At 41.5% G+C, this 144,179-nt stretch overlaps 2 protein-coding genes and 1 pseudogene across 2 annotated transcripts; 2 read left to right on the forward strand and 1 right to left on the reverse strand.

Annotated features, from left to right (window-relative positions):
- The first annotated feature begins 12,081 nt into the window (after positions 1 to 12,081).
- On the forward strand, positions 12,082 to 18,365 carry TTR (transthyretin). The gene is given in 4 exon segments (XM_060119286.1): positions 12,082 to 12,150; positions 13,164 to 13,297; positions 16,865 to 17,000; positions 18,258 to 18,365. Coding segments are annotated over 4 exon segments (447 nt in total).
- A 12,307-nt stretch (positions 18,366 to 30,672) lies between these two features.
- B4GALT6 (beta-1,4-galactosyltransferase 6) lies at positions 30,673 to 95,396 on the reverse strand. The gene is made up of 9 exons (XM_060118526.1): positions 94,200 to 95,396; positions 76,314 to 76,430; positions 68,663 to 68,776; positions 50,388 to 50,512; positions 43,469 to 43,585; positions 38,428 to 38,615; positions 35,117 to 35,239; positions 34,728 to 34,829; positions 30,673 to 34,203 (listed from the first exon to the last, which is right to left on the reverse strand). The coding sequence occupies exons 1-9, from the start codon at positions 94,312 to 94,314 to the stop codon at positions 34,056 to 34,058; spliced, it is 1,149 nt and encodes a 382-aa protein (XP_059974509.1). The 5' UTR covers positions 94,315 to 95,396; the 3' UTR covers positions 30,673 to 34,055.
- A 17,239-nt stretch (positions 95,397 to 112,635) lies between these two features.
- On the forward strand, positions 112,636 to 118,306 carry LOC132502490 (gamma-secretase subunit APH-1B-like; annotated as a pseudogene).
- Positions 118,307 to 144,179: the final 25,873 nt, after the last annotated feature.

The raw sequence follows: 144,179 nt of genomic DNA on the forward strand, positions 1-144,179 counted from the left end.
TAACACACGGCAGCACTGAACCACTATCTGGGTAACCCTTTTGCCTGTCGAAATCTGGGTTGATCATTGTTCATGCATCAGCCCTCCCAAGCTACTAATATCTGCAAATAGTTCTTTCTTTACAGGTTAAAGACTCCCTAATTCAATAGTAGCCACATGTCATAGATCATTTGCTTAGCCACTCTCAACAGAGAACTTGGGTATGGAGGCAAGGAAGTTCTTATTTGCTTCATAGACACCTGGTCAAATGGATTTGTTTCTGAGCAAGGTTAGGGGAAGTTAGCCATGTACCTGGTCACTAGCCAGCCTAGCCCTTTTAATGTGTCTAGCCAGCCCTGAACTCTGGTTAACTGAACCCATTGAGGATTTGTATTGTCTTTGTAGGTGTTCACAGAGCCCGAGAATACTATGACTCAAATTTGTGACCAACTGACCCCCAAATTTGAATCTTATTAAAAATAAAACTAAGGTGCTTCCCTGGTGGCACAGTGGTTGAGAATCTGCCTGCTAATGCAGGGGACATGGGTTCGAGCCCTGGTCTGGGAAGATCCCACATGCCGCAGGGCAACTACGCCCGTGAGCCACAACTACTGAGCCTGCGCATCTGGAGCCTGTGCACTGCAACAAGAGAGGCCACGATAGTGAAGAGGCCCGTGCACTGCGATGAAGAGTGGCCCCCACTTGCCGCAACTAGAGAAAGCCCTCGCACAGAAACGAAGACCCAACACAACCAAAAATAAATAAAAAAATAAATAAATAAAAGATTACTATTAAATAAATAAATAAAATAAAACTAAGGATCCAGGAGGTTAAGTAACTTGGCCAAGGTTACCCAGCTAGGAGGTGGTGGAGCTGCTAAAGAAACCAGACTCTGGACTCCATGGCCCAACCTCACTCCTGTGCTTGAGTTGATCCAAGACAATGGTTTTCAGACTTTCGAGCACATCAGAATCCCCTGGAGGCCTTGTTAAAACACAGATTGTTGGGCCCCACCCCCAGAGTTTCAGATGCGGTATTTCTGGGGTGGAACTCTAGAATTTATACTTGCTACTAAGTTCTTAGGGAATGCTGATACTGTTGGTCTGGAGCCAACACTTTAAGAACCACTGATCTAAGATGTGTGATAAGGAAGGAGAAATTGCTCCTTGGACCCCAAAGACACAACAGATTCATTCAAAAACAGAATAAAGCAGTTTGTTCCAGTTTCCAAATCTGTTCTGGGCTAAGTAAGTTAGGTGAAATTGTCTGCTAGAATGCACGTTTTGGAAGCAATGAAATGTCAGGGAAAAAGACTTCTGCCCATCCTGCTGAACCATAGTAAAGGAGTTTGGGATTTGAGTCTGGAATCAATGAATGAAGAAATGAATCCTCAGACAAATGCAGAAGACAGATAGAGGCCCGTGGAAAATAATCAGTGTGAAGACGGCAGGTGAGCACAGGTGAGTGGGCAGGAAAACAAAGGTACTGGTCAGAGGCTAAAACGAGGAGCACTGGAGCTCAGACTCAGTCTGGCTCCATCTGGCATGTGCAGTCAAGAACATGGAACAATGTTGGTGCAGCCCCTGTGGAAAACAGTATGGAGGTTTCTCCAAAAACTGAAAAGAGAACTACCATATGACCGAGCAATGCCACTCCTGGGTATTTATCTGAAAAAAAACCCCACAAAAACATTAATTCAAAAAGATACATGCACCCCAATGTTCATAGCAGCATTATTTACAATCACCAAGATATAGAAGTAACCTAAGTGTCCATCAACAGATGAAGAAGATGTGATACATACATACAATGGAATATTACTCAGCCTTAAAAAGGAACAAAATTTTGCCATTTGCAGCAACATGGATGGACTTGGAAGGTATTATGCTAAGTGAAATAAGTCAGACAGAGAAAGACAATTACTTACTGTATGATACCATTTATATGTGGAATCTAAAAAATACAACAAACTAGTGAATGTAACAAAAAAGAAGCAGACTCACAGATACAGAGAACAAACTAGTGGTTACCAATGGGGAGAGGGAAGGGGAGAGGGGCAATACAGGGGAACAGGATTAAGAGGTACAAACTATGAGGTATAAAATAGGCTACAAGGATATATCGTACAATATGGGGAATATAGCCAATATTTTACAATAACTATAAATGGAGTCTAACCTTTAAAAATTGTGACTTCACCTGTAACATATTATACAGCTGTAACATATAATATTGTACAGCAAGTATACTTGAATTTAAAACATGTTTTTAAAAAAAGAACATAGGAAAATGACAGTTAGATTGTTGATCTGCCATCAGAAATGCCAAAAGTTGGGTGTGAAGGGCAATGCAAGTTTTGGTTCACTGAGAGAGAAAGCAAAACCTACCTGCAACTGGAGGTGACTCTTCCTTCATTTACTGAATTATTTGGTCAGCATTTTTGGGGGTGTTTCCTGTGTACCAGGCCCTACAATAACTAAAGACTAGGACACAAAAAAAATCAGAAGGCATTGCCTCTGTTCTCAAGGCACTAACGCTCCAGGAAAGAGAAGTTGTGAATACACAGCTCTGACAAATGGCATAAATGTTTGAGGGAGTAACAGAAAGAAGAGAGGTAACTTCTGCCTAGGAAGAATCTAGGTTTCAGGCTTCTCTTGTTCTTATCATCGACTAAATGTTACTTTACCCCAGAGTTCTATCCTCAGACTTCTTACCATTAAAGTCTATCGGTGACTTCCAAATGCTGGATCCACCCCACAGGCTCGTGACCCTGAATTTCCATCCCCAGCCTGATTTCTCCCAAGCTCCGTCTCCCAGGCTATCATTTCCAACTGTTATCAGGGCTTGGATGCCTGGATATCAACCCTTCAACCTCAACATGTCCAAAGCTAGATTCACTTTCTTTCATATTTCTAACTGAATAAGCCAATGGCTTTATCTTCTAAACAGCCTCCCAAGCTAAAATACTTGAGTAGACCTTGGCTCTTCCCTCTCACCCATTTTCTGTTCGTGATGTCAGCAGAATCTCTTATTTCTACCTCTATCACTGTTGCTCACCTGGCCTTTTCTCTCCATTACCATTATCTTCATCATCACTTCCCTGGGTTACTTAGACCACCTCCTCTCTGAAACCTCTGCCTCAAGTCTCACCTCTCCCTAGCGGGTTGCCTTTCACACACTAAGAAGCCTCTGGGCAGCTCTGTTTGCTCCTTTGGGCAGTTAACAGGATGAGAAAGGAGTGAGGGCCCAGGGGTAGCATGTCACAGGATCTGTCCAAGGTCTAGCTAGTGTTTGAAGGACCACTGCTGTCAACGGAGATGGAGTAGAACCGAGTTTGGGCCATCTCTGAATGTCAGGCAAAGGACATTCGACTTTATTTAGCTGGCCATGGGGAGTGAGAGAAAGCTTTTGAGGAGATATGTGATGTAATCAGAGGTATGCATTAAGAAGATTAATTTGGCAGTAGCTTATAGAAAAGATTATATGGAAAATAGATTAGCAGGAAGGAACCCAATTAAGAATACTTGCAAAAGACTATGTGATGAGAAATGAAGGTTTGAATTCCGTTGGCAGCTGTGGAAACAGAAAGTAAGAAATGGAGGAAACATTTTGGACATAGAAGTGTTATTACTTTTTGAAGTTTGGTGCCAAAGAGGGGGAGAATTCAAAAGTAACTCCTGAAGTTTTAGCCCTGACCAACCGAGCAGAGTAATGTCACTTGGAGAAAGAGTGATGGGGGAGGGGAGAAGGAGGGAGGTGATAGGGGACATGGGGCTCACATTTAGTCATGTCGTGGGAGGCCTTATTGGGACGCCCAGAGAGGCAGGAGATCAGGGGACAGATGAGTCAGGCCAGAAAATGGAGTTGGATGTTCTTACTCAGAGGATATAGAGCAGCTGTGGAGGAAAGGATCAAGATGGAAGGCTGCTAGGATACCTCTAGTTTAGAGATGACACGAACATTTGGAGTAAAAGCTATCTTGTAAGAGGGAAGTAGTAGGGAAACCAGACTGTCATCACTGCCTTGCGTGATAAGAAGGGAGAAGTGACTACTCTTTAGTGGTGATAGGAACGGAAGGATGGGAGGGAGGTGTCACATTGGGTGCCGTGAGTTAGTTTTCAGGCATAAAGGAAGGAAAGAGGTGGGGAGAAGAGTAGGTAATGGATAATTTTAGAAGAAGACAAATTGATAAGATCAAGGTCAAAGTGGGAACATTAGTCTAGAAATGTGAAAAATGGGGGGGGTGGTGATTTAGAAAAAAATCATGAACTCTCTCCTGAATGGGGGGATGAAAGCAGGAGGGTCACGGAATAGCTCATAGTAGAAAAGAAGGTTAAAAGTTTAACACTAAAGTAAAAATACATAGAAATGGAAACAAGGAATCAGTAAGATTTGGATATGGATATAAGAATAATAGAGCTGAAATGAGGGTTACACAAGAATTAAATGAATTTTTTGAGGACATGATCAAGATAATTCTGTCACTTTTCCCTGAAGCAAGCTTAGCACATTGCCACCTTCCATAGGTGTCCTCCAATCAGATGGTGAGGGGACACTCGAATGGAGAAATGGCAGAAGATTAAGGAGAAGAGGTATCTAGGGTGCCTGGTGAGAGAGACATGTGTGTCCCCTGACCACGGGACACAGGCTGGGAGGGAAGGCAACACATCCCCAATGGGAGTGATGAGGGCTCCAGGGTTTCTTGGTAGATGGGAAATTTGGTACCACTAAAGAAAGCTCAAGGGAAATGCAGTCACTGGGGAGACCAGATTTCAGTTAAGATGAAGAGGTACACAGAGCACTTGGGACACCAGCTAAGGGGAGTTTGGGCACAGGAGGATTGAAGTTTTCTGGAACTCAGTGGAAGGGATGGGCAGGGGTGTGATCTAAGTGGCAGTGAGCACGAGTGAACAGAAAAGCTGAAAAGGAAGAGAAGAGAGAGGAGTTTGCACCTGTGGGGATGCAGGAGAGCAAGATGATTTGTAGGTTAACCCCTTTTGCTCATGTAGCAGGTCTCGAGGTCAAGTCAACTGGAAAAATCAATCATACTTCTGCATCTTTAAGTGATGAAGCATATCGATCTAAGAATTCCCCCATTGTTACATTCTCACAGCTCAGTGGTCCAGGATGGCCTCTTCCAGGACACTAAGGACCTTGTTTTGGGAAAACGTGGCTGCTGCTAGGACATCGGACTTGTGTTAAACTTGCATTTCTCCCTGGCCTCTGCCTTTAAATATTCAAATGACTGCTCTTTCCATAAATGAGAACTGCGGTTTACTCGGCTGTTGTTTTAGTTCACTGCCTTCTGTCTTTCTGTTGAGGAGCACCTGTCTAATCTTCTCAGGTTCTAAATACTGGAGAATCATCTACCACTACATCTTCAACACCCTGTCCCCCCGGTCTCTGCCTGCTTAGCACTGTCTGTTGTATCCGTCCCTTCTTTCTAGGTGACACCACACCAGCCTGACTACTATTGTTGACATTGTAAGAGGGGCTTTTGCTAAGATCGGGTCTCCTGGTGGACCCCAGCTATCCATCTCCCTAGGGGGCGTTTCCTGGGTGAATTCGCCAACTCACATGGGCTGACCAATGTCCAAAGTCAACTGTGCAGGCTCAGGACCACCGTTTCATCTGCAATCTCAGAGATGGACTCTCACGACCAAGCTCACAAACACTGAAATATAAATAAGAATTCAGTGTAGTGACATCCCATAAAAAACCTGTCAGCCCCACAGGCCAGAATGATGGGTAATTTCTCTACTTCTGTGGGAAGTCTTTGTGGCACTCTTCCCTACATCAGGGAAAATCCTGTTTGTAAAACTATAAATCTTCATGCCAAACAACAAATACTACAACTTCCTTTTTTTTTTTTTTTTTTTTTTTTTTTTTTTGCGGTATGCAGACCTCTCACTGTTGTGGCCTCTCCCATTGAGGAGCACAGGCTCCGGATGCGCAGACTCAGCGGCCATGGTTCATGGGCCCAGCCCCTCCGCGGCATGTGGGATCTTCCCGGACGGGGGCACGAACCCGTGTCCCCTGCATCGGCAGGCCAACTCCCCCACTGCGCCACCAGGGAAGCCCACAACTTCCTTTTTACTTCCTTCCACTGCTAACCAATCTCAGGGATAACTCCCATTTTCTCACCTTGTATATGCTAGTAGATTCCATTAGATTACAGCCATGCCATGCTGGCCTGGGGTCCATTCCATCTCTTTCCTCAGAGTTCTTAACCTCATTGTGTGTAAAATTAAATACAGTACAAAGGAACTCAATAACACTGAAATGACACTTTAAAATATTTTTCAAATTGTGATATAATATGTGTGCATCTTTATTAATTACAAAATCTAGCACTGGGTCTAATAACTACCATAACTCCAAAGTAGTGATGAGCATAAAGAATATTTTAAAAGATATCCACCCAGTAGATGTATATGAAAATATCTGTGATTTTCATTGGTGACAAAGTCACAGATACTGCTAATAACTACTTTTGGTTTGTTGTCTACATTTATAATTTAAGGAAATGCTGAATTTCTGTCAGGGATTTGTATAAATAAAGATGTAATTTTTTCCTATCCAATATCACAGGTTTTCTGAATTTTACCCACAGACACCAACAGTTTGTGGACCCCAGGTTAAGAAGCCCTATTAAGATGACTTGGCATGTCTCTGCTTTTTTACATTACATGCTGATTTTATAATGTGTTTCTCACATCACAGGTTCTAAGTTCTTCAGGCAATTCATTCCAGTCTATATATACTACCTACAGTTCTCAGATACATTCTCCTTCTTTTTAAGAACATTGTTTCTTACATGTAAAAAGTATGAGATAATCATCAAAAAGTGGAAACAACTGAAGTATCCACCAAATGCTGAATGGATAAACACACTGTGGTATATCCATTCAAATGAGTACTACTCATAAATTAACAGGAAAATTAATGAAACATGCAACAACATGGATGAAGAAAGAGAATTATATTAACACAAAGAAGCCTACAAAAGGCTAATCAAAAGGCTACATACTGTATGATTCCATTTATATGATTGCCTGCATGGGCAGTGAAAGAATGGGAAACAAAGGAAAAGGCTTTTTCCGTATTTATTCAGCCATCCCCGGAGGAAAGACACACTAGATAAGACAGAAACAAGCATTCCGAGCACAAAAAAGGGTCGTCTGTTGTGAAGTAAGGAAATTTTCTAGGCTCTCCTGTAGGCTGGATGAAATAGTTTCAAAAAATTAGTCAGGTCCCTTTGCTCTAATTCCTTGCTTACTCGGCAACCATCTGACTATTAATTAAATTGGTATTATGGTTTTAAAATGAATCTTTTATGATTACCTTACTATTAATGGAATCTTCAGGGCTTAGTCACCTCAAGGGGAGCTGACAAAATTGAATTCTTCAGGCTGCAAAGATCCAGGGCCCCAAAACACTGTCTTTCCCCCCTACCCACCCCTCTCCTTCATGAGACCCAGTCCAAACTCCTGGTCAACCAACTCTCCACTCTGGCTAATCAGCTTACTCACAAGAATACTAGTGGGCATTTCAGGGTCAACAGATCACCGGCTAGCAGTTGACATGCACCCTCAGAAAATAAATGAAGAAGAAAGAATTTATCTATGATATTCTAAAAAAATTAATAGATAAACTTGTCCATTAGAAGGGAGACGGCAGAAGAATCTTAAACAGAGAGCAGTCCTGAGCTGTTCATTAACTACCACATATTTCTGTAGTAAAAGGAGGAATAGCATCATCAAATTAGTCTTTTTTACCTCAGCTAAACACCTAGGCTTCAGCCCCATGCTCAGAATGTGAAGAAAAACAGTACATGGCTAAGAAAAGACATACATTTATAGCAGAAATGTTTCACTACTACACCTTTGTTTTCTGGCACTTGATCCTACTGCTGTTGATATTCGCTCTACAGAACACTGTTTCTACAGCAACCACTTAAGGCTCTGGGAATGTGGTGACCCTTGACCTTAATTCATCCCTCTTGGTGGACCCCATGTAACCATCTTTCTAAAAGAGCTTTCACAAACTCAGATAAACATGGAAAGGCAGGCCCTCTTATCTTCGGGAGTTTATGTTTATCCTTATAACCCTCTTTCATCACAAATTGCCTGTCAGGCAAGAAACATTGGACTTTTCTTGTATTTGTCATTGCCATTTGTTCCATACCAGCATTCCTTTGACTAAGAATGCATTCCCACTCTCTTCATTTCTTCCTTCCTCCTCAGCTTTGCTCTTCTCTCACCTAAAACACCATAAGCTTCTTCTCCTGAGGCTCTCTTACTTTTATTTCATATTTATCTACATTTGCTCTTTAGGTCTCTGGCAGAATTTTCTCTTCTTTTTATATTAAAAATCATCTCTATCTCTTTAAGTTATTGATGATTCCACAATCAGATTCGGGATGCTCCCTGTACTCTCACTTTCCCTCTACCTCCTTGTCTTGTTCAAATTCAAATTCTACTAATGATTTCCAGGTCAATGATAGTTCAGAAGGCAGCAAGTCAAAGTGGCCAAGGGCATGAGGCTTGGAGGGTGTGCTACTGCAGTGAATAACAGAATCTACTATTAGGGGATGTAAATGGATGGAGTGGGGGTGTAACTAACATGAGGAGATAGGTCAGGCATAAATATAAGTTCCTGTATTTAGGTGAAAATTCATAAATGGTAACCGCAGGAAGATATCACCTCACATCTGTTAGAATGGCTATCATAAAGAAGAAAAGAGATAATAAATCCTTGCAAGGACGTAAAGAAAAGGGAATATTTGTGCACTGTTGCACTGCTGATGGAATGTAAATTGGTACAGCAACTATGGAAACAGTATGGAGTTTCCTCAAAAAATTTAAAATAGACCTAGCATACAATCCAGCAATCCCACTTCTGGCTATATATCCAAAGGACGTGAAAAATGGATCTCGAAGAGATATCTGCACTCCCGTGTTCAGCATTATTCACAACAGCCTATATATGGAAACAACCTCAGTCTCTGTCTAGGGGTGAATGGATAAAGAAGCTATGGTATGTATGTACACAGTGGAATATTATTCAGCCATGAGAATGAAGGGAATCCTGCCATTTACAACAACATGGATGGACCTCGAGGGCATGATGTTAAGTGAGATAAGCCAGACAGAGAAAGATAAATATTATATGACCTCACTCATATGTAGAATCTAAAAAAGTTGAACTCATAGAAACAGAGAATAAAAAGTGGTTGCCAGGGGCTGAGGGGTGGAAGAAATAGGAGAGTTTGGTAAAAGAGTACAAACTCACAGCTATAAGATAAATAAGGTCTGAAGACCTAACATAAAACATGGTGACTATAGTTGATAACACTGTCTTATATAATTGAAATATGCTAAGAGAGTAGAACTTAAATGTTCTCACTAAAGAAAAAAGATAGATATGTGAAGTGATGGGTGTGTTCATTAACTAGATGACGGGAATCCTTTCACAATGTATACATATATCAAATCACCACTATGTACGCTTTAAGTATCTTAAAATTTCGTTTGTCAATTATACCTCAATAAAGTTGAAAATAAGATTCATAAACGAAAAAAGCAGAGATGATGGATAATATATGGTGATTTTTGATCATTGCGACCAAGAAGTCATGATGGGTAGTGTTATGTTGCGGGGAATGTGGTCGCAGCTATTACAGTTACGAATGGGTTCAGGTTGCATCATTTGCAGTAGAGCATCTTCCAAAGAAGGTTACTGTCTCAAAGTCCTGTGTACTGGCCTGATTCTACCTGGAGCATGTATCCAGTTCAGAGCATCACGTTTGAAAAGAAGCACTGACCACCGATGGGAGTGTATCAGAGGAGGAAGTTCTGGGTGATAAGGATTCTGGGAAATGTGTCTGAAAAGGAATCATTCAAAGAAGCTGGAATGTCTATTTGGCAAATAGAAAATAAGCTGTCACTCACCACTCAAATGGCTATCAGGAGACCAGCAATTTCAAACTCAAATTTCCAGGAGGCCAGGATGGAACACAGAGGAGAGAAACAGGACATGTGTAAGGAGAGAAAAAAGCTCAAGCGTGAGAGTGCCACTAGAGATGTTACCTAGCCTCAGAGTTGAAGGAGAGACCTGGTCGTTGTAATGTCTGAGAATGACAGCCCGAAGATTATCATCACATGTGAGAATAGGCCTAATGCTACATTCTTTTCTGATTTCTCAAGAGAAGCCAGAAATCCACATTTTCATGCAATATGTCTCAATTTTTAATTTTAACAACTATTTCAAAAAAAAATTTTAAAGACAGATTTCTCAGGCCAAACATAACATGTCTATGGGCTAGTGGCAGCCCAGTGTTGCCAGGCCATGATGTCTATGGGACACATTTCTCGGTTTTAACAGAAAGTAGCGCAAAGATGCATAGATGGAAGATTGACTTGGGACATGAGAGCACATTCGAATGTTTAGAATTCACAGTCAGAAAACAGACTCTCCACCCAAGCTCTGAGCATTGGGAAATAGTCCAGAGAATATTAGATGACAATATATGAAAGATATAAGAGAAAGGATTTTCTACTTAGCAGAGATGTTGAACTAAATTATAATTATACTTTATACCAGAATAGTGGCTTACAGGTTATCAAGCGCTTTTGTATTATCTCATGTAAAAAGTTATTAGAATAGTTCTTTGAAGTAGAAAAGTACGTATTTCTGTTTTACAAATGCATGAGCTGGGTATCTGAGATATTACATAATTCACAGAAGGTCATCCTGGAAACCAGGCAAGGGAATTAGGATTCAGGTCATCAATCTTCAAATTCAAAACTCTTTCCAGTGCTACTTCAGAGTCAGACTCTAAAGCTATGAGATTCCATTCCTAGCTATGCTCTGAACTGGATTTGCTCCTTTGTTATTTTTCTGTGGTCAGTTTCCTCTCCTGCATATTTCCATATTCCTGGAATGCCTTCCTGTCCCTTCCACTACTCCCTGAAAGCCCTTATCCTTCACCACCTCTTGTCCAGTTTCTTCCAAGCTGTCACCTAAAGGAATGCTCCCCCAACTCTCTGTGCTCCAAACTGGACTCACCCTTGACATGTGATTGTCCAAAATTTTTGTCTATCTTCTTTGCATCTTCTACATATACATCTTTATCAGGACAAAACCTGTCTTAACCCATAACAAAGCCACATGCACTTATGTGCACACACATACACACAAGAGCTGGTACTTGATCAATGAATCATCAAATGATTATAATTGCTGGACTTGTAAACTGGTCAGGAGAAAGAGAACCTTTCGTCAACCATGGCTTCTAATTCTCACAGCCATTTCTACTTCCTTCCAGAAACTTTGATTCTGACAAAAGCCAGCTGGGTAGCCTTGCTTCGGCACATTCAGTGCAGGAGAGGCCATAAAAAATATCTGGTTCTTTATATTTCAGGCTCGTGGATGCCAGTTTGAAATGTGTCATTATTCCTTGGGTCGAGAACCTTGTCTCAGAAGAACACAAAAATCATGGAGAAATTGCTGACTAAGTTAAGCTTCCAAATGACTTAGTTTGGCTGAAACATAGGTTTTTCAAATGTTAAGCACTGCCAAAGGTTTTTCCTCGTTGACTCATGGATATAGCTCGAGTGCAACGATGCTTTCTGATGCACTATATTTAAGCCTGTGTAGCCAAATGTCATTCCATGTGAAATAAGTTATTACAATTTGCATCTATCATTTAAAATGAATGATAAAATGAATAGAAAATGGAAAACATGCATAGAAATAATAGGTAGGGAGGAATAAAATCTCCAAGAATGTTGCTGCATCCAGCCACGCATGGAGAAGTGTATGCTTGTTTGTTTTGATTGTTTTGTTTTGGTGATCTAGCTGGTCAAATGACCTGTTAAGAATATTTCATAGAGCTAATGTTCTGATGCTCTAATCTGTCTAGGTAAGTTTCATATTTGTGTGGGTTACTTATCCTCCCTTTGTTGACTAAGTCAGTAATCAGAATCAGCAGGTTTGGAGTCAGGTTGGCAGGGCTCAGGAGGCTGGCTGGGGAGAAGTGAGTATAAAAGCCCGAAGCTGGGAGCAGCCCTTCTCAGAGACCCACCAGTCCTTGGCAGAATGGCTTCTTCCCGTCTGTTCCTCCTTTGCCTCGCTGGACTGGTATTTGTGTCTGAGGCTAGCCCTGTGGTGAGTGTTCGACTCTTTGAAGTCCTTTCTTATGTCTCCTGTGGACGAAGTAGAAGGGACTCCTTCTTGCTTTGCCAACCAGCTTTTGTTAGTAGGGCCAGGGCACCCAGCATCTATTTTTAAACATAATTGATTCAAACTTCAAAAAGAATGAAATTCTGCAGAGCTCACTGAACTGGGGCTTGGATCCTGGGCGCTCTCCTCTATGGCTTTGCAATGGTGCCTCAATTTCCTCAGATAAATGGTAGAAATAAAGATCCGATATTCCAGAAGCTGTTACTATTGAGTTTTCAGAAGCTTGACATTTGATAAAGTTGATTTCCCTTTAGCTAATCAAAAAGTATGTAGTGATTAACCTCTGAAAGGTTTGGCAGACAACGTTCTAGTCAGATATCTAACTCTTAAATCCTGAGAATTCCCTGGTGGTCCAGTGGTTAGGCCCCGGCCCTTTCACTGCTGCGGGCCCCAGTTTGACCCCTGGTTGGGAAACTAAGATCCCGCAAGCTATGCAGTACAGCCAAAAAGAAAAAAAAAACAAAAATTCTTAAACCCCCTAGGAGAATTAACTAAAACTATAAAAAGGGTCATGAAATCATCTGACATTATTTTACAGCAACTAGTAAGAGGGAATCACTACAGCAACAACTGAGTAAAATGCTCTCAGGTAAAACTATTTAGTCCTATGGCACAGTACATCTTTGCCATAATTCCACTCAAATGACAAGGCTTACTGAAGCAACTGTTCTCAGAGGGCCTATTTTCTCCCTTCAAGTTCGTTATACACACCCCCGCTGGAGCGCAGCACGTCCAGAGGCAGAAACCATTCCTTCTTTGGAGACAATCACGTCTCTGCTACACTGAGTGAGGGAAGCTCATTAACCATCAACACTTCCGTGGCTGGAAGTGGGATTCGCATGTCCTTTCTGCCTCGCTCCAAATCAAAGACCACAAATGACGCATCCTGTCGCTCTGACCAACTTTGTTGACTTGTCACTTGTCTTCTCTCTGCCCAGGGCTCTGGTGAATCCAAGTGTCCTCTGATGGTCAAAGTCCTAGATGTGGTCCAGGGCATTCCTGCTGTGAACGTGGGGGTGAAAGTGTTCAAAAAGGCTGCTGACGAGAACTGGGAGCCGTTTGCCTCGGGTGAGCTGCCCGGGGAACCCAGACGGAGGACTTGGTTATACCTTCCCGTCGCCCTGCCACTTGTTAGAGAGAGGGGCTCACATTGTTACCAGAAGGGGGGCCCCTTCCAGGGCCCGAGAGTGGGCTCTAGTCTAACACTCGGAAATGAACTGTCCGAGGAGACGCACGTGCTGACAAAGCAAGAGACTTTACTGGGCAGGAGCGCCCGGGCAGAGAGCAGCAGGTAAGGGAACCCAGGAGGACTGCTCTGCAACGTGGCTCGCAGTCTCAGGGTTTATGGTAATGGAGTTAGTTTCCGGCTGTCTCTGGCCAATCATCTTGCTTGTGCCCATATTTGGTCTGACTCAGGATCCTTCCTGGTGGCAGGCACATCTCTCTGCCAAGATGGATTCTAGCTCGAGGGTTTCTGGGAGGTCGGCAGGACCTATGGGCTGGCGTCTCCTCCCTCCTTTTGGCCCCTCTCGGGTTCTCCCAATTCGTTTTCTGAGGCAGTGCCGTGTTCCTTATCGGGACCTCCTGTTGTGAGACAACTCATGCAAGCAGTTGTTGTCGTACCGGGCCAAGGCGGGCGGTTTCGGTCAAAGGGTCCCTAACAACATCATTCACTAAAGGTCCACCAAGTAAACTGAAAATGTGGGCAGAGGGAAAGCGGATTCTGAGAAGGATGCCCTCTTGCCTTGCTCAGCTGCAAGTGACCAGGATCCTGAACAGCATTCCGGGCAGCTTCCTACTCCCCACTACACTTCACCACATTTTGGGGTCATGAACCACATGAAAAGGGTGATGAAAACTATGAACTCCATGCCCAGAAAAATACACATATACACACATACAAAAACATGCATATAATTTCAGGAATTCCAGATTCCTTGATGCCCTTGCATAACACTCCTTGTCTTGGAATGTTAGGAAAGATGAAGAATTTGTGGTGATTTATTAATGAAAGGAATGGAATCTAGGGGCTGCATGGAGGAGGTGACTGTCTGTAGTGTATCTGGATCGTCCAGAGTCCAGGGCTGTTGTCTAGCAAACTCTGGTGGAGCATCTACTCTGTGAGGCTGGGGCTATCGAGCTCCATAAGAAAAGACACGGAAGAGAAAGACACATGATAGCAAGCACAGCCACAGACCAGCCTCACCATGCCCCACTGCTGGGAGCCCAAATGACTTCTCACCTTCACCAGATGCTCTATAACTTTCACAGATTTCTTCCACCTCCACTAGCAAGAGTTTCAAAGAAAATGCACATTAGTAAAATCGAAACCAACCAACTAAAAGAATGAACAACGAAGAAACGCTCAGCACCAAGCGATACTGCTAAGAGTTTCTGTCCCCTGAGAAGAGAGTTTCTATGGGTTTTCAATGAATCCCAAGAATCTCATGATGATTCTTGAAATAGAATTTTTTTTTTTTTTTTTACACATGATGATTCTTCATCCATCATTGGGAAGGCCATTTTCTTTAGTGTGGTTTCCACTGAGTTTTTATTTGTTGGTTCATTTATGTTTCTATAAAATGCCAAGAACACTGTGGAAATGCCAAGTTAAGAGAACATTCTAAGCACGAGACAGAACGGATGCCAAAAACATTCAGATGAAAATAAATAAATAAAATAAAAAGGTAAAAAAAACCAAAACAACATTCAGATGTTTGTGGGAATTTTTTTTCTGATGATAAGACAAAAAAGGGAAATCCAATATTTTCTTCCTGGCAAGGAAGAAAGGTGGGAGGGTAATGAACAGAGTCAATAAAGACAACTTCCATTTTTACCTGTCTTAGTTTTTGCTATCTGATGGAGAGTGATTTCTAACACCAGCCATTGAGCAGGTACTTACATAGAAACAGAAGTTGCCTACTTTAAAAACAAAAAGGAGTTGCCTAGTATTTGTTGATGGCAAAGAGTTACCAAGGTGCCTAATCATATAAACAATGAAAAAGTCAGATATGGGTTTCTCCTTGTATTTTGGGGTTCCCATTATGTGTACAAATGATACCACCTCTGCAAGATACCTTCACACAACAGGGGAGAGAAGTGAGGCCCCCAGGTTCCCCAAGGGAACCGCAGTCAGAGAAGCTCATGGCCACTTCCAGGGGTAGTTAACGAACCTTCGCCCAAACACCAACCATGAATCGTAATGACTATTTTTTTTTTTTTTTGTAATGGTAAACTGTCTGGTAATTAGTTTACTGAAACCTAAATTGGAACATGTAGACACAGAAGTACATTGAAAAGATTTTTAGCTTTTGGGAAAGGAAACCCATTGCAATAAAACGTCAGTCTTTTCAACTGACAGCAAGAACTCCTCTCAGTTTTCTATGTATGAACAAAATCCCGTCACATCAAATTATCCAACAAGTTAATAAAAACAAATTTTCCTGAAACTGCACATCATTTAAGTCCTCCAAATTAGCGGCAGCCAGCTCAATCTGCGCTTGGTGTTTCCCCGGGACTGTGGACCCATAGGTCAGGCTAGCTCTGTTGCAGGCTACCTGGGTGCCAGGTGGGCCCCAGGGAGGTCACAGCTTCAGTAACTGCCTTCCTGAGTGGCCTGGGATGTCCCTCCTCCCCCACCATGATGGTTAGAGCTTCTTTGACCTTCCCACGCCTCACCCACAAGCCCCAAGTTAGCCCAGTTCAAATGCTTCCCTGAGTTTCTAGATGTTCCTCTATCTCCTGCCATTGGCCTGGAACCAGGGTTTTCATCTACAACTCCCCCCTCAAAACACAGGGGGGACAAGGCCCCTTGCTGGGGAAGCCATTTATTTTCCTCCTTACTTTGTACTGAATGGGGAAGGGGCCAAAAATGTGTTTTTTGTTTATTAGTAATGGGTCCTGTTGGATTGAATGACTTAAGAACGTGTCTATTGAAGTTAAAAGAGGTATCGTGTTTATATTAATGCTTTAAAGTTTGGTCACTCCGGGAGCATCAGTTTACAGGAGTGTAAATAGGTGATAATGAATGCAATGAAGGACCCCACATTAAAAGTGTACCTCTCTAGAAAATGTCAGTGTGTTTTTTTTTTCTTTTTTTTTAATTGGAGTAAAATTGGTTTACAATGTTGTGTTAGTTTCTGCTGTACAATGAAGTGAATCAGCTATATGTATACCTATATCCCCTCCCTCTTGGACCTCCCTCCTGCCCCCCATCCCACCCACCTAGGTCATCACAGAGCACCGAGCTGAGCTCCCCGTGCTATATAGCAGGTTCCCACCAGCTATCTATTTTACACATGGTAGTGTATTTATGACACATGGTAGTACTAGTATTTATGCATAATGACTTTTTTGAAGTGAAACCTCATAAGAGAAAAAGTCTACAATGAGCATTTTGAAATATTCCTGACAAATTTCCTGTCAGTTAATTTTAGACAGTTACTAGAATTTTCCCTGTCCTGACCTAGTTGAGAAAAAAAAAATATATATATATATATATATATACATATATATAATCACATACACAAACTGCACTTGTGTGTGTACGTGCATGTGTGTGTGTGTGTGTGTGGTGTCACCTCAAAATGGCATTTATTCCCTCAATGCCTAACTTAACGTGGACTTTTGCACCTTCTAGGAAAACCAGTGAATTTGGGGAGCTCCATGGGCTCACAACAGATGAAAAACTTGTAGAAGGAATATACAAAGTAGAATTAGACACCAAATCCTACTAGAAGTCACTTGGCTTTTCCCCTTTCCATGAATATGCAGAGGTGAGTGGATGGATGCTTGTGTTGTTTTTTATTTTTTGTTTGTTTTCAATCCCAGAAAATGCACCGTTTGCACTTTGCACACCTTGGAAAAGTCGGAAGGAATGTACTGGACTAGCACAGCTTCCCTTTCCCATTTCTACAATCAGAAATCCACAAAACTCTGAAAAGAAAACTTTTTCTCTGTTTGATGATAACTCATTTAGCAACATGACCTGAACTTACAAGATGCTCTTTAGAGACTTCATTCCTTCCACTGACTCCTATTGTTTGTCTGCTGAAGAAATATTAATATGTTGGTTTATTAGGCAACCCTCCAGACCCCACTTAGGGTGTTATACAGCAAAAAATAAGTGCATCATTTTACTTCTCTAAAATCTGACAATTTTTTCATTCCAAAACACAACTGGCTTCCAGAGGTTTGGAAAAGTGATTTCGGACAATGCATACAGAGACAGTAAATTCATAATAATAATAGCAGCACAATAGATAACACTTTTCAAGCATATACTACCACTGTTTTCTATATTTAACCTATGTAATCTTTGTAAGCAACCCACTGGAGCCATTCCTATTATTATCCTTATTTTACAGGTGACGAAAGTAAAGCACAGGGAAGTTAAATAACTTGTCAAGGTCATGGGGCCAGTAAGGGGAGGAGCAGTAATATTTACCACCAGGGCCCAGGCTGGGTTTAGCCTCAAGGTGTGCCTCAGCTTTCTTCCTGTGAGAAGTCACGCTAAAAAAAAAAAAAAAAGCCACATTTGTAACCCTTGGTTCACACTCTATTCCTCTGCTTATGAGGTAGTGGGAACCTCAGAGTTATCCATGTGCCCAATCTCCTTGCGTCTTCCTTGTCTGTAATAATTCCTTAAGTCATGTAAAACAGACGGCTGCCGTGGAAATAGAATGCAGACATGTCGGTCAGCATTAAAGATCAACTAATTGCATGAGCAATTAGGAGCTCTGTGATCTCCCTCGGTCAGGTTAGGGCCACCCTGATTTTTAGTGTGAATTTGCCAAAAAAAGAGAGAGACCTGATTATACAGGCGGGAGTAAAGAATCTGGTTGAAAGGGCTGCACAAGGCTCCAGCGGCTTAGCTGGCCAGCATATTTGGAGTTTTGCCTTTTGCTCACACTGTTCCAGAAAACAAAATAAGAAAGTAAAAATAATTTCTTTGGACTTGGAGTGGTCTCTCTGTCTGTGACTCATATTTGGAGGCTCTGCTGAAAAGCAATCCGGTCTGTGTTCCTTCCTAGGTGGTGTTCACAGCCAACGAGTCTGGCCACCGCCACTATACCATCATGGCCCTGCTCAGCCCCTACACCTACTCCACCACGGCCCTCATCAGCGGCCCCAAGGAGTGAGGGGCACCTGCTTCGGTGGACTTGCAGGATGAGGGACAGGACTTCGTGTAACCAACAGCATTCCATTTTTATTAAAGCAGTGCTTTCACTTTATAGGCTATGTTAGAAACTCGGGCAGAGACAATAAAACATTCCTATTAAAGCACTTCCCATTTCACCATTTGAACTTGCTTTTTTTTATGCTCCTGTTGTCCTCTCGAATAAAAAAAGAATCCAAATTTGACAGAAATGCAAAGGAACTCAAAGAACATCTCTGGCTGAACTCTGGGGGAAATCCAAATTTCCAATGTTTTCCAAGCTAAGCACATATTCGACCTCGTCCGCAGCTATTAAAAACACACATTCTGAAAATGAGAGAGCTTTCTTTTCCTCTCACCTTTGGTGAATAGCAAAAGGCAAATTCTAAGGGTCCTCTTCTTTATTATGTGCATTTCCTCTGAGTGCTTCGCTGATTTCAAGAGTAGCCCAGCTCCACCGGGACAGACTTACAGTGACTCAAGCCCTCTAATCCGGTTCAGAATGACCACAACCCACAGGCAGCTGACTAGGGGATGTGATCAGAGAACCCTCACACCCCCAACTCACTTGGACTAACTCGAAATTCATGTACTGAGAGACTGCTGTATGCCAGGCATTCCTTTAGATGCTTTGAACCTACAGAATAAGATCCAGTGCCTGCGTATAAAGAGCTCACATTCTTTTAAGAAGATAACTATGTCAACGTGATTTGACAAGGGCTATGGCCCAAGGCACCAGGCCTTGGTGGGAGGGCGGGAATGAGGGAGTAGCAAACAGCCTGGAGAAGTCAGAGAGGGATTCAGAATAAATTGCATTTGTTTGAAATTTGACTCAGCCATTTATCGGGTAGAAAAGGAGGAGGTATTCTAAGTAAGGAGAGCAGAGATTGCAAGAGCAGGCCAAGGGAAAGAGCTTGATAAATTGAGAGAACAGATGGGGATTAGAATGTTGGATCGTAGGGTGTATTGAGGTGCACTAGGTTGTGCCGCTGTAACAAACAACCCCAAATCTCTGTGCCTGAACACAAAGTTTATTTCTCATGAGTGCTAAGTCCAATGCAGAAGTTCATGTTCTGGTGACCCTCAAGGTGGCTTTCCTCCACATGGTGACTCAGGGCCCCAGTTTGATTTATTTTGTGGCTTCAAGGGACACCTAGTCAGCAGACTGGAGGAATAAATTATGGTATTAGCTGCCTCTGCACTGAAGTGTCACACATGATTCTCCCTGACATTTCACGGGCCGGAACTAGTTACACGGTCCCATTCAGATGCACTGAGCAATATGGTCCCCAGCTGAGAGTCATTTCCCAGAACTCTACAGTCTGGAAAAAAAGCACTAAAAAATCTGTGTTGGTCAACAACCATTTCTGTCACAGTAGGGTTGGGAGTGGCGGGAAATGAGGCTGGAGTGAAGGCTGATGGCCCTGATGTCACCTTGATTTGGGGCTTCTACCCTCCAGAACTGAGAGAGAGAACCATGTGTCTCTGCCTTCATATGGCTGCCTTCTTACTGGATTATAATCTCATCTTTTATTTTTTAAATATACATTTTATTGTGGTAAAAAAACACATAAAATTTATCACCTTAACCATTTTTAAGTATTCAGTTTGTAGTGTTAAGTATTTTCACATTATTGTGAAACAGATCTCCAGAACTTTTTCATCTTGCAAATCTGAAACTCTATACCCATTAAACAACAACACCACTGGGCCCCCTCCACACGGCCCCTGGGGACTACCATTCTGTCTTCTGTGTCTATGGATTTGAATTTGAATTTACTTTAGATCCTCATATAAGTAGAATCAAACAGTATTTGTCTTTTTGTGACAAGTGTGACCTCATCTTAACCAATTACATCTCCCATGACCCTATTTCAAAATAAAGTCACATTCTGAGGTACTGGAGGTTAGGACTTAAACATATATTTTGAGGGGGACACAATTTAACTCATAACACTTGTCTTTCATGACATTGACAGTTTTGAACAGTACTGGTATCCGTTATTTTGGAGAACCACCCTCAGTCTGGACTCACCTGGCATTTTTTCAGGATTGGACTGAAATTATTGTTTTTGGTAAGAATACCACAGAAGTGATATCAGTGTCCATCTGAGTGCGTTATAGTTAGAAGTTGATGTTGTCAATACGTCATATTCTATGCCCCATTTTGGATCAACAGAAAGTCTCACGTATTGTGCTGGTGTGGGTGGGAAGGAAATCTCATGGCAGCGAGGAAGAGGAGACAGAGAGGAAGAACCCTGGAACCTAGAAACACAGCCATGACGTTGTTGTTGTAGCTTTATAGGCTGGTGATGAAACCAAGATTCAACAAATGGAGAGAGGACAGTGTGTCAGTACTCTCCAGCCCAAATCCACCAGGAACACGTGTGTAGCTGAACCATTTGGACTTACTACTCATCCCAGCAAGAGAGAACACACAATACTCTCACTAAGACAGTATTAGACAGACCCTATCACAGGGTTTGGGCTTTGCTTGGGTGACTTGGGGGAGAGTCTAAGAAAGTGGGACTCCACTCTCTAGACTGGACGCCATCAGAAAGTGGGGACAATTCTATGGCTGAGATCTCAACAGTTCATCTGTAGGGAAGGCAGACCAGAGGAGACACAAAGCTGTGACTGGTAAAGCAGAAATAGTTACTCCTTTTAGAGAAAAGGGAGGTTTGGGATTTTGTGGGTTTCAACGATTTCTTTTTTTCTTGCTTTGTTGTGGTCTTAGACCGACATTGTTTGATGTTCTGTGAGATTGTCGTATCCAACAGAGCAACGATGGCCCAAACTAGCTTGTAATAAACTTGAGGCCAGTTTCCGAATGCCAGCAGCTGCTTTCCCACCCTCTTCCTCAATGTCTATAGAGCTGTTGAGAACAAAAAATCAGAAAATAGTGGTGATAGCTTTGCTGTGAAAGGAGAATTAGAGGAGTCCATGAAATTTTAGGCATCAATCGGTCCTGGCCAGCAGATTGAACGGACCACCCAGTCACTGAGCTCGGGAATGTGGGCAGAGGGCAGATTTGTAGTCAGCGATGGGTGAGTTCAATTTTAGCCACGGTGAGCTTGAATTCATTAAGTCAGTTTTCAATCTCACACCTTGGAAGTCAGCATTGTGTGCATACATACAGGCAGAAAACAAAACTCACTAATATTAAAATACCTCCTGAAACATTTGGATAGCACCTGCCAAACAAGGGAATTTAGGGTGTTTATGCCTTAACCTGTATTTTGTTCACAAAGGTGACACTTCTAAGAACTTTTATTTCTCACCCAAACCCTCAGTCTTATGCCCATTCCTTCCTTTTACTTCTCATTTCAGAGAACACAACACTCCCGCCCCTGCTTCAGCCCCATGACTTCTTCTTCCTGCCTTTCAAAATGGAAATAAGCTCAGAATCAATTCCATTTTCCTAGCTTCCCATTCTCTGTGGGTTAGAACTGCCCCAGTTAATTTAAAGCCAAGGCAGATGGTAATTCATCTTTGGCAATCAGTGCAAATGCTGAAGGTCTGTTCCGGAATCACTGTCAGCCAGCAAGGAGAGAGGGGTTACCTGCAGCTGCTTAAACAAACACTGAGATGTGGAGCTTCCCCAGGGGCTCAGCAGTCATCCACCCACTGCCGCTGCCACTAATGTCACTTCCCAGGAGGCTGAAGGTTGGGAAACTGCGTATAAGGCAGGAATGCAACAGTGGGCTTGGGAGAGAACACTGGGGATGGCACGCAAGCCCTGGCAGCTGCCCAAATGAGGACTCACGCTGAGCTGAGTAGACACGACTCAACAGCCTTCCTCAGGAGAGTGATTTGGAAAATACCCTGGAATGTATTTCCAAGTATGTGGAGGACAGTCCCTAGCACATAGTCAGTGCTCAGTAAATATTTGCCAAAGGAATGAATGGAAAGGGTGGATCCAGGTAGGCAAATAGTTCTGAGCCCTTAAAGTCCCTTGGGTTTTTACCAGGGTGTTTTTCCCTCTCATACAGACATGTGAGAAATGGCACCATGGAATGGACCAGTTTGTTGGGAAACACTAAAAGACTACCAGCTCCTGGGAGTAACCTCGTTCAAATATTCAGTGTCAGGATCTGCATCCTTGGATTGATTTCAAGAACTCAGTCACCAAGAATGTCTACCATAAAATTAGTCGATGTAAAATGTCCCATTGGGTGGCTGGCTAGCTCAGTTGGTGTAGCGTGAGACTCTTAAAGTTGCCACTGCCTAGGCCCAGGGCCAAAAGAAAAAAGGGTTCCTTTACTCAAAACTACAACTAAAGCCCACTGAGTGGATTTTGCCTCATTGTCTTGAAAGGCAGAGAAGCTCTGCTATTCTAGGCCTCCCCACAGAGAAGCAGCATGGGATGTGGGTCCTGCCTGGGGCCGGCACTGCAGGGGGGTCAGAGCCCTGCATGGAAGTTGGGGGCTTGCCAGGAGTCAAGACCCTTCCTGTCTGGACTTTCTCTGTGCAGATACAAATACTCAGCAAAATCCACGAATGCTCTATAATGAATATTTCAGCCACATTGCCAGCAACCATTCCATCCATCCGTCTTCCACGGGGTAGCAATGGAAAAGCTCTCACCCTTAGTTCCTGCAGAAGGGGAGTGGAAGCTTCTCTACCTAAATTAATCAGTGAAATCTCATCATTTTTGCCCTGGTGTTTAGCCAGGGCCACTCGGGACCTAAAATGGCCCAATCAGAGGGAAACCCAGGACTTCTCTTTTATGGTGAGATCAAATGAGGTGCCTCCCTGGAAGAATGCAGCCCTGGGAGGTGCTGGCAGCCATCTATGACCACGAGGGGAGCGATCCTCAGGAGAGAGCCAGTTCCAGAAATGTGGCAGGTCAGTCTTGGTGACAAGGTGAAGCAGCTGAAGCATTTAATATTTCTCAAATTTTCACGGCATTAACCAGTAGTTTCCTTATTTTTCAAGAGTTTGATTCATTTTCTATAAATCAATTTTTATTTAGAACAATGACTTTTTAAAATAAAACATACTTTTTTAAAACAAACTTTTTGTTTTAAACAAACTAGAGAGGGAGGAAGGAAGGGAGGAAGGGAGGGGGGAAGTGAGGGAGGGAGAAGGAGGGAAAGGAGGGAGGGAGGAAGGGAGGAAGAGTGGGAAGGGAGGGAGGGAGGGAAGTGAGGGGGAGAGGGAGGGAGGGAGAGAGGGAGGGAGGAAGGGAGGGAAGGGAGGGAGGGAAGGGAGGGAAGAGAGGGAGGAAGGGAGGAAGGGAGGGAAGGGAGGGAGGGAAGGAAGGGAGGGAAGGGAGGGAAGGAAGGGAGGGAGAGAGGGAGGGAGGGAGGAAGGGTGGGAAGGGAGGGAAGGGAGGGAGGGAAGGGAGGGAAGGGAGGGAGGGAAGGGAGGGAGAGAGGGAGGAAGGGCGGAAGGGAGGAAGGGAGGGAAGGGAGGGAGGGAAGGGAGGGAGAGAGGGAGGAAGGAAGGGAGGAAGGGAGGGAGGGAAGGGAGGGAAGAGAGGGAGGAAGGAAGGGAGGAAGAGAGAGAGGGAAGGAAGTGAGGGAGAGAGGGAGAGAGGGAGGGAGAGAGGGAGGGAGGAAGGGTGGGAAGGGAGGGGAGGGAAGGAAGGGAGGGAAGGGAGGGAAAGGAGGGAGGGAGGGGAGGAAGGGAGGGAGGAAGGGAAGGAGGGAGGGAGGGAGGGAGGGAAGGAAGTGAGGGAGGGAGGGAAGGAAGGAGGGGAGGAAGGGAGGGGGAGGGAGGGAAGGCAGGAGGGAGGGAAGGCAGGAGGGAAGGGAGGGAGGTAAAGGGAGGGAGGGAGGGAGGAGGGAGGAAGGATGGAGGGAGGAAAGTCAGTATTGCCATAAAAATATTAAAATGCTATGGTAGCATAATAGAAAAAAAAAACTTGTTCTGATTCCTGGGGGCCTGGAGGCCTCACAGAGGAGATGACAGATGAGCTACTCCTTAGAAGCTAAGTAGGAGGCACCAGGCAAATAAGGAGGAAAAAGCCGTTTCTGGAGAGAAGACTGAATTGCAGAGGGACAAAGATTTGAGAGTGCTTTAAATATGCAGAGAAAGGCAAGCAATTTGGTTTACTTAGAGGCTAGGAGGTTTCATATCAAAGTAGCAAAAGACTGAAGGGCTATGCTAAAAAAGTTAAAGACTGGTAGGCAATGGGGAAGCTAGTGAAGGTAAATGATCTGCTCTGATCCAGCTTTTTCAGAGCCCAGTCTTGTGTCTGGAGTGGACTGAATGCGGGGAGCCTGAAAGCTGTCACAATTGTCCAGTGGAGGGGTGGTAAATACCATTTATATTTCTTTTTTTTAATTGATAGCTAGTAAAAGAAATGGAAAGAAAAGAACTAGATGATTTTTGTTTATTTTTGGCTGTGTTGGGTCTTCGTTGCTGCACGTGGGCTTTCTCTAGTTGTGGCGAGCGGGGGCTACTCTTCGTTGCGGTGCATGGGCTTCTCATTGCAGTGGCTTCTCTTGTCGCGGAGTATGGGCTCTAGGCGCATGGGCTTCAGTAGTTGTGGCACGTGGGCTCAGTAGTTGTGGCGCATGGGCTTAGGAGCTCCGCAGCATGTGGGATCTTCCTGGACCAGGGTTCAAACCCGTGTCCCCTGCATTGGCAGGCGGATTCTTTTTTTTTTTCTTTTAAAAATTTTTATTTTTTAATATTAGTTTTTATTGGAGTATAGTTGATTTACAATGTTGTGTTAGTTTCTACTCTACAGCAAAGTGACTCATATATATATACATATATGTTATACATATGTCCACTCTTTTTTACATGGTTTTCCCATTACAGTTCTTTTAAGTGATAGGCAGGTGACATTACAAAACAGCTGTCCATCCTTCTCAGCCATGGCCCAAGTCAATCCTTAACCAGCTCAAGTCTTCCAAGGCTTGGGATGCTAAATCATTGAAGGATTCTCTTCTCAAAGCAGATGGAAAGGGAGTCTACTGCTGCCCCTTAATGCAACTTGTTCCTCGATTCAATCCTAGTCCTTCCCTGGAAACGCCAGGTGGGCCAGGAGATGAGTCTGATTATGGTTTTACCAGATCATGTGACACAAACGAATGTCATTAGATGGACTAACTCCCAATTAACAAGGGCAGATACTTGGGCTAGACCGTGTGGCCTCTTTGAAGGTCTACCACAGAACTCTGATTTCAGGGGCACACAGCCTGAAGAGGAGTCCTGACTTAGCAAGAAGCCAAGTAAAAAAATTTATGGGACAAGGGACTCTTCTGAGGAAGGCCAATAACAGATTGAAGGGAAGGCCATTTGAAAAGCAGTGAAAAAGTAAAAAGAAAAAAGACATTACCTACTGTGTCCACACCCTCTGGGGATGGGGTATAAATGCTCCCCAGAGGCAGGAGACTCACTGGCTCCTTGAAGACCTTGGACTCTGTCTTCAGCCAGGCACCTCACTCCCTCCAACACCATGCCTTACAACTTCTGGGGCAGGCGGATTCTTAATCACTGCGCCACCAGGGAAGCCCAGAACTAGATGATTTTAAAGTTCCCTTCCTGATCTAAAGTTCTGTGGTATCATGACTCCTATTCAATTTGTTCTCCCAGTGGGATTGGGAATTATAATACTTTAGCTACTAGGCTTAGAATAAAAAATTCTATTTGCTGTACTCCCAGTAAATGACTCATAAAAGAAGTTTTTAGATAAATAGCTACTAACATTTTTTATTAAACAATTACTCAATTATTTCCTCTGATGTATACTAACAAGCCTTTGAATAGTTTTTTCCCTTACGAAAGCACACTATAAAAGCAATGCCGGGGCCTCCCTGGTGGCGCAAGTGGTTGAGAGTCCGCCTGCCGATGCAGGGGATACGGGTTCGTGCCCCGGTCTGGGAGGATCCCATATGCCGCGGAGCGGCTGGGCCCGTGAGCCATGGCCGCTGAGCCTGCGCGTCCGGAGCCTGTGCTCCGCAACGGGGGAGGCCACAACAGTGAGAGGCCCGCATACCGAAAAAAAAAAAAAAAAAAAAAGCAATGCCGTATTTTTTGTAACTTCGAAGCAGCAAAACCCCTCAGACTGCAGACTCGGAAGAACAAGCAATGTCTGCTGTTTAGTTTTTTTTTTTTTTAACTTTAATAAGTTGTTGGACTTTGAAGTTAAAGTCTAGAGTCAGGAATTAGTTTCTAGAAAGGTTTTTATAAGACCTTAACAATACAAACTAAACTGTGTACAAAAAAAAAAAGAAAAACACTCAGTAAAAATGGGAAGAAAACAAGACCCTGCAAACATGCATTAGTGATGTTTATATAACGCAGCAAGAACAACGATTGAGTAGGAATCTTTCTACTTGTTAAGGTCGATCATTAGCTAATGAAGGATACACTCATTTGTTCTGCTTTGCTCAAATAATTTTTAAAATGTTTCTGTTTAAGATCGATTTTAGGGTTTGCTTTTTAAATTGTGTTTTTTGATTACATAAAAACATTGACATGGTTCCAGTTCCTAACTATGTAAAAATTGTAAAGAATCAGTCTCACTGCCAGCCCTGTGCCCTCCACCCCTTGCCAGCCTCTCCCCACCAGGCCATTTTATTAGTTTCTGGTTTTTCCTGCTAGTCACTGCTTTGTCTAAAAAAACAAACAAACATATAGTTTTACTTCCCCATCTTTCATTCACAAAAGGTAGCATTTTAGATATGTGTGAACCTTATTATTTTTTCCCACAGGATACTATCAGTCTGGAAATCAGTACGTATCAGAACACAGAATTTGTGCCTCCTCTTTTATATGTCTGTGAAGGGCCCCAGGGCATGGTGACCAGGGCCAATTCAACCAGCTGTCCCTCCGCAGGCATTCAGGTGCTCCCAAACTTTTGCTACTCTCATGCCTCAATGAATAAACTTGTACATATGTTGGTTTCATAGCTGTAGAAATGTGTCTTTAGCATAGATGCCTCAGAAAGGATTTCTGGGACAAAGGGTAAATTCTTTAGTCATTTTGCTAGATACCGCTAAATTCCCCTCCAAAGAGGTTGTGACCTTTTGCATCCTATGTATGAAAGTGCCTGATTCTCCACTGTCTCACCAATAGTGTTGGTGAAACCTCTGATTTTTGCCAATCTGATAGGTCAGAACTGGTACTTTGATGTAATTTGAATCTGAATCTCTTTTATTGTGAGTGGAGTTGATTATCTTTCATGTAGGACCTTTGACCTTTTTAAATTCTGAAGTCATTGTAGACACTCATGCAGTTGTAAGAAATAACAGAGAGAGATCCCTGGACCCTTTACCCAGCCCTCCTCCCTGTGGTCACACGGTACAAAGTTATAGTGCAATGTCACAACCACTAAATTGACATCCACACAGTCAAGTACAGAAGAGTTCCTTATCTTTCTTTTTATGTGACATTTTTAGGTGAGTTGGACATGACCAGGTAAACGCATTCCATTCACTTCTCCCACTAATTACCAAACAACAACAACACACGAAGCCTACCAGAAGATTCCGAAAGGTGGGGTAAGGAAGACCAACTGCCGAGGGACACAGAGACTCGAGGAACAACCCAGCCATGAGTCCCGGGAGTTCTTTTCTTGCCTCTCTGATATCCCAGCCTGGGTGCTAGAGAGGTCAGCAACCAGAAGTGCCCATAACTGACCCAAAGAGAAAAAGCCCCTCAAGAAATGCCCGCTCTCCACATCCTGAGAACCTAGAAGGGAGCAGACCAGCAGGCACCGTTCAACCATACTGTCTATTCTCCAGAAGGGCACCCTAAGAATAGCCAGGGCCTTTCCCACCCCCTCTGAGGAGCAGTGGTGGCCAAACCCTATTGCCCCACCCACTCTCCACCCCCATCTCCTCCGTGGTGACGAGCCTGTGGGTGGAACTCTGGGAACTCCCCTCTTTTATGTGGCCTGAGACTTTTGCCCCTTTTTCTGTTGGGTTTCCAAGTAGGTTATAAGATAGAGGAAAAGAGGCTGGCCCCCATGAGAAGCCCTTGGCGAGCATCTCCCTTACTTGGCTGTAGCCTCCTTGGGGGAAGGAACCGGGTCTTAAGTCAGTCTCATGCCACCAGAACAGCCCAGTGCCTGAGACACAGCAGGTACTTAATAAATGCCCTAAAATATTGGGGTTGGAGAGACTAGAGACCAGCCTGCCAGAAGCTGCTAGACAGGCTGAAAGACTGCATAATTATCCTATACAAAATGACATTTATACAAGGTCAAGGGATAATGGAATAACGTGGGGCGAATCTGGTTACCCATAGTGACCCTGTTCTGCCTGAACAAAAGCACTCATGGGATTTCATTAAGACTCCAGGGAAACTAACAGCCACCATGATGTTTCCTGATTCTAACAGTGGTGGTGGTAGAAGGAGAAAGGAGAAGAGCAGGTGAAGGAATGGAAGAAGGGGAGGAAGGACTGTGTAAAAGAAGTTGAATCCTTGGAAATTAACTAAATATGCTTTAAAAACCACCTCAGATGGAAATGATGTCCCAGAGGTAAATTAACGCCTTCTCCTTGATAAATCAAGCAGGTGTTTTCAGGATCTGCTCTCAAACTCTTTCATCACAGTATCTGTGCCTTGTGACAACATTTATTTTGTGGTATCATTCTTAAAATATGACCCAAGACAACTGTCATGAAAGAAAAACTTGTCACTCTAAAGCTGACAACTGACTTAATATAAGCCAAGCTTCTGCTCAAGAGTCCAGGACTGTGCTAAGTGCTCTACTAGAATTAGCTGCTTTCATCATTTGAACAATCCTCAGGTAGTTCCGATTGTCCTCCATTGAGAGACCAAGAAATTGAGGACCACAGAGGTTTAAAATTTTGCTATAATTTCACAGCCAATAATAAGGAATCTGTGAATTCAAACTCAGATCAGTCTGAATCCAGAGTCTTTGCTTATAACTACCACCTTCCACACAGTTCTACTAAGAATTAACCGCAAATATTCAAGGTCTATTGCAGAAAAGCACTGATCTCAGCTATCCTTCTGAAGTGTAGCGTTTCCAGCTGAGAAATACTCAGCACGTGCAGAAAAGCTGCTCCTCCAAGATGCTCTGTTGGCTCTTTAATATTGCATGAGTGAAATATAAAACTGAGTTTGCAAGGGCACAAAGGAGCACCTCATTTGATAGGATGTGGGTTTTCAGGTGTTTCCAGTCTCAGTTTTACACACAGAGGACAGTAAATTCCTTGAGGGTAGGTAATGTCTGCTGCTTCTTGGAGATCCTCCAGAGCACAGACTTCAACTAATGGAGTTGGAAAGATTAAATTAGCAATGCAATTCAGGCCCACCAAAACATGTTGTAGGAATGTGCTGAGAAAAATACAAGTTTTATTTTTCAACCCATATATTTTTCTTTTAATTGTAGTATAATTTTGAGTGATATAGCACTATCTTTTCTGAAGTCACTTAAATCAATAGCAATAGAGTACTCCTTAATAAACGCCTTTTCTAAATAAAACAATTTTGGTCCAGGATATCTCCACAGCCTTAAATCCATACAAGGAAGAACTTTTTTTTTCTTTTGCATCTTTATGAAATGATGGGTGTTTAATCATATCATTATGCTGTACACCTTAAACTCAGACAGTGCTGTATGTCAATTATATCTCAATAAAACTGGAAGAAAAAATAAAGACAACAAAAAATTATAAAACCATTAAATTAAGTTGGCATTAATACCATAGGCAGGAACCTGGGGCAGACTAAGCGAACTCTATTTTATGGCTTTGCATGACTACATGATTATGACTTAATGATTGGCTTTATTTGTGATATATAGTGGACAATATTCTGGTAGCTCGTACTATGCATACAGATTAATAATACTGAGAATTCATTACACAAATAATTAAAGTTGATAAAAGTCATAATCTCACCGTCTAGTCCCAAACGCAAATCTAGTCTTGAGGTATTTTTGAGATTTGACTGTTTGCCTTAAAGATATTCAGACTCCTAATATCTGAAAAACAAGAAGGGAATTGTCCACAACACACCAGTTTAGTTTACTGAAGTTGTGCAGGGAGAAGAAAGGTATGCTAAAAATGACTTCTTAAATATTCATTTTGATACAGTAGATTACTAATTGCATTGATGAAAAATATTTAAATGTCACGGTGTCTCTTCTGAGGTCCAAGCTATGAGGTGATCTCTAAATGTATTTAACAGACACTGTTGCAAAGGCATGTGTGATCACCTTACACTCATGGTGTAATCCTAGTGCAACCAAGGTATTCACCAGCAATTCACCTGGAATTCGGGAACACAAACACAACAAAACCCCAGATAACCCAAAAAAAGTTCCTGAGAGAAAATAATTACATCATCACACCAGGTCTTTAGAACATTATATTTCATAAAAGACAATGATAAAAAAGTACAAACATTTCCATGAGAAGCAAAAAAAAAAAAAGAAAAAAAATGAGAGTACAAGAAATTACTAGCATTTATTTCAGTGCATTTATATAGAAGCCTTTCAGATCTTAATAAATAAAATAATCTTAAGTACACTTCCTTTTTCTGATAAACACCATGACCATTTTAGTTCTCTCATTGGCATATCTGCAAATAAAAGATAATAAATCTAGAGTACCAGTATTTGTCTGAAAACTACACAACGAAATACAAAAGAGATAAGCAAAGGCCAAATAAAATGACACAAAGTCTGCTTTCACGTGTACAGAGCTTCCAAAAGAAGGAGAATATTGTATTGGATATTTTCCCATTTTGTTTTAAAATGGATATCAACATCTTGGCTGGGAAAGGAGAATGAGCAAGCTTTAATACATTTTTGTATTTACATAATATTGCAAATAAGGTTTTCTTACTGAACACCTTTTCACAAAATACAAACAGAAATTTATAATTAGACTTAAAAAATATTCATTAAACCCCAGTTTTGGCAAAGACTTAAATGACCATCTACACTGTGAATGAGACATAATGTTACAGCAAATGTGTACACTTTTTCCTTTTCTTTTCTACAAACAGGCCCATTAATCATTACTACTTTCTCTAGTTGAAAGGCACTATATAAGTTTCCCAGTAGGGCCATAGGGAGCTCATAACTATGTCCACATGTATACATTTCTTGACTTTGAGACTAAGAAATACAACACATAAGTTATCAGAGGATGTTTTCATAATTTTAGAAAGGTTTCAACTTGCTTGACTTGATTTGTTTAGAAATGGAATATTTTTTCTGTAGACGTACCTAGCATTGCACCTGATAGAGTAGGTAATCAATACATGTTCACTAATAAATCAACCAAACTATAAAGATAGTTTGCATTTGCAATGTATTTGTTAATTTTTATGGAATACAGTTATTTTTATACAATGAAGATAACTGGGCAAAGCTATATCACTTATATGCAAACATAAAAGTTACTATTTATAGGCAACAATCAATTTGAGGTCTGCACTTAAAAAGAAAATAAAAACAAACAAAAGACAAAAAGCAAACTACTGAGATGGCTTTCAAAGGATGACACACCGTATTCAAAACTGAAAAAAGCAGAATATTCATGGCCCACTCCTAAAACAAAAATTACTACTAGATTTAATCCAAGAAAATAAGACAAATACTAGTAGAACGGAGTTCTCTTGAAACTATAAAAATGTGTATCAAAATGAGAAGATTCCAAAATGTGGGCAGCTCCATATTCAAGAGAAAAATATGTTTTCCTAATAAGACTCAGAAACAGCCCTAATTTCCCCCATGACTAAAATATTTAAGTATTATTGGTTAACTATGCTCCTATGCCCCTAGTATCTTGTTAGTGATCAACAAATGTTAACTTTCCCAACCTACTTTCTTTCATTTCATCAAATTAAACAACTACATTGGCTATGAGAGACAGAAAGTGAATAGATACACAATTTAAGAACAAATACCTTGCTTTTCAGAAGGTTTGATTTTTCATTATTCTGAGTTTCCAGCAAAGAAATGAAAAACAAATATTTTGGAAATATTTCTAAGAAATAAATGTAGAAAAATTCTGCTTGGTATCATAACAGAGAGCTATCAGTTTTCTCAAAGTGTAAGAATTTCAGTTATTTTATGATTTGGTTTGTGGTCATTTGTGTTACTAATATTTGCCATAGAAAATGACAACTTCAAAATTAAATTTACAACCTGAGAGATAAATAACCATATTTCTGTGTTAGATGAATAATCCATTTCTATTGTTCCTCATGTTGTTGAAGATTCACTTTATAGATATTTAATTTTTTGTTTTAAATTTGTGAAAATATCTTAAGATATTTTAAAGAATCTTTGGTTAACCATAATTGATAATTTTCAAAGTAAGGATACTGTTTGGTTTTGCTATGAAAATGCCATCCAAATTTAAGAGTAAGTAATATACTTGATGTCAGGTAGAGAAACCTGTTTTTAGGGAAGTGTCTTATTAACACCAATGCATTTAAATAACTGATAATGTATTTTAATATAATTCTATTAATTTATGCTTTTGTGAGGAAATTAACACCAGACATGTGATATCTTAAAAGTGAAAAAAAATACATGTAGTTTGAATGAAATTGGCTGACATTAAAAAGGATCCCTTCCAAACTTGAAATCCTATGAGACTAATAATCAAACTTAAAATTTGTTTTTATCTACTAAGCATTTATCTTCATAAAAATAGAACATTTAATTTCTTACCTAATAGTATAATTCATTTGTATATTTTAAGTACTACTGGGTTTTCCATAACTCAATCTTTTAAAAAACTGTTTTGCTTTTTTTAAATGAAGGTGTTTTTTTTTTGGCTCTTCTGAACTGGAAATAATAAAAGCGCTGCTCACTATGAATTAAAAAAATACAATGTACAACCACACGCAACCTTGGGAACATTTTTTGAGGCACAAAATCCCTGACACTTACACCAGAGGTACATGAGAGATGTTTAACATAAAGAGGTCCTTTATATCATGTCACATCATAACTTTTAAGATTTTCTTGGTAATACTCATGCAATATACACAAACAATATGGTTGTGATTTAGCAAAATCCGATGAGATTGCAAGCAAGGGGAAAAAAAAGAGGTAATCCTCCGTAGGAAGAAAAGCTAAGTCCTTTCTTCTTACCCTTTAAAACCCTAAGGAAGCTGTGACTTCTTCCACACAAAAAGCTGAAGGTATAAAGCTCAAAACTAGTATAACAGTGTACTGTATTAGTTGGCTGTCAATTATTGACAGTTCCTTCATTTCACACAAGGTTAACCTTTGTTTAGTGACATAAATTTACATTGTTTTATTCCATGCAAATAAAAAAATGTTTATAAAAGTCCCATAAAGGCATAACCCATTACATGCAAAACTGCCAACACATCTTGTTTCTCAATTTGAACACATTAATTTATATCACATATGTACAAAATATGTTTAAATGGAAATAAAGCATTCTCTTGAATTAAATTATAGATTTTAGTATAAAAATTTTCTCTTTGTAGGGCGCTCTCTTGACTGCCAGACTTATGCAACAGCATCTGGTCTCTGCAGTGCTCACCATGGGGTGTGTCTCAGGACAGAGGATGGGTGGGTGGAAGAAGGCTGACTGTATACAATCCCACAAGTAAACACTGAGAACACAGGCTCTTCTTCTCACCACCCAGGGCACTGTGACACATCCATTCACTGACCTCCATTAAGAGTGCACTCCAAGTTCCCGATCCAGCATTGTGGTCTATCTTGCCATGAGAGCTACTTCTTTTAATAGTCTTCAATTGGAGCTAACTCTGGCATGAGGTTTACAGATATATTTGTATACAACCTATCAACCAGTATTTTTGGCGTATATACTAAATTGTTCAACCCATCGATGTACTGGCGCTCTTTTGAGTATCTTAGTAATTTATACCTATAGCATTAGAGAAAAAAATTAAAAGTAACAGAAACATGTTTGAAAAGAAAAATTGATGAGGAATACGCTCAAGGTCATTCTTATCATTAAAGCACTTAAAGCTCTGTACAATTTTTGGTTCTTACGCATAATTAAAAATCTTTCTAGACCATTATTATAAATTAACATTTTTACTAGTCTTAAAATGCTACCTGAAAAAAGTTATTTTGCACTCTTACACATTAGATATCCTTAAGAAATAAAATGCATTATGCTTTATGTTAAGGAAACATTTTCACATAAATAATTAACTGGGCTCTTTAATATTACATGAATACATATATGTGTGTGTGTATGTAGGTATATGTATATGTATATCTCTTCAAAACAAGCACAAAATGCTTTACTTTTATAAACAAAAGTGATATCGACAGAAAATTCCCTTCAGAAGTTTTTTGTGGGGAGTGCAATGCATTTTTAAAAAATCTTTCATAATTAAATAATTTTAAAACCTTGATATCTAAAGATGATATTAAACTTACCGTCCTAAGAACTGGACTTCACCTCGATGGTGATGAGGAATAGACTTGTATTTTCCCAGGTCACCCTCTGGTCTTGTTACATTATATCCAGCATAGTGAACCCTACAATACAACATACAGAAATGAAAATACATTAAGAAATAAAATCTAACATAAAAATAGATTGAGTTCAATTTAAAACGCAAAAGAATGCTCTAATGTACGCGCTGTCAGTAATTTCAAAAGGGTACTACTCTCAATAAAAAAGGGAGAAACATAACATAGGATTTAGGAACCTCAAAAATTTTCCACCCCAAAGAATCCTTTCCTGGAATAGAAAAGTATAGTTTACTTAATAGAAAGGAAATTTATAGAAATTCCATTATTAAGCAATTTGTACCTCAACATACCTATTCCAGAGGTCATCGTCTTCTCCTCCCCATCCCCAGAAGGCATTAGGAAAACCATTGATCTTTCTGAACTGTTCCACTGTCAGTCCACTTACACCGCCAAAAAACTCTTTATAAGGAAGACTAAAAAAGAAAGCAGAATATAGCATTCTAAAAATGAAATCAAAACTGTTTGCCATATGAAATCGAGTTTTCAGTCTTTTACATGTTTTGCAAAATATACCCCTACTTCCATATAAACAATTATGTTGATTAAATCATATTCTGGGAAATGTAAAGTACATCAAGAAACAAAACATCTTTACACTCTAGTGAAACAAGTACATCTAACTGTGTTATGCAAAACACCTGTGGTAACTGAAATTTAATATTTAGTATTGTTACTTTATAAGACTCAAAACCTAGTGTTCAAAAATGGTCTACTTTCACACCAAAAGTAGACTTGATCAATAGCTGCTAAGGCAATGTTAGATGTTACTAAGCTAATTTCCTAAATTAATTGATCTTAATTTATTAAATACATTATTTATCATAGAGACTAGGATAAATATAAATTAGTAAAAACAAGTCTAGCATTTAATTTTGAAAAAACTAGCTGCCTATTCCTGTAATGATCTTCTCTGTTTGGACTACACTCCCAAAATATTCATGGATATTTACAAATATATTTATTTTTAATGCACTAATATTTAGAAGAATGACAATTTTTTGAGATGTAATTGACCCTGTATTAGTTTCAGATGTACAACATAATGATTTGATATATGTATATACTGCAAAACGATTACCACAATATGTCTGGTTAACATCCATCACCATGCATAGCTACTTTTTTCTCATTATGAGAGCTTTCAAGAGCTACTCTCTTAGCAACTCTCAAGTATACAGTACAGTATTTGTTAACTAGAGTCACCTTGTTATACATTACATCCCCAGCACTTGTCTTATAACTAGAATTTTGTACCTGTTGATCCCCTTCACCCACCCCCAACCCCTGCCTCTGGCAACCAAAATCTGTTCTCTTTATCCACAAGTTCGGGTTTTTTGTCTTTTTTTTTTGATTCTGCATATAAGTGAGATCATACAGTACTTGCCTTTCTCTGAGAAATGACTATATTTTTAAATCTGAATTTTATTTTCCTTACCTTTCTCTAACTCATCCTCCATGGAATTTGTCAAAGTTGTTTGTTTAGAAACAGGTTTTCTGATGTTAAGGCAGCATCCCTAGACTTGCAGTCCTGAATAAATTCCTGTGGTCCCAAATGTGCTACTGGGGAGCCAGGTGCCAGAGCCCCTGAATAGACAAGGCCAATGTGGAGGAACAGCAGAGAAAACACGACCACACGCAGCCTCTGAAAATCACTCTGAGGGAAGTCTGGCCAGGACTAAAGCAAAGCTGCCTCAGAGGAAGAAAGGGGGCAGATTTCACTTTTTTGTTTTAAGGACTCTGGATTCACTCTCTGCAGGGAGGAAGTGCTGTGTGCCAGCTGGGACCTTGTGTGGCCACAGAAGATGAGAGAGGCAGCTCCCACAGAGAACTCTAGGCTGCAGGAGAAAGCAATCCTGGTCCCACACTGGACCAAAGGCACCCCAAGACAGTAACAGCAATACTGACCCCAAAGTCTACCACGGTGCCCCAGGGTACCTCACGAGGCTTGCACTGGGGAAGTTAGATTCTAGTTATGATACCAGTTGGGGTCCAGTAGGGCCAATAAGTGCTCATGGCACCACTGTGTTTCCCACACCAGTTGCATTATGCTTGCCCAGGCTAGTGGTTTGGGAGAAACCTGAAATCAGTAGATAGGTAAAAATGGATAAGTGTGTGTGTGTGTTCACTGACATGTATAAATTGCCAAGCACGTTAATTCCATTTAGTGTTCTGCTTAAAAGCAGAAACAATCAACTGCACTATACCCAGAATAGAAAAAGATTAGATAAAATGAAGGTGTAATAGATAAAGAACAGAAAATGGAAGCTTGACAAACACAAATCTAGTAGTGTTTACCCGACACTGTCCAAAGGGAGAGAGACACTGCTCTGGGGACCTGAGCTTTCTGGTCGGCAGCCTTCACGGTGTGGGCACCACTGTGGGCAGGGACACCTCATCACACTCCAGCCCATGCACTGTCTGGCCCGTTCCCTGCTCTGCTGCCATTCTCTCTAATTTCTATTCCGACTTCCAAGATACCCTATGCACCCTGGGATTAGTCTAGGTAGATATGAATATTTTACTGATTAGAAATTAATATCTTCAAAAAAAAAATTAATTTAGAATTCTTAGTTTATATGACATTTATGATCATCTTTTAGTTAAAATCAATTATGCTAAATTTAATTTGACTCTAGTGGGCTGACTAAAATTGAGTTTCTAGAAGTGCTAAGAATCAGGTCCTGAACCTGGATGACCTTCCCAAGGTAACGCCAGACTTGGATTTCAGAAACCATGGTAATAAGGAAAAGGTTTTCTAATGACGACAACAACCAGTCTAAAAAAACAAAACAAAACAAAAAAGGGCACTCTCCCTGTTTCAGCGCTAATTCACCTGGTCTCATCACTGAGGCTTTTTGCTTCTCTAACTCAACAGGTGAGGCAGCAGGCAAAACAGTGATGAAGGCAACACCTCCCCTGCTCCAGGCTACTTTCCCTCCTCTCCACTTCCATGAGTCAATGAAAACTGTGATCCCTTTCCCAAATTAGACCTTTAATGTCAATTTAAGTCACTGTCACAGCTCCAAAGACAGTATCATTTCAAGGCATCTCCAGTCAGAGAACGAAAAAATGTTTCTTATTATCAAAGGCAGGTCAAGAATCCACAGCTTAGGAAGAAGAAAATATACTGCAGAAGAGCGGGCCTTCACTGCACGGGAACAACCCTGGGGGAGGGGAAGAGAGGGGAGCCAACCTGTGCTGTGTTCCTACCTGCGGCAGCCCAGCGCCTGGGATCTCGCAGACCCATGGATGGGCTCTAGTACTCCCTGAACAAGGAAACCAGTGTTCAGAGATCCAAGTCCTAAGATGCAAATCCAAGCCCTCTAACTGCTAAGCGTGAAAATCAGAAGTTAGGTCCACATTTCCTTGACCGTAGAAACCAGGCTCTATTTCCCACCACCCCAAGCTGAAACCTGTGTGTGAGGAAGTGACTGGATGTACCACAAGCGACCCTACCTCCCGGCTCCCTGGGAGGATGGGCTGGAGTTAAAGATACTCTCTAGGCTCTTGAGCCCTTTCAGATCCAGGCACATAATGCTGCTACCATTTCAATGATATGATTTTGCAGGTGTGCTGCAAAAGAAGAGTGTACATTACTTACATATACATGTATTTATCCAGCTTGGCTGCAAAGTGACGTGGCATTTCTCCACATCCGTAATAGTTTCGGTCATTTTCAGGTAGATGATCCACATCGTGGAAGATTACACAGTCCCAGACACTATCTTTCATGGCCTCTTTGAAGCCCACATTGAAGAGCATTGCACGGTTAAAAGGCTGTGTGCCAGTCTTCACAAAGACAAAAACAGAAATATACTCAGGCTTTGCCATGACTTTTTTCTATACCTTTATAACTTGTTGAATCATGGTCAAATACTAACAATAAATACATATAAACCAAATTGATAAAATAATAAACATGTTTCAGCATTTTCAAATATACTATTTAAATTATTACATAATTTTATACTTTGGTAACACACAAGAAAACACTGTTATTATCAGGGCCACTGGTAGATCATCAAATTTATATAATGATATAATTCATGTTTCTGTTTTACTTCAAATGTATCAGGATATATATTATTTATGACCAGGAAAAAAAATAAAGCCATTGAAAATAATATAGGTTGTATTTTTTAGTAAAGCTTTCCATATGGTGTCCAGACTAAAAGAAGCAGGAAACAAAGTAATTCAAGAAGCAGTAACCCTTCTCTTATATAACAAGGCCAGGGAGGGCTAACTTTGTATTACTAATGCTTATAATAGAGACAAAGGCATTTTCAGAGACAAAAACAATTGGAACATATTATACAAAACCCAATTTCCTTTATTATAACCATTTTCCTTTATTCCTAGGGAAAATAAAGTGTCCAGACAACAGTTTCTATTTTTATTATTCTTGTTTATGATAAAGACCAAGAGCATTTGAAGGGACAAAAAAAGTGGGAACTTATTACACAGAACCCTACTTCCTATATAATGACCACTTCCCTTTACTTATGAGGAAAATTATATTAAGGTGCATTGGCAATAAAAGGTTTCATGCTTTTAAATTAAAGAGCAATTTACCTATGCCTTGGCAATATTTCTCAAAATCATTTCCAAAACATAAAACAAAAAAGGATTATGAAAGAAGTGAATGAGAGGCACAATGCAGTCATCACCGGAGTGCTCCCTCAAAAGGGAAAAATAACTAATTTTTAGTCCTGGGTCCTGTACTAACTTGAGGTAATAGAAATCACTTTACTTTTTACAGCTTTTCCTCACCAATGAAATGGAGAGAATAAAAAGGAAAGGCAGTTAAATTATAATATTATTACTGGTACATCATCAGTTTGAACAAATGACTTTCCTTTAAGATTTAAAAAACTGTTTTCATTAAATGTGGACATAACACTTAATGGCTTATAATAAAAATAAGAAGTTTTATGTCTAACCCACCTTCATCTTCCAAAAGCAATACATTTACACACCTCTAGTAGTTTATTCTGGTACTTATCTCCTCATTTCAAGGTAATGAGAGTTTTGATATCCCCTTGCCTCATTAACTTTTTAGACACTATTGATTTCTTACCATGGTCATTGAGGATTTATACCCCCCCATTCACTGCCCCCCATCCATTCTCCCAACAGAGTTATGTCATAATTTTTTGTTAAGTCAATGGTATTTGCATTATTATCACTGTATATATATGAGTGTTGAGTAAATTATGATTCTGTTTTCTTTCTCAAACTGAGATTCATAAATGTCTTCTGTTTTCTTACTTTTCTATTATAAGTATAACTTTGTACAAAAGCCCCAGCAGGCATGCCCTGTATTTTTTAATAATTGATGCAATCATTGAAACACATCAAACCATTTATCAATTCCTCCTCCAACCACCCCGCAAGCCCAACTCCAGCTGCCACTGCCCTCGCATCTTGCTCCAGTCTTGACTCGTCTGACCATGTGCAACTATCATCCTGGGCCTCCTCTTTCATTCCCTACATCATCGGTGTCCTTTACTTGGCTCTCTCAATTTGCTGAGGAACATCCTTCAGCAGCTTCCTATCTCAGGATCCACGGGAGAAAAAAGAAATATCTATATATCTATATATATACACACACACATAGATATTATACATATATATATATACATTTTTTTAACCAATGAATGACTGAAAATACCATCAATCTACCCTCACACTTGATTGACATTCTGACTGGGTAAAAAATTCTATGTAAGAATTACTTTCCCGTAGAATTTTAAAGGCATGTGGCTCCACAATCTTCTAGGTATCAGCACTGCTGAGTAGGTTCATATGATTCTGATACATAATCACTGGTAATTTTTCCTACAGAACCTTTTTGATACCTTCCCTTTTTAATTTGCATTCTAAAGTTTCAAAATAATATGCTTTAAAGCTCTATATTTTATTCATGTGTACATGTGGACCCCTTTAATCTGAAGACTCATGTTTTTGCTTCTGGAAAATATTCTTATTTCTTTGGTCATTTTACTCCACCCCAACCCCGTTTTTTTCCTGCTATATTTTTTCAGAACTCTGATTAGTAAGTGTATTTGTTATCTACTGATGTGTAACAAATCACAGCAAAACTAGTGGCTAATAAAACCATAGTCATTTATTATGCTCAAAGCACCTGTGATAGGAAATTCTGACAGCATGGCAAAGATCCCTGATCACTGCTCCATGATGTCTGGGCATCAGCTGGCAGATCCACTTCCAAGAGGATTCAGTCACACAGCCAGCAAGATGACGCTGGCAAGTCAGTTCTTCTCCACAGGGTTGCTTGAGTGTCCTCATGACATGGCAGCTGGCTTCCCCAAGAGCAAGTGATCCAACAGACCAAAGCAGAAGCGGCAATGTCTTTTATGACCTAGCTTCAAAAATCACACACTGTCACTCTGCAGTGTGGTTGTCCACACAAGTCAGCCCTTATTCATTGTGGCAGGAGACCATACAAGGAGGCAAGGATCCTTGGGGACCACCTTGGAGGTGATTACCCCTGTGAGGCACTGATATTCTTAATTTCTCCTGCTTTGGTTCTAGTTTAAAGAGTTATCTTCTTAAGTTTATCTTCCAGCCATTCTACTGAAAGTTTTGTTTTACTTATCACATTTTCTTTTATGATAACTTTCTTATTCTGATTGTTCTTTGTGGTGTTTTCATTTCACAGATGCATTATCTTTCCTTCACTCTCTGTGGACAGTGATGATGAGTTTTTATTACTGTTCATTTCATTTTTTTAAAAAATGTTCTCTGTCCCCTCCACTGTCTATATTTTCTATAATCCCTTTTCTTGGATTGGTTTTGTCTTCTTTTGTGGGAACCCTTCACCCCCCATTCACGGTTGAGAGCAAGGCACTAAAAAGCTGAGGGGAGCCTCCACATACATATGTGAGGTTGTGGCACAGCACTCTTGGCTGCACACACACCACACACGCACACGCATGCACACGAGCAAATCCCTAAGCCAAACTGAAACAGAAACAGAAGCCCCAACCCTCCTCGCCAGCGCTCTGTGTGCCACAGCTCAGAAAACGGCAACACCCTCCTTCACGACAAAAACCCTGCGTCCTGGTTGACCATTCTCCGTTGCTCACAACGTACGTCCACTTCAACAGCAAATAATCTGACTTCTAAACCCAATGTAGCCCAAACCCAGCCACTGCTCATTTTAGGAGTCTGGAAAGGAAAAGAGGGAAATATGTTGTACCCCCTTCTGTATTTAACTGTGAGTTCTGAGCTGCTCGTCAAAGGCTTAGCCCTTCTGGCACCAGTCCAGCAGGAAAATGACTCTTCTATTTCATATGTGGTAAAGATGTTTCTAGCTCAAAACCACAACACACTATCAAACATACATGCCTGAATTAATATTGATCAAGGCTAAGAATCAGACTTAAGACGTTTATAAAATATGGACCTTAGCTGCTCTGCAGACTTCTTCATCACATACACAAAATAATTCAATGGTGTGGACTCGCAGGAGAAAATGCGTTTAAAAACACAGAGGCAGATATCTCATCCCCCAACACATTATGAAGACTGAAGTTTCAAAAAGGAAACTAGCAGTTGGTAAAACGGATCTAGAAGTTTATAACTATGGCTATCATGAAAGTAGCTAAAATTTTTTATTTACTATCAGGTTAAAAAAAGTTAATTTTCATAATATAGGTGATTGCATTAAAAAGCACGTATGCCCTATATACATCATTATATGAACAGGAAACAGACCTTGAAAGGGTGATTTACACACAGAGAACTATAAGTTACATTAAATACCCAGTACTTCCAGGGGGAAAAATAGAGGCAAAAAAGCTAAGAGTGAGAAAATAAAATTTTAAAAATAAATAAATAAATAAAAGGTAGAATCAGCCACAAAGGACGTGGGAAAACACACTAACTGTAACAATCTTAGGAAGAGAATCTGAATATTTTCTAATATTTCAAAAACAAACAAAAACATCCCAGAGGCATCTAATATAAGCTAGGTCACTTTCTGTCTACTGATAAATAAAGAAATACATTTTTAGTCAGATTTAGTGAAAAGAAGGACCGATCAGGATAAAATGAGGTCATCAATGTCAAAACCGAAAGTATCCAAATTACAATGTATTCTAAACATGAACAAAATGCACTTTAGAAATACTATATAGCAATCAGTGATAAAATTCAGCAAGGACCCTAGTGTTTGGGAAGTGGGGCTGGGGAGAGACCAAGGAAGAAATCCAAGATGACACCTTAAGTACAAAAGCAGGTGATGACAGAAGTAGAAAAACATAGAAGTACAGAAAATATCTCCAAAGGGTTTAAATAAGTCTGAAAGAAACTGTACATACGGAATACTGATATTAAAGTATTTACAGAGAAAAAAATAGCTGATAATATGAATAACTATACATATATTTCACTTTAATAGGTAAGACATTAGATGATTTAAAATGATAGGAACACACCAACTGATAAAAGGATTAACAAAATGTGGTATACACAATTAACAGGCTCAATCCAAAATGGAATTTTACCCAAATATAAAACCAAGGATTAACCTTAAACTACACGCTTTTAATCACACAGTATCTAAGAGTTTACTACGTTCTAGTATACCTAGTTACCATTTTGAAAAATATTCTCACCTGTTCAATGACATAAAAGGCAAATTCCAGCCGCTGCTTTTGGAGCATTGGAATCAGATGCAAGAAAAAAATTGGAAGATGTTCATGGCGATTACGGAAAGGAATGAGAACTGCCACCTTTAAAACAAAAGAGTCACATATGTAAATAAATACAGCAGCAAGCCCTAGAGGTAAAAGATAAAAACTGACCCTTGAGATTCTCTTACTCATGAATTTTCTCACCAGAGATCCAACAATGGGCAAAAACAGACAAGGCCCTTGCCTTTGTGCCATTTAAGCTCTTGTGAACCTGGAGAGGTATAAATGGGCTCTGAAGGCCGTTCTAGGGACTGTGGACCTTATCCTATGAAAACCATGAAAGTCGTGGCAAGATTTTAAAAGAGTGATAAAATCAGCTTTGGTGATGGCAAACACTACTATGAAGAGCAGTGTAAAGCAGATTGGAGAAAACCACAAGTGGGCTCAGGGAGCTGGTTAGAGATTAATGCAAAGTCAAGACAAGAGGTAATGGTAGCTTGAACAGAGGCCGGGTGGAGGACAAGAAGAGAAGTACATAAATTTTTGAAACATTGAAGAGGTAAATGAATAGGATTTGTTCCTGGAATGGATATAAGGAGGGAGGGAGAGGGATGTGTCGAGACTGATTTCTAGGTTTTAAAGTAGATCATAAATAATAAGTTTATGGGTTTTAAATTGAATTTAAAAGAGATTCCACCTGAATATCTAGTATCTAACATGGATTACCTAGTCTAGAGATATTTTTGAAAAATATAACAGATATATCATGGAATATAAATGAAGTTTGATAATTATATTAATATAATACTTTTCATCTAATCAAAATGCACAATTAAATTTTTGATACACTGCATGTTTATTTCAGTGGTAGGATAATATTCAGTTTAAAATTGAAAATAAAATTATGTTAAAATGTTAAGCTCAACAAAAAAGATAAGGTAAACAAGCACAAGCATCAGAGAAATTCATCCCTTAAATAAACCAAAGAAATGTGTATCTTATGTAATAAAAAGAAAAAATTAACGGGAATTAAAATGGTTTCTCAGTAGATCAATCCTTCTTCTAATAAGAAAAAAAATGATCCAGACTCTCAAAATCAAGACTAAAAATCACTGTTTACAAAGTGTGCTACTATAATATGGGAATAAATGAATGATGATCAATCATCACTTACTCAAGTCCTCTTTCCTGGATCCAAACTTCATCATACAAGTCAAGTGACCCTACGATTCAGATTTTGCCCTTGAAAAAGCTAAAATGTTTTCTAACCATGGCTTTTCTTAGCAATTTCTGAGCTAAGCTAGCCTTATTATAATTGTGAATTTTCGAAAAACTGAAATTAGAACAAATAAGTTTTCTACAGATTATAAATTCTAAAATCAGAAGACCTAAATAGGCATTTCTCTAAAGAAGACATACAGATGGCCAACAGGCACATAAAAAGATACTCAACATCGCTAATTATTAGAGAAATGCAAATCAAAACTACAATTGAGGTATCACCTCACACCAGTCAGAAGAGCCATGATCAAAAAGTTTAAAAATAACAAATGCTTGAGAGGGTATGGAGAAAAGGGACCCCTCCTACACTTGTTGGTGGGAATGGAAATTGGTGCAGCCACTATGGAAAACAGTATGGAGGTTCCTTAAAACACTAAAAATAGAGCTACCACATGATCCTGCAATCCCATTCCTGGGCATATATCTGGAAAAGATGAAAACTCTAATTCAAAAAGATACATGCACCCCAATGTTCATAGCAGCACTATTTACAATAACCAAGACATGGAAGCAACCTAAGGGTCCGTCAACAGATGAATGGCTAAAGAAGATGTGGCATATATACACAATTGAATATTAGCCATAGAAAAGAATGAAATATTTGCCATTTGCAGCAACATGGATGGACCTAGAGATTATCATACTAAGTGAAGTAAATCAGACAGACAAAAACAGATATTATATGATATTACTTATATGTGGAATCTAAAAAATGATACAAATGAATCTATATACAAAATAGAAACAGGCTCACAGATGTAGAAAAGAAACTTATGGTTACCAAAGGGGAAAGGGGAGGAGAGGGATAAATTAGGAGTATGGGATTAACAGATTCACACTACTATATATAAAATAGACAAGCAACAAGGATTTACTGTAGAGCGTAGGGAACTATATTCAGTATCTTTTAATAACCTATAATGGAAAAGAATCTGAAAAGGAATATATATTCACTTTGCTGTACACCTCAATGAATCACTTTGCTGTATACCTGAAACTAACATAATGTTGTAAATCAACTATAGTTCAATTAAAAAATGCCAAAAAAAGTATAAATTCCAAAATCATTAGATTTTCAAAGAACATAAGAATCAAAATATGTCTAATAACAATGTCTATGTGTCATTCTATATTTTGGATTTTTAAATACAGCCTAATAAACTGGTTAAACAGAAAATTATGTAACAACATTAAACATAGGACTTATTAAAATTTCAACTATACCAAATAAATTTTACTGATGAATGAATAAATGCAAATAATTGACAATGCATAGGTTTAGGATCTGATCCTACTTGTAAAATCAGGACATGACATTAGATGTAGTCAGTAGAAAATAGTAACATTTACCTGTGTATTTTACATTACCAAGATCATTCATGAGGGAAAATTTTAAATTATTAAAATAGTTTTATTTTAAAAGAGAACAATACCTGGTTTCATAAAATTGAAGACGTCTAAACTAAAAACTCCACCACTTAATTTTTCCTTAATGATGATGAGATAGTGGAAAAGAGAAAGAGACAATGGCTGTTCTGAGGCTGATATTTTCATGTCTACATTGATTCACATTTGGTTAGTGGTAGGAACCAAAGGCTCTGGTGCCTCTGCCAGCCCCACTCTGGGTCCCATTCTTCTTTGGTGTGCTCCATAAGGTGGCTCTTGGCTTATGAGCCTGAGGACCACGAGGCTACAGAACAATACGGAACCCACATCTAAGAGTCCCTCCTGTACCCCACACAACGGCCACGGTTGGTGCTGAGCACTCCCTTCTGACTGAGGAGACTTGCTGACAGGCCTCAGTATCCACTGTTGGCATCTCCAAGGAATTCCCAAATCTATACAACTCCCAAAGCAGTTCAGGAACCCCTAAGTTTACTCTTAGGATAGGAAACTGCTATGAAAGTGAAAGAAGAAAAAGGAGTTAGATGGCAAGTACAAATCCCTACCACTGACCTTATCTGAAATATATCAGTGCGATAACTTCTAGCAAAATTAGAGTCGAGCTCGCCCTTCTTGGTTTTGAATTTGGCCACAAGTTGGCTGCCTATGATGTAAATGGGCTATAAAAGCAGTTAAGACACATTATAGATATTTAAGGAAAGAAGCTATTAAAAAGCTGCAGAGTCCATATTAAAGACAGCCCATATTAATTAAATACAATGAGGCTGAGTAATCAGTTGAACATATAAGAATAAACAAAGGTTGTCATGGCCCCTAATATACTAATTTCTTCAATAAAACATTTAAAATATTGAGTTGATTTTTCCTTAATATTATATGGAAACAGAGTATTATAAGAGAAAGAAAATGAGCAGTGTCATGGCAAGTTCAAAGAAGCTAAACTGTCGTTTTTACAACAAATGCATGTCCACATATTAATGAGACTGTTATCAAAGGTTTTGAATATGCCTAAAGTAAAGTTTTTATTAAAACAAAGCTAAATAGCATCTAAAAATTCATTTGGCACGTCCCTTCCTTTGGCTGTGGAATGTCACTGTCAACAGTTTACAATTTATTGTCTAGGAAGAGAAAATCTCTGTATTCTGTGGTAATTTATCTCAAGATTTAATAGCCTTTGTTTCAGGACATTCTTTCTTACATGTGCCCTAATTTGCTGTTGGAGCCACTCTCCTGTTGAAGCATCTCCACTGGAGATAGAACTAAACATCTGGTCATTATCTTCAGAAAAACAAGAGTCATCTTCATGAATCTCTCCTCACCACCTCTTGTTCAAGCAAAATTATCCACACGCACTTTGCTCCCACTTTAAAACCACTAATCTTACAGAATTTATGCACCTATTTTTCATCCTTGCTCATTTTCTCCTACACTCACCATGAAGAGATTAGCAAGAAAAATGTTGACTACATAAATTTTCCCTACCAAGACTTTGTCCTAGTTTCAAACTTCAAGCACACTACCGCTACGATGTCCCTAAATGACATGGCTTCAGACTTGCCTACCTTTAAGGGTGCACTAGCTGTCTGCCACTGACTAAGACAGAACAGAGTAGAAGCTGCCAAGCCTTCATTCTCCTGCAGTGTTTCAGGTCCCTCCTCCCCTCCCCCTCACTTCCAGCGCGTACAGGAGCTTCTTAAACAGGAGGCACGCGATAAAAATTGCAGGTTCACGTCCCTTTCCACCAACAGAATCAGAATGTCTGAGGACTGAGTTCAAGAATCTTCTTTTTTACCAAACACCCCAGATAGCTCTGAAACACGTGGCTAAGACCCATCTTTGAGGAACCCTGGACTAGAAACAGAACTCCAGGCCTCCAAGCAGATAACTCCATCAAGCAGTTGCCTGATTCTTTAAAGCCTTAGGTTTTAGACCAAAGTGGTTCAGGCCTCCACCTGAACCCTGAATGGAACATAGGCAACATCGCAGGTAAACACTTCACTTTAATGACCTGAAAAGCATCACCTTGCTCCTCTGCCAACCTCCCTTTTAGAAATAATCTTGCCTCTACAAGGCACCCGACCTGTGCTCAGTCTTCCACTGCGACCTGCGATGTTCAAAATACCTAGGAATTGGTGAAATCACTAATTTTAGAAGATTAATTCCACTTAATTGGTCTTTGATGAACTTAGCTGGTATTTTTTTAAAAAGAAAAAGATCCTCAAATATTAAGAATCAAGTTGATAGCAGATGTTTCATATAAATCTAGTTACTTCTTGTTTCCTTCTCTCTCAACTCAGTTCCAAGATTAGAATGGAGCATTATTAGAATGTAAACAGGTGGCAGGGGTGAGGTGGGGGGAAAATTATTTGATTAAGTATAGCAGGTATAGGTCACCTCTGAAAGATCTCCAAACTCCCTCTCATACCTTGAGCTGCGTAGCTCAGAACTAGAGACTATATTCTGAGAAGGGTTTGTGCATAACTGAAATAAGAGCAACAGTAGCATATAGTTCCTAAATAAAATAAGCCAATTTTTAGATCCCTGAATTAGCTGGCTCCTGAAGCTTCACTTTCAATACTGTTACCTACTGATTCACTGGAGTTTACAGTCTACTAAAATCTGTAAGTAGAAACTACTTATGTGTGATATACCTCTCCCCTAGAAAATGAGACGAAAACAAACGCTAAAATTTAAAATCCAACATCTTATATAGACCACTGGAGAAAGGACAAGAAGACTTAATTTTCCTGATCCCAACTTATCCTACTGCTATACCACACAGTGCACACGCGAGAGGTATACATCACGTGTATTAATATACATCTGAGAACCAACCTCCATTCTACCCCACAGCCTTTGTGATTAATTGAGTATGCTTTTTCTTCTGTTAGCGTTCAATGTACATACTCATCCCCCAAGTAAGAAAAAGAATTTATTTTGCCCAGGACATTTTTTAAAGTAACATTATGTAAATTGGGCCATATTTTATATACAAATGTGAGGAAACTCAATCATGAAATAGGAAAACATTCATTTATTATCCGAATCTGATCTGGGAAATAGTATAAAACAACTGCAATATAGAATGTGTTGCCAAAATCTGTACTGGAATCCATTTCAGCAGCTTTACAACTTGTTTGAGGGAAAAAAACCCAAACATTTAATTAATAATTTGTAACAAGACATGTATCTGTCTCATAAACTCAACTCAACAAACCTGGGTTTAGCGCTTCCCTTTTATACAAGAGAGGATAAGCTCTATGTTAGGGATGCAGACGTAAATAATACACATCCCCCCAACCTCCCCAAACACAAAGAGTTCAAGGCCATTCAAGTCAGAGGGCTTTTATCATAAGCTTAACAGCATACAATTCTCCTTCCCAGGAGTGACTTTTTTTGGTACCAAAAGACAAACATTTTCGCAAAATACTGATATTTAAAAGAGGAACTGAAAACTGTTTCCAGATTCAGGCTGTAAGCACAATCCTTCAGGATGTAATATCTGATTTAATCATATGTAGTTTTCACTTGAATTACATAAATGCTGTTTCCTATTCAAACATAACATTACATGAACACGCGCTTATTAACCAATTTCACAGTACTGAGAACAACTCTGATTTAAACCATGGTTTTCAATTTTTTTTAAGCAGCAGGGGCAGGCCCACTCTGATATATCAAAAAGATTAAAAGCCTGTGCTCTGCCTTCTGAAACAGAGGCAAAGAAGAGCCCGAAGTTCTTCTTTTTGTGTCCTGCAGTGACCACCGAGCAGCGTTTTTAGAATGCTGGGACTCAGGAACCCCAATGCTGAGCCCAACTGGAAACCAGTTTCCAGGCCTTGGTGGGGCTATGCCTGTAGGTGTCAGTAACCACTAGGGACAGCAGCGGGAAGCAAAGAAATCACAGCCTCTCTTCCAAACAGAACAGGAAAAATCATCTGTTTTCCAAGCCAATCTCAAGCGAGGTACTTATCACCAGGATCTCCAAGAGACTGAACACAGGAGCATGTATCTGTATACGCACAGGTGCCGTTCATCTTCACAGGTAACACGATTAACTCACATTTGGACTGTGAATACTTACACATTAAACACAAACATTTTGATGTCTTAAATTTATCAAGACAAAGGGATTTGACTATATTTTCTGAATCAAACACACTTTTCCTCAAATGCATAGTAACAGTCACACTACTTATGAAAAAATGGACCTCACCTTCCACCTGGGTTTACAGTCTTTAGGCCTCCAGTGACCTCCTGGTTCAATATCTAAATCCTTGGAGAAGAGGTGATGAATTTCATCAAAACTGACTTCACTTACATTGACATTGAGGAATCCCCCTAAAAGGTCAAAAATGTGAAGAATTGTTTTAATACGAAGTCAGACAAACAACAATCAGTAGGGTGATGGCATAATGTAGTTGCTGGGACAGTACCATTTATTCCTGTTATCACCACATAATTGTTAATATCACCTTTCAGTTTTAGCTTGGATGATAAATTATATGGTCATCCTACTATCTTTGGTAAATCAGCCAAAGAAAATCAAAGCACTTAAACTTTTTGCTTTTGAGTAATATGGTGATTATAATATTCTTTGGGAAATGTTTGCATGTCATTACAATGTAGCTTATCATTCCAATTTATTCAAGTATTTAAAAACTATTTTTTCATTTCAACATAATCAACACAGGAGACAATGAACACACAGTACGTAAGAGTTAATTAAGCAGTTAAGTTTGACGGGGAGGTGAATCTTAGCTTCTATGTACTGGGGAAATTATCTAACTTCTCTGTGCCTCAGTTTCCTTATCTGTAAAAAGAGATGGTAATACCTGCCTCCCGCTGTGGTTGTATCCATTAGATGAAACAATGCCAGGCACAAAGGTACACATTCAGTAAATTCAGCTACTATTACTGTCATCTACTTTACTGACATTTCTTCAGAGAGAGAATTCACAAACACAATTCAACAAATTTATTTTGAGCACCTACCATGCATCCCCTTGACATGCAAAACTCAAAAACTATAAACTTCTAAGATGTTCCTGGTCTACTAAGCACTCACTCTCCAAATTAACAAATATATGATATTCCTAGAAATGTTTTTACTAACAGTTTTTCTAACGTATACCATGGAAACAGGAATGACTCTTGGATGGAAAACCATTTCCATTACCTCCATCAAAACCAACTAAGAATTAAGAGAACTAAGGACTAACAAAACTAAGTTCTTTCACCTCCTTGTCTCATGAAATACAAACCAACAACTATTGAGGTTTCCCATTTCAAGTCCTCTGAGCTCAGTGGCGGTGATTCCACACATACAGTCAGCCCTCCATATCCACAAGGTTGGTTGAAATCTGTGGATGCTGAGGCCACATATGGAGGGCTGACTGCAAGGGACTTGAGCATCCTCAGATTTTGGTACCCTGGGGGTCCTTGAACCAATCCCCCTTGGATACTGAGGGATGACTGTAAAACACTCAGTTCCTCTTCGAGGGAGCCTCTTTCCTTTCCTCTCTTCCTGCTATTCTATATTCTATAAGGTTTCACAGCCACTCGTCTTCCCATCCCCTCTTCAACCTAAGTAGGAAGGAACGTCTGTCAGTGGCTTCCACTAAGCACTTAGGCATACTAGAGAGAAGTATTTCAAAATGTAAATGCCCAGGTTCCACAGAGTAAGCTAGGAAAAAATCTGTGATCTTCTAATGTCTACCTGTTCTCCTGACAATGTTTGCTGTCTTTTATAACCAAATACCCATCCTTTAGTGTGACAAGATATGCAAAGTAGCTAATCTTAGAAAGGTCAGATTTACCTAAAGAGTAACCTAGGAACTTACACAGAAAGGATAGATCAAATGTAAGATCCATAGGTCAATGTGAGTACAGACTACCATGACTCAGCTGACAAAACAGACTCTAGCACTGTAATAAGACAAAATTCACACAAATAAATCTGATGCATTTAATGGTATGTATAATTCCTAAAATGATAGTAATTAGGCTAAATAATAAGCCGTTCATATAAGGAACTGAAGTTGGTATTCCTTATGCACTTTTAAGCCAATTTTTTTGCCTTTTTCCAGCTTTATAGCTTCAACAGCTGTAACCAACATTATTGTCAGCAGTTTTCTCCAGTATCATTTGCAGTTTAATTTTCATCTTGAACACACATGTGCCAGCAAATTAAGAGGCAGGCCTTATATCTTTCTCTTCAGTAGACAGGGCCTCTGGTGTCCATCACTTACAATCCCTGATGCCCAAGGCACCCGAAGTTCACCTCCCTCTCCATCGGCCCCCCCATTCACATTCCTCAGAGACCCTTAGCAGCTTTTCTATGTGCTTATTGCTCTTTGATCTGAAATCTTAATATCTTGCTGGCTGAAGGCCAAAGATGACCCAGTGGCATGAGGCTGTCATGCCAGGAGTAATAGCAACATCACTATTGGGGGTGGGTATAAAGGGATGGGGGACCGGCTCCAGGACAGGCAGCGCCATGGCTGGAAACAGCAAGTGTGTGATCAGAAAGAGAGAGAGAAAAAAATAAACACTAATTAGTGGAGGTGGAGGTGGCGGGGGAGAGGTGGTGTGATGAGAAAAACAACTTTTGTTTCTCTGAAAAAACAACCACTTATTTCTGAGTTGCTGCCTGTGCGTTTCACAGTGTGATACCCCTGCTCACACCCAGGGTCTGGATATTTAGATAAGAACTTGAGTTTAGGGACTTCCCCGGTGGCACAGTGGTTGGGAGTCCGCCTGCCAACGCAGGGGACGCAGGTTCGAGCCCTGGTCCGGGAAGATCCCACATGCCGCGGAGCAACTAAGCCCACGTGCCACAACTACTGAGCCTGTGCTCTAGAGTCCACGAGCCACAACTACTGAGCCTATGCGCCACAACTACTGAGCCTGCGCTCTGGAGCCCGTGAGCTGCAACTACTGAAGCCCGTGCCACAACTACTGAGCCTGCGCTCTGGAGCCCATGAGCCACAGCTATAGAAGCCTGCGTGCCTAGAGCCCGTGCTCTGCAGTGGGAGAGGCTGCCGCAGTGAGAGTCTCACGCACCTCAGTGAGGAGCAGCCCCCGCTCGCCACAACTAGAGAAAGCCAGCACACAGAAACGAAGACCCAATGCAGTCAAAAATAAATAAATAAATACATAAATTTATTTAAAAAAAAAAAAAAGAAGAAGAAGCACTTGAGTTTAGGATTCCCACCATTTAAGTGCCTGCTCTGCTTCTCCCGGGGAACCTTTTAAAATAAACACTCAGAGTTAAGCCCGCAAAAAGTTAGTGACCTCCACCCCGGCAACCCTGTAAGTCCTAGGTGCTTGCTGTCCTGCTCTCCATCTCCTGCTGGCTGGTGACCTGGGGTGGAGGACGGCACTCCCCCGCCTCACTGTGCCCTGGCCCCCTCTGGGACCCGTGAGTGAATCCTGAGACACTACTTCCTTTGTGTGGGTGTACTGAAGCTGCACCTTGCATCAGAATGACCCCCTGGGCTCCACTTCCCCAAAGCGGGAGCTCGGACGCCCAGGGAGCTACGTGCCAACCAGTAAGGGTGGCTGGTGCCCCCTCACACGGCAGGTCATAATCCGCATGTTCTTAATTCAGTACAGCAGCTCCAGCTGCTGAATACAGTTGAAGAGGAGGACGGGATCGTGGGCGCAGTCTGTACGCCCATCGGATGCCTTGGAGCTGCGGGTGGCTCTCTTCCCCCTCCAGACTGCTCAGTCTCCCTGGGAGGATCTACTGCTGGCTGGCGGTCAGTGCCGCTGCGCTGCACTGTTGTGTGCTGTGCCGCCAGGCTCTGCTGATAATTCCCACCCTAAACTGTTGGTGCTGTAAAAGGTCAGACTCCGCTGCAGAGACGAGCCAGCAGGCCCCAGTCTGAAGCAGCTCTGTCTCCCATTATTCTCCAAAGGAGACCCCACTCGGGGTCAGGTGTGGAGGTGACTGGCGACCATCACATATGCAAGTCTGGGCACTGGGCCAAGGCGAGCTAACCTGGACGGTCAGGCTCTGCCTCTTTCCCCCACGCAGGGACAGGGCTGGGGGGCAGCCTATGACGTACTGGGAGCCAAGGAGAGCTCTCCAGGGCCCTGGAGCCGGAGGGGCAGGCCGGCTGCTGGGCCCCCTGTGTCGGGTCAGGACCGGGTGCTGAGCCTGCGGAGCCGGCCTAACCCCCGAGGAGGCAGCGCTAGCAGGGCCATCGTGGCACCCGGGAGGCAAAACGCTGCGAGGCGAGTGCATCACATGCTGCTAAAGGTGGGGCCCCAAGCGCTTGGTACCGGCTCCTCCCACGTCCCCAGAGGAGGTTAAAAAACTACTAGAAGCCTGTGAGACCCCCACGGCTTGGGCGTTACGCAGCACAGTGGCATATCTACATGCCAAGTCGTGAAGGCCATGTTCTCAGGGCCTGGAGCTTGCCCCAACACATCTGCTAATGTTGCACCGGTAGAGGTGGAGGTGGACCCTGACCCTCAGCAGTTGACTGGGACCCCCTAGAATGGGAGGTGGCAGCACAGGAGTTAGGGAAAAGGCGACCTCTGTCCCAGGCGTTCCCTGTTAGAATCCGTCATACCAAAACATCCAACGATGGCCAGTGTGAACGAGGAACAGAGACACCGAACTATACCGTGATAGAAATGCAAGATTTTTTAGAAAAATTTGTTCAAAAGAAGAGGGAGAAGGGCACTGATTGGCTCTTAGGGGTCTTCGGAACTGGTTCCGAGCTCTGTTTACAGAGAAAGAGACCCCTCCAAGCCTCCGAGCCCACAGAGACAGAAGGAAGAAGCTCGGCCTCCCTCACAAGATGAGCAACAAGCTCTCCATACTGGCAGCTCCAGAGATCAGGGTCCCTGATGACTTAATCTCGGGACAGTTGAATGCACATTAGAAGCCTTTGTTCAGGCGCTGCAGGCTCCTCAGGAGACTGTGGTCCCATCCCGAAGGAGGATGCTGTCGCCTCTCGGAATGTTCCCGCCCCAGCAGCAGAACCCAGGATCCCACACCCTGATCTGTGAGAGTGACAGCCACCAAGGCCCCTGCCCTAGGGACCCTGCAGTTCCCTGAGCTTGTCCCTCCTCTTGGGGACAATCACCTGTTCACTTCTCTAATTATCCACTGGGATGCTCTCACTGACACTGGGGCCAAATTACGTTGCTTCCCTGAACCCCTCCAAACATAAATGAAGGGCGCCCTGTAAGTTACAAGGCATAGCAAGTAGGATAGCAGAAGTCACTACTGGAACAACCTTTCTTAAAAATCTTTTAGTGGTGGCCCCTTAACCCTACCTTTCCCTGACATGGGTATGGATGCCCTGACCACACACATGGAGGAACAGGACCCACACCTGGTCCCAAGGAGTATAATCCCCACCATCTTGGGCCTTGCAGCTCTGCCACCGGGCGGGGGGGGGGGGACCCTGACTCCTCTGGCTTCCCTGATCCCGCAGCCTGTGCCCACTGTGGGTCCCAGGCCCCGGTGTCGTCACACACATGGTTCTCCACGCGTTTCTCCTTCCCTCCACCTCCCCGCACCCCGGAGTCCTGTCTGCTCACCCCAGGGCACTTCAGTCTCCCTGAGAACAATTGCATCACTGAACAGACACCCCCAATTCAGCTCTCTGCCCCCTCATGTCAAAGCCTGCCACATTCACCCGCATTATACTGGGAGTAGGTCTGCTACTACCCTCAACAGGACTGAGGCGCCTCAAGGTGACCTTGCACTGAGCATAAAACAACACGTCGTTACAGCAAACCCCAACCTGGGAGCCAAGCCGGCCGAGCACTCTGGGCTGTTAGACCAAAGCCCAGCCTCAGCGCAGCAGCAGCAGCGTGATTCTTTAGCGCAGACAGCTTGGGTAACCGTTTAGCTCTAGATTACTCACTGGCCCAGGAAGGAGGTGTATGTGCTGTAAGGGGCACCACCTGCTGTGTGTATATTAATACTTCTGGACAAACTCAGACAAATTTACAAAAGATGGCCCAAGATGTGGTACTAGTATTCCACAATCTCACCTAAGTTTTAAATCAAATACCTATCTTAACCTTATCCAAGGGCTTTGATTTATCTTCTTGGCTAGACCCCAACTAATGGGAGGAGAGTGGTTACAGGCAGGATTTCAAATTGTCATTTGTCTAGTGATATCGCTGATGGCACTTTTGCTTTGCTCAAATGTTTCGTGTGCTGGGTGATCAAAACCCTGCCAGGGGCTTTTACTATCTCCACCGTCCAGACAGTGCCTATGATTTTCCCTAAAGATTAATGGTGAGGCATCACGGGATCCATTGTGATGAGAAAAACAACTTTTGTTTTTCTGAGTCGCTGCCTAGGCATTTCACAGTGCGATAACCCTGCTCACATCCAGTGTCTGGAAGTTTAGATAAGGGCTTGAGTTTAGGATTCCCACAGGAAGTTCCCACTTTGCTTTTCCAGAGGCACCTTTTAAAACAACCACTTAGAATTAAGGCCAAGAAACCTTTGTGACCTCTGCCCCAAGCACCTTATAAGAAACAGGGGCTTGGTACCCTGCTCTCACCTCCTGGGACGGAAGACCGCCCTTCCCACCAGCTCTCTGCACCCTCCTCCGCAGCTCCCAGGATCCTTAAGTAAGAAAGCTTATGACTCTACTTCCTTGGTGTGGGTGTATTGAAACTGCACCTTCCATCAAAACAACCCTGTGGGTTCCACCTCCCCAAAGCGGGAGCTCAGATGCTGAGGGAGCTACCTGCCAACCACATGTGGGGGGCTCATGCCCCTTTATTCAAACAGGTCATAATCTGCAAATTCTTAATTTAATATACCAGCTCCAGCTAGTCAACACATGGTATTAGAAAGAATACTTATTTCCTGTGCATAGAAAGTGAAGGGAAAGGGGCATATTATAGAGAGTGGCCAGGAAGAGGCACAGGGAAGATGAGCTAGTGGTGACACTGTTTCCAAACTACCCCCAGTGGAAAGAACCTCTCGAGGGGAGCCTGTGGTCAGGACCTCAAGTCCTTCCTCCCTACTGCACCCACTTAAGGCTACTCTCATCTCCTTTACCTACCAGGTGTCCCCTCCAGGTTTCACTCAAGAAAGTGTTTCACCTTCCCACACTGTTGGTGGGAATGTAAACAACCATTATGGAGGACAGTATGGAGGTTCCTTAAAAAACTAAACATAAAGCTATCATATGATCCAGCAATCCTACTCCCAGGCATGTATCCAGAGAAAAGACACTTATGCACCCCAATGTTTATTGCAGTACTATTTACAACAGCCAAGACATAGAAACGATCCTATTGCTCATCGACAGAGGAATGGATAAAGAAGATGTGGTATTTATACACAATGGAATACTACTCAGCCATAAAAAATAATGAAATAATGCCATCTGCAGCAACATGGATGGACCTAGAGATTATCATACTAAGTAAAGTAAGTCAGACAGAGAAAGACAACTATCATATGATATCACTTATATGTGAAATCTAAAAAAAAAAAAAGATACAAATGAACTTATTTACAAAACAGAACAGATTCACAGACTTAGAAAACAAACTTATGGTTACCAGAGGGGAAAGGTCGGGGGAAGGATAAATGAGAAGCTTGGGATTAACATTTACACACTACTATATATAAAATAGAAAATCAACAAGGACCCACTGTATAGCACAGGGAACTCTGCTCAATATTCTATAATAACATACATGGGAAAAGAATCTGAAAAATAATGGATATATGTATATTTATAACTGAATCACTTTGCTGTACACCTGAAACTAACACAACATTGTAAATCAACTATACTCCAATATAAAATAAAAATTTTAAAAAGAAAAAAAAAAAAAAGGAAGCATTCCAGTGCTCTAAAGCCAGGAGAGGAGGCATCCTGCTTTACTTGCAAAGAAGTAAGCAATCAGCCAGGCCAGCCCCCTTTACTTCACCTGCTGAGATTTCAAGGGCAACCGAAGAGGAAGGACCCAGTGAGCTCCAGGGAAAGATCCCCACCTCCACTCTGTGCCGCACCTGAGGTTTTCCAGTGGGGACACACGCTCTCTCCCCCCAGTTAGAAATTAAAAGGTCAAAAAACTATCTATTGGCTGAAATCAATTTACCCAGCAGTGCAATCATTCAGCACACAAATATAAACAATGTAAATAGTGATTTTCACCCTTTGGAAGGTGGGACCAGGGTTAGAAAGGAAAGAGCAGGAAAATTGGACGCCTAAGAGACGAGAGGCTGCCACTTACCGTGAAGGAAAGTGGAAGAAGACAGTCAGTGGTGAGCTACCTCTCAGGCTGCGCAACAAAGCCTAGGTGCCAACCTCTTCTGTGTTGTGTGGGAGGGAATAACTTGGTTGTACCACTGGTTACACGGCACGTTCACTCTAATGCCAATTCAGCATGAATTGGCAAGACGTGCAACGATGCCTCCTGCTTTGGGAAGTGGGACCTGAGTGGCCTGGGATCCGTTTGGAACAGCACAGGCCCAAATCAAAAGTTTATGGTTGTGTAGATTACAACATATCACATGACATGGTTTAGGATATTATTTTTTCTATTAAAGTATAATTCTTAAAATAGGAAATATTCAATACATATGAATTACCTGCATTTAAATTTTACTTGAAATGTAAGAAAAAAATGTAAGGCATATCATCTCTAGCCAAAGAGCTGTTTTGTCCATAAATCAACAAGCTTCAGTGACTACTTCACTCAGTTTAGGGCCTACCTGCATTTTTTGGTATCTAAAGCCTAATTCTGGATACTCTGGCTCTTGTCAGTATTTTACCCTCAGGGTTCCCAGTGTGCACTGCCCAAAGACCTGATGACGTTGTCAGAGAAACCCCTGAATTTCCTCTAGAAATATCCCTTCAGGTGAATTCTTTTCCAAAGTCAGAAAACAATTTTTAAGATAAGGTGGCACATCCCTTCCCCCACCCTCTGGGCAGCTGACCAAGGGCAGCTCAGAGGCTGAAAGGTTCCATGAGTCATCTTGCCCCCAGTCACACACAGCTGCCTTTGAAGCCACCACTAGAAACTGCCCATGTCCCTCAGTCACACACAGCCGCCTTTGAAGCCACCACTAGAAACTGCCCATGTCCAGTGCTTTCCTTTGGCTTCTCAACTTCTGAAATTGTATAACGTCTACCTAAACAAACAACTTCTTACTCAATTATTCTTGAAGTGACCAAATCCTAGTATTCTAAACAGCGTGGTTTTTTTTAGTCACACATCTCCAATATCAAGGGCAATGCCTGGACACAGGATGGGTGAATGAATAAATGGATGGATGGATGAACAAATGGATGCACGAATAGATGAGCAGGAATGGCAGAGTTGGCCATGTCAAATCCCGTCTCACCTCCCTCTGCTTCCTTCCTCCCTGCATTTCCAAACCTTGGCTCCATCAGGTGCTAAAATATGCCTTTAAGACATTCGTACAAAAGATGTCCCACAGGGGCTTCCCTGGTGGCGCAGTGGTTGAGAGTCTGCCTGCCGATGCAGGGGACATGGGTCCGTGCCCCGGTCTGGGAAGATCCCACGTGCCACAGAGCGGCTGGGTCCAGAGCCTGTGCTCTGCAACAGGAGAGGCCACAACAGTGAGAGGCCTGCGTACCGCAAAAAAAAAAAAAAAATGTCCCACATGTAGATGACCCAGCCTCCTGGACAGTCCAAGTTCTCATCGCCTAATCTTGGCCACAACACACCCAATTCTAACACCCAATTTCCTCCCTGGCTCACTGTTTTCTCCTGCTTTACTCCGAATGACTGTCTGTAACCTCTAGTTAACAGTCTTTGTTATCTGCTCCCAGCTTTGCCTTGTAATCCCTCCAGTGAACCTTGGTCCACATCTGGAGGCCTCATACCCTTTATTACATTCTTCCAAATTGTTCTCTAGTCCCTGACTATTGAAAAAATGACAATCTCCTTTAATGTCATAACCCACCACCACTCTTACTATATTTCCTCAGTTCTGAGACACACGTCATTCATGTTTTAGCATTCTGACCTAAGGACATACCCTACAGTGTATGCATTTAATGTACTGCTTCTTTCTTGTTTCCAAGAAGCCATTATGAAATTAATGATGTGGTTTGTCAAGAAAATATGGTATATCACATACCCCTCTGGCCTTTTCCAATGTGTTTTCTCGAACCATTCAGTTGCCAAGAAGTTTCCCTATACTGTATCTCAATGTCTTTTCTAGAATACCACCTCCACTCCTCATCTTAAGTGAAACACTATTCTTCCTTTCAAACTGTGCTCAGTGCTTACTTTCTGAGGTCCACAATCTTGGGGGTGAGGCATATAAGAAGGTACTCTGCAGATTATACCTACACCTCACAAAAATTAATTACTTCCTTCTTTCATAAATTTACCTCCTTTGAAGTTTACGACTTTCAGCCGAACCACCTTCCAATATGCAGCCACTTTCACCGAGAGGTGCCCTCCTCTCCCTGGACATCCTCCATGTAACACCCAGCTCCACATTCACACCCTGAGCGCCACTGTCACCTAGAATGACTGGCAGTTTCAGAGTTGAAAGCCAGTCAGTTCTGGCTTCAGCTTCTCTCTGCTGTCTCCACATTTTTCCTGTCTCTATGGTCTCCTAATAAAGCAGCTGATTAATTTTGGTGGAGTGGCCAAGAATCACCGGGCCTGCCTGCTGAGAATGGAAGTCCCAGGCCCATTCTCAAAGCCCCTGTGTCGGTAGACATGCGTGGGTTATGTTTGTGGACACTCAGCTTTACCTGAACACATTTCAGGGGCTTGAATTGCCCACCACTGAGTCCTGCCTCCCAGAGGAAGAAGCTACCTCTCCACTCTCCCAACCTCTCCAGCAAAGAGAAGTAGTCAAATGACAAGATGCACCCAAAGGTGACTCTGAAACAGAAGTGAACATGAGGACGTGGGCACTCTGCAAAACTGTCTGTCTTTCAGTAAAAGTGCTGGCAGAAGCTTCTGGCATTAAGGACCCCAGGAGTGGCACCTCCGGGCACATCTGGTCGGAGCTGTGATCTCTGCCAAGTGGCAACAGGAGTTGCTGCCCAGAGTGGTCTGGGCCTTGCTCTGGTGGCTCAGCCTCTGAACCGACCTCTGTGGCCACCCAGGTTTTTTTAACCAGCATCCCCGTGGCTTCTGGTGGAGATCATCTCTGGACCACAAGTAGAGAAACCCAGCTCCACGAGTTTGACCCAGTCACAGCAATGGACTGAATGTTTGTTCTCCCCACCCCCCAAATTCATATTTTGAAATCCTAACCCCAAATGTGATGGTTTTAGGAGGTGAGGCCTTTGGGGAGTGATTACATCATGAGGATGAAGCCCTCATGAATGGGATTAGTGCCATTATAAAACAGACCCCAGAGAGATCCCTCATCCCTTCCACCATGTGAGGATACAACAAGAAGACAGCCATCTATGAAGCAGGAATCAGGCCCTCACCAAATACTGAAACTGCTGACACCTTAATCTTAGATGTCCATCCACCAGAACTGTGAGAAATAAATATTTGCTGTTTAAGCCATCCAGTCTATGGTATTTTTGCTATAGCAGTCCGAACAGACTAAGACACACCCATATACTCACAAACACTGTTATTTCCCCTCCCTTCCTGACCTGCCACACCTGATTAACAATTTTCCATGCTCAAATTCTTCACCCAAGAAATACCACTGAAGAAAATCACGTAAGCACATAATCCCACCACTGAGGTGACAGGACCTAATTTACTGCCTTAAACATAGTAAGCTTTCAGCAGAAACAAGCGTTATATGTTTTGTACGTTATGACCCCCACGGGGTAGGGAGGGCTCTCTTGGCTAACCGGTTAGTGAGCACCTTTTCATTTATGATTGCTTGACTCCACTTTGCATGCCCTACAACGTTCAAAATATCTACTCCTCCTTTACAAGCTGCTCCACCCTTCTTGGCCGCCCCCTCACATGTATGTGGCCTCTCCTACTTTATTAGGAACACAGAAGCAACAGGCCTGAACCCCCTTAACTTTCTCCCCCTCATCTCCAAATGAACGTCACTCCCACCTCAGGGCAAGAGGTGTCCCCTTACTACTTTCCAAGGCCAGTTCTTCGAGCACATTCTGTGTCCTGTCACTTTCTCCAGGATACAGACTTCCTGGATGCTTCCCTCCTCCTCCCTTCACTCCCCATCTGTCCAGAGTCTTCCCCTCCACACCCACAGCACTTAAAGTTCACTTAAGTCCATCTCTTCCTAAAACGTTGTCCCCTTGATCCCACCTCCTCCACAGATTCCTTCCCCCCAGTCTCCTTTCCTTTCCCGCCAAACTTCTGTTTTATTCATTTATTATTATTATTTGGCCACGCCATGCAGCTTGCAGGGATCTTAGTTCCCCGACCAGGGATGGAACCTGGGGCCCCTGCAGTGGAAGGCAGAGTCCTAACCACTGGACAACCAGGGAAGTCCCAAACGGCCTTGGTTTTTTTTTGGTTTTTTGGGGTTTTTTGGCGGTACGCGGGCCTCTCACTGTTGTGGCCTCTCCCATTGCAGAGCACAGGCTCCGGACGCGCAGGCTCAGCGGCCATGGCTCACGGGCCCAGCCACTCCGCGGCATGTGGGATCTTCCCGGACCCGGGCACGAACCCACGTCCCCTGCATTGGCAGGCGGACTCTCATCTACTGTGCCACCAGAGAAGCCCCCAAATGTCCTTGTTTTAAACCAACTAGTTTTTACAGACTTCTGAGTCACTTCTCAGGACAGTATATCTTGCTTCTCACGCTGCCGCCCCACTGGAATTGTGCCGACTGTGGTTCCGTGAGTGTTCTTCGTGCCCAATTCAATGGCCTTTCACAGTCCCTCATTCTACCTGCTCTGAGGTATGTGACAAGGTGGAGCCCTCTCCTTGCTGTCCTCTGGAACACCGTCCCCTGACTCCCCTATGTCCCTGGCTACCTTCCCTTCTTTACTGACCTCCCCTCGCCCTTCGGACACAGATGTTCTCCAGGGGTCCACTCACAGGACCTCACCTCCTCTCATCTCCAGCCCAGATCCCTCTGAAGAAATTCAGACCCCAGAAGAACTCTCCTGAGCTTTAAACAGAACAGGTCCAACACTGAACTCATTCACTTCCCCGTTCTCCAAATGTGAGGTTTATCTCGTATTATATGTTTCAGTTAACGGCCACCGAGCCAGAGACCTGGAAAGCAACCCTGATCCCTCAGCTGGTCACCACGTCTCTTCTCTTCTGCACCACAGCCCCAGCACGTGCCCGTTGTTCTCTGGGGGCCTTGCAGGAAACTCCTCACGGCCCTTCCAGATCCTGGCACTTCCCCATGCTCACCCATTTTCAACTTCTCATCAGGATCATCTTTCCAAACTACCATCCTAGTCACACCATGTACCTACCTAAAGCAGATGAAGGTTACATTCCCTAAAGCAGTGTTTTCTGGGGCTTCCCTGGTGGCGCAGCGGTTAAGAATCCACCTGCCAATGCAGGGGACACGGGTTCGCGCCCTGGTCCGGGAAGATCCCACATGCCGCGGAGCAACTAAGCCCGTGCGCCACAACTACTGAGCCTGCGCTCTAGAGCCTGAGAGCCACAACTACTGAGCCCATGTGCCACAACTACTGAAGCTCGCGTGCCCAGAGCCCATGCTCTACAACAAGAGAAGCCACCGCAATGAGAAGCACGAGCACCACAACGAAGAGTAGCCCCCACTCGCAACTAGAGAAAGCCCGTGCGCAGCAACGAAGACCCAAAGTAGCCCAAAATAAATAAATTAATTATTTTAAAAAAGCAGTGTTTTCTGTTTTTGTTTTTACCCCTTTTTGTCCCTAGACCCTTGGAAAACCAGGTGCCCTTATCTTAGAGAGATACACACCGGGCTGTAAACCAACCCTCTACACACACTCTCAGGGGCTCCGTTCCCTCTGATGCCCACCTCACAGATGCCGACAGATTCATGGACCCCAGGCAGCCCTCGGGCTGGTGAGTCCTTTACACAGGGCCCTTCACCTCCCTATGCAGCACACATCCCACTACACACCCACCCCGGTCACAGTGGACCACTCCCCATTCTCAGAACACAGGGCCTCCTGTGCTCGGACACTGACCCCTCAGCTACCTGCTGAACCATCCTGCAAGACCCACTTCCAATGTCCCCTCTCTCTGAAGTCTCTCCTTCCAGAAGGAAACTGCTGTCTCCCTTTCGTCACAGAACAACTCTTCCTCTGAATGTGTCACCAGCTCCAGCCGGCAGGCACGTACTCAGCTATGTTTCTCCCCGCCTGCCCCTGCGAACAACACAGCGGCGGCTGCAGGCGCGTCACGACTGCTCCGTTCCTCTGCAATGGCCCCCATCACTCTTTTCTACAATAAATGTGGGCATGATGGTTTGTTACATTAAGCACTACCTGAGCTTCTCTGAAGTTTATAAATTCATCTCAAAAAGTCCTTGTAGCTTTTGTTATGCTCCTAAGGCTAGCAACTATAGAAACTATCAGGGTTAAACCGCAAAGGCAGCTATTCCAAAAATGCTAAGGACAAAATATATAAAAGTCATTACAAATGCACTCTATTTGAATAGGAATTAAAAGATAGGAAATCTACAGGCAAGTCCATCTTCATTTTAATGCAAAGTGCACAACTGACATTTTCCATCTCTAACCTCATCCAGAAAATCAAAACATCCATGCTAAGCACTTATTATTTTTCAGCTCTAGATAAAGTGAATTGTTAGCACGGAGAGTGTCACATAAATATAATAAAACTGAAAGTGGATTTACCCTCTGGAGAATCTATAAATACTAACAATAACAAAGAAGTATTCACTCATATTGTACAAATAACATTTAAAATAGATTTTACACTGTAATTGATTGTGAAATAATGCTGAAATCCATGAAATCAACTTTATGTGAATTCCAACTGGAGAAGTTCACACTTCATCTTTATGGTAATCCAGTGCCAGCAAAAATCAAAAAGAAGTTACAGCTAGATAATCAAACAACAATTTTAAGCCTTAACTTCACTTCTGGTGATTATAGGAATTCAGTATTATACATACTTGAATGTTTTTCATCTAAGTAGATCATCTTCTTACACAGACTCTCCTTGACTATTATTTGGGGAGGTATGGTATTCAATTATTTTGTGTGATATGACAATAAGATTTTTATACTTAGGTATTTTATTATGCTGTTCTCTTTCATCAATGGGAAACAATTCTGTTAATTAAAAACAAATGAAGGATGCGTAGCTAAGTAAAAAATGCCTTAACTCCACAGATTTCTCCTAGGTTTCTCACTCCCTTGATCATCGTAAAATCTGGCTCCATCATTCAAAGAAATGAGGAAAAGGAAAGGGAACAGCAAATTAACATCTACCAAGCTTCAAGCACTGTGCTTCTCTTTATCCTCCAACACTGTGAAGTGGGCATATAATCCCAGATTTTACAGATAGGCAAACTGAGGCTCTACTTTGCAGTGGTCACAGGACTAGTGAGGGGGCTCTCCAGGATGGCTCGTGCCAGGCCCCTTCATAAGGAGTTATCTGTGTGTGGGCATATTTTCTACTAAACCATCCCATCAGGCTGGCCACAGCTAATTGGACAAGGGATTGGTGCTGGACCCAAAGCCAGCAGAGCCATGAGGAGGCCTTCTGTGAAAAGGTAGCTGGCCAAACAGGTGTGATCCTCTCTTGCAGAAGAATGCAAGACTGATGGGAGCAGAGGGGAGGAGCAGGACCCCAAGAGAGTCAGCGAAAGGCAGTGAGAACAGCCGCGACACCATCTTTCAAGCACTTGACAGGAGTATTTACGAGTTATGGGGCCGGGGAAGAGGAGGGCAAGCAGGAAGGCCTGGCAGGCAGACGCTCTGAAACAGACTTTAATTAGTATCCAGAAAGCACTAATTAAGAAGATGGCGGGCTTCCCTGGTGGCGCAGTGGTTGAGAGTCCGCCTGCTGATGCAGGGGACACTGGTTCGTGCCCCGGTCTGGGAGGATCCCACATGCCACGGAGTGGCTGGGCCCGTGAGCCATGGCCGCTGAGCCTGCGCGTTCGGAGCCTGTGCTCCGCAACGGGAGAGGCCACAGCAGTGAGAGGACCACGTACCGTGCAAAAAAAAAAAAAAAAAAGAAAGAAAATGGCAACTAAACCAAGAACAGAAAGATTTCCTAAAACTATAAATCCTTGAACATGCAAATTATGAAAAGGAAATTACTGTAATCAATATTTCAACATAACATTACACCCAGTGGTTTCAGTACTACACAGACAAAAATATTCATTTTTAGAAAGCCAAGGCTGCAGTGACAAAGTAACGACAAATACATAGCCACAAAAACCATAGCTTCCTTCTCTATTACGGGACAGCAAGGAGATAACAATATTAGAATCAGCTGAGAATTTTTTTTTAAATACTCAGGCCCTGCATCCAATTAATAAAATCAGAAACTTAGGGGTTGGGTCCAAGAATTATGGAAGCTACGGTACAGCCAGGATCAATTCTAGATCAGTGGGTCTGTGGCCCAAGGATCACCAACATCAGCGACCTGGGAACTTGTCAGAAATGAAAATTCTCAGACCCCACTCTACATCTACTGACTCTGAAACTCTGAAAGTGGGTCCAGCAATGTGTGTTTTATAAGGCTGTCCAGTGATTCCAATGTACCCTAAAGCGTGAGAACCATGGTCTTAGATGATAATAAAAGGTGAATCATACTTTTTATTACAGATATATCTATCAACAACATACTGAAAAAATCCTACAAACATGACAGGCAAAGACTAACTTCCTCAATAAAGAAAAGTTACATAAAGACATAAAAAACACACCTTAGATACTGAGGACATTAAGACACGTGGATAAATAAGCAATTCAAAATAACGTTTATTTGGGGCTTCCCTGGTGGTGCAGTGGTTGAGAGTCCGCCTGCTGATGCAGGGGACATGGGTTCGTGCCCTGGCCCGGGAAGATCCCACGTGCCGCGGAGCGGCTGGGCCCGTGAGCCATGGCCGCTGGGCCTGCGCGTCCGGAACCTGTGCTCCGCAACGGGAGAGGCCACAACAGTGAGAGGCCCGCGTACCGCAAAAATATATATATAAAAAAAAAAAGTTTATTTGAATTTTAATTACATAAAAATCAAGGTACTAACTTATATGTACAAAGTATGCTTAAAATCAGAGGGAGACACAAACAATAAAAAACTGCAAAAAAACAGCCGTGTGGCTTCTGAGTGATTACAGAGGTTTTTTTTAAACGATAATGTATTATCTTCATAATTTTGGAAAAAAATGTTTAAAATACAGTATCTTGATCCCTACTTCATATTATACACAAAAATTCAAAACAAAATTGTAAAATTATTGGAAGGAAATAAAAGAGTATTCGTATGGCTTTGGGGTAATAAGGAAAGCTTTCTTAAGACCAAAACAAGCAAAAACCTTAAATACTGTGATTGATACACTTAGAAACATAATTTTAAATGTTTATAAAATAAAAGACTCCATAAACAAAATGAAAAGACAAGCCAGTTGCAACACATATAGCAGACAATAGGTCACTGCTGGAATATATATAAAGAACTCCCACTGATCAATACAAAAATCTAATTAACCAATAAGGAACCGATAAAACGGTAACTGAGTCACAGGAGAGAAAACTCAAAACTACTCACAAACACAGGAAAAGTCACTCAAACCTACCAGTAATGAAGAAAGTAAGAATTGAAACAAGATACCTTTTTTGATTTGTCATAGCAATAGCAAAAAGTGTTTTATCTATAAGAATAGCAAAATTTTTAAAGTCCATCAGTATCAAAGTGGTGCATTCATGCTTTGCCCCTGGGGATATAAACTGGTACCGCTGCTGTGGAGTACAACCACACCAGCCTACCTAGCAATTCCATTTTTAGGCATGAACCCTCAAGTATACACACACAGGGAAATCTGTATGATGTTGTTCCTTACATCACTGCTTTGTGGTAGCAAAATAGTGGAAACAACCTAAATTTCCATCAGCAGAGAAAAAGGTAAATGAAATGTGGCACATTTATTCAATTATTCAAAGATACACTATAGAACAGTTAAGGGAAATAAACTGATCTCTATGTATCAGCATGGACAGTTCTCAAAAAATAATTAAGAAAGCAAGTTACAGAATGAAATGTAATTTTAAAATCATTTATATAATTTCTTAAAACCTTTGAAACGTTCTAATTTCCTATCTATGTAAAAGATAATGTTAAAATCATTTTAAGGATAATTTTAAGAATACACATCAAACTCACAATAGAGGTGAGGTTACTTCTGGGTAAGGCATAAGCTTTTTCTTTAGCTTTTCAATCCTCCACCCCTCCCAAAAAATTGCTTTGCACCCCCCTCAAAAAAAAGTCAAATAACATGCTACGTGATATGAATATGAGCACCCCCAATAATGGCCTGAGGGTGGTGTGCTCAAACCATGCGATTTTATTTTATTATAATACAAGCAAATAGTTAAGTCAAAAGTAGATGAAACTTACGCATGTAAGGCAGCTTTTCTGGGCAGGGGAGGTATGGCGAATATGTGAAGTTTCCCGGAAGATACGTTGTTGCTTGAACAAGATAATCACTTGAATTATTGCCTTCAGGATAATCTTAGAGAGAGAGAGAAAAGTTACAACCAAAAAATTGTCTTTTGCTTTGCTCCTAGTATGAAATGTGTCACCGTCACTGTGTAAAGACTACAATCTGCAATCTGCAGCAGTACTTAACAGCAATTATCTATAAAGAACTAGAGAAAAGCAAAATACAGCTGCCGTGACTACTCTCCCATTCACCCTTCACCGCTGCCAGATGGGACCTCTCAGCATGATTTCCCTGGGGGAACCTGGGACAGGTTTGGGGAGCAGCAAGGCCTGATCCATGCGTACACACAGAGCAGGCCCATTTGCGACTGTAAGAGAACAGGTGCTCCCACCCTTCCCCCAGCTGAGCCACTTCAAAAGAGGGAGTGACAAAGTGAGAGAGTGGCATGGACATATATACACTACCAAACGTAAAATAGAGAGCTAGTGGGAAGCAGCCGCATAGCACAGGGAGATCAGCTCGGTGCTTTGTGACCACCTAGAAGGGTGGGATGGGGAGGGTGGGAGGGAGACACAAGAGGGAGGGAATATGGGGATATATGTATACGTGTAGCTGATTCATTTTGTGATACAGCAGAAACTAACACACCATCGTAAAGCCATTATACTCCAATAAAGATGTTTAAAAAAAAAAAAAAAAAGAGGGAGTGAAAGTACCCCAGGGGATCCTCTCCAGTATCAAACAGCCCAGGGTGTTCTGGACAGCCACACAGCCACAGCACACTGCTTCCACATCCACAGAGCAGAGGGTGGGAGTAATGTTTTCTCACCACCTCACACTTGAGAAACTGCGATTTACCCACTCAACTGACTTTTGTAATACAGCCCATTTAAAGTCCTTAAATTAGTCATTCCCAACCCGTGGGCTGCAGTTTCTAGAGAGCCCTGGAGCTGTTATTACATTAGGTCCATTATCTTTAGAGTCAGCAAATTATGGAACACCGAGGGTACGGTTTAGAGCACCAAAGTCAAGTGCTGAGTTCAAATCCTGCCCCAACACGCACTAGCTTTGTGGTACAAAGCAAGAGAACAAAGTTTCTCATCTGCGCCTACCTCATGCTGTCATTTTCAGATTTCAGAAAGATAAGTGTACAAGTGCTCAGAACAATCCCCAGCCCATATGCATATTCAGGAACTTCAGCTATGAGTGACTGCTTTAGAAATGAGCCCCTGACTCAACCTGGAACAGTCAGAGCCTTGGGAATTTTAAACTTGGAACCAAGGAGCTCACATTTCAGTCCCCTTCTGGAACAAAGTTCTGAGATGCAAATCTGGGAACCATGACCTGCCAGCTTCCTGCTATGTAAGAGGAAGTTGGTCTGAGAGAATGAGACCAACATGTGGTGAGTAAGAGATGAGAAATGGAAACCGCTGATTAAACTACCATCTGTCTTCTGGATCACAAACCCTGTACCCACAGGAAATGAAGTTCTAGTAGACACTTTAGGAAAATGTGAAGACTTTCAGTCTTCAGTAATCTGCTCTGATAAGAGAGGTATTCCTATCAGAACTGGCCTGCATGCAGAGTTAGAAAAGGGGAGAACAGGCATATTACTTAAAAGAGAGGCCTGTCAGACAGAGGCCAGCAAGCAAAAGGCTGAAGGTCAAAATCACAGCCTTACTGAACTGTAAAAGCTAAACCCTGTCATGGTAGAATCCTGGGAATTGAATATGAAGCATGTGAGAAGAGTCAAAGAAAACTAAACACCTCCCGTCCATGGCTTGGCCTAACATAAATATTCACTCATCATCAAAATACAGTAGATGACAGGAATTCCCTAGCAGTCCAGTGGTTAGGTCTCCACACTTTCACTGCCAAGGGCCTGGGTTCAGTCCCTGGTCAGGGAACTAAGATCCTGCAAGCCACATGGTGTGACAAATAAATAAATAAATAATAAAGTAAACTGAAGAAATTCTTTAAAAATAAATAAATATATATATATATATATATATATATATATATATATATATAGTAGATGGGGATGCAGCCTGGGAGCCAGGATGGCACTTTGGAGCAAAGAGACACACCCCACCTTCAGGCCCACCTTCTGGAAGGGGCCTTGCAGAGCGGAACCCCTTATGAATAAGTGGAAACACCTTACAAATTTGGAAAGGCATCAGTAAGGCTTTAAGGTAAGTGTTTTACCAGAAAACCCCAACATGATAAATAGGGACCAATGATGGTACAATGGCTAAGGCCTATTCCACCAGGAAGTGAGAAAGCCCCAGTAACAGAATCCTTCCCAATGCCTTTCTCCAGAGGAGCCCTGGAAAGCATTTGATAAGGAAAACCCTCTAAGACAAAGGAGGGGGGGGGATTCAGTGAACATTAGCTGTTTTGTATGCCAAGACACATAGGGACGGACTAACACCATGGAAACCCCTCTAGGAGCCCATACTCTGTATCTCACCCATAGATATCTGAAAGATTTAAAGATACTAAACATAAAATAAGTGTAAGGAAGTCCAATAAAGTTCTGGTTCTTTTTTTAAAATCCCTTTAAAAATATATATCTAGATATATATCAAATTTCAAGTTATAGTAAAAAAAAAAAAAAGTTCTGCTTTTATGGGGACTCCCACTATGCTAGCCAAGCATCTACTCTACACAATGCATTTGTAGTAGCTGAAAACAGAAGATAGATAAGCTTGTCCCTGGGAGTGCACTGCCTTTATGTGTTCCAAAGGCAGTGTGTGTGCTCATTTTCATATAATCCTGAAGAAGATAAATATTAACACTCACGCATTCCTAATTTCTTAATGTCACATAGTTAAATTTAAATAAGGGTATTTTCTTACTGTAAATAATTTATAAATTCTTGTCATTAAAGCTTGGGCCCCTTCTCTTAGCCACACACTATGACTCTATAAATCCACACCTAACTCACAGAGATTTTAAGCTCTCCAGACACCTCTGCAACACAAACTGTTAACAGCAGCCTCCCTTTGGGGAGTCTCATGGCAACAGGAGGGCTGGAGGACTGTTTCATTTTTTATCCTCATGCTAAAATGATTGAATTTTTTTTTTACAAAAGAACCCATGGATCACTTTCATCAGTTTTCAAAGAACTAATGTTAAAAACAAACAAACAAACTTAAAGACATGCAGTATCAGTATATTCATGTCCTTTAAATACGAAGTTTTGGAGCTAAACATGTTATTCTTGGCTACATCATTACAAATGATCATAAGGATCTCAACTTATTGTCAGACTAATAAAAACATCTGTATCCCTTAAGTACTGTGTCCAGTGGTAGTTATGTCATCCCAAAGTATTATGTATATAAGGCTATCCACCCCCTTGCCATTAGTCTATAAACCTCTTTTAATTGAAATCAAATTACCTTTGATTTCTAGCATCTAATAAAGGACCTACAACATAGTAGAAACTTACTGCAAATAAACACTTCACAACTGATAACATAGCCAACAATGATTTAAACTTTTGGAGACTCTGATGTAATAAACCCACAAAATCGTTATTCCTACAAAAGTGGTGAGGCCCGTGGAGTATAACCCACTGCTTTCAAAATCAGGAGTTTTAAAAGGTGATGTATAACAGATGCACTGAAGGCTGATCCACCACAACTGCTGTAAAATGTAGACATTATTTCATCTAATGAATGAATGAAAACACAGTGAGACCTGGCCCCTGCCTTCTTCCTTCCAGAGCCACACCAAATGAAAAGGAAACACAGAATGAAAACTGCTGGACAAGTCCCCTCTTCAGCTCTCACTGGACCTTAGGAGAACAGGACCAAAGGAGACCTCTCCAGGGCTTTGGTTTCCCTGCAAAAGGCAGCTCAAAGCAGGTAACAGAACTCAATGAGCATTCCAGTCTATTTACTGCTAGCCTGTCGTGTCAGTCTGGCGATGTCTGAGGGCCTCCGACCATGCATCCACCAAATGAGGAAGTGTGCTGGGTTATTTCTAACAAACCTACCAGCTCTAACGCTGCGTGACCCTTGTCATCTGTTTTGATAACTGCTCACTGAATACATTTTGTTTTCTTAATTTGACTGACTCCATGGGCTATAAGGCAAGGCACCATTTGATTATAAAAGAACATGGTTTCTTTACAAAAATTTTACATACATCTCTTTACACTTGGTGCTTCAGAACATTCAGGCACAGGGTTAAAAACTCCTTTTTGGAATCAAATGTACTTAGAAATATCACAATTTGCCAGTAAGTGTTAAATATTATGTTTTTTGCAAACTATTTTCATTGGCATATAACACTGTATTAGTTTAAGGTGTACAACATAATGATTTGATACATGTATATATTGTGAAATGATTACCACAAGGCTAATTAACACCCATCACTTCACATGGCTACAGTTTTTTTTCTTGTGATGAGAATTTTAAAGATCTAATCTAAGTGATAGTTTTCTTTTTATTTGGCCATGCCAAGTGGCATCTGGGTTCCTAGTTCCCCGACAAGGGATCGAACCCATGCCCCCTGCACTGGAAGTACAGAGTCTCAACCACTGGACCACCAGGGAAATCCAAGTGATAAATTTTAAATGAGTCAATACATGTTCATCAACTCTCCTGTGGAGCTCAATTAGCTCTTTGTAAACCTTAGTGTCCATTATCTCCTTTTCGGCAGATTTCATCTGTACAAGTCTGTGCAGAAATAAATCACTGCATTATAAGTAGCTATTTACATTTCCATCTCTCTCAGAAACCTAGAGATCTTCATGTAAAGGGTGGATTTTTTTTTCTTTTGGTAGGAATCCTTTATTTATTTATTTATTTATTTATTTTTGTTTTGTTTTTTTTGCGGTACGCGGGCCTCTCACTGCTGTGGCCTCTCCCGTTGCGGAACACAGGCTCCGGACGTGCAGACTCAGCAGCCATGGCTCATGGGCCCAGCTGCTCCACGGCATGTGGGATCTTCCCGGACCGGGGCACGAACCCGTGTCGCCTGCATCGGCAGGCGGACTCTCAACCACTGCGCCACCAGGGGAGCCCGATCGTTTATTTTTGAATAGTACTATTTGCCTTTTACAATGAATGCTAAATGCCAGATCTTCATTTTATTCTAATAATTCTATGAAACAGGGTAGATGAAAAAGCTGGGCATAAAGAACTTGCTGAATCTTTTAAATATACAATAGCTAGTTGGTATAAGAACAAGTACTAGATCCAGAGTCTTCTGATCCCTAAACCAGAGAGCATCAGAAGTCTGAAAGACAAGCTCTAGTCCTGGTTGACTAGTACTAGCTGTGCAGCCGTGGGTCAATCACTTTGTCTGGGCCCTCAGTTTTCCCAGCTGTATAATAATGGAGTTGAAGTAGGTGATCTGTAATGGTCCTTCTAGTTCTAAAGTTCCAAGATTATTTTCCCTAAAAAAGGTAATGTGACAACGTGGAAGAAAGACTCCGCTGTTTAAAGGCACAGTTTCAGCAAGATGTTTTTCTTCATCTTGTATCTCTAATATCTAGCTAAGTATACCTACACTAACTACTCAAGATAAATGAACACGGCAGAACCTCACAGTTGCCTATTCAAACTCCATTTTCCCTTTCTTCCTCGGTAACAGAACCCCAATTTCATTCAGGGCAGCAGGGAGCCCAGCTCAAAGACTATCATTCCCAGGTGCCCTTACAACTAAGTTCTGGCTAGTGAGACGTAAGCGGAACTACTACATGGGACTTCCGGGAAGGGTCTTTACAAAGGGGGCACTCTATTTCTTCTTCTTCCCTCCCTTCCATCGCTCCTTCTAATGACCCAAGGGCAAACATAGAGACTGGAGACCCACAGCCATCTTAGCCTGGGAAGCTATATGACAGAGCAGAAGTGGGAAAGTGTGTGAAGACTTTCTCCACAACAGAAACAGTCCTCCATCCAGACTTCCTTTGTACAAGAAGCCTCATGGGTTTAAACCACTGCAGGCAGGTTTCTCTTACAACCAAACCTAATTCCTAACTGATGCAATAACTGACGGTCTCCTGAGAAGAGTTGCACCATCAGTAAAGGAACCACCATGTGAAAAATTTCCAAAGGTTCATAAAAAGCAAACTTCCATCAAAGGATGTTTCTTCACTGAAACTATGACTTGGTGAGGGGAAGAGAGGATTTCCTTTTTTTCAGCTGTGGGATGCTGCAGTGGGGTTGAGGGCGGGGTTGTCTTGCCCAAGTAACCAGTTCTCCTAATCAAAAACGCAACATTCACGCATATAACTTATTCATACTCCAGGAAAAGAACCTGATTAGGCACAGATTTTATTAGCACTCACTTATACAAATACAGTAACTTAAAGATGCTTAATACTTCAGCTGACTGAACTTTTAGTGAATACCTTCACATCAACTTATTCAACCAGGACAAGTCTTAGCGAAGCTTTTAAAATGTTTAAACTTCTCCTAAAATTGACCTACTGTTCAGAAGACCAATTAATGCAGAAGACCAGTTCATGAGACTTTTACCATATTATTAAAATACCAGCTCAGATGAGACAGTCTTTCTAAAGGAAATTTCTTTAAACTTAAAAGGAAGAAGAAAATTAAGAGTGATTGGCGGCATCATAATACAAATTAGGCAAATGACTAGGACAGATTTTGCAGAAGCATGTGTGACATTAAATTAAGAATCAATATGTCACAGTCTTGAATTTTTAGAAGTGTCTAAAAGTATTACCCATCTTAACACCCGTTTTAAGAAAATATACCTATGGTTGGGAGATAGGGACTTCCTATTAGGGTGTGGGGATATGTGTGTGCGATTTACAGTGGCACAATGAAGAACTGTTGACATAAGTCTTTCACTTTAACTGTTTAAAATGAGAATACAGTGGACGCAACAACTGATAATCAGCCACTGAACCCTTTAAAATAACACCCAATTCTACTTTAGGAAGACAATGTGGAAACACTGCCAGAGAGGAGCACAAGCATCCTCCCACAGCAGCTGAATCTATTTACATCATTAAATCGCTAGTTTGGCCTATTACATAGGTTTTAACCTCATGTGATTCTGATGGAGATTCTTCTTCCAGATTATATTTTAAAAAGACAAGAGCAGCTACTGATTTCCAATTTTATATGATTTCTCCCATTAGCCCCTACAAAGGCCATACAATTATTAAGACTCTTCTATAACTAAAAACAAGTATTTTCTAGACATAGCTGGGAAACCATCTTAGGAAGTAGAATGGGCATAAAGAAGATGGCAGTATGGCTAAGATGAATAAATTACTCTCTTTGTGGTTAATTTCTTTTCAACACAGTAGGCAAATTGAAAAAGTACAAGCTGTTTTTCATATTTTGTTTAAGTTATGTTTGCAAGAATTAACTTAAGTATCTTTATACAAAACCCTCATCATCTTGGTGATCATACCCTTATATACCCTAGAATACATGACAGTCCCAACTCAAGCAGTGAAAGACCCTCCCAGTGCACTTAGTAGGAGACCTTCATCTTTAACAGGAAGTTACTTGGAGGCAGAACCAGAGCGGAAGAGATTTGGTTTACTGATTTATGACTCTAAGGGTAAGAAGTGGAAGCAAAGCAAAATTAAACAGGAAGCAGTCTTACCTGTACCATTGAGTGTAGTGTTTTTATTTGTGTACAGCCTGATCATATGTCCTATTGTTTTTACATTCTCTCTCAACATTATTCCTCGAGCTTGTACCATAAAGAGATATGTGTTGGCTATAAAAGAAAAAAAAAAGAGAGAATGTCATGACTCAATAAGCTTTTTAAAATTTTAAAAAATAATAATCAGAATTGAGGAACTGCCCAATAGACCCAAACTGACTCAATTAGTACAGCCAAAGGGAAAACAGAAATATAAAATGACTATTTCCCATTATCAAAAACTTACAAAAACAAACTCTTTTTAAAAAACAATAAAATGAAAAAATTAAAGTAGTAACATCCATCCATCAAATAGAATGAGACTAAATGAACAAACTGATATATCGTAATTCCTTTATCCATAGATGATTTTCTACTATAAAATATACTTAGAAATTTCAAAGAGGCATTTTTTAATAAGTATTCAACCATATACTCCTAAAATTCACTTTCTCTAATTCTATATTAATTCCCTCAAACCAAAGATTCCACAAAGGTGAGGATTCCTTCTTGAATCATAAATATATCATAAATCAACATATCTAGTATGGGTATGGATCTTGCAAATTCTCAAGGCATTGGTGGGGCATAGTGTAGAATGATCTAGAATCAGTATCACTTTTTGTAATTTCTCTTAAATACTTGAACTTTTACACTCCCTTTCAATCACAAATCTACCTACCAGGACTGTAAAAGCAGATAAAATCAAAATCAATGTGGCATTTTCAAGCTGTTAATCTAATTCTCCAGAGTAAGTGCTTCAAAAATAATTTCTAATCTCCTCCTTTGGGAGAAACTGGTAATTTGACAAAGATCACAAAAATCCCTGACTTTTGAGATGGCAAGCCTCCTCAGACAGGCACCGAAGTCAAGTCAAAAGACCTTTTCTTTTTTGGTCCTGATTCTGCTACCATGGGCAGCTCACTGGATCTCAGTTTCCTCACCCAAAACTGGCAGTACTGCACTAGGTTTCTCTAAAGCCCCTTCTACTCTAACTTCTCCAAGCATGAAGCTAAAAATCATAAACTCCATTCAGACAAGAGGAGGAAGCTCATTTTCATGGCAAAACCAAGAAACTGCAAGGCTCGGTTAATGGCTCTTTCAATTTTAAGATAAGCTGTCTCCCAACACAGTAATGACACTCTCAAAAAATGAATGCCGAATGAAAAAATCAAAAATGCCGACTCATTTTCTGGGCCCAGTTCTGCTTCTTCGACATGGTACAGAGAAATGAGCAAAACGTTTGCTACCTCCTTTCCCATTTTTTTGAAATTTGAACTTGCTCAAAGTACAAATGAACAGAAAATAGTTAATGAGAGTAGAGAAGCAGGGCGTATTAACACTCTTTCTCTCACCCATAAAAGAGAGAGAAACAGAAATCCAGGTTTCATATAAGCTTTACCTCAATCATTTTTAGGAGACTGTCCACATCCTCTCTAGAATGCAGTCCTATAATTAGATTTAACTTGTTTAGGCTTGAATTTATTATACCAGGGTTACAAGCCCCACAAGTTTTTATTACATTTTTGCTTTCTCATGGACTTTAAAAGACGAACGAGACAGTGAAGAATGAAAACAAAGAGAACAGCCAACCAAAAATGTGGGAAAATGTTCAAGAAAAGCCAAAGTAACATTAGCAACTCTACCTCAACCAAGATCTCAAGTTCAACTGAAACGATGCAGGAAAAAAAAAATGAAATAGATTATGAATGTCAATTGATTTACAATCTCTCAGATCATTTAATCCTAAAGTTATACACGAAATCTGTTATCAGTGGTGTAAATATCCTAAATATGTGTTATGCACCAAACTGAAAAAAAAAAAAAAAAAGACCTGTCATGGAGAAGTAGGACTGAGCCAAGGGTTGTTAAGCCAAGACCAGTACTGATTCCCAGACTTGGAAGAAACAGTACTGGCCTAAGCAAGGATATAGTAGGTGAGAACACATGTGCCTCACTGTCTGTCCTGGAAACAGAACTTTAAAAAACTATACAGCTTTTACTTTTAATTAACACACCTACTCTTATAAAGAAAATGGTTTGAATCTTGAAACCAAGTCAAATTTAAGAAACAAGGAAAATATCCAGTATAGAAAAGGATAATCAAAGTCAAATTCTCCTAAAAACTTTCAGAATATCAGGTAACAAAACTGTTAAGAAAATTTATTACTGATGGCACCTGTGACAAAGGTGAATCATTTACCAAAAGACTGCATTTACTATTCATTAGATGGAAGGAGAAAAAATAAAGGAAAGTGAGACACCAAGCTCTCCAAACGGAAATCTATTAGTTTATTTTAAATCATTCACAGCTAATTGAGTTACATTCCTTAGGTTAAGAGTCCTCAGGGGTTTAATCCCTAAAGATCAAAACCCATTAAGGAATGAAGCTGTGTTGAAACAGAGGCATTGTTAACAGGAGGAAGGCCATGTGTCAGTGTTTCAAGGCACAAGAAACCAGCACTGAATGGTCCAGACTGTCTGATTACCAAACATCATAAAAGTACAGTAACCCACACTCAAATAACTATACTTGGGCTTCCCTGGTGGCACAGTGGTTGAGAGTCCGCCTGCCGATGCAGGGGACACGGGTTCGTGCCCCGGTCCGGGAGGATCCCACATGCCGCGGGGCGGCTGGGCCCGTGAGCCGTGGCCGCTGGGCCTGCGCGTCCGGAGCCTGTGCTCCGCAACGGGGAGAGGCCACAGCAGTGAGAGGCCCGCGTACCGCAAAAAAAAAAAATAAAAAAAATAACTATACTTGTCTGCTAATTATCATTACTATGAAATATAATATCTTATTGGCAAGCCAGGAAATCCTTGTCTAAAATTTCTATTCCAACTTACAAGAGACTACATTTCAGAAAACAAATAGGGAAATCTTTCCCATCCTTGCCCTCTGGTCTCAAGACAACTCAGAAACACACTAAAAACTACTGCTGGTTAACTAAAATGATGCCATGTTCTCTAATTTAGTTCATTTGCTATTTGCCTCTGCATTGTGAGACATAAATTTAACTTCTTTACCTCGTCTGTTGTCCAGGGGGGAAAAACTACAACTTAAAGAAAAAAAAACTTCAAAAATCAACAGTTTACAACAGCTTATAGGCATCCTACCCTGGGTTTGTGAGGAAAGATTTATGAACATGCCTCATTCTCAACTTAATAAAACTAAGGAGTACATTTGCCATAAAGCTGTGTCTCTCTACCTCTTTCCACACGCAGCTTTGCTCATTGAAAGCACGCTATGTATTCAAGCCAAGGAGACTGTGCAGTCTGCAGTGATCTGGAAAGGCTTCCTGAGTACTGAAGGACTCAAATACAACATCCCTCTGATCCCGACATCCAGGTCCTTTAACAAAACCAGAAGTCAACTACAGAGCTGATTGTGAGGGAGACTGTGTTGGTTACGCATTCTCACACGCAGCTATAAACGCAGTGCTGGAGCTAAAAAAGACGAGGTACAAATACAATCTGGGGAGACACACAAAAGTAAAAGTAGGAACCATGGTGGTGAATTACCACAGGAAAAATTATCTAGAAAGGAGATAAGAAGGTGAAGTTCAGACCACAAATAGGAGACACAAAGATAAAAGACCCCGAGATGAATTAATGTGAGCTTGAACATGGTGAAGAAGTCACTGGACAAAAGAAAAGGGAACGATCAACCATGTCAAATGTCACCACAGAGGCTAACAAGAAAGACTAAAACACAATAGCTTAGAAAATAAAAAAAAACTAATACCTAGTGCATACTCTACAGGGCATCCTTAGAAGTTCTTTACATAAACTAATCTATGTAACCCTTACAAGCAACCCTGTAAGGTAGGTACTAATATTCCCATTTTACAGATAAGGAAATTGAAGCATGGAGTTAAGGGACTTGCTCAAGGTCACACAGTTATTGGCAAGTAGTGGAGCTAGAATTCACCCCCTGCAGTCAGCTCCAGCAACCCAGCTCTTTACCACCAGCCCAGTTAGCCTTGACAAAAGCTGTTAGATCATGGTCAACCTTCAAGAGAGCAGTTTCACCCAAATAATGGAAACAAAAGGAAACTAGTAAGGAGTTGAGTGGATGAAGTGGAAGCAGTCCAGTTTTAGAACAGGTAAGTGAGAGCAAGGTCAAGGGAAGTTTTCTTGTAAAAGGAGAGACCTGAGCATGACTGTGGCCTGAGTGGAAGGAGGAAAGATGAAATTTAAAGCGAAGGCACTAAGAGAAGTAAGAGGAAGGAGGGAGAAGCACATTTCCATCAATAGGACAGTATAAGCAGAGGCTGTGAGGTGCACAGCTGCAAAGGATACACAGGGATAAGCGATCCAACTTGAATAGTGTTGGCAGCAATGGAAAATAAGTTGTAAAGGTCCAAATGGACGAATGGGGTGAAAAAACAGAAAGGAGAAGAGGGGACTAGAGCTCATTGTGAAGATGAGAAGTAACATTAATGAAGGTGAGACAGTGCCAGATGTGGAAGGTTAGAAAGACTGGGGTCGGGAGAGAGAGCACACCACAGACATGGGGACACACAGGCATGGCCAAGCAAGGAAAGATGGAAGATGAGAAGCAGACTTCCTGATGGTCACCACAGGACGCCAGCGGGGGCAAAGCGGAGCAGAAACACTCTGAATTGAGCATAACTGCCGAAAGCATCCCAGGGGGGCAGAATGTTGGAGAGCACAGATTTCTAAAGGGAAGGGAAATGAGTTAACATTAACTGAGTAACTACATTTGTCAGGCAGTGAGCTAAATGCCATATATAAATATACTTAAACACACATATAATTACATTTCACTTAATTCTTATGTAGCAGGTTGAATGGAGGCCCCCAAAAGACGTGTGCACATCCTAATTCCCAGAACCTGTCAATGTTATCCTATTTGGAAAAGGAGTCTTTGCAGAGGTAATTAAGTTAAGGATCTCGAGATGAGGAGATCACCCTGGATTATCTGGGTTGGCCCTAGATCCAACGGCAAGTGCACATACAAGAGAAAGGCAGAGGGAGGTTTTTACACACACACACACACACACACACACACACACACACACACACGAGAAAGCAATGTGAGGATGGAGGCAGAGATTGGAGTGATCTGGCCACCAGCCTAGGAAGCCAAGGAATGCCAACAGGCACCCAAAGCTGGAGACAAGGAAGGATTCTCCCCTAGAGCCTCCAGAGGGCGCACAGCCCTGCCAACTCCTTGATTTCAAATTTCTGGCCAACTGAACTGTGAGGTGATAAATTTCTGCTTTAAGCCACTCAGAGTGTGGTAATGTGTATGGCAGCCCTAGGAAACGAATACACCGCCCCAGGATACAGGTACAACTTTCCCCATTATGAGATCAGAAAACAAACTCAGAAGTTACAGCTGGAATTTTTAAAAATCAAGATTCAAGCACTGGTCTGAATGACCCTGAGGGGCAGCTATTTGGAAGAAGCAATGGCAGAAATCTCCTCCTAGAGGAGAGAGAGGGGCTAAGAAAAAGAAAAATCTTCAATGTAAAAAGTCATGAGGGAAGTGACAATAGGAGGGATAAACAGATTTCAACTAACGTGAGGAGGAAGTCAGAAGGGGCGCTTCAAAGTCACAGGAGAGAAAACGGTTTCCCATATCATCTACAGAACATGTAAGGAAATAAACAATATGGAAAAAGGCAAAACACTGCATATAGACATCCCTTGACAGTAACCATAGAGATCTGAATCAGGCAGTCTCTGAATTTCTAAGAACTCACAATAATCTATTTCACATGCTTGTAAGTTTTCTTCTTTCCACATCTAGCCCCTTGTGCAACAAGTTTCCAGACATTACTCATGCAAGTTTGTAAAAGCTAAATATATTATCTCTAATAATAATGCTGTAAACCCCAGGATGAGGCCACACGACATGTGAAATACAGTTCGTACTTTGCCTAGGGCCAAAGTATTGCTTGAGTTAAAAACAAAAAATAACAGACTTCTAGGCTGTGCCAGGCTGTAAAACAAATGATTCCCTTTATGTCAAAGCACTATTTAAACAGAGTATCTTACCATGGTGATAATAATTCAAAGTCAGGTATGGGCTCAAGAAAATCTGCAGAGCAAATAATTACTAGCCTATAATATCCTCCTCCCTATCTTTCCAGTAAGTCAACAGGCTGACTAATAAATAGAATGAAAGAATTCTGTGGTCAGAATCCCATTTTATCAAGCAATCAGGAACACAATGATCACATACAGTACGGATCTATTTCAGATCTTAGCCAACAGCTCAAGCTTTGCTGATGTAGACACCAAAAATTAACAAAAAATTCTTTCCAACAGGTACTTTTACCACTTCCACTCTGCAGTTCAACAGTTTTAAGTTTTTTTAAGTTATTTGAGGGTATTACTTGTGTTTGAATACTGATCAAAGTTAAATATTTTTGAATAAAATTTGACTTTTCCAACGTCTTATTAAAGACGTTCAGGATAGAGACGTGTTTATTCAATAAATATTTGTTGAATAACTACCAACTGCCAAGCAGTACCAGAAACTAAGAAGCCATGGGGGTTCCTCTGTAAAAACCAAAATCCTGAAAAAGAATAATCTGCCTAAAACATCGGAATTACTTCTACAACAACCAGATCATCAGTTCAGCCTAGTTTAAAGTCAGCTGAAAATTCAAAAACTAGACTCTGAACACATGATCTAACACATGATAGCTCTCAGCACTGTCATTTGTTAATTCACTGTTATTCACTTAAACACATAGCCTCTTTAAAGCATGACAGGAGCCTGAAGAGCTGAGTTATAAACCACATTAGAGAAAAGTAGAATCAGGAGGAAATGAGGGAATCAGGGAAGGAAAAATGCAGACAGTTACATTTTTAATCTAATCAGTAAGGAAATTTACCTAATGAAATTACAGACTAAAAGATGAAACCATAAATAAACACATCCAGGAAACATTATAAATCTGCTGAAAATGAATGATTTCAGAATACATTTAAAGTGCATGCGAAATGAACCTATACCCACTTAAGAATGCTATCTTGAGAAAAAATAAAAGGGAGACCTATTTAAACTATGTTTTACAACCATCCCCAATTTCCCTGTGTTTTCACAATTAAAATACCTTTCATAATTTCAACTTACTTAATCATGAAAGTAACTATAACAGGCAGGAGAAAGGAGACACAGCATGGGAAATGAATTTCAAAGATTTCCAAAGCTAGAGCATATTTTCAAATCAAAAAACAAGGCATCTTCTCATTCTCTCCCATTGGTCTCTTTTTAAAGATTTATTTTTATTTACTTATTTTATTTCTTGGCTGCGCCGGGTCTTAGCTGCAGCACGCAGGATCTTTTAGTCACTGCATGCAGACTTCTTAGTTGTGGCATTCAGGATCTAGCTCCCCGACCAGGGATTGAACCCAGGCCCCCTGTGTTGGGAGGGCAGAGTCTTACCCACCGGACTGCCAGGGAAGTCCCTACCATTGGTCTCTTGATTCAAATGAAAATAAAGTCCAAGTTCTCTTCCTCCAAGCCAAACTGGAAATTGCACTATAATTAGAAGTCATAATATCTGAGCGATTAACTTAATTACCAAGAAGGCAATTTATATAACATGATTTCAGTAAAGAATTATTAATACTAGCAAGCTCCAAATATTTAAAAATAAAGAAAGAGGGCTTCCCTCATGGCTCAGTGGTTGAGGGCCCGCCTGCCGATGCAGGGGACGCAGGTTCGTGCCGCGGTCCAGGAAGATCCCACATGCCACGGAGCGGCTGGGCCCATGAGCCATGGCCGCTGAGCCTGCGCGTCCGGAGCCTGTGCTCCGCAACGGGAGAGGCCACAGCAGTGAGAGGCCCGTGTACCGCAAAAAAAAAAAAAAAAAGAAAGAAAAGAAGTAAGTTCCCAGGGTCCAGAATTACCTGAAGTATTAATTAAAAATCAACCAGGATCGCAATCAGAATCTCTGGTGATAAGACCTGGGTTGCCTTAGGTAAGGCTTAAGCACCTTCATGTTTGAAAATTGAAAAACCATTCTCTAAACATCATTAACATTTGTTAACAAGCAAAAAAGTAGAAGCTTCCTTTCATAATTAGTTTAACTTATACCAAATACATCCTCTTTAATACAGCTTTCTAATTTACGAACAATTCATTCAGACAATGAAGAATCTATGTTTCATCCCTAACGAACATACAACACAAAGACCTTGTAGAGCCAAAGACTTTTACTAACTCGAGTAAATTAATCATGAAAACGAAGATACGAACAGGAAGTCACACTTATTACGCCTCTGGAGAAAAAAAGTTAATTACAAATTTGAGATTTAAAATCACTAAGTTATGTTTTCCTAAACATTTTGCCGTGCCACATAGCCAAAAATAAAACTGACAAACATCCTTTAAGCTATCTTTCCTATTTTAACTGAGGAGGGTTTTTGCTGTGGTTTAATCTGAACTCTGTCAAGTTCTGCTATGATGGAAAACAAGTATGCCCATGAAACAGAACAAATTAAGTCGGCCCAGTATAGGATATACATGCTAGAGAGAAATAAAATTGGGGTGCTACCTGAAACTCTCCAGTGGGCCCAAGACATGAGTAAAAATACCTAGTAATAACTAGAGTAAACAATTTTCCATGGCATTGTGGGTATCCTCAGAAAACCTTTTAACCTTCGGTGGACCCAATCTTCAACTCGAATCACAATATTACTCGTATATTATTCTCTTTGTTATTATCTTGACAAAAGGCAGAAGTGGAAAGAAAAGACTTTATAAATATTCAATCACTGGAGCCTCTCGGAATCAAAAAAAGAAAAAGAGATTCAGACAGAAAAGGAGAAAAAAGAGAAGACAAGGGAGAAAGAGCTGGGGGCAGGCTGCTCTGATTAAACTGGTAAAAAAAAGTGCAGTCCAAGCAGTGGTGGCAAGAGCTAGCATGGTCTAAGGCGGCCAGGAAAATGGACCGGAAGGAGAAAACTGTAAACACACAAAGCCGGAGGGGCCCTCCATTCGCCAGAACTCCCAAATAGGACCTAGGAAATCCAAGTTCTAGAAAAATCTCTCCACAACGCACCTCCTTCTCACCACCTCCACATTTTCACTGAGGGTAAGACAAACATGAGGGGCAGGCTTGATAGGGAAAAGGAGTCACAAAGGCAGGTGGGTAGAAGTGGGCACAGGTGGAAGAGCGAGAGGGCTGCAGAGATGAACACAGCACCGAGGAAACGAGGGCAAGGGGCTGAGAAGCCTGTCCAGGCCCCCAGGCAAAGCACCCTCCCCAGCCTTAACCTGTGGTCATCTACTTTCGGCTGGAGAACAGGTAATGAAAGGAACGCTTGGCAGGCCGCTTATTTCATTGTTTACAGCTCAGTTAGAATGGTCTGGTTTGGCTTCTTTACAAAGAGCGGAAAACCTGCCCCGTAATTATGCTCCCTGCTCTCACACTATCCAGAAGTGTTTCCTTTCTTCTCCGTGGGGTATTCCTTAAAGCTGAAGAAGACAGAGGTCATATGTCCCCCAAATCTTCAATGTTCCAGGGCAACTCAGGCACAGAAATCCCAAGGGGCATGGTTCAGCTTTTCCAAAAAACATCCACTTCAGTTCTTCCAACAACAATGCATGAGACTCTGGGCAAGTGGTGATCTTTAGGGGCCTTTCCTTCTCTTCCTTTACAACAAGGCCACTCTCCTAGCACGGGGCAGGGGGTGCGGAGCTCCAATAGCAGACCTCTGGGATCTTGCCCCTGGGGCTTCTCTGCACACAGCTCTGGCTACAGAGCCAAGGCCTCTGTGTCCAAAGTTCCCATGGCCCGGGGCCCTCAGACAGAGGGGCTCCAGTGGGGAGAGGCTTAGCCACAGCTGCAACCACCAGAGCCTAATGCCATGCGCACAAGCGTATGTGTCCTGAGAAGCTTCGCAGTACATCCTGTGATAAACAGGCTGGTCACAAGATGGGTAAGGAAATTACTCACCCTCTGTACATGTAACACTGCCCCGAGAGGAAAATGCACTCTGTTGCCAAAACAAAATTCCAAATAGTATTTGGAATACCTACCAATACAGAGACGACAAACCTAGATTAGGTGGTTCTCTCTTTAAGGTATCCACAGACAGGGCTATTTTTACCTTTAATAAACGTTTAAAAGTAATAATGATAAACACTGCTGCAGAATAAATACGTCACTACTTCATTCTGCCACGTTGTTTAATAGACATCAAATTTACTTATAAAATAGTAACATGGAGAATGGTATTTAGCATTGTCAGATTTCAATGAATCAATATCCCCTTCAAAAATACCTAATTTCCCACAAGGTCATAGATTTAGATTCACTCATGCTGAAACAATATAGCTGAGTTAACATATACGCTCAAGAATGGCAACCAGAGAATAAAATAATAAAAAGAATGGCAGGCTTCCCTGGTGGCGCAGTGGTTGAGAGTCCGCCTGCCGATGCAGGGGACACGGGTTCGTGCCTCAGTCTGGGAAGATCCCACATGCCGCAGAGCGGCTGGGCCCGTGAGCCATGGACGCTGAGCCTGCGCGTCCGGAGCCTGTGCTCCGCAATGGGAGAGGCCACAACAGTGAGAGGCCCACGTACCACAAAAAAAAAAAAAAAAAAAAAAAAAAAAAAAAAAAGAATGGCAACCTGACGGCGGTAAGCAGTCTCTGAGAAGGCTCCCCTGCCCCTTGAGTGTGCACTGGACCTAGAGACTCTTTTCTGACAAAGAAAATATGGCGAAAGCAATGGGGTTGGGAGCTGCCCAATGGAGAGGTGCCAGGGCAAGGAACTGAGTGAGGCCTCCAGCCAATAACCTGCGAAGAAGCAAAGTCCTCAGTCCAACAACCCTCAGGGAACAGAATCCTGCCCAGATGCACGTGGGTGAACTTGGAAGCGGATCCTCCCCCAGTGGAGCCTCCAACCACAGCCCTGAGCTACACTCTGTAGCCGAATAAGAGACCTTGAACCAGAGGCATCCAGTCAAACCGTGTCCAGATTCCTGGCCACAGAAACTATGAGATAATACATGTTTGTTGGTTTAAGATCCTAAATTTGGAGGTAATTTGTTACAAAGTAATAGATAACTAATACACTGACCAATCCTGGCATTTTCTCCACTGTTCCTCATCCCCTGCCAGCCCCTCCATATTCTTCCAAGATGTCTAACATCCAACACTAGAATGGTATTGATGAGTGGGCAGGGAAGAGAACGAACTGCAGCTGCCATACCAAAAGCAGTGATTTAATTGGAAACAGTCACTCAACAACTCTTCACTAAGCCTCTAGTATGTGCCAAGGTAGAAACCAAATCTCTTAACCTAGTCTAGGAAACAGTTTATACTAACATTTGTTCACGTAAACAGAGCCGCTCACTCTAAGAGCTCAGTCACCCACCTTATTAGATATGCATGTCCTCAACCTCCCTCTCCATATGCATCTAATTTTTGCTATCATGAATGTCTTTTATCTCCTCTCCCATCCCCAAAATTAATCTACCCATATACTTGATCCCACTCCCTCTACCTGGTCTCCCTGATTCCAGAATTGCTGACTTTAATCCATCCACACCAGTACAGCCTAAGTACTTCTAAAATGCAAACCTTATCATGTCACTCTCCTACTTAAAATTTAAGCTCAGTGGTCTGACACTGTCCTCAGGCTGAAGTCCAAGTTCTCAAACCCAGCTTACAAGGTTCTCTATGGCTGGACCCGTATTTCTCTCTCTGGCTTCGGCCCGCACTCCTCTCTGATTTCTATGCTTTAGCCCCCTACCCTTTTTCTTTTTTTTTAAACTTTCCATTTCTCTCTCATCTCTTAGCCTTCAAATATCCCATTCCTACCTGAAGTACTTTTCCCCAGGCCCACCCTTTAACCACCTAACTTAAGCTTCTGACCTCAGCTTAACCTCCCTCTTCTCCCTGACGCCTAGTCTAGTGCCCCCATCCACCCATCCGGTGCCCCATAGCAAACTGCACTCCACACTCTTTTCCAGAATAGCTGCTCTGCCACTGTGCGAATTTCCCACTGGCTATGAGCTCTATGAAGGCAGGGACCATGTGGATCCTGCTCAGTGCAGAACCACAGACAAACATGTATGAATAAGTAAATGAATTAAGTCTTCCTAGATCATACATTGTAATTTGTTCCCTTCCTCAAATCTTCAAACCGTGTCCTCACTCCCTAAGCGTCCACATAAGCTCAGGTCTTCCCATCTTATAAGGCTCCTTTGATCCACTTTCATCTGACCTCTGATTTACAATCCAACCCAAGGCAATCCAATCCAAGGCTAGGCAATCTGGCTGGTACCCTACGACACCACAAAAACAGCTCGTGTAGTGGCTGTCACAGAGCTCCTACTTACCAAATCCATGATTCTCCTTCCAGACTTTACCCCACTGAACTATAGTCCCCACTGAACTATATGCAACGCTTGTTTTGCTGATCATCATTTTTATTTATTTACTTATTTTTGCGAAGGTCTCTCTTCACTTTCATGATCTCTCTCTCTTCCTTCATTTTCTTATTCCTATTTCTCCACTTGCCCTAGGCTGATGGATTTCATCTGTGGCTACCTTGTCTTCAGCCTCCACCAGCTGTCCTTGGGCAGCCATCTAAACTTTCCACAGTGTCAATCACACTGCTTCCCATTTAGGGTTGGGGAGTGAAAAAGGTAAAAGAGCCTCATGGGAAACCCTTCAAACTGCACTTGGGCTTCCTTCATATTCCAATTTAACCCCTATCATTACACATTTAAGAGTAACTAACTTAGTGAGCCACTTCTGCTTGCACAAGTTAGTTTTATTAACTCAGGTGTGTCAGGGGAAAAATAGATATGTAGCATTCACCTATATGCCAAAGGCACCCAAATCTCTCTCCAGTTAGACATTTCTCCTGGGCTCTAAGCCCTTATGTCCATCTGCCTCCCTACTGACAAGTTCTTCCTGGCTATCCTATAAGCGTCCCAACTCTATATCTCTAAAAGCAAAATCGCCCCCTCAAGGCACTTGCCTTTCTATAGTCCCTACGACCCACAGCCTGGTTGTCTAAGCCAGAATACAAGCATCGTCTTCAAGCTTCTCCCTTTCCTTCAACCCCACTATTCACATCCTCTCCACTCTGCCCTGATCCAACTACAACCTTGATCAGGTTCGAATCTTCTATCACCTGAGCTACTGTAAAAACTTCCCACCTGGTCTCCCAGCCACTGGCTCTGCCCACTGTAACCCACACTCCATGCAGAAGAACTGCTCTAAAACAAAGGATTCCAGCATCCCCCTTTTCAGAACTTCTGATGTTTCCTGCTACTCACAAGACAAAAATATTAGTATGGGAAGCCTGACCAGTAAAAGAGGCCCAGAAAAAAGAAATAGCCGACACAGTGGCCCAAACCAAAAGAACCCCCCAAAAGAGCCACGGTGACCAGAGAACTTGGTGAGGAAAGAAACCAGAAGGACCTTTGAAACACAAAGCAAACTGTAACAGCTCAGAAGAGCACAACCAGACTCACCCAGCCAGGAGGCTAAAGGGCTGCCATAAGAAAGCTGCAGGCAACTAACAAGCTACTCTCTGAGCAAACTGAGAGAAACCCAGCCAGAACGTTGGGGGGACTTTGAGCAAGGACCTACTAAGCCACCCGCTCCCACAACATACCCCCACGCCCTGCCCACCCATCCCCAGCTCCACCTGACCCAGCAGGGCACCAACCTCCTTGAGACCCAAAATAGCAAAGCACAGGGTCAGGTGATTCCTCAACGGGCCCACAGGAATTCACACCAAAGTGGCCCAACCAGACTCCACCTCTACGCAAAGAAGAAAACAGCCTGAAAGCAAGTCTAGCAAAGGTCAGGACGGTCGGTGAGTCAAATGTACAGTGAAATCTCCCACTCCCAGGGGAGCTGTGCAATCTCCCCCACAATACTGCCCCGCTGATTAAAGGCTCATCAACTTCTTTCTTAACCACAGACAGCTTTAATAAAGCTGTGTGAACCAAGGCCAGTTTCTCTCGGCCAGGAAGTTCAGGGACCCCCAAGTGCCAGAACACGAGGCCGGGCAGGGGAGACTCGAGACTCTTCCCAATCTGGCCCATCTACCAACCCACGTCCTAGATGGTAGCCAGATGGAAATACTCCTATTTTCTGGTACCTACCTTTGCTCATGCTGTTCCCTCTGACTAGAGTCCCTTGGCTCAGTCCAGATAAATCCTATCCATCACCTCCTCTGGAAGTCCTTAACCAGACCTCGCTCCCCACGGCATGCTTTCTGAGGACCTGATGCAGCCCTTTCACGGCGCTCATCCCATTGTATGAGGGAAGGAACTCTGTCTTGGTCATCTTTTTTCCTCAAACAATGTCTAGCCTATCTGAGGTGCTCTATTCATGTTTGCTGAATGAATCTATAAGTCGGTTCACCTACTCCTTTGATACAATAGCAGGTAAATGACTATGTAGTTATATTGAAAACAGTTTCACACTAAATGGAACTCCATTTTCAATTCAGTCAAGGCAAGACCTTAGGGGAAGACTGCACTCACCTTTTTGCAATCATGCACAAAAGTAGAAAGAGAATGAGAAAAAATTCAGGGCACCAGCCTCTACTGGGTGGGCTAGAGCAATGTGTCCATGGATTTCCAGGGTGGAGGGTGGTCTGCAGACCAATTTCCTTTAGTACTAAAGTTCCTAATATAAAGAAAGTTCCTGTGTTTCTTGCATGAATTAGAAATTTCAAGGAAAGTGTTTCAAATTATTCTTAAAATAATGAGCTTTGAGTTTGCTGGAATTCATTGCAGATTAAATTCCAAAGAGTCAAAAAGTTGTTGAGCCACATGAGAAAACATTGGAAACTAAACATATTCTGCTATCTACAACTGTGTGGTACTATCTTCTCAGAAGGAAGAGAGGGAGAGGAAAACACTGAGGAAGGAGACTAACAAGAGTAACTAAAATGATAGGACTGACTGCGTGGGGGAAGACACACGACAAAAATAGGTCTCTGGGCAAAAAACATAGGAAAATACAATTGATGTCTACTAAACAGGTTGATGTGGATAGGATCAATATGGATTTTTTAACAGAAGAAATTTGAAACATTTATTTAAGATCAATTAAAAAATGCTCTTACATAACATGTATTTTACTCATAAGAAAATTCTGCCCCAAGATGTAATTCAGGCTAAAATATGAATTATTTCAAAAAGATTCTACATATATCTAATGTAAACTAGTTATAAGAACCTAATTAGTTTGGGGTATGTCTCATTAATAAGAAATCTGTGATGCAGAGGTAGAAAACAAAACTTATGGTTACCAAGCGGGAAGCAGGGGGAGGGATAAACTGGGAGACTGGGATGGACACATACACACTACTATATATAAAACAGATAATAAGAGCCTACTGTACAGCACAGGGAACTCTACTCAATACTCTGTAAGGACCTATATGGGAAAAGAATCTAAAAAAGAGTGGATAAATGTATATGTATAACTGAGAAGTAAAACAACATTGTAAATCAACTATACTCCAATAAAAATTAATTAAAAAAAAGAAATCTGTGATGAAATGAGAAGTATGCATAAGGCATTTCTGCAGCATACCAAAGTACTGTGGTTGTCTTGAAAATCAAATTGTGCAACAGATCATTGCATTGTGAGCTGAACGAGCCACATTTTTTTCACGGAACATCATTTTTACTTAAAGGTACAACTGAAAAACTATGGTCATTTAGACTTCTGTATTTGACCTACATTTCCCCCAAAAAGAGCAAAATGAGCCTGACGCTTCAAGAAAAACTGACAGTATGTGTTACCAGTGACAAAATTCAACCTTTCAAGCAAAAATTTTAGTTTTGGAAAACTGCTTCTCAATAATTAAAAGTAAGGAGGGTTTTTTGCTGTTAAATAATGCTAGTTTGAGAAACAGATTCAGTTTAACAAACTGTTAACACTTCACAAGTTTTGGTTTTCATTCTTCTTACTGGCTTCAATCAATTTTTTTAAGTTATAAATTAGAAGACCCAAAAGAACAGAGTAGTTTAAATCATGTCAACCTAATTGCCTAGAAGACAACTGCCAAAATTTTTATGCCATGTCAGTGATTGTTCTATGGCAAACATTAAGTATAGAAATAAGAAAGATATATTACTATCTCACATCAATTGAATTTTAAGAATGTATAGATAATATATTAATGCAATAACAAAAAATGGCTATCAAGTGAAAGCTGGAATTCTGATTTCCTTTGGTTAGCTTTTGGAGTAAAGTAATTTTAATATGTTACTCAAAATACCAAGAAAGTAAGAAAATTGTTATCTAAGTGCAAAAAAAACTTCTCCAGAATCTCTCAAAGTTAAAATATCTGATAAAATAACATCCCCCAAAGATGTCCAACCTTTAAAGAGCTACATAAGAAAGTAAAAATTGCTGTAGAATGAGAAGTTAATTGATAAGACTTCCAAAATGGCAGAGAATTTTAAGAAAAAGCTTGCTGAATATTTTGGCTAACTACTCTCAAATCCACTGAGCTATCACTGTCATTTCTACTACAGGCTTCAAGAGGTATCCAATTTAGCCTAAAGAAAAAAACTGCATTAAAAGAAAATAATATGTTAAAATATTCATATTTTTTTCAAACTTTAACCCCAAACCTCTATTTCGGGATATCAAGGTTTCGACAATTTATGCCTTCTCAAGCATCATTCTGAGCTTATACATCTTACTTGAACCTGAAAATTTAATCAAGAAAATAATTTTTAGGAAACACAACAGTCTTGATGAGGTTTGGTGAGGTCTGTTTCTTCCCTCCCTCCTGCAATCCACTGAAATAATCTACTACCATGTGAGACAATGCCCTGATAATAATTCCATCTTAAAATTCTGCAGGTGTTTTCACTGTGTAAGAGGCCATACATACATTTTTAGCTCACTCAGGGGAGAAATGGTACTGGTTCAAAAAACTACTAATGTCTAAAAAGAAATGATAGGAGATGCACAATGTTACTAACTAATTTAACATTAAATACATAATAACCCGGAAGAACTCAGAAAAGTTCTGGAAATACAATGTTTTAATATCCACATGAAGTTCACATTTTTTGGTCATGAGAATGCCACACTGGCACCTTTTCAACCAGAGGGGCTGAGAAACCAGGATGTTTACTAAAGAGGCTAATTCAAGCAGATTATACAAAAGTGTATTTTGGACTAGAAAACAAAAGAAAAAATGGTAAACAGGTTAAAACTGTAAACTATCTTGCATAATTGTTAATTTAATCATTTTATCTCAGAATTCATCCTAACAGGTAGCAGAGGCTACCTACCCTTGAAAAGCAGACCCAAGCACACTAAACAATTGGAGCATTGTTTTTACTAGACAACTCATCGCCTAAAAATTCCTGAAGTGTGGCACAAATGTTCATTGACCCCATTCTAAAAAAGCGACCTAGAACACTAGAACAGTACAGTCTTGAACTCACTCACATTCCCTACTGTGGGTTTCTCCATCGTGTTTTTACATCTAGTTAATATAGCTGAGAGTGTTTGAATAAAATTACGATTACTAAGTTTAAGCTTAAAAAGTTAATATTAAATGGATAAAGCTGTCACGAATACTCAAGAAAGCGACCAGGGCATCTCGGGCCATCACACCTTATTTTGTTCTGTCCATCTAACGCAGTCTTTACGTTGTTTAAACGTGCACTGACAAAACTCACATGCCAAAGCCATGCCCCGAAGCAGTTTACGTGACAGGTCTGAAATCGCATTTCAAATAAAATGCTTTCTGCCGAGCCCCTGTTTATACAGCTTCCAAATCCCGTAAGTAACATGCTGCGTTTCCTTCACTGTGACCGTGAGAAGTGAGGGTGTGTCTCGGTGCTTACCGATGCCCGGAGCCACATAGATGAAGTAGAGGCAAGACGAGGAGAGGGAGAAGAAGAAGATGAAGGCGAGGAGGGAGCGATTGGAGACCCGCATCATCCGCCTGAGCACAGACATCTTCCTCTTCCCGGCCGGCAGCTCGGGCTGCGCTCTCAAGGCGGACTTGGGGGCACCGTCCAGGCCCTAAACTTCCATGAATGTGCTAAAAACCCCGAGACTGCAGCGGGGTCCGCGCGGGGAGGATCTGGGATAGAGGGGCCAGAGCGGGAAGGAGGAGAGAGGAGGGAGCCGACGGAATGAATGAGAGGCGGGGGAACCGGGGGAGGGGAAGAGTGGGAGGACGCGCGGGAAGGGGGGAGGGGACGCACGGCGGGGGGCCCCGGGGACCAAATGACCCGAGGAGGCCGTGAAAGGGCGAGGACCCGCGTTCGATACGCCAGGTAGCGGCGGGAGGAGGGGCTTTAAGTGGGGAGAGGTGCGGGCTGCGCGCCGCGGCGCCCCTGCGGAGAGGGCCGGCCGACTGCAGTACGCCGGGCTCCCCCGCGGCTCCGGCTGCCCGCGCCCGCCGGGGTCCAGGTCGCGAAGCCCCTGCGCTCAGGGTCCGGGCAGCCCGCGCTTGGCAGGCCTGCGCCGCCTCCTCCTCGGGGCCGCGGCGTCTCGTGCCTGCGCGGGGCTAGCGTGGGCGCCGGGGCCGCAGCCAGCGCGTGCTACGCGCCGGGGCCCGCGGGGGCCCTAGGGGCAGAGGAGCTGGGCGCTCGCCAGCGCGCAGCCTCCTCCTCATGCCGCGCCGGGCCCCGGAGTCCCGCGGCGGCCGCGGGAGCCGAGCGCAGGCGAGGGCGGCGTCCCGGCCAGCGGCGAGGGCGCTCCGGTTCCGGCTCCTGCCTCCGCCAGCTGTCCGCCCGGCCGCAAGGGCGGCAACCGCAACAGCATTACCGCCGCCGGCCCGGGGTGAGGCGCCCCCGCCGGCGCCGCCCCCGCACGGCCCGCGGACACCAAGCGAAGAGCCGCGGGGCGACTCGCGCGGCGGGCGGAGCCGAGGAGCCCGAAGAGGGGGAGGCCAGACGCCGTCGGAGCCGCGTCTGAGTCGCAGAAGAGGCGGACCTGCGAGGGCGGGGACCCGCGGAGGAACACCGGGCACGCGGGCGGGACCCGAGACCCCCGTCAGCCCCACGCGCTAGCTCGGAACTGCAGGCGGCGCTGCGCCGGCCCCGAGGAAACCTGGAGGCTCCCGCCCACCCTTCCCCTCCCCTCGTCCGAAACACCGCGCCTCCTGATTGGCCTGCGCCGCACCGCGCCGAACAACCTGCCCCCTCCTCCCCGCGCCGGGACCGGCGCCCCGGCCGCCTCCTGCGTCACCGTCGTCCCCGCCCGCGCGGGGACCCCGGCGCTCCCAGTGCTGCCGGGGGCTGAGGGACGCGTCTTGAGCCTTGGATACGTTCCACTCTGGGGATCGATAATGAAAGATGCTGTGTCTTTATCTCGAGGAGGAAGCTTCTGTGGTGTGGTGTGCGTTCCTCCCAAAAAACACGCTCCGGGAACAAGGTGTTTTCCAGTACTGGATTAATGGAACCTCCCATCCCGCACTTCCTATAGAAACATACTGTCAGGATGTGATACGGATCTATGTATATCTCATAATAGGACTTGCCTTCCCATTTGAAGGTGAGCACTGAATAGCCCTACTTTAGCTGTATCCGTTCAGACGGGGAGGAAAAGACTTCTGTGCAGCCAATAGGCCCTTGAGCGCTGCAGCACCAACCAGCTTCAATGGGCAAATTGCTTTAATGCACCTCCTAGATCGTGGTCTACCCTTTGTTCAAAAGCTACTTTTTCCTACTAGCTGGTTCTTAGTTATATCGCAATTTTCCAACGTGTGTTTGTAGTTGTTTCTTTTGCAGCTAATCAGGTAGAAAGGTGACTGGATTCCCCCTACTGCCATTATTTGCTCAGTATTTCCAGATGCAGTGGTATTGAACACCACTTGACTGCCAGCAAATATGGTACCTTCTTAGCAAGAGACCCATGCCTTCCATCGTCTCTGAGATAGTACTATGCTTTGTGGAGCCTGTAACACCCGAGTTTATAATTCCACCAAGGGCTTTTATTAACTGAAACTCATGCCAAGCCACTACCCTCTGCAAGCCTCTCTTCTCAGCCTTCAAATGGTGGGTGTGATACCAGCTTTCAAGTCTATGGGATTAAACCGGGTTACTGTGTAAAATGCTAAACATGATGTCTGGCACCTAAGAGGTTTCCTTACCTCCCTTTAGACAGTTGACTGGATGGAATCACCAGTTCAACTTCATTTCTTAATATTTTGCTTTTTGGAGTACTTACAAGTTACTGAACTTCTCTGGCTAATTTGATATTTAATGTGAAAGGAAATGACACTGTTTGGTAACATTTTTAGATGTTTGAGGGAAATCTGAAATACAAAATGGAGCAACATATTAAATAAGAGATAAAACTCACTTGTAAAAAAAATACGTATGCAAGAGAAAGAAATCCATGAGTGGTGAGGAAGCAAAGTTGTAGTACTTCCCCCTCTGACCCTGCTGACTTTTATCTCTCTTTATTTGCACCAGTTCAACCGTTGTTTATAATGCTAATACCACTGTGCTGGCTTGGCAATGGATAATGCTTCCAAGGAAAAATTGGCTTTTTGAAAAGATAGTTTACTATGAAACTAAGTGGGAAGTATTAATATCTTAGAAATTGATGATTAATCTTATTTTAAGAAATCTGAAGTCTGTGTACAGATGTGCTTGGCTGGCATAGATGACTGCCATTGGTATCTCTTAACATGGTACTTGTTAAAAATGATTAGTTCTCCCCTGGAGTTAAGCAAGTACCAGAAAACCAGTTTAGTCGGTGCACCCTTTAGCATTGTTGCTCACCAGCCACAGAGAGAGGCAGCCACGCCTCTAGAGCCAGGCAGCCTGCGGTTGGATCCCAGTTACTCAGGTCAAGTGACCTAAAAGTTACTTAAAGCTCCCTGTGCCTCCACTTCCTCATCAGCTAAAGAAGATAACCATAGTGCCTATTAGGGTTGTTGTGAGGAATAAACTGAATGAGTTAATTCTTCCAAAAAGCTTGGGAGAGCCTGGTACCTAGTAAGCACTATTTGAATATTTGTTAATTTTTTTTTAATCTCTCCTTTAGATTACTCTCTGCCAACTAACAAGTTATGCTGGTGTCTTCCTATTTAAAAACGAAATTTCCTACTGATTCAGCCATGAAGTCTCAGTCTCTAATGGTCTGAAGGATGCCTCAGGGTCTCAGTTCATTTGTAAAGCAAAGGTCAATGAGATACTCAGAGCCAAACCTTTTCAAGCCCAGATTATCACCTGACACTTCCTCAGGAGCCAGGTAAGGCCCAGCAGAGGAGTGACCTTAACAAAAATCTACTAAGTTTCATTTTATAACAAAGAGACCTTAAACATAAAATCATAAGACATAACTTACAGTAGCAAGACACAGTAAATTTCATTTACCTGCTTTGTTCTACATTTAGTACCACCAAGTATTCCTTTTATTATTTTCTGTCCACTAGAGACCCCATGCTCTTAACTATTTGGGTATCAAACTGAGTAAGTTACAACTAATGGTTTTCTATTTATATTAATCAGAAATATATTACTGAGGAACTTCCCTGGTGGCACAGTGGTTAAGAATCCACCTGCCAATACAGGGGACACATGTTCGAGCCCTGTTCCAGGAAGATCCCACATGCCGTGGAGCATCTAAGCCCATGCGCCACAACTATTGAAGCGCACGTGCCTAGATCGCGTGCTCTGCAACAAGAGAAGTCACTGCAATGAGAAGCCCGCACACGGCAATGAAGAGTAGCCCCCGCTCGCCGCAACTAGAGAAAGCCCGCGTGCAGCAACAAAGACCCAATGCAGCAAAAATTTTTTTAAATAGATAAATAATATTTTTTAAAAAGAAATACATTACTGAGATTGTAATTACCACAAAAAAGAGAAATGTACTTGTTTAATGAGATGGATGACATTTTACTTGGTCTGGGCTAGGATAAACAATATCCATTAAGTGTTTTGGACTTGCTCGTAACCTTGGTAAAATAAAAATCAGTAAGTTTTTTTTCCTTGTGAATTGGGGAAAAAAGAGAATGAAAGAGCACGTAGATCTCAGTTTTATGATTGCTTAGGGCTCCGACCTCCTTATTATAATCACTGATTAAATATAGTAATTTTATATTTTTAAATACATGGTCTCAGCATCTGAGATTCAGTTAAAGAAAATTGTTAGGTTGATAGATTGTGCTTAGACAGTTGAATTTTTTTACTTACATAATTGGAACGTAGATTGTATAAGAGTTAGACATTGGCATGATTCATAAAATGGAATATGTATTCCAAAATATTGTTGTGGTACAGAAACTTCCCTTAAATAAAGCCCATTTTCCCACTGATTTCCATTATAAATATAGAGTTCTGCTGAGAAAAAAATATTAGTCCCTATCTCTTATTTAAGTTATATTAAAGAAATCTTAAATTTCTTACATTTGAGATCAAACATAATCACCTTAAAGCTAGATTTTAATAATCTTACATATATGAAATAATCCAGAACTTAATAATACTCTATTATAGTTAAATTTGAAAAAACCACCGTCGTGCCAACAATCCTCAGTTCAGCAGTTGACCCAAATTTCATACTCATCTTAAATTGCCTTAATCCTTTCATCCTGAATCCAAGATCATTCTTCCACATCATAAGAATGCCCTGTAGCATTTTCAAGTATTCAGACCACTTTCCTATCATTTCATAACATCCCTTTGGGGGAGATATGGCAAGTATTATTATATCATTTGGGCATGAGGAAACGAAAGCGCAGTGAGGTACAATATCTGGCCTCAGGTCACATGGTGATCAGTAACAGAGCTGAGGAGAGAGCCAAGATGTTATCAGCTTCATTCAGTGCCCTTTCCACAAACAACACCAGCTCTCATTTTCACACGAATTCCTTTGCCTATCAGGGCAAATATTTGATTTAGTGTATATTTTAAATATTTCCAGAAATAAATATATGCAATCCATTTTTCAAACTTTCTCTACCAATTTTGTGTCAGACATCTGTATCAGGAACCAAATAAATTGTACTACATGGTACATAAAGTTAGGACCCAACTGTCTAATTCTTGCTTGTCATCAGTTGTTAAGTCAAAATGAGAAAATGAATAGATTGTGTTTGCTTCATCCATTCTTTTTCTCAGCTTAATGCTAGGTCCATTCAACAGATTGCTAGTTTCCCCTTCAAGGGAATCTGAGCTGCCGGGCACTAGCCACTGACTTTCCCCCTGGAAAAAGAAGCCTGCCCAATGGCGATGGAATGAGAATCTGTTCGGAAAACTATGAGGTTGGAAGGTAGAGGAAAAGACAATAAAAAGGAGAGATAGGCGATTGAAAGAGTAACTGCCCTGTGCCTTACATGGAGAGGATGCTATTCAGGCTCCCTCCAGGGTAAACATAGAGGCTGCCTCTTGACTTGCTTGAGGCTTCCTTTGTATCCAGCCTGCCTGAAAGCTGAGGGAAATCAAAGTCTCTGCACATATGTAACCCAGATACACAGGCACCTCGGGTATTGTGCACACCAGCTGGACCATTCAACCCTAGAGAGAAGGCCCATAAACTTGGCTACTGAACAGACAAAACAAATATCCACATTCCTAGAGCAGCCTTGAATTCTAAATAGCAGTTAGTCCTAGGTAACTCTGAGAGAGATCTTTCTTATTAATACACATATCCATAATAAAAAGAAGGGGAAAAAACTCCTGTTACTTGATGCAGTTAAAAGAATCTGCTTGTTAAAGTCAAAATAGCCCACCCTCAGTCACTGGATTTTTTTTTTTTTTTTTTTCCGCTGTATGCGGGCCTCTCACTGTTGTGGCCTCTCCCGTTGCGGAGCACAGGCTCCAGACGCGCAGGCTCAGTGGCCATGGCTCACGGGCCCAGCCACTCCGCGGCATGTGGGATCTTCCCGGACCGGGGCACGAACCCGTGTCCCCTGCATCAGCAGGCGGACTCTCAGCCACTGTGCCACCAGGGAAGCCCCACTGGATTTTTTAAGAAGTCATTTACTGAACACGATTCTATTTTGATGATATATAATAGTTTCCCAGAACTTAGTACAAAAGCAGGGCAGTAAATAATTATTGAATGAATTAATTAACACAGTCTTAACTTTTACACTATTATGTATATTCTTTTGGGTTTAGTGTAACAATGAGTACAAGTTAGTTCACCTTATCTCATCCAGAGCATTTTATCAAAAGAGCCATCTTCATAGGTGAATGACTCATAAAAGTAGAGGATAAAATATGTAGGTGAAAGGAGTATCCTATGACAGTGTTCTATCAGATTAAGAATCCTATAGCTGTGGCAGACAAAAGCATTTTAAGAAATGGAATTATGTTATAGATAGAATAGCTTTTAGTGAAGGACATTGGTAGGCCATTTTCTATCTATTTTCATATTTAACATAAGTCTCATAGGATTTTCTCAGTCTGTGACTAAATCACTCTGGGAAAAATACTGCTTTCAGAGCTTAAATGGGTAAATGTTGAAGTGAGAAATAGGTTTCAGGTAAATTTGACAAAGGATTTCAGTGTTTCTGTGTCTGGAAAGGGAATTTTGGAATACTAAGGTCCTGACTTGCTAAAATCCACAAGTTCATAGTCACAAGCTTGATGTAAGTTATTGTAACAAGACGTGAAAACATAAGAACTTTAGATACCTCAGAACTAACTAAAAGAAAGAAAGAAACCAAAACATTTTCAGCCTGAATAGTATGAATAATACCAATCCACCATGACCAGTAAGGAATGCCCCAGAAATGCAAGAACCTGGTAACATTAGGCAAATTATTAGCATAACATATTAGGTCAAAGAAAAAAAAACAAGTGTCTTTTTTTAAGTAGGTAAATGTATAAATATAGGACAGTTTATTTACCTATCTTATTATTTGTTAAAGGACATGGCTTTTCAGGTTGACTCAATTATGAATAAAAATATTATAAACTTATGCATTTCATTTTGGTTATATACCTAGTAGTCAAAATTCTTGGTTTTATATGTACATGATCAGATTTCAGAGATAATGGCAGACAATTTCCCAAAATGGTTATACCAGTTCACAACCTCATCAGCAGCATTTGAGAGTTCAAGCGCTCACCTCACCAACACTTAGTATAGTCAACCTTATTAATATTAGCATTTCAGGTAGAATATAATGGTGTCTCATTTTGGTTTTAATTTGCACTTTCCTGAGGGCTAGTGGGATTGAGCAATTTTTCATAAATTTATTGGCATACAGTATCTCCTATAGAGGCTGGAAAAGCATTTGATACAATTAAACAATTTCTGATGTTGAAACTCTTCATAAAATAGGGTTGAGGATATGTTCTATTTTGTAAAGAGCTATCTCAAGCAAATGGCATCAATATGATTAATGGAGAATCATACTCATTAGAATCATGAAAAAGATATGGATTGGAAGGAATTAGCAATGCACTTGGAAAATAAAATTAAAGGGTAAAAATAGTGGAAAGAAAGTGGTAAAAAATTATTGTTATTTATAAGTTTATGATTACCATAAAGAGCATTAACTGGAAAACACATTAGATCTAATAGGAGAGATTAATAAAGAGCCACTCAAAAATATATATATAGGGCCTCCCTGGTGGCGCAGTGGTTGAGAGTCCGCCTGCCGATGCAGGGGATACGGGTTCGTGCCCCGGTCTGGGAGGATCCCATATGCCGCGGAGCGGCTGGGCCCGTGAGCCATGGCCGCTGGGCCTGCGCATCCGGAGCCTGTGCTCCGCAACGGGAGAGGCCACAACAGTGAGAGGCCCGCATACCGCAAAAAGAAAAAAAAAAAAAAAATATATATATATATATATATACACACATAGTTCAGCATGGGGATACATTCCTAGAAATTAGATCTCTAACTGGACTTAATTATATAGGGTCCTATAGTTCCTATGGAGAAGTATTTTAAGCATTGTACTTAAGCAATTGCCCAATCATCTCAGCTTCTAACAATGTTTAGGATGTCCTTCAAAATGTCAAAAGATTTCTACCAACCTCCTAATCTTCTTTATCCTCTGCTTCCTAAAGCATTTCCTTAAAAACATCACAAGTTGCCAGAAAATTTGTATTCTAACCTAGTGCCTGGTCCTTCACCCTATTCCTTTGTAGTAGGTAGAGTGCTATGGTACCATAACTTTGGAAGTCAATTCGTGTCAGAATTATTTACCAGAACTCAAAATAAATCCCAGGATGGACTTCCCTGGTGGCGCAGTGGTTAAGAATCCACCTGCCAATGCAGGGGAAACGGGTTTGAGCCCTGGTCTGGGAAGATCCCACATGCTGCAAAGCAACTAAGCCCATGAGCCACAACTACTGAGCCCACACGCCACAACTACTGAAGCCCGCACACCTAGAGCCCGTGCTCTGCAACAAGAGAAGACACCACAATGAGAAACCTGTGCACCACAATGAAGAGTAGCCCCCACTCGCTGCAACTAGAGAAAGCCCGCACACAGCAACGAAGACCCAACACAGCCAACAATAAATAAATAAATAAATAAATAAATAAATAAATAAATTTATAAAATAAATAAATCCCAGGAGAAGCTAGAGCAGAGAAAACAACACACGTTATAGGATTACTCATCTCAGGATGACTAGGACATTACTCACTGTTTATGTTTGGTAGCAGTGTATTCCACTGGTACCTCATGGGTCGAACATATGTTGGCACTCAGAGCATTCAGAAAAACCCTAGTAATAGGGTAATATGATAGAATATTCAATATATAAATTCATTGTTATACATATAGCATATGCTTTCTTTTAAAATATAAAGATAGGGAATTCCTTGGCTATCCAGTGGATAGGACTTGGCGCTTTCACTGCCAGGGCCCTGGTTCAATCCCTGGTCAGGGAACTAAGATCTCACAAGCTGTGTGGTGCAGCCAAAAAAATTAATTAATTAATATAAAATAAAAGATAAGATATATAGCAAATGGAAGATATAAATTACCTGATTATATTACAAAATTGATAAAATTTGATAAAGTTACCTGGCACAAACATTAACCTGTGAGATTATACAATAAACAACCACAACAAAAAGATCACAAGAACAGCAGCAAATATATGTAAATAATACCCATGAATAAACTGAAAAGGAAATGCACAAAACCAATATGAAAGAAAAACAAAACAAAAAAAATTGGAGACAGGACTTCTGGTTTCCACATAAGGAGCTTAGGAATTGCTACTCTGTCTGAAAGACAAGTAAAACATTGAACAGACTGAAAAAAGTCAACAACTCTTTTTTTTTTTTTTTTTTTATAGCTAACGTTTATTATGCTTTTATTTTTTTTTAATTTATTTATTTTAATTAATTAATTTATTTATGGCTGTGTTGGGTCTTTGTTTCTGTGTGAGGGCTTTCTCTAGTTGTGGCAAGTGGGGGCCACTCCTCATCGCGGCGCGCGGGCCTCTCACCATCGCGGCCTCTCTTGCTGCGGAGCACAGGCTCCAGACGCACAGGCTCAGCAATTGTGGCTCACGGGCCTAGTTGCTCCGTGGCATGTGGGATCTTCCCAGACCAGGGCCCGAACCCGTGTCCCCTGCATTAGCAGGCAGACTCTCAACCACTGCGCCACCAGGGAAGCCCAAAAGTCAACAACTCTTATTGGATCCTTAAGGGAGATGAGGACACAGGACAAGCTGCTGTCCCCAAGCTTAGAGAAACAGCCACGGCTTCCCAGGGCAGAAAGTGGTGAGCAGAAACCACCAAGGGAATCAGTGCTGGAGTAGGAAAACCTGAACCATAACTGACAAATTGCTGGAGGCTCAGTATGAACAGGTCTAAGAGTTAAAAACTTCAGGGGACCCAGTCATGGAGGACCCCACACTTTTGTGAATTTCATCTCCAGGAGCTCAAACATGTTCTCATAATAAATATCAGAGGAAAATCTCCTCATGATTCCAGGAGAGCATTCTGTTCTTAACAAGGCCTGCCCTCAGGAGAAACTAGTTAACCAGAGCCTAACTGGTTGGGGCATTATCAGAGCCTAACTGACCTGGGGAAAGGACCTATCCAACTCCAGTCAGCTCTAGTCATCTGGTCCCACCTAAGGGGGAGGAAAAAGACTGAGAAACACTTGTGAAGTTCACAGTCCAGAGACATAGGCTCACTAAAAGACTGAGAGCTAATCATAGGACTATAGAAAACTTCTTCTTCCCCCACACCTCACCACCACATGACTACAGACCTACTTATAGCAGTTCCTTTTATGCAGTACATCATGTCCAGCTATCAAGAAAAAATTAGTAGGCATATTAAAAGATAAGAAACACAATTTGAAGAGACAGAGCAAGCATCAGAGCCAGACATGGCAGGGATGTTGGAATGATCAGACAGGGGATTTAAAACAACTATGATTAATATGCTAAGGGATCTATTGAATAAAGTAGACGGCATGCAGGAACAGATGGGCAATGTCAGCAGAGAGATGGAAATCCTAAGAAAGAAGCAAAAGGAAATGCTAGAGATAAAAAACACTTTGACAAAAATGAAGAATGCCTTTAATGGGCTTATTAGTAGGATGGCCACAGCTGAGGAAAGAATCTCTAGACTTGAAGATATGTCAATAGAAACCCCCCAAACTGAAAAGCAAAGAAAACCAAGACTGAAAAAAAACAGAATATCCAAGGACTGTGGGACAACATACACATAATGAGAATAACAGAAGGGAAAGTAAAAGAGAAAGGAGAAGAAGAAATATTTGAAACAATAATGACTGAGAATGTCTCCCAAATTAATGTCAGACACCAAACCACAGATCCAGGAAGCTCAGAGAACACAAAGCAAGATAAATGCCAAAAAAAACCTACACCTAGGCATATCATTTTCAAACTACAGAAAATCAAAGATAAAGAAAAAAATCCTGAAAGGAGCCAGAGGGAAAAAATACCTTTCCTGTAGAGGAAAAAAGTTAAGAATCACATTTGATTTCTGCTCAGAACCCTTACAAGCAAGAAGAGAACGGAGTGATATATTTAAAATGTTGAGAAAAAAAAAAACAAAAACACCAACTTAGAATTCTCTACCCTGTGAAATTATCTTTCCAAAGTGAAGAAAAAATAGACTTTCTCAGACAAACAAAAATTGAGGGAATTAGTTTCCAGTAGACCCACCTTGCAAGAAATGTTAAAAGGAGTTCTTCAGAAAGAAGAAAAATAATAAAGGTCAGAGGGCTTCCCTGGTGGCACAGTGGTTGAGAGTTCACCTGCCGATACAGGGGACATGGGTTCGTGCCCCGATCCGGGAAGATCCCACATGCCGCAGAGCGGCTGGGCCCATGAGCCATGGCCGCTGAGCCTGCACGTCCGGAGCCTGTGCTCCGCAATGGGAGAGGCCACAACAGTGAGAAGCCTGTATACCGCAAAAAAAAAGATGTGATTTAGCATATTTGAATCTGACTTATCTTCTTAACTCTACCAAATTAATGAGGATAATAAAAGTACTTACACAACGGGGTGTGTTAAAAGATACTATCTAAAACTTGTCTATAAGGCAAAGAGTTCAGCATGTGCTTTCAGTGTCATACTGGGGCACTGTTTAATCAGCCCACTCACGGATTATTTCATTATCTACGGTAACGTGCCTTTGGTTGACTTTTGCACAGCCCTTTTTGCATGATTTGTACATGAATTAAGATCTTAGACTCTTTGTGGAATGGAAAAATTTGTTTTTTCAATCCCTATTGTAGTATATAGTAAAGCATTAATTTTGTTTTAGTTGGGCTCTGTCTTCAAGGTCCCTTGTAAAATATTATCTGTTAATTTCTTTACTTGAGCCCTTATGCCTCAGTTTTTGTTGAATAATAAATTATCTGTCATTGTAAACAAACAAACAAACAAAAAAGATCTTAGACTCTTTGGAGATAAGTGCTAACTTGAAGGTAGGTACAGCAGAACCACAAGTAATTTCTTTTGGGTAGAAAAGATGGCCCCAAAGGTTTTTATGGTTTTTAAATTGCCCTATTGATCAATCTTATTCTAACATTCCTCTTAAATGCCTATAAATACCCAGTTCTTCAAAATACTCCTTGAACAGCTTTATTATCTTGCTGACTCTCTCATTAATGAGTTAATAAATCTTTTAGCATGTTCATACTATATTGGAATGATAATCATGTCTTTAGCTTCTTGAAAATTATATTTAGACAGTTATTTATGATGGTTAAATGAGACAACATACCTAGAACATAGTAAGTGCTCAATAAATATTAGATATTATTAAGTTTCATACACTGTAAAAGAAAAATGTAACACTATTCATAGAGGGAATAAATATACATACATATGGTGTGTATAAATGTGTTGTATGTGTATATATACATCCATACTATACATCTATTATATTATTATATATATCATATACATAAAACATTTACTATCAGGAGCCTTATATAACTTTTAAGAAGCCTCCATATTTCCATATTCCTATAATTGACTTGAATGTTTTTTAAAAAATATTAATGTTAATAACCAATAACAATATACTCAAGCCTGTTTTTGGCTTAATATCCCTGAGCTGAAAGTGCTTAAACAGAACAAATCAGAAACAATAGCAGTACAATAAGATAACTCTGAGAACTGTATTAATTCAGTAAGAGGTGCTCACTGACTGCTCCGTGAGAAATACTAACATGTGACATGAGTAAATCGCGAGAGTCACTTATTTATGAACTTCCATCTTGAACATTTATTCATGTGGCCCTGGTGTGTGTAGGGGAGATGGATAAAAGGCAGGAGGAAACAGCACAGAGAAACATAAATAAGCACTACTAGTCCATACCTTTTCTCTCTTCATAGGAGTGGCAACACAGAAAAGTGTCTGGGAAGCTATTTACTTTGCAAATAAAAATATGTAAGTCAACTTTTCCTAAACTTTTTACTCAGGCACCCAAAATGATTAACTATACCTCTATGAGAAATGATCAACTGATTTATTTTAAAAAATTTTTTAAACATTCAATGCCACCTAGGAAAACAGAATCTATTTCTCCCTCTTCAATAAAATATTCACTCGTGTTCCAAGATACTATAGTGTTAGCACATGGTAAAATACATCACTAGTGCCTGTGACCCAGTATATCTGCCTTGAAAGATGACCATTTTATTGTTTTCTCACTCATAGAAGCTGATCAACTGACCTCATTAAGAGTTTTTGCTTTTACCACAATGAGTAAGATGGGCAGAGAATTTTGTATTCTTCCCTGTTCTAGATGAAAGGGTTAATTTACAGGATAAGTTAAACATGTGCTATCCGTGATTTAGAATATTTGAAAAGAGTAAGCCGGGAAAGAGATGAATAAAACATTTTTCACAGTAGTAAATTATTTAAATGGTATTAATTAACTTAACCCTTTGCAGAAGCCTCCCTGACATTGTCGTTTAAGGACAGGAGCTTCTAGGCAGTTTCTTATTTTAATATTCTCCCCCAATTATCCATGGATCATAATAGACTCATTAGAAAAATTTGAAAACAGAAATATATTGAACAAAGAGTAGAAGTCTCTTAATACCACCATAGACCACTGGCTCTATATTTTTTTAGATATTATACTTATATACATATTACATAATATACTATATATTGCAAATATTACACATATGATATATATTACAAAAATAAATGAAATCATCTTAAACATATTATTCTTTAACCTGACCTTTTCACTCACATATTATGGACATTTATCACTGTCAATTCATATAGATCTACATTATCTTTTTTGATGGCTGCATAGTATTCTTCTGCATGACTGTATCATGAAGTAATTTAATGTATTAATTAACAAATTGCAGTTTACATTAGGATCACCTGTGAAGTTTGGTGATTGTCCTGCTGCCAGTGTCCAAGCCCATACATATTTAGATTCAGAAGATCTAGTGTTTGGCTCAAACATCCATATTTTTAAGAGTGTTCAGAGGAGATTCTAATACAGGCCAAAATTTGAGAAACACTTGATTAACAACTTTCTTGTTGGTGGACATTTAGCTTCATTTTTTAAATTCATAACATTGTAAGAATATTGACATCTGAAAACAGAAGAAGTAGAAAGTTAGGAAGAATCTTATTTCTCTCTCCCTCCCTTTATTCCCTTCCATCTTTCCTCTACGTTTCCCCCTACCCCCAGCCTCTGACCTTCCCATTTATTCCATGGAAGGAAAAATAGTAAAAGGTTAGGTAGATTTTAGGAGAAAATAAAGAGCTGAAGGAAGCTAGGACAAATAAAGGGGAGTTCAACAGAAGATACTGGAAGATATTGTCAGAAGGAAAGAAAATAATGTCAAAAAAGCAAAGCATTCATTAATTCAACTGATATATTTAATTAGAAAGATGCAAAATAGTGATGTAATATAGGAGAGAGACCATCTTCAGGTTTTGGAATTAAGTGACTGAAAAAACATGAGGCCAGGTGGGTTATCCTAGATGCATCCTTATGAAATAGAAATGCCTGTTTTAGATTAGTTTTCATTTCATTAGAGCATCTACCTATGAATTCAATTTTCACAACTGTTACAAATGTAAGCAGTAAAAGTAAATGGGTTCTCTTTCACCCTCTGGCTGTGTGATCTTTGACAGCCAAGCTCCTCTTGCATCAGTTTCTTTGTCTGTAAAATGTGTGAGCTAGATTAGATTAATCTACAAGCACCTTTTGCCTCTAACATTCTTTAATTCCATGAGAGAGGAATTTATTTTGTTTTGCAATTAAACCTATTTCAGAAAAAGGGCCTTTTCTTTATTCCGGTTTTAAAACCCATGGGCCTCTGTGTTTCAGAATGCTCATGTGACTATGAGCATTCTGAAACACAGAGGGCCAAAGAGAATTCATCAATTGTGGGAAAGTTTTAATACTTCAATGGAAATCAATCTACAAAGAATAATAAGTAGGGAAATGATGTCTCCAGGATACCAACAATTTAAAACAAGATCTAGGCAAATAGAAAATTTAGGCTTAAACTCAAAGACTACCCAGCAACAACTCAGAGACTGTTCATCTTTCAGAAATAAGAAATGCATAAATGTAAACTATGTTTTTCTGATTGAAACAATTGCCTTGTCAGGGTAAAACCAAGCCACACAGTATAAAATGAAGAAAGACTGCCTAGGCCGAAATAAACATCAAGTAAGTGACAAATGTTTTAATATCAGTGAGACATAAGCTGACACAGTAAGTCCCCTACATATGAACCTTCTAGTTGAGAACTTTCAAAGACGCAAATGTGCCCCTGTATGTCAGCTGTTGTACTGTACTACTGTACTTTTCAAGTTACTGTACTGTAAGATTAAAAATGTTTTCTTTATTTTTTGTGTTTGTTTTTATGTATTATTTGTGTGAAAAGTATTATAAACCTATTACAGACAGTACTACATAGCTGATTGTGTTAGTTGGGTACCTAGGCTAACTTTACTGGACTTAACGATCACGTTGGACTTAATGAACGTGCTCTTGGAAAGGTACTCATTCATATGTAGAGGACTTACTGTATAAATAAGCAATGCGGTGATCACACAATATCAGATGGGAGATTCCTGCCTGTTTGCTGGCCTAATGGCTTCCCATGACTCCCCTTGTAGTGTGTTGAATGGTGGCCCCCAAAATAAATGTCCACCCAGGACTTGTGATTGTGACCTAATGTGCTAAAAAGTCTTTGGAAATGTAATAGGCATAGCCCTAAATCCAATGGTAAGTGTCCTTATAACAGAGGCACAGACGATGTGAAGACAGAGGCACAGATTGAATGGCGTCTATAAGCTGAGGATTGCCAAGGATTGCTCGTAGCCACCAGAGCCAGGAGAGAGACATGGAATGAAAACTCCCTTAGAGCCACCGGGGAAACCAACCCTGCTGATACCTTGATTTCAGACTTCTGGATTTCTGGCCTCCAGAACTGTGACAGAATTAAATTTTGTTGTTTTAAACCATCCAGGTTTGGTAACGTGTCATGGAAGACCCAAGAAACAAATACACTCCTTTAAAAACATAGTTTCCAAAAATACTGATCTGCTCAGTGTTCCCTGAACAAACTGTACACATGAACATGTGTACAGATAAAATAAAAGATGAAAACAGGTGGGGTGTAAAATAAAACAAAGCAAAACAAAATAACTCTGATAAGCTCAAGTTAATTGGTGCCTTAAAGGACTGTTGGCTTGGTGTTTTCAGATATACTGATATTTTCCAAAGAAGCCAGAAATTAAGTTTTTCATCGGAAATGTTCTAATTATTAAATGTTGGCAACTAAATCAGGTTAGTTTGTTTTTCTAACTGTGCAAACTGTGTCTACACAGCCCACAAGTTGCCGGCCAAGGAGTGACTCTAGTGTAGACTGATATTGGCCCATAAACCACATGTCCAATATGGTAGCTACTAGCCACCTACAACTATTTTAATTTTAATTAAATAAAATTTAAAATCCAGTTCTTTGGTGACACTAGCAACATTTCTGGTATTCAGTAGTGACCTGTGGCTTGTGCCTACAGTAATGGACATTGCAGAAAGTTCTACTGGACACCACTGAACTAGAGCAAGAAGAAAACCTGAGCTGTTTTGCTGTCTGCTGTCAGGACCTTCCCACTGGTACTACAGTGCTTAAGTTACTGCTCCCCCAAGCCCATTCCTGCCACTTCCCTTCCACCTGAACAGAGAGAGGTCACACAGGCCACCTACAAGGCTGGGCTTCACTGTAACTGAGAACAAGTCAGATCCAGGACAGGCCTGGGGATTAGGCAATGTGTGTCTTTAGTCTTTCCCACATCCCGGCTCTGGGACTAAAATCAGGCCACCACCCTCCCCTTTCCAGAGAGATTCAGGGCCTCATATTCTTCACTTACTCTCAAAAATTATTTTTAGGTCGTTCAACTGCAGTAAAATGTAAATAATGGATACTTACCTGAAGTTTCTCCCCTTCCCTTGGATAGTTACATTTGCAATGTACACAATTCTAAGAATAAAATGTCAAGCCTAGAGAAGGTGGTGAGGCAGGATTTTTTATTCTCATGAGAAAAGAGCATGATCTTCTCCCGGGAGCATCTGAAGTCCTCCATACAGGCAGTGAGCTCAAAGAAGCCAGAAATCAAGTTTTTCACCTGAAATGTTCTAATTATTAAATGTTGGCAACTAAATCAGGTTTAGTTGCTTTCAATCAAGCCCTACGCAGGGTGTGGGTCAGTAGTTTCAAAAGCAGCTCGCTTGTGAGAATTTACATGTAGGATCACCAGCTTTAGCAAGTCAAATACAAGATTCCCAGTTAAATTGATATTCAGATAAACAATGACCAACTTTTTAGTATAAGGATGTCCCATGTGCCATGCATTGTGTGTTTTACCTGGAAATCCTATGGCGCTCTTATAAAAATACTGTTTTTCTGACCCCACTAATTCTAAGTCACTCAGATATAGGAACCATTGATCATAGCCAATTCACTTGACTCTCAGTAGTGTTTCATTTCTTAGCCAAATCTCTGTCATGTTTAGAACTGTCTTTTTAATGGAATCACAGCCTCCTATGGTGAAATATCAAACTACACATGACTGTGGCCTTCATTATGCTAATCTGACCTCATAACAACCCTGTAAAGTAAGAAAGGCAAAAGTTTCTCCATTTTGTCAATGAGAAAACTGACGCTCAGAGACTTAAAGAAATTTCCCAGGCACAGCTGCTAGTAAATGGCAAACCTAGGACCCAACCTCAAGTCTTCTGGTTCCAATTTCAATGCTCATTCAACTCATCAGTGCTGTGAGTGAAAGGGGGTGGGAATAATACAAGACACAGAGAGAGAGAGGAATTCAGACAGAAGCTTCTGAAAATGTTTCATCAAAAGTATGGCTAACTAACCAGTTACCACTCAACTCACAGCTCTCTTAACCACCAGTCAACTAGGAGGCTGAAGGGGCCGACCTGTGACCCAGAGTTCAAAAGGTCCCAAGTCTCCAGGAATCTAGGGGTCTCAGAGAGAATTCAGAAGTGGGTAAAACAATCAAAATGGTCTAGAAATTGGCTTTGGGTCTAGTAATGAGAGTGATGACAGAGAATGCCTGGAAGAAAGTTTTATGCTCAGTACTGTTGTTGAACTGAGTAATGAGATACTCAGCCTGTAATCAACCTCAGCCACCTAGTTCATACCCTAGAATTTCCTCACAGTAACATAATGATTAGCTCTGCACCTGATCTGACCCTATGGGCTGCACTGCCATAAACAGGGTCAGAGAGGGGTTACCACTGGGGAAGGAGAGGAAGTAGAGAGACACCATGAACCTAGGCTTTTAGACAACATAGGAGAGATAACTGCCCAATCCCAAATGAATGCCCGGAGGGGATGGCGGAAACTGAGCTGCCTCCAGAGCACCTCCTTGAGCTCTCTGCCATTGAGAGAGATTCCTTGGAGGTACCGCAAGTCATCACACATCCACAATGACATCCAACATTTATGTGCTACCAGAAGAGATCCATTCCATTCTAAGAAATACAATTGGTATAGTGAACTTCCAAAAGAATTAGAGGAGTTGAAGCAGCATCTATCCATTTTAGTACATGCCTCGTGTTTAATCTTTTCTATGAGCTATTAATATACTGAATAACATGCACTTAATGGTGAAATCCCAAGGCATTCTTTTTATAGTGAGGAATAAGAAAAAGAAGGAAATTATCACCAATAGTGCTCAATATTTTCCAAAATGTTTTGGCCAAACAACAGACCAAGGTAAAGAATTAAGTGCTATAAACATTGAAGAGGCAGTGACAAAAATTATTTGCAGTACAGCAGAAACTAACACAACATTGTAAAGCAACTATACTCCAAAGAAAAAATTCTGATTAAAACAAAATTATCTTTATTTGCAGATGACATACTGCTTCCTCCAAAATCTGGAAGTAGTACTAACAACTACTAGACTGAATAACAGCTTTTTAAGATTGCCAGAAACTAAACTCAGGACTTCCAGGATAAACATGGCTACCTAAGTTATGATTTTTCCCTGTTCACTTTGTGGAAGTCACATAAAAGCAAAAAGGAGAATGAATAAAATTCCACAAGCTCCATTTTCAGCAAAACCAGGAGTCCGATATACTATTCAGACTCTAAAACATGTAAGATCTGCCAAAATCAGCAGAGATCACCTAGAACTCATGCCTGTGTTGGGGAAGAGAGCATGGAGAATGCTACAGGGCATAGCAAAAACACATTTCTTGAAAATGGGGAGCCCCTCTTAGAGGCAAAAGCCCATGTCCCTTGTTTGCATCAACAAGCAGAGGAAATGGGTTGAGAAAGGGGGAGGATGCGGTAAGGGGGCAGCCGAGCCTCCCTGAACCATGTCTCATCCAAAGAAGGAAAGGGGGTAGGGCTGCACAGCAAATGGGGGCACACAGGACCCTCTACATGAGGTGGACTCTCTCTGAGGCTGCAAAGAAGTCCTTCAACTAGCCTGATCTTTCTGCCCAATCTCTACCCCCCAGGAACTTCTCTTCTAGGAGAACTCAAATCATGTACTGATGAGTCATAAAATAACCCTTTTTGTTGTTGTTTTGTTTGTTTTGTAATAAATTTTATTTATTTATTTATTTATTTTTGGCTGCGTTGGGTCTTCGGTGCTGTGTGCGGGCTTTCTCTAGCTGCAGCAAGCAGAGGCTACTCTTCCTTGCGGTGCAAGGGCTTCTCATGCGGTGGCTTCTCCCGTTGTGGAGCACGGGCTGTAGGCGCGCAGGCTTCAGTAGTTGTGGCTCATGGGCTCTAGAGCACAGGCTCAGTAGTTGTGGCGCACAGGCTCAGTTGCTCCGTGGCATGTGGCATCCTCCCAGACCAGGGCTCGAACGCGTGTCCCCTGCATTGGCAGGCGGATTCTTAACCACTGCGCCGCCAGGAAAGCCCTAAAATAATAAAAAAATAATAATAATAATTTTTATTGGGTGAAGGATGGGCACAGCATTGACACAAAGCTAATACAGGAAAAAAATTGTGAAAAACAACAACAAAACTTAATAATAGCTGAGTGCACTTGTCAGAAAACTATGACTATGAAGCACTTGAAATTTGTGAGCAAACATTTAACATGAATTTTTAAACTTAGAGAAGTGCCTCTATGAAGAAACACTACAAAGCAGAAACTGCAAAAGCTCAGAGATGTAAAATAATTTAATTAATTAATTAATCACCTTAATTTAATAAAAAATGATCTAGAAGAAGCAGGAGACAAAATATTTACAGAAATGAAGAAAATTTTAAAGGAAAATAAAATAATAATCAAAAAGATTTAAACAAACTAAAATGGAGATAGAGGAAAATATAGGTGAATATTTTTATAATCTTGGGATCAGAAAGGTTTTCCTAAACATGACCCCAAAAACGTTAAAACAATAAGGAAAATATCGATGAATTTGATTATATTAAAATTAAAATTTCTGTATAAGAGAAAAACATAAATTAAATTCTGGGAAACATTTGAAACATACATAACAAACAAAACTTGATATTCTTTAGCCACACACACATATATTTTACAAGTTAAGAAGAAAAATATAACACCTCAACATAAAAAAGTCAAAGGATATGAACAGACAAGTCAAAAATAAGAAACACAAGTATTACTAAATAAAAAAGAAAAATTCAAAACAGAATGGCAAATGCCATTTTTATAAAGAAAATTATTTCAACATTTGTATGGCTCACATGGGGGGGGAAAGCCACGCATGGATGAAACTGTCAAAATGTTAAATCTTATGGGGAAAATATTTTATGATGAGCGTTACTACTTCAGGAATCAGAAGTAAGTAAAACATTTCTATATTTTTTATTTATTTATTTATTTTTTTTTGCGGTATGCGGGCTTCTCACTGCTGTGGCCTCTCCCGTTGCGGAGCACAGGCTCCGGACGCGCAGGCTCAGCGGCCATGGCTCACGGGCCCAGCCGCTCCGCGGCATATGGGATCCTCCCAGACCGGGGCACGAACCCGTATCCCCTGCATCGGCAGTCGGACTCTCAACCACTTGCGCCACCAGGGAGGCCCTTCTATATTTTTTAAAAGTACACAATTAAAACATCGCAACAACATCAAAATAAGACCAAGGTTTAAATTAGTGTTTCTCAACAGGGCTGCTTTGCTTCCCCAGGGCACATTCAGCAATGTCTGCAGACATTTCTGGTTGTCACAACTGGTAAGAACTGATATTGGCAAACAGTGGATGGATGCCAGAGATGCTGCTTAATATCTTACAACGCACAGGACAGCCCCTCACAGAAAAGAACCATATGACCTAAAATGTTAATAGTGCTGAGACTGAGAAACTCTGACCTAGATGGAAATAAGACAGGACCTATTTGTAAGAGAGAAGTAGTGAGAAGATGCTGTGTTGACTTAATGTCTTATGATTAGCCCACATCAGAAATCTCAAGGAACTATTTCAAACTGTTCGGAAGTTGCCTCACATTCACATCTCTATATATCCCTGTGGGAACCAGCATCGTACTGCACCTAACCCCGTGGCCTCCGCAGAGCTGGAAGGGTGATGCTTGTAGAATCAGCCTTGCAAAACCACTGAGAGGCAGCCCTAACTTCCAAGTCAGGAGAGCACAGCTGTACAGGCAGAATCATCCTAGATAGAGGTGAATGGCCAAGAGGGTGGGTGTGACCTCCCACTCTGCTCCTCTCTATTCCTGCCTGTGGGAAGGCACTGCTTATGGGGGAAATCAGTTCTAACCTCCCTGTGGACCCTCATAACCAACGGCTTCCCAGAAGATAGAGCTATGTGTTGGGGTTTTGATGACCAAAGTACCTTTTTTTGAGTCCCTAGCAAGAGATTACTAAGATAAGGTTTATTGGAAGAGAAATGGTTTTCTAAATTCTTTAAGCTTCAGTTAGTACATCAAGATTCAGACTTTGCCGACTTTACCATTAAGCCAGGGATAGGGAGAAGCAAGGCTATGCTGTAAGGGGGATCCCTGCCATGCGAAAAGGAAGGTTACAGACTATACTTTTCATTCCCAGAGAAGGTGGAAAGGGAAAGGAGAAAAGGGGAGCAAACGATATATGTGTTCTGGCAACTTGCTCCAGACCAAATTCCAGAGGGAACAAAGAAGTAGTTGCGTCTAGACAAATATGAGGGAAACTTGGAGCTAGTTGCTTCCTTCACCATATAGAACCTGGGAAAGCTGAGAGCCTCCAAGAAGAGGTTGTATCGTATGTGACAGGATGAGAACAGGTAGATGAACCTGAAATACCACGCCTGGTTGCCCATGCCTGAGTGGAGGGTGCAGTGCATCCAGACACTAGTGTGTGCCCTAGGAAGTCGCAAAGAAACGCTGAGATGACCAGTGGACTTTCTGAGGCCCAGGATAGAGAAATGTCAAGCATTTCAAAACTAATGGGCAAATGGTGGATTTTGGCTATGGACACCATCACAATACCAAACACCGCCAGGTATTACCAGTCACTAACCCTTCAGAGGACACCAAACCCCAGAGCAGGAACCAGAGAGGGCTCAGAAGGACCGGTCCTCTCCTATGTGGATAAGAAGTCCCTCAATTCCTTGTCACCATGAGAACCCTTAAAGCTCCCCCAACCCAACCCAATAGATGCCATCTTGGAGATGGAGAGAGAAGAAGAAATTTGAAGATGGAGTTGAAAGAGACTATTTGAATTGAAAAGGACTGAAATCAGTGAACTGACATGCGTGTGTCCCCCTGCCCACTTTCCGTTAAGTCCATGATTGAATATTTGAGAAGCCTACATTTGCTTCCATATCTGAGCAGTGGTTTGTAAATGTGTTGCACCTTTTCGGGGTTTCCTCAGAAACTGAATCAGAGTGAGATGCCCCGACTTGTGTCTGAGCTTTGTCAGAAGGAGTAACTCTGACTTTAGCCAGAAGCCAGAGGAGGGAGCTGGTAGCGCTCATCCCCCGTGTCTTTCTTTTGTTTTATACACTCACATGCATGTACACACACACACACACACACACACACACAATTAAAGCTTTTGTTTTAAAACGGTTAGTTTGAAAGGAATAAAACAACTCTAGAAAATGCTTTAATTAAAAAAAACCCCACAAAATCTTACCAACTAAAAATTCTTGTCCTAAGATGGACCAATACAGAAATATCTGCTGATCTTTGGAGTGTTAGTCTCAGTCCTTATCCAAGAAATGTGCCATTTTGCATATTATAAACCTTTTTTTTTTAAAGCCCGTGTGGGCTTGAAGAGTATAAACCCAGGTGAGACAACACCCTCTATGCGATTAATAGCTTATGTTTCTGGTTTGGGCTTTGGAATCATGAGTGGAGTATTTTCCTTTGTAAATACCCTGTCTGACTCTTTGGGGCTGGGCGCGGTGGGCATTCATGGAGACCCTCCCCAGTGCTTCCTAAATTCAGCCTCCATGACGCTGGTGATCTTATTGCTGCACGTGTTCTGGGGCACTGTGTGTTTGGATGCCTGTGAGAAGAAAAAGTGGTACGCCCTTCTTGTAGTTCTTCTCCCCTATCTGCTGGTGTCAGCCCTGAGCTTCATAAATCCTCGTTATGGATTAAAGCTGGTGTCTGGGTGCTTCCCTGGTGGTACAGTGGTTGAGAATCTGCCTGCTAATGCAGGGGACACGGGTTCGAGCCCTGGTCTGGGAGGATCCCACATGCCGCGGAGCAACTAGGCCCGTGAGCCACAACTACCGAGCCAGCGCGTCTGGAGCCTGTGCTCCGCAATAAGAGAGGCCACGATAGTGAGAGGGCTGCGCACCGCGATGAAGAGTGGCCCCCGCTTGCCACAACTAGAGAAAGCCCTCGCACAGAAACGAAGACCCAACACAGCAAAATAAATAAATTAATTAATAAACTCCTACCCCCAACATCTTCTTTAAAAAGAAAAAAAAAAAAAAGGCTGGTGTCTGCATACATCATCCTGGTGCTCACAGGCGTCTGGACATCCTTCGTTTCTGCTGGAGCCTGAAACTCTGCCTCCTCTGCCAAGACTAGGACTCCCTCCTCTTCAAGCAGCGCTCCAGATAACCTCCAAGGACCAGCGCTTCTGAAACAGGAAGCTGTGCCTTTAGAAGAAGTGCAGCTGTGTCTTCTAAAAGTCCATTTTCCTGGTGAAATTTAGAATAAACAGTACTATCTAGATACGATATGGCTTTCATGCAACGGCTTTCTGAAAGGGATACATCAGTGGTGTGCAGCCTGGCTGCAAGTTGGAATCACCTGGGAAAACATAAAGACTAATGTTCTGGGCTCCACCCTCCAGATTTAATTGGTCTGGGCATTTGGTAATTTCTTAAAGCTTCTTAGATAAAACTCCGATGTGCAGCCAGGTTGAGAACTATCCATGTCCAAATACGAACTTTCTGAGAACACCATAAGTAAATAAGAATGAGATGTTTAGCTATCTCCTAACTCAGTTTGTGTTGAGCAAGTAACTATCTGAATGTCAAATAGAAGTCATAGTCGGCCTTTGTCTTTTAAAGTTCTGAAGTCACAAAAGGCTAAAGGGCTGTCATCTCTGTGAACTGTTTTCTCGTACTTCACTAGTACTCTGTTTTATGAGAACACGGTAGGCTGTGCTTCTAACTACAATAATAAATTGCACTGACTTACTAGGATAAAAAAAAAATTCTTGTCCTGTATTTCTTTTCTTTTTTCCTGTTCTTAACCTTGGTTGCCTTACTTTTTTAACTTTATAATCTCACAGGCTGTGCTTTCATCTTAAAATTTATCTTTCTAGTTCTACCTTTTATCTTTTACCTGTTAGGCTTTCAGTTTTTAAATCTATTTTAAATTTTTATTTATTGTCATAATATCTATTAGACTTATTTATTTAAATTCTTAAATTTTATACTCTTCCCCCAAATCTTTTTTTCCATCTTTATATGGCCAAGTTGAAAAAACAGGGACATGCAGCAGCAGAAACGGTCAAAGTGCTAAAAGGAGAGAATGGAAATTTTCTTCTCCTACATTATTTTTGGGCCACAAGACAATTTTCTAGAAAGTCTTATCCATTATTCACACTTTATTTTAGTATGGAATTTCTACCATGCCACAGGCCTCCTGGTGGCATTAACTTCTCAATAGTTCTCAATAGACACCAGGTTTCTGGTGCCCTTTCACAGTAGCCTGGTGCTACTTCCCATCCATTTATATACCAGGAGGTTGACCACCCTTTCAGGCAGTTCTCAGGCTTCCCAGGGACCCAGAAGAAAAGAGGCAAACACTGGCTAGAGTGAAGGATATACTATATAGGGCTTTTTTTCATTTTGTGCTTCTGTTTTTGTTTTTGTTTTGTTTAATAGTGCAACTTGGACCTCTGTTGGATCTTGGGAATCCAGGTGTGTCTAGAAGGGCAGACAGTAAATAAGCTAAGGATCTCCCCTTTGCATTCTCTTACCGACCAAGGATCCCAGGAAGGTCCTACAGGAACATGGTAGAAGCTTAGGTGTTTTGAATTTTCCTCTTCCTAGGGTAGAACAATTGCAACATGTGGGAGTCACGGGTCTTGACAGTGCCTCAGGGCTCTAGCCTCACTGCTTCTTTTCAAACTGTTAAAAATATTTTTATTGTGAGCTAGAGTAAAAATACATTTTACATGGTGATCCAGTACACACACACACAACACACATATTGACACAAATAATTGTTTTATCAAGTAATACCCTTACCCCATATGATAAAGTTAAAAAGCAACAAAGCTAATATAAATGTGATTTTATGATTATTTAATTGCAACATTATATTCTATATGTCTCTAACCTACTAACATTTTTCTTTACTCCTGCTTTGCAAGTGGGAGTTTGAAACACTAAATAAAGGACTTTTCCCAAAGAGTTAGCTTGCTACAAAGTAATATAAACAAATACAACAATAGCTAACATTTATTAAGATTTAGTATGTGCTAGGCACTTTCCTATGTGTACTTTGGATGATAACTCTGTGGCAAAGGTACAAGTTTTATTTTCATTGCTACATTTTATGTAAGGAAAAGGGCATTTAGGGATTAAGTGGCCGCTCTAGATCACATAGCCAATTGCAAAACAGATCTTAGATTCAAACCCAGACTTCCTGGCTCCAAAATTACACAGTTACCCACTAAATTACATTTTTCTACTCCCATCCATCTTCAGGGAAATTAAAGTAAAATCCACCCCCCCCCCACCTTGTCCTACTCAGCTTAAAGGACAGGACCAATAAGGCTATGGTATCCCAAGTACCTAACTTCTTTTGGTTACCCTGGAGATATTTCACCAGTGAGCACAACTCTAGCCCGGGTGATGGGGTGACATTGCCAATCAGGATATATTTACCTTGGCCTCCAAAATCCAGGATGTGGCACAATGAACAAAAATATCATCTAAGAAATAACATGACACCAAGAGACACACCTCTTTAGCCTGGTAGAATCCCTAGCAACAATTCTCTCTGACTGATCTTCTACATTACAATCGAAGTTATACACAAATTTTAGCCTGTTACTCCTACAATTAAATATTCATGACTTTCATCATATACTCATAGAGTCTAAATAAATTATTTTGCAATGTATGCACATGTCAAATCGTTATGTTGTACACCCCGAACTAACATAATGCATGTCGATTATACTTCAGTTGAAAGGAAGGAAGAAAGGAAGGAAGGGAGGGAGGGAGGAAAGAAAGAAAATTATATATGGCCCAACTTAATTTGAATCTCACTCTGTAGTTCCCTATTCACAAAACCTTAATTTTAGCCCTTTCGCACCTTGTTTGCCTAGATCTTTACTCATCCTTAAAAATCCAGTTCAACCAGAGCAGAATGTGAAAGCTTCACCTGTGTAGATACTCAAATAGCCAATCATTGGAACAGAAATAGAGTTGAAGAGAATAACAGTGATCCAGGAACTCAAAAAAAAAAAAGAGAGAGAGAGAGAAATGAGGGAATGTGATCTGGGAGTTGGTGGAGAACACTAGCAATGTAGAGAAGTGGTTGAAAAGCCTGGTGACTTGAGATTCAAGAGTGGATGCTTTGGGAGGAGATGAGATGACCTGGAAGAGACAAACAAGAGCAAGGATGATTCTCAGCACCCTTTTTGAGAAGCCTGCAGAGGAAGCAGTGTCCTAGGGGGAGAGAGAGATTTTCTTCGGAAAGACTTTGTTTACAGAGGGAATTTAAAGTTTAAAGGAGAGTTTTTTAAAAATCCAGTTCAATATCATTTTCCCCACCTTCCCCAGCAAAAGTAAGAATGGCCTCCAAAACATTGTAAGAGATAATTCAAGTGGAGTTATTGCTATTACTAGTGTAATAGTATAAGATGGTTTACAGAGGCAAACAAGAACCTCTTTCAAAATGCTTTGATAACTATCCTCTAATGCTACCTTGGGCATGCCCCTCTCAAACGTTCTAGGTAAGAGAGTAAATCGGTACAGCCTCTGTGGAGAGTAACTAGATATGGCGGTTAAATTTTTTGTGTTAACTTGGCTAGGCTATGGTGCCCATTTGTCTGATCAAACACTAGTCTAGATATTGCTGTGAAGGATTTTATAGACATGATTAACATCTACAATCAGTTGACTTTAAAGGAGTAAAGGAGATGACCCTCAGTGATGTGGGTGCAGCCCATCTAATCAGTTGAAGACCTTAAGAGCAAAAAAAAAAAAAAAAGAGAGAGAGAGAGAGAGAGAAAGAATAAAAGGAGTTCTGCTCCAAGATGGTGAAATAGAAATCCATCCTGGAGGGTGACATCATGAAGATGGCACCATAGGTCATTCCTGACTTCAGCTCCCTCAAAGGAAGACCAGCTAGCAACTATCCATAGAGGAGACACCATTGTGAAAATCCCAGAACATGGGGTGGAGACAGGAGGTGAGGCTTAAGCCTCACCCTGGACCACAGAGATGGAGAAGGACCACACTTGAAGGGTAAGAGAAGTTTCACTTGGAGCTTGTTGCCCCTCCCCTAGGCCAGCGCAGCACTGCCCCAAGAGGTACCCCCCTTGGTCTATGGTTTCCCCAGGGGGAAAAAGAGAGCCCAAGGTGGACCTCCAGCTTCCCCAGCATTTCAGACACTTCACAGGAGCCCCACTTGGGTCTCTCCTCATGGGGATCACAGGGGGAAATCTGTGGGCCTCGACCACTGGGTATCAGATAGAGATGGAGAAGGAGAAGAGGACTTAGAACAAGCTCAGATCTACGCAGACTGTGCTCCTGCTTGCAGAAGAGCCTGGGCAGAGATTCTGGCCAGCAGCTCTGCCCATCTATGAAAGTGTGTGTGTGTATGTGTGTGTGTGTGTGTGTGTGTGTTTTGGGGGTGGAGGGGGACAGATACACCTAAGCCACTCAAAACATGTTGGCAGGCAGGAGCAGGGCAGTGGGAAACAATTTGGGGAGGATGAAGAGAGAGGAAGCAAGTGTCTCCTTGGTTCCGGCCGGGAAAATATGGCAGCTGCCAGAAATGTGACAGATTTGTCACAAGCATGTGAAAACACCTCAAGAATGGTGTTTGCTCACATTATGTACCCTATGCCTAGTGCAGAGTGTGGAACATATTAAATATTCGTTGGCTGAATTCAAAGCGAAGGTATGAATGAATTAACCGTATAAATTAAAAAAAAAAATCTTTTCTGAGTTCCCAGCCTGCTGGCCTGCTCTACGAAGCTCAGACTCAAGACTACAACATCACCTCTTGCCTGAGTTTCCAGCCTGCTAGCCTACCTTACAGATACCAGACTCGCCAGCCCCCGTAATTGTGTGAAGCAATTCCCTGTTTTTAAGCTACAGATGTACTCAATGTGTAAATGAAATTATGCATGTCCAAGGCTCAGTAGTACTGCAGAAACAACTAAATGCCCTTCACTGAACTATTAATTGGAAAATTATGGCACACCCATAGCTAGAATTTGCAGCCATAAACAAGAAAACTCTCTATATCCTTACATTGAATTTTACCCAAGGCAATATTAAGTGAAAAAAAGCAAGACATGGAATAAAGTGTATGGCTGCTACCATTTGTATAAAAATAAGGGAGAAGATAGGGTGATACACACACACCCACACCACTGTCTCTGAAAAGATATATAAGGAATTGGTGATGTTGGGTAGTATTGGTTGTTTCTGGGGAACAAGAATATTCTTTCATAACTTTGAAATTTGGTCAAATATATTATGAAAACAAATCAATTTGAAATGAAATTTAAAAAGCACACCACATAACATTGTTAAAGAAGGGATGCAGAATACTGGATAGCTGCACAGAACTGCTCAAGGGCTTGTGATTTCTCTGCCCTCTAGAGGCTGCGTTGAGAAGAACTTGACAAAACTGTTACTGTGGACCTCTCAGCCGGCCTCCAGTTAGTCTGGGGGCACAGGCCTGCAATGGCTGCTTACAGGATGGTTTTCCTCTGGCTACAATGCCTTCGTTTCAGCTGGCAGCAGTGGTGCCTGTAATGGTGGTGTCAATGGCTATTAGAGTGGGAGGAATCAGAACTTGAAAAACCATAGCTCTACTGAAATCTCCTAGAATCACACATGTTGAAACAGAAATGAGGGCAGGTCTTCAGTCACTAATGAAATACTGATACTTCTTTATTATGGTCAAAAATATAAAACTAGAAAATGAAACTGTAGAATGACTTTTCTATTTATGAATGTAGCCTTTTACATAAAAAATGACTTACCTAATAAATCATGAGGTCAGATTTTAAATCCTGGCACACTCAACATGTATAAAAAGAACTTTGTAATCACATGTTCTCACTGCAGGCTGCAGCTGGAAAATATGGAAAATAAACAGTTTTTTAAAACTATTTAATCTTTTGAAATTTAAATATGTATTATAACAACAATATACTTCTACCGTCACACAGTCATTGTTAATATTTTTCATATTTGCTTCTAATTTCTTCCTAAAAAAACTAATATGTATTTTCCAATTAGAAAATGATGACATAATCATTATTGACAATGTTAAAATATGAAAACTTTAACGATGTTATTAGGGCTAACCAAAACAATATGAAATTGGCAGAAATAAGTATATTGTTCTGTAATAAAAATTTTCAAGTCAACGCACATATTTATAACCTGTAAAAGTCTCCTCTAAAAGATCACCAAAGACTGTTTATTTAATCCTGTTTTAATCAATGTTAAATTCTTTGCAAATTATTACATGATATATTTCAGTAAGAGTTTAAAGGAGGAAGAAGCCACCTATTTTATGTTCATTGTAAGTGTTCTTAACAGTCATCATTGAACAGTATTAAGTAGCCAGGGAGCAGACAGGTTGGTTTAGGTGCTTTGTAAACCCAGTTAAAGATACACCCTTTGATTTTCCAGAATATAAACTCTTGCCAGGATCTCTCCTCTCTCTGACCATTAAATGCTGATGATCCTCAAGATTCTTTCCTGGACATGTGTCCTCTATAAGCTCTTAGCACCAGTTCCTTGCATTCTCCTGGTTTACTTGTCACTTGCAGGCCGGTGACACCTGGATCACTATCTCCAACACTGGACTCCCCACTGATCCAGGCTTGCTGGATCTTTCCATACGTATATTCCCTGGGTGCATCTAACTCAATGTGTCTAATAGTGAACTCACCATTGTTCCCCCAAAACTGTTCCTTCATCAGCGTTCACTGGCACCTGCTTAGTCAGTCAGGAACCAGTGAGCACCCTTTGCTATTCTCCCTCGTTGCCTTCATGTCAGATTTCTCAAGGCTGTCCAATTTTACAGCCTAAGTGTTCTCAATCTCCTGCCCAAGATCGGGCTCTGAACATCTCTTACCTGCGTTGTTTCAATCACTTCCTAATTATCCTTCCTGTATTCATTCTTAGCTTTCTCTGCATTCATCCACAATGCTGTCGGAAGGATGCGTTCGAAATGCACTTCTGGAGAGAAACTATCAGTTGAGGTCACACAACTTGGTCTATGAAAAAGCATGAAGCCATATAATCCTACTATATCTCCTGGTTTATTAAATTTATACTTTTTTAATGTATGGAGAACTTTATAACATATAAATAAAAGTTTGTAAGGTCGTTTTCGACTTACAAATGCCTGACATATAACCATCTCTTACCTAGACATGGGTGTCTTATTCAGGAGTTCACTTCCTCCAATTTCCTGCTGAAAACAGAGCCTCCCCATTGTACAACTCCAAGGTTATTGAAGTCCGTGTGAGGGGCACCCCTTCAATGACAACGGTGCCCCCTAGTGTTGACAACAGAGCGCTACTAACTGGATGTCTTCTCGCTATTGTGCTGGAATCACCGGGGATTCTAGCGTCTTCTCTGCTGCCTGCTTTCCCATCACCTTTACTTCCCATTTCCTTCCACTGCTGAGGACAAGTGCGATCTTCGCCCCTCCTGTTGCTTCTCGGGATGCCTGTGTGATTCCCTACTGCCACTTTGATCATCAGAGCCCTCTTTAATGGCCCAGGACTCCCTCTGATGCCACAAGAACCCTAGAAACCTCACTGCTAACCGCTGCTTCTCAGGCTATAAAGCAGCAGAACCAGAGTGGGCTGTATGGGAACTGGAGAGTGGAGAGATGTGAACTGACCCCACTGAGTGGAACCCAGAATTGACTTCCTCACAGAAATAATGCTATCATCCCGGCTATGTACTATTATTAATACCGTAATTAAGTACAGAGGCACTAAATTGAACTTTGAGGGTCATTCTAGAAAATTAAACTACTACCTAAGCACTGTGGCTGTCGGAAAATGCATTCTTAACTGATTTAGAAAGGAACACTTGGAGTGTAATCAACTGATAGTTGAGCCCAAATAAATGAATCATGTTAGTGTTTAAAAATCCATTGGAGGCAATGCACACGTGAACTATTATATAATATTCACCTTCACTAATATGTGTATTTTCAGCTGTTTGCAGGAGTGGCCATTTTCCTGGAATCGGGTACACTGAGGTCAGACTTAGAAGTGGAGTAGTGTAGACAGTGATCTGTATCCAAAGTCGGTGTCTAATGTTACTCCTCTTGCCCCGTTGCTCCAGCCTGACCACGTGTCTTGAAAACACCAAGGTCAGGTCCACCTTTGAGTGCCCCGTTGTCCGGAATACACTTCCCAAGAGTTTTGCTTGACTCTCCCCACGGCTACATTTGTCCTCTCCCGACGACACCAGAGCTGAGAACCCAACTTCAAATAGGCTGCCATCCAACCCCCCTGCTCTGCTTTATTTTTCTTTAGAATATATATTTACCTGAAAGATATGTTTGTTTGCTTCTTTTCTGCTTCTTCAACTAGAATGTAAGACTCCCAGGGGCAAGGAATTTGTTCCTCATCTTCCTTGCTGAAACCCCAGGTGCCTGGTGTGGCCCATGGTAGATGCATAGGAGACACAGAACAATAAATATATGATTTCAAGGAATGAATGAATTAGTTTGCCATTCTCTTTTTTTTTTTTTTTTTAGTTTGCCATCCTTAATATGACGTCTTCTCTCTTTTCTTAGTCAGATTTGTTAGACTCTCTAATTGATCTCTTCAAAGGACACTGTGGTGCAAAGAATAATGCGGTGGTTAGAACAGACCCTGAATCTGCTTGGAATTCTGGCCCCAGCACTTTCTAGCTTTATAACCTTGAACAAATTATCTCACCTCTCAAATCTCCACTCCTCATCTATAATACTGAGGTAACAAAAGAATTTTCCTCATAGGATGTGATGACAATTAAATGAGTTAATGCATATAAAGCTCTTAGTATGGTGCCTGCCTATTGCTTAAATATTATTAAACCCATGGTTTTATAGTTCTATAGTGTGTGTGTGTGCATGTGTGTGTGTGTGTGTGTGTGTGTGTGTGTTTTCAGGCATAGGCTCACATGCACAGAGCTTTGCTTCTTAGTTAATAAAGTTTTACTTACCATTTAAAATGTACTTTTTAGTGGTTTGGGGTTGTTGTTCATTTGCTAGATTCTGAAATTGGTTCTTTGGTGGTCATTTGCTCTAATTTTCTGGTTCTCTGATTGCTAGTCTGGCTCAAATATCTATCTCATTATTTTTCATTTATTGCCCAATTGAATAAATAGCAATCGAATGTTTCCCAAATGTGGCTGATGGAATATCAGGCACTAGGTTTTTTTAAAAAGCATATTTTTAAGGCTTTTTCAAGATCCTCTTGGGATGGGGGCCAGGAACATGTATTTAAACAGTTTCTCCAGATGATTCTTCTGTGCTGCAGAATTTGAGAGCCACCAAAAGAGGACCATGGGAATTGGCAGCTGGTCAGGCGTTGCTCAGACATCACATACATCAGAGTTCCCTGCACGAAGCCTTGCTCCTTCGTATTCTCACTCCATCTCTCCTCTGTAGAGAACTGCCCTCAAGAGTTCTCTGTGCTGCATGTACCCAATAAGCCTTGGTTGGTATTCCTGAAGTTTTGGGCATTTCTTTCTATCTGCTCTCTTGGTTGAAAGGAGAAAAAATTTGACCCTGCTTGGCTGAAGAGCCCTTTTTACTGCCAACACTGTTTGGTGAACAAATGTATCCTCCAAATCCTTTAACAATGTACATGTATGTCAAATCATCACATGCTACACATTGAATATATTGCAATTGTATTTGTCAATCATGCCTCAGTAAAACTGAGGGAAATTTTTTACCCTCCAACTCTGCCACTCCTGGCAAATCTTCATGAAGAAGACTTCAGGGAATTTCCCATCTTTGCCAAAACCCATCCATGCATCCAGCCCTTGCTCCCTAAGCTGTGAGGAATCAGCTGGGGCTTCTGTATTACATCCACTTACTGTCTAACACAGCAATGTACCCCCAGAGTCTTCTTTCATTTTAGTTCAAATTGTGCTTCACCTGGAAGATCTTCCTTGTAGTTTATCGTCTGCAGTTGAGTCCTTGTTAGCTTCAGCCCTGCTATAATTTTCTGCTCTGTTATTGCCTCTTTGGGGTATTTTCAGTGACTGTGAGGAAGACGTTTGTTTGCTTGTGTATTAACACAGCCATTTTTCCCCAGACAGCAGTTTTTAGAAGATAAGTCTCCTGATCAGATAGTTTCATTGCTAGTGATTCATTCTCAATTCAAAGAACTAGTTACTGGCCAGAGCAGGAAAGAAATGTTCAGGCTTCATTTTCATACACCTTGAGAACTTCTGGAAGGAGCTTCCCTGGAAGGCATAGAGAGGCCTTGGGTCAGAAGGCACGCTGCAGACCTCCTGAGTGTGTTCGAGCCTGGGAAAGGCTTATATCCCCAAATCTGGAATTCACATGGGAGGGCTCGTGCCTGCAGATGCTGCCTGGGAGCAGCACAAGCTAGTGAAAGTCGTGGGACAGGCGGATTTGAAACTGTTAGTGAATTTGGCCTCAAAAAGAGGGCTTAGATTCTGTTCATTACTGACAACAGATAGTCTTGTTCATAACATCATTATTAAAAATAGCCCTTTGATCTCTTTTTCTATTTTGCTTATAAGCAGGCTCAGTTTCTTCAAAAGGTGAGATCTGAAGACAGACAGAACATACTAGGGCCATGTCTTATTACCACAGGCTGTCCCAGAAAGACAAGCCACTGAGCTTTCTTTCTTTATGGGGACAGCTGGATGTGATCAGAAGTAGACAGGCCAGGCATTCAGGGCCTGAGCTGCCAGGACATGCCTAACTTTCCAATCCTTTAAAAATAGGAACTGAAAATCCAGTCCCATGTTTACTCACCAAATGTAGCATTGGCCCTCAAATTCACACTGCTGTATTATTCTCAACTTGCTTCATCCAGCTATTTTTGGGAGCCGACTGATGATCAAAGAGGGTCTCATTAGAGGGACTTCTCTGGTGGCGCAGTGGTTAAGAATCCGCCTGCCAATGCAGGGGACACAGGTTCGAGCCCTGGTCCCGGAAGATCCCACATGCCACGGAGCAACAAAGCCCGCGCATCACACTACTGAGCCTGCGCTCTAGAGCCCGCGAGCCACAACTGCTGAAGCCCACGCACCTAGAGCCCGTGCTCTGCAACAAGAGAAGCCACTGCAATGAGAAGCCCGTGCACGGCAACGAAGAGTAGTCCCAGCAAACAAGACCCAACGCGGTCAAAAAAAAAAAAAAAAAAGACTTGATCTCTTGTCGGGGAGCTAAGATGCCACGTGCCTCGCGGCCAAAAAAACAAAGCATAAAACAGAAGCAATATTGTAACAAACTCAATAAAGCCTTTAAAAAATGGTCCACATCAAAATAATCTTAAAAAAAAAAAAAAAGAAGGTCTCGTTAGAAAATGGCATTTGTTAATAGAGCTTCAGACCCAAAAATGGGACTTCTCTGGTACTGGAAACACGGTAACCTAACAGTTCTGCCTCTTAATCACAAACCTATTTGATCTGAGATTCTTTTCACATTCATTTACTTAAGAAATTAGGTCGTTCACTACAATTAATTTGCAAGCCAAGACAGCCAGCTGCTCAAGTGAGATCCCCAATTTTGTAACAAATTGAATAAATACTAATTTGTTGATATGATTATGGAATTAGCAAAATGGCCTGTTCCTCAGTGTGAAAAATTAAGATCCAAGTTATTTCATGATGGCTTATCCCAGTTACAAGTTAAATGAAATGGAGACTCTATTGATCACCAACTAAAAAACCATTGTTAAAAATAAAGACCATTGGGGCTTCCCTGGTGGCGCAGTGGTTGAGTCCGCCTGCCGATGTAGGGGACACGGGTTCATGCCCCAGTCCGGGAAGATCCCACATGCCGCGGAGCGGCTGGGCCCGTGAGCCATGGCCGCTGAGCCTGCGCGTCCGGAGCCTGTGCTCCGCAGCGGGAGAGGCCACAACAGTGAGAGGCCCGCGTACCGCAAAAAAAAAAAATAGTGATAATAATAAAAAATAAAGACCATTTGGACATAGTTTGAAACTGCAAGTTGTGATTTCCGTGTGGTCCTCATGCTCTCTCTCTAATATGGGTCCCACATCTTACTTAAAATGGTGCTGATTCTTCCTAGACCTCTGTTCTCAGATTGCCTTCCTCCCATTATAAGAATCAAATTTGCATTAAGACTTTATACTGTATATTCTTTATACACTTGTCCACTATTTGCATCAGTTTTTGAGATTCCAAAATATGCTGAAGAAAGTTTAGGTTTATTATCTTCTCATTATTTAAATTCAAAAGAGATTAATTTGCAGAAAATGACACCTTTTACTCAGAAAAGTATCTGTGTGCCGTTGGGGGAAGGTGGTGCTTATTTTCTTCCTGCTCTCGTTTCCATAGAGAGGAAGGAAGGGTACCGAAGGTGCGTCCCGCCCCTCCTCCCCGCCTGCTTGCCAGGAAGCACGGACGGGCTCGCCTGTCTGGAGACCGTGGAGGCAAAGAACGGGCTCCCGTGTGGTTCTTTCTCAGTCTTCCTGCAGGGTCTCCATTTCTCCTTCAGTCCACCGTGAGCCAGGAACAGCCAGCAATGGACGTACCAGGGAGAAAGGGGGACCTGGGGGTCCAAAACGCTCTGGTCTGTATGGCTGGGCCTGAGGCAGGCTGGGATTCTCTGTCTTCCTGGAAAGATGAGCGTCTACACCTCTCATCAGGGGAGTGGGTGAAAAAGCTCTAGATTTGGGGTCAGGCAGGAGTATAAAAAGATCTACTCCAGGGCTTCCCTGGTGGCGCAGTGGTTGAGAGTCCGCCTGCGGATGCAGGGGACACGGGTTCGTGCCTCGGTCCGGGAAGATCCCACATGCCGCGGAGCGGCTGGGCCCGTGAGCCATGGCCGCTGAGCCTGCGCGTCCTGAGCCTGTGCTCCGCAACGGGAGAGGCCACAACAGTGAGAGGCCCGCGTACCGCAAAAAAAAAAAAAAAAAAAAAAAAAAAAAAAGATCTACTCCAACTCAGCCCACCAGGTAATTGTTTGAGATAATTATTTGATGTTGTTCTGGAAGGCTCAGTTAATTACTGTGTCAGGTTTCTGGTTTTTGTTTTTTTCTTTTCCAAATTTACTAGAAAGCAAGAAGAGGAATAATTATATTTCTTGAGTTGGGACACGCCCACTCACTAACTCCCTCACGCCGGTCTCCAAATCATCCAATTTATAGCCTTGAAGACGCTGAATTAAAAGACTACCGGAAATTATTTCTCCGCATTTTACTTTAAATAATATTCACCAAGGGGCGGGGCGGACAGAGCACTGAAATTCTGAGGAAGCATCTAAGTTCAACACTAGGTGTCACTATGCTAATCTTCTGAATTAGGTATTCAACCATTTTTCCCCCAATCTGTTTTATGTTCTTCCTAAAAATGATAGTAACAAAGGCCAAATATTTGACCCTAGATTATCATTAACCAGATGTTTCTTTGGTGGGGGGGCAGGGGGGTTGCTCCACCCTGCCACTTGTCTAAGCTCTGAGAACATTAAGTCTGAAGTCTAACAACCACGTTATGGTCTCGAGCAATGGTTCTCAATCTTGGCTGCACATTAAAATCACCTGGGAGATTTTTTTTTTGAGTACTTATGCATGAGCCCCTCCCAAAGACTCATGTAGATGGTACAGGGTGGGCTGTGAATAGCAGCATTTGTTTAAAGTTCATCAGGATGTTCTAATGGGAAGACAAGGCTGAGACCTCTGAACTGGTGGTAAATGGCTCCTACCTTGAGTCTACATCAGAATCACCCATGAGGCCGCTCGGAGACCTCCGGAATCAGAATTTCTGGCATGGAGCCCACAAATCTGTATTGTTCAATGATCCAGCTGAGCCCTGGACGAGCATCTGGGAGGCGCCAGAATGGATTTCCACTTCTCCTCTCATATATCCTCCATGATTTGTTCAGATAAGCTGTTATCATGCCATCTGCTGGATCTCCAATGCAAGCCCCAGTCACTTCATATCTAGATTATTCTAACAAGTCTGTCTTTTCCCATCTTCAATTTCCTTGAAACTGTCACAAGATTTGCTCCTAAAACACAACTTTGCTGCAGATATTTTGACAGAGGATACATTTTGCCATTTTGCCAAATCAAAGGCTCCTGGCAAAGGATAAAATCACCTCTTTAAATAAGTGCTTCATACCAAGTACAGAACTTTACCAAACGTTGCTGACCCTAGTCCATTCCCAGTCTTAAACCAGTTGGGATCAGAGTCACACCCCAGCTGTGGCCCTTATTCCCTCTCCAAATTATCAGTATCTGTAACACCTCCTCTACTTCCACCAGGAGCCATCTCATTCCGCACCCCATCACTCTTTATCACCCCAGGGATACAAATTCGCAAAGGTTTGAGGCTCAGCGCTAGGGCCTGAGAACTGATATTCTGCAGATTACCTGGTGACCTAAAAGCTTGGGAGTTGACTGACGTTTTTCCCCCTTATATCACACCAGTCTCTTCACCCCCTCCGCTTCCAAGATTTGGACTCCACACCCTCTATCAAAGCCATCTGCAGCTCAAGAAATAATTACAGACTATCTGCCACTCTTTGGGCAGCAACTTGAGCCATGGTATTGGGTATGTCTGGTCACAGAAGTGGGAAGGGATATTTTCAAGGGAGACAAAGCTGGTGGAGCATGAGAATTCAAGCTGGCATTGACAATGACCATTGCTACAGAAGCTGTGTAACTGACAGCTTAGGTCAGCTCATTGCACGGGACTGCTCAGGCTTCATCAAGGGGAGCAGAGCCCTGTGTTCCTGGGGGTTTACCCTCCGGTCCAGCAAGAGCAGCTTCCTGGTGCCTCCCTCCCCCCCAGGAGGCTACTCCAACGTTTCAATGGCCCTGGCTGTCCCTTGAGCCTCCTGACGATTTTGCTGACTCTCTTTACTTCTCAAACCTGCCCCTCATTCCATGCAAACTCCCATTAGGACATATTGCCTTATTCCCCTCTGGTAGTGGCCCCCCTGTCTCTTCTTCACTTATTTCCTTTAACACAGAGAACTTTACCAATTTGCCTGGATCCTTGTAGTTTTTGCCCTCTTACGCATCTCTTCCCCTCATTTCCCCTACAGAGCCTCACAACATGTCCTCAAATTAATATTTTCTGGTCTGCACTCTTATCCCAATTTCTTCACCACTTTACTTCCTCTTAGCAGAGGAATCTGTGTAGTCCTTTTTTACACTAATTCAGATTGTAGGATTGAAGCACTTTTTATGAATCTCCTGTCACTTGCTGACACAACACAAACTGTCAGTAAATGATTGACAAGACAGTCTGTTCTCTTATAATTAAAACAGATTATAGAGCATTTCGTACCGTAGTTCAATTTTGCAACTACAGCATAAATTCTGTGAGCACAGGCAAGGAGAAGCATATTTTTATATAGATTAAGTCAAAGCTACTTCCCAAGTAACTTTCAAGGCTTATAAACCTCCAAATTCATCGGCAAGATTGACGGCAATACATCAGTCATCAAGAAATTTCTCCGTTAGAAATGAAATTCGTGATTATATGTCACAATAATTGCTTCATGACATCATATAATTAAGTGGCACAGGGGACAGGATATGGAGCCAGCATGTTCGATGTAAATTCCTTTCTGTGCACACCACTATAATTTCATACCCTAACAACTGAACTTGACAGGCAGTTGAAAACAGATGGCAAGTTTCTTAAAAAATATAATGATCCCTGGGCTTCCCTGGTGGCGCAGTGGTTGAGAGTCCGCCTGCCGATACAGGGGACGCAGGTTCGTGCCCCGGTCCGGGAAGATCCCACATGCCGCAGAGCAGATGGGCCCGTGAGCCATGGCCGCTGAGCCTGCGCGTCCGGAGCCTGTGCTCCGCAACGGGAGAGGCCACAACAGTGAGATGCCCGCGTACCGCAAAAAAAAAAAAAAAAAAAGTAAAATGATGGTGATGGATGTGCTCATTAACCTGATGTGGGGAATCCTTTCACAAGGTATATGTATATCATCACATTGTACACATTGGAAATATTTGAGAAAAACACTAATATTAAGTATGAGGGACAATTTAAAAAATTTACAGCGGTCTTCCCTGGTGGCGCAGTGGTTGGGAGTCCGCCTGCCGATGCAGGGGACACGGGTTCTTGTCCCCGTCCGGGAAGATCCCGCATGCCGCGGAGCGGCTGGGCCCGTGAGCCATGGCTGCTGGGCCTGCGCGTCTGGAGCCTGTGCTCTGCAACGGGAGAGGCCACAGCGGTGAGAGGCCCGCGTACCGCAAAAAAATAAATAAATAAAATTAAAAATAAATAAAAAAATTTAAAGCATTTATTAAAAAAATTAAAAATTTTTAAATACAAAATAAAAGCAGTAAAGATTGCAAGTCTAAGTCATCCTTCAATAAAAATATGTCAGGTTAGAAATATTTCAATTTTTAAAAAAAAGCAGCACCCCCCCCAAAAAAAAACCTTGTAATAAAAATATTTCTAAGAAAAAAAAGAAAGAAAATGTCAGCTGGTAGACTCTAAATTCACCCTGAGAGGCTCTGACAGCAAATGGGATGAAATTTGGTGTCTAAAGATAGAAACTTTGATCATAGTTATCAGCATAACCAGTCAAGAAGAAAAAGAGACCTCAAAGAGTAGAGGAAATAAAATGGACAAAATAAAGTAAGATTATTATATCCAGACAGTGAAACCATTTGAGAAAAATCAAAATAACAGATCAAGACCAGAAAGGAAGAATTAGATATTTGAAAGGAAATAGTAGCCAAAATATCAAAATAGGATCAACATTATAAATGTTAGCTAGACTCCATTTCCAAACTAGAAAGATACTGGGAGAAATACAAAAGGTGAGATAAAAGAAAAAGGGAATTATAACAATAGTTTCCTGACTTGAAACCTGACTTGAAACCCTGTCATTAGTAGATGCCATATTAGGTAACTTCTTCGGCATTTTATTTCATTAATAACTCAAAACAATCACTTGCAGTAAATATTACACCATTTTTCAGATGAAAATCCCAAGGGTCAGTTCCTTGATATCACATAGCTTTGTAGTAGTGGAGTTAGCATTTGAATACAGATGAGTCATTCTAAAGCTGGTGTTCCTTACTACTTATGGTCTATACTGTTATTTTGGTGTGTTGTTATAGGAATACCTGGGTGAGGTTTATTGTTATGAACTACAGATTCTGAAGGGAAGAAAAAGGTTTTCCCCAGCTCACAAATATCAGGCACCATTGCACCAACAGAAGGTTAACTAAGCCTCATGTTGCTAGATGACCTGTCTGAGACAGGGACCTGTCTCATCAAATCAAAACATAAAATTATTCTGAATAAACTCCCACAAAATGACTGCCTAATATGTGAGAAGACTTCCTTTTAAACAAGCATGGCAATATCTTCTAAATAAGCCAGATAAAATTAAAACCAGACTAATCCAAGGATAACTAAAAGCCAACAAATCCCTAGATATTAAAAGATATAGACACTACAAGTGTTTCTTACATCACTAACCTCCTCCAAGTGTACCATGAAGATGTGCTCCCCATTGTTTTCCTAATGAAATGTTACTGAAACTTCTTTTAAATTATCATTTTTTTCAAATTAGAATACACATACCAAGAAAAGAGGATTTTAGTGCAATCTTTCAGGAAAACAAAACAAACGTTATATCCAGGAGCACAAAAGCTGGGAGTTCATAGTCAGCCACTTAAGCCTTGGAATATTTTCTTTAAAAAAAAAAAAAAGTGATGGTAAGGAAAAGATGAGTAAAAGGTTAAAAGTTCTATATACTGCATATAATTCACTTGAGGAAAAAAGTGTCAGGATTTAAGAGGCATAAATTAAATAACCTTGAAGCCCATTTTGCCCTAGAACTATCGGGATGTTTTCAGGGAGCATCAAATGCTTATGTTTCCTGTGTGCGTATAAGAGATGAGCGGAAACAAAAATAACCTCCTTCCCAGGAACACTGGAAGACATCAGCCGCAAAGTAGGTCATAGCCCCAGGCTACACCACCCACTGATGTGCGCTACCCACTGTAAATGGAATCAGATGACAGGCTTTCTTGGGATCAAATGACGGCGTTTCACTGCCCATTCCACTAACACATTCCTATAGGGAACTGCTCCTGAATGAATCCTATAAACCCGAGTCCTCTTTAAGTTTTAGTGAAAAGAAATAAAACCTTTTCACAGAAGGAGAAAGGAGTTTCCAACACTCATACTAAGACTGATTTTGGTAGCAATGATTTTCATTCGAAATTTAATTGTTGTGTATTCAAATTGTAGCACTGTTGGGGGCTGAAAGGATATACTTGTTTTCTTTGGTTTGCTTTGCTTTGCTTTTTCTCCGACATTGATAGTGATTTCTCACTTTTACTATAGCCTTTCTGTCGAGATGTTGGCAATCAGATTGCTGTGAAAAACAGAATTAAAGAGAGATGCTTACAGTCTCGTGAGTGAGAGAACATTGCCTATTCTCCATCTATCCTCCACACTAGAGCCAAGGTGATCATCTTACTAACAAACCTAACCACATTTTCTCCCTGCTTAAATCTTTAAATGATTTTCCATCTGAAAGATAAAGGTCCCTCATGATCTGATGTCTCCCTACCCTTGGGCCTATCTGCCAACACATTTCAAAAGGCACCCTTTGTAGCAGCCCCATAACAAACTACTCGTGGTCTCCAGAATTAAGGATAACATGCTAGCTGACACTTCTTTGCCTTTATATTGTTATTCCCTCTGCCTAAAGTGTCCTTCCTTCTACCTCCTACTTAGCTTCTGGGAGCCTTTCCTAAATCCTCAATCTAAACGAGGACCCCTTCTCCCCACCACATGCTATACACACCACAGCATGGCCTGTGACACACTCTACTGTATCCACAGTTCACTTTGTTTAGTTTTGTGAAGACACAGTTCACTTCTCATGCAACTATGTATCCCCAAGGTCTCAGCACTTGCTTAAGTCTTCATCTGCTGAAGAATGTTGATGGCTCCTGTATTACCCATGGGTTGTGGTTGCGAAAGAAAAAATACAAGCTGATGCAAGCAAATCTTGGGGTAAAGAAAGGAAAGGAAAGGAAAGGAAAGGAAAGGAGGAAGGAAGGGAGAAGAAAGGGAGGGAGGGAGAAAGAAAGAAAGGAAGGAAGGAAGAAAGGAAGGAAGGAAGGAAGGGAGAAAGAAAGAAAGAAAGAAGGAAGGAAGGAAAAGAAAGAAAAGGGTGTCAGGCTTAGTTAGATGCAGACTCATGTATGTCAGCAGGAGCTGTCTGCCTCCTTCCTTTGATTGCATAGTCCTGTGTTGGCTCTCTCTCTGTGGTGGAATGATGGCCAACAGCAGCTTCAGGTGTACAACCTGTTGGTTTGGCTATTTCATCTGACATAGATTCTCTTTTCTAATAGTTCCAGAAAAGCCTTGGGGTTGAGACTCCCTGGCCTACCTTGTGTCACATATCCCACCTGAACCAGTAACTCTGGCTGTGAGAATGGAATGCACTGATTGTCCATGCCTGATTATCAGACCCACCCTGAAAGGGAGATGGGAGGTGAGAGAGAGCATCGGCCTCATCCAGACCTCGAGGAGAGGGCAGTGATGTGCAGAGGTCAACACCACAGGTGCTGGAGCTTGGCTCCTGGGTTCAAATCCATACTGACCAGCTATGTGAACTTGGGCAAGTAACTTAATCTCAATTTTGTAAGTGGGGCTCATAGGAAATGTCAACACCTATAATAACCCAGCTCTGTCTTTCTTGCAATGCAAGATATCAACAGTATACTTTCTCTCCTTCTAGACCACAAGGCAGAAATCATTTTACCCAGCATGTTCTTAATCAGAAAAGTTCAATAACTTTGGAGCATTCTTGATGTTATTGGCAAGAGAGGAAAAAGAGAGAAAAAAAATATATATACCAGCTGTGTCAGAGTTCCAGCTCAGTATCTCCACTGTTCATGGCCTTTTCCCCATGCAAGACAGCAACTGAAGAAAATCCAAGCATGATGCCCTCGGATGACATTGTTCAAAGATTTAAGGAAATCTCTTTGTACCACTTTATAAGGGAGGAGGACGTTTCCCTGGAACCCCCTAGAAGACTTTCTCTTATTTCTCCTTGGCCACATACCTACACCCGGTCAGTCACTGACAAAGAAAATGGAATCCCCCCATTAGCTGAGACCAGCCTCGGCACATGACAGAGCAAATTTAGTGGCCATAAACAGAATGTACATGAATGAGCTGTGGCTGTGTTCCAAGAAGACTTAATTTATTGACATCGAAATGTGAATTTCATACAATTTTAAGTGTATGATATGTTATTCTTATTTTGATTTTTTCCCATTTAAAAATGTAAAAACCATTCTTAGTTCACAAAGAATGCAAGCTACAAAACAGGTGTCAGGCTGGATTTGGCCCATGGGTTGTGGTTTGCCAGCCCCTGGTGTATGTGTAACCAGACCCAAGTAGGTCCAAAAGGCACAGCGAACTGTCCGAACACAGCCAGTGGCTCAGGCTCCTGTGGGGCCTGCTGCTTTCCCTTCTCTCCTTCAATCCTCTCTGTGATGAGTTAACTGAAGAGAAGAAGATGTGGGCGGAGCTGCAGGGTGTGGTAGCTCCAGGAAGACGTGGATGGCTGCTGCATCGCAACCCCACTGCTTTGAATTTGTGGATCTGGAAAAGACTTTACACAGCCCTGCAGTCCAGTGTTTCTCAAACTTCAGCCTGTGTAATAATCTCCTGCGGTGCCTGTTCATTTTATTTTAAATTTTTATTTTTTAAATGCAGTATAGTTGATCTGTGGTGCCTGTTTAAAATGCAGATTCCAGACCCTGCCCCTGAGTTCTAATTCAGTAGATCTGGGTAGGACCTACAGATGTGCTTTTTTTTTTTTTGGTTATCTAGGTTTTATTTCATAACCATGAACTTAACTTTGCAATTCAGCTAAACTTGGAGGGGGATAAGGAAAATATGGAACCCAAAGAAGTGCAATGAGAGCACAAAGATTATAGGATATTTTGAGCAGACGGGGATAAAGGGGTGCTCTCTGGTGGTTAAGATAGAACACAAGTCAAATTTATTGTTAGATTTGTCCACAGTCAGCAATGGTGACCTTCTTGCTGGTCTTGCTATTCCTGGACCCAAAGCGCTCCATGGCTTCCACAGTATTCATGCCCTCTTTCACCTTGCCAAAGACCACATGCTTGCCATCCAACTACTCCGTCTTGGCAGTGCATATGAAAAACTGGGAACCGTTTGTGTTGGGGCCAGCACTTGCCATGGACAAGATGCCAGGACCCATATGCTTCAAGAGGAAATTCTCATCATCAAATTTCTCCCCGTAGATGGACTTGCCACCAGTGCCATTATGGCATGTGAAGTCACCACCCTGACACATAAATCCCGGAATTATTCTGTGAAAGCAGGAAACTTTATAAACAAAGCCTTTCATCCCAGTGCTCAGAGCACGAAAGTTTTCTGCTGGCCCAAGAGCTCGCCATCGACGGCAATGTCAAAGAACACGGTAGGGTTGACCGTGGTTGGGCAGCGCGGGAGGTTCCGGGGTGGTGGCGTCTGCAAAAAAGCTGGGATGTGCTTTTTTTCTTTTTTCAGCTTTATTGAAGTATAACTGGCAATTAAATTGTAAGATATAATTTGATATATGTATGTACTGTAAAATGATACCCCCGTGGAGTTAAACATCCATCACCTCACATATTTACCTGTGTGTGTGTGTGTGTGTGTGTGGTGAAAATATTTAAGTTCTACTTTCATAGCAAATTTCAATTATACGATACAGTGTTATCTACTATAGTCACTGGATATGCATTTTTAATAAGCCTGTGACTCTGATGGGGACCCTATCAGTCAGAAAGTTAGTGGCAGAGCTGGGACTAGAATCCTGAGTGATCTTTCAATTAGCACACTGTCTGCTAATTGAAAAGGTTAAATGTGAATATAAGCAAAAGAGACACTGATTTTGATTCTGAATGAAACTCCACGACTGAGCTCTACACGGGGCAAACCCAATGGTCAAATGCAGATACCACCTTCCCTCCCCTATAGGTTTTTGTATCTTACACAACAAAGCCCAATTTTAGTATGAATCATATGTGTTTCTAACATCTCTTCCTCTGATCAGCATGTGAGTATCTTAAAAACAGGAACTGCGAATCATTCACCTTTGCAACTCCCAGTGGGAGGGCCTGTCACATAATAGGCTGCCAATAATATTTACTGGGCAAATATTTGCATCAAAGTTTCCTTTCTAAAATTATTTCAAAACAGAGAAAAATTTAGAGAGCTAACATTGCATGGTATTTTTAATCAATATTGCATGACAGTTTAATTACAGAAAACAATTTAATAATATCCTGAGCAATGTGTATAATCAAAGCAACTAAACTAATATGCAAAATAGAGTAGGTAGAATTAACCAGCATGGCCTCAGCTTGGTAATTATTTAATTAGAAATATGTTTTTAATGAATTCCAGTGCTAAACAAAGTCACCAATGATGCAATGCTTTATTTGAAGCACTAACACTCTCTTTCAAGCCAGAACTCCAGATCCTCTTTCCTTACAATTGTCAATATTTACATTTTTAATGGAATCTCTATTTGGGAAACTGACACCACAGTGAACATGAAAGGGTAAACCTCTGAGATGCTACTCCAGGAGAATCGGTCAATGGCATTACAGGGACACATCTAGGACCTGTGTAAAGGGAAACTCTATTTATAAGGCAGACCCCGACAGAAGTGACTCTTCCCCGCAAAAAATATAATTAGACTTGGAAATAGAACCAAGAGGTGCTGTGAGAGGGCTATGAGAGGACTGTGACCTTGAGCAACCACTCCTTGAACAGCTATAGAAGCAGATAACCAGAATTCTGAAAAGTATATTGGAGAGAAGCAAAGACTTCTTGGTAAAACTGAGATAAAGATTCAATTCCTAAAGTATTGATAAATGCTGATATTTGCAGATGTCAAGGCTTAAGAATTGTCTGCAAATACAAATTCACAATCTCTTCTTTGAGAACAGCTGTGTTTCAGGATTCAGAATGTTTCAGATTTTGAAAAGGAATACAGTGAAAACCCAACAAATGTAAAACACTCCCAGCAGGAACTGTAGCAATGTCTCATAATCAAACACATTAAAACTTCTGCCACAGGGGTTCCCTGGTGGCTCAGCGGTTAAGAATCCGCCTGCCAATAAAGCAGATAAAATCCTGGTCCTGTTCATTAAGGCAGGATGGTGAATGGTGCAGTGCTGGAGCTGGTTCATATTGGCCCACAAGGGCTCATTGTCAAATTTTCAGGAATTTTTTTTTTTTTTTTTGGCCGTGCCACACAGCTTGTGGGATTTTAGTTCCCCGACCAGGGATTGAACCCAGGCTCTCTGCAGTGAGAGCTCGGAGTTCTAATCACTGGATCACCAGGGAATTCCCAAAATTTGCAGGAATTTTGACAACTGATTGTTGAAACTCAGCCATTATTTAAAAATTAAATTATGTAAACGTAAAATTTAATTTATTTTATTAAAATCAAATATAATAAATACTCAAAACTCAAAAAAAAAAATCCGCCTGCCAATGCAGGGGACATGGGTTGGAGCCCTGGTCCAGGAAGATCCCACAAGCTTATTTGCGCTCTAGAGCCCGTGAGCCACAACTGCTCAAGCCCACATGCCTAGAGCCCGTGCTCCGCAACAAGAGAAGCCACCACAATGAGAAGCCTGCACACCGCAAGGAAGAGTAGCCCTCAATCACCACAACTAGAGAAAGCCTGCGCATAGCAACGAAGACCCAGTGCAGCCAAAAAAAAAAAAAAAAAAACTTCTGCCATAAAGTATATTGCTAACCACACTAAGTGCGCTAAGGAGCTTGCATAGCCTTCCATCTGTTCAGTCATGGTTGTGCAGTCAAATTAGGTCAGGATAGGGCAGTTTTGCCACCAAATGGATTTCATTCTCAGAGTTTTCTGGACTTTGAGTATAAAAAATTAATAAACAGGAACCTCAATTAATATAGAGTTGGGAGGTCAGAAGGGGGCGCTCTCTTGTCCTACAATGAAAGCAGAGCCCAACAGGAGAAGAAAGGCGTCCTCTTCTGGCCTGGCAAGAGCTCAGCTGATAAGAGGTTGTCACAACTCAGCCAACAAAAAGCCACTATACTTTGAAATCTCGATTCCTCCAATGGACTTTTTGTTCACGGTAGCCCTCCCAACTTCCTTTGCCCCTCTTTAAAAGAGTTGTCCTCTCCTTGATGTAGGGAACTTGCACGTGGCTTGCCATGATTGCAGACCCCAAATTGCCATTCTTCATTGAGGCCCAATATATCCATTTTTGCTAGAGAAATAACTGGTAGTCTATTTGTTTTAGGTCAGCATTCTGGTGGTCTGTACAGGGACCAGAGAAGATCCCCAATGACTCCGAGACTGCTGGGCAGACAGATGCAGTGCTCACATTGAACCTGTTTTTGCTCTTTGTTTTTCTTGCTGACTCTGGGATTTGAGGGTAAGTCTTTCTCCAGGATCCCAACTTCGGCCTTCTTTGCTTTTTGAAGCTCTCAGGTCTTAGTCAGGATCTATTTAAAGTTTCATCCTTTCTGGTTAAGGCCTTGTTCTGTATGCAAGTACTCGTTTGGCACTTCGGCATGATTGTGAAATGAGACTGCATTGGAACTGGCTACACTTCAGCCCATACTGTCAGGAACAGAGACTGTTTCATTGGAGCTGTGCCGGTTCTGTCTTCAACCCAATTCCATCAGAAATAGGGGCTGTTCTATTGGAATTGCCCTGTTAAGATTTTAGTCTGGCTCCTTGGGGACCAGATTGTCCCTTAGAACTGGCTGGTATTAGGCCGTTTGAGCTATTTGAACAGTAAGTCTATGAAAATTATTCCCTTACTCTAGAGAAAAACCTCTGAGAGATGGGATCCCAGTTATCTAAATATTTTCATATTCACATTTTGTATTCTCTACAGGGACCTCGGCCAATTTTATGTTTGAAAACCACCGTCCTTCCTTATGTGCCTTTCCAACTAAATGGACTGACCTAACTAAAGACAATTTAGAATGTCAATGGCCATTATGGGGAATTTTTGAAATCCCCAAACTTACTTAACTCTAAAATTTCCAAAACTGAATGCAGCACCTAATTCGATTGGTATTTTGAGGCTTCTAAATGTTCTTAGGAAACTTTGCCTCTCTAAAAAATAAGATTTCAAGATTAACTGAGGCAAACAAAGGAAGATAAAATGGCTTCTCAAGCCTCAGGCTCTTCTTCCCCAGCTTTTGTGTCTCAGACTCTGACCCTGACTCTGGCACCATCTTCTTCCTTCCCTTCTATGCCACCTACACCTCTCCACCCCCCTGTCCCCCCAAATATGAATTTTCTTGTCAAATTTCCCTTTTCCGCTGAGACTCTCCCCACTCCCTTTTCCTCTGAATTTATCAGAATCAGTTCCTTTAAAATTAAGCCTTCCGAGGATCCAGAGGCTAAACCCTTACTTTCTTATATTCCCTGGACTAAAGTTGAACTGTGAGCCATAGTCAAAGATTTAGGCAAAGTAACTAAGGATTCTCCAGATTTGCTGAGGGATTTAATAGAGTCATTCAAACTTACCAGCCTCGTTTCTCTGACTTATATCAGCTAGTTCATACGTTTGTCAGTGAAGGTCAGGCCCCACATTGGATGAAAACAGCTCACTGGGAAAATCCTGAATGTCTCTAGAATTACAACTGGGAGACCAACCCACTAACTCATACATGATCAGGCTTGAGTACTCGCTAGTCGACTCCACTGAGCAATTTCCAGGGCTTTTCCAAAGCCTGTTGATTGGAACAAAATTCAGCCTAGTACACAGAAATCTGATGAACCTGTTCATGACTTTACAGTTGACTTCAGATTGTTTTTAAAGAAAATTCAGGTCTTCCTTCAAATGTTGATTCCATCTGGGTAGCTTTTAACTCTGTTTATTAATGGGCTGAACTGGGACCTTTCCCTTCTAGTAAAAAGGACCAGAATGGAATGGGAAACTATGTCTACTCCAGATTCAGTTCATCTGGCAAAGCAGCTCTCTCTCACTCTAGA

The sequence above is a fragment of the Mesoplodon densirostris genome, chromosome 15, assembly GCF_025265405.1.
Source record: "Mesoplodon densirostris isolate mMesDen1 chromosome 15, mMesDen1 primary haplotype, whole genome shotgun sequence".
Classification (NCBI taxonomy): domain Eukaryota; kingdom Metazoa; phylum Chordata; class Mammalia; order Artiodactyla; family Ziphiidae; genus Mesoplodon; species Mesoplodon densirostris.

Bases quoted from the DNA above. Each gene is read 5' to 3' on its own strand.
- B4GALT6 (XM_060118526.1), bottom strand. From the start codon at position 94,314: ATGTCTGTGCTCAGGCGGATGATGCGGGTCTCCAATCGCTCCCTCCTC. The intron at 76,431-94,199 runs GTAAGCACCGAG...TTTCTTTTATAG, and splicing joins CTATGTGGCTCCGGGCATCG to CCAACACATATCTCTTTATG. The intron at 50,513-68,662 runs GTAAGTTTCATC...TTGACCTTTTAG, and splicing joins AGAAAAGCTGCCTTACATGC to GGGGATTCCTCAATGTCAAT.